A 144179-nucleotide genomic window follows, 5' to 3' on the forward strand; every position below is an offset into this window, starting at 1 on the left:
ATGAAGTATTTCTCACAGAAAAGGATTGCAGTAACACATGTTTTGCTATACACATGTTTATTCCCTTTGTGTGTATTGGAACTAAACCAAAAAAGGGAGGAAAAAATAAAGCAAATTGGACATAATGTCACCAAACTCCAAAAATGGTCTGGACAAAATTATTGGCACCCTTAACTTATATTGCACACCCTTTAGAAAAAATAACTGAAATCAGTCACTTCCTATAACCTCAATAAGCTTCTTACACCTCTCAGCCGGAATGTTGGACCACTCTTCCTTTACAAACTGCTCCAGGTCTCTTATTGGAAGGCGCCTTTTCCCAACAGCAATGATAAGATCTCTCCACAGGTGATCAATGGGATTTAGATCTGGACTCATTGCTGACACTTCAGAACTCTCCAGCACTTTGTTGTCATCCATTTCTGGGGCTTTTTGACGTATGTTTGGGGTCATTGTCCTGCTGGAAGACCCAAGATCTCGGACACAAACCCAGCTTTCTGACACTGGGCTGTACAGTGCGACCCAAAATCCATTGGTAATCCTCAGATTTCATGATGTCTTGTACACATTCAAGGCCCCCAGTGCCAGAGGCAGCAAAACAACCCAAAACATCACTGACCTCCACCATATTTCACTGTAGGTACTGTGTTCTTTTCTTTGTAGGCCTCATTCTGTTTTCGGTAAACAGTAGAATGATTTGCTTTACCAAAAAGCTCTATCTTGGTCTCATCTGTCCACAAGACGTTTTCCCAGAAGGATTTTGGTTACTCAAGTTCATTTTGGCAAAATGTAGTCTTGCTTTTTTATGTCTCTGTGTCAGCAGTGGGGTCCTCCTGGGTCTCCTCCATAGTGGGGTCCTCCTGGGTCTCCTCCATAGTGGGGTCCTCCTGGGTCTCCTCCATAGTGGGGTCCTCCTGGGTCTCCTCCATAGTGGGGTCCTCCTGGGTCTCCTCCATAGTGGGGTCCTCCTGGGTCTCCTCCATAGTGGGGTCCTCCTGGGTCTCCTCCATAGTGGGGTCCTCCTGGGTCTCCTCCATAGTGGGGTCCTCCTGGGTCTCCTGCCATAACGTTTCATTTCATTTAAATGTCGACGGATAGTTCGCGCTGACACTGATGCTCCCTGAGCTTGCAGGACAACTTGAATATCTTTGGAACTTGTTTGGGGCTGCTTATCCACCATCCGGACTATCCTGCATTGACATCTTTCATCAATTTTTCTCTTCCGTCCACGCTCAGGGAGATTAGCTACAGTGCCATGGGCTGCAAACTTCTTGATAATGTTGTGCACTGTGGACAAAGGCAAATCTAGATCTCTGGAGATGGACTTGTAACCTTGAGATTGTTGATATTTTTCCACAATTTTGGTTCTCAAGTCCTCAGACAGTTCTCTTCTCCTCTTTCTGTTGTCCATGCTTAGTGTGGCGCACACAGACACACAATGCAAAGACTAAGTGAACTTCTCCTTTTTATCTGCTTTCAGGTGGGATTTTTATATTGCCCACACCTGTTCCTTGCCCCAGGTGAGTATAAAGGAGCATCACATGCTTGAAACAATCTTATTTTTCAACAATTTTGAAAGGGTGCCAATAATTTTGTCCGGTACATTTTTGGAGTTTGGTGACATTATGTCCAATTTGCTTTTTTTCCTCCCTTTTTTTGGTTTAGTTCCAATACACACAAAGGGAATAAACATGTGTATAGCAAAACATGTGTTACTGCAATCCTTTTCTGTGAGAAATACTTCATTTACTAGAAAAATTTCTGGGGTGCCAACATTTCCGGCCATGACTGTATATATCTCATATCTATCTATCTATCTCATATCTTAATTTACCTGAACATAGTGGGCTGTTTATCATTGATGTCTTTAGAAAGTGAGTTTTGAAATAATTTATTTTTGCTTTGGTTTTGCTTACATGCAACATATTTATCATACTATTACAAAAAAAAAATTACAAAAATAAAAATCACTTCAGAACACCACTTTACATGATTTTTTTCACTTTTGTTTTATTTTTTTTCACGTTTATTTATTGTTTCATATTTATACATTTTTTTCTTTTTTTCACTTTGTTTTTTTATATACATATAATACAGTGCAGTACACACCCACTCTGCAGTACTAGGATTGGGCAGACAGAACGGGTGCTGTAATTTCATATTCCCCACTGGGAGCCATGATTGGTTGATCGGTCCTGACCAATCATGGCTCCCAGCAGGGAGTATAAATTAACAGGAGATGTGGGCACCACGGTCTGACGAAGCGGGCTAAGACCCGTGAAACAGCTGTCACACCGGTTAGAACGCTTCCGAGAGTCTGAGCCAACCTGCGGTACTGTGTTCCATGGACATTCTGTCATTTTAAGAGAATAAACTTCCTTCTGCACTGAAATTTACGGGTGAGTGCGGTTTCTTCTTACACTTCTAATTTACAAATTTGTTTAACTTTCTGGAACCAGTTGATTTAAAAAAAAAAAAAATTCCACTGGAGTGCCACTTTAAAGGGGAACTCCTCCCTTAGACATCTTATTGCCTATCCAATGGAAAAGGGATAAGATGTCTGTCAGGATTCGGCAGGCTGGAGGTGGATCCTCTGTGCCAGAGAGGGATTGGCGTGGACCGTACCGGTGGACCGGTTCTAAGTTGCTACTGGCATTCACCAGAGCCCGCCGCAAAGCGGGATGGTCTTGCTGCGGCGGTAGCAACCAGGTCGTATCCACCGGTAACGGCTCAACCTCTCTGACTGCTAAGACAGGCGCGGTACAGAAGGACAAGGCAAGAGCAAGGTCTGACGTAGCAGAAGGTCAGGGCAGGCAGCAAGGGTCGTAGTCAGGGGCAACAGCAGAAGATCTGGAACACTAAACGCTTTCACTGGCACAAGGCAACAAGATCCGGCAATGCAGGGAAGGGGAAGTGATGTTATAAAGGCTTGGAGCAGGTGGGAGTTAATTACAGTGATTGGGCCAGGCACCAATCAGTGGTGCACTGGCCCTTTAAATCTTAGAGAGCTGGCGCGCACGCGCGCCAGGACGTGGCAGCCGGGGACCGGGACAGGTAAGTAGCTTGGGATGCGATTCACGAGCGGGCGCGTCCCGCTATGCAAATCGCATCCCCGCCGGCAGTATCAGTGCAGCGCTCCCGGTCAGCGGGTCTGACTGGGGCGCTGCAGAGAGGAGAACGCCGCGAGCGCTCCGGGGAGGAGCAGGGACCCGGAGCGCTCGGCGTAACAATGTCTGATTGCAAGGGGATCCAGCCACTGGAACCACCCCATGATCTCTGGCCAGTCAGCGCAACATTCTGAACATTTATTTTCGGGCAGCCGTGGTCATGTTGGCCGTCACACCCCTTCCTATAGACGTGAATCGAGGGGGCGTGACATCCCGACCACGGCTACAGTAAGCTGGCGTTCTGAACATCAACCCCCCACGATCAGACATCTTCTCCACTATACTTTGGATAGGAGATAAGATGTCTAAGGGTGGAGTGCCCCTTTAAGTAAGGGTGTTTGAACTATTTTGTAGGATTGCGGAGTTAAAGTCACATACAGACTTGCCTAAGGGGCCCATGCGACATTGCAAATATTCACAGAAACGGCTTCAAATTGAATGATAAATCTCCCCGTAGAGTACAGCATCAGCGGCATGCAGTGAAACCTAACAGGAGAATTCACCGGAACGTTTCATATCTATCCCCCACATCTCCAAGTCACTGGGTTCACGGGGTCATCGGGTGCTTGTTTGGTTTGCCACACGTTATTATAGGCATGCATTACCATAAGTGCGATCCGAGCGAGTCAATATTTGCCGTACTGAGTTGGGTACACAGGGAGGCAAATTACATTTCAAGGTCTCTGTGACAACAAATTCAGGCAGGTGCTGGTGGTGTCACCGCGGTGGAATCTTCTGATATCCATGCAAAATAGTCATCACCATAATCCTGAGGTACCCAGGGAAGATACATTTTTTTGTATAAATGGGTACTCCTCCCCTAGACATCCTATGACATGTCTGATCATAGGGGTTAGGGACCCCCCACGAGCTCTGTGCCGGCACCCCCGCATTCCAAACACCGGCTTCTGACTTTCGTGTTCGTGACATCTTGCCCCACCCCCTCCATTCATGTCTATGGGAGGGGGCGTGACAACTGTGTACTTCTGCTTTACATCTGTCACGCCCCTTCCCATAGACATAAATGTAGGGGGTGTGGCATGACGTCACGAACACAGAAGGCCTACTGAATATAAATGTTCAGAACACCACGGTGACGGCTCGGACATCGCAGGGGGTGCCAGTGGCTGGACCTCCCGTGATCAGACATCTTATCGCCTATCCTTTGCATAGGGGATAAGATGTCTTGGGACGGAGTATCCCTTTAAAGAAATTTCATGTATAGTGTTGAGCGCGAATATTCGAAATGCTAATTTTTACCACGTATATCTTTATTTTTATGAAAGTTTTTATGCAAATTTCTATGCAAATTTTTAGGCGAATATCGGCACTTCCAGACTGGACACTGATCCCTCCCTTCTTTTAGGTGAGATATAATTGCGCATGCGCACTATGCGAATTTCATTACGAATTTTTGCATGGAAAAAAAAACCGAACATAGCGAATATGCGAATTTCGCAAACATAGGACGAATATTCATCCATATATTAGTGAAATATCGCGAATTTGAATATGGCCCCTACTGCTCATCACTAGTCATGTACATTATCCATGAGATACAGTCAGGAGGAAAAGAGAGTACACTCTTTTTTAGATTCTATGGGGGAGATTTATCAAAACCTGTCCAGAGGAAAAGTTGCCCAGTTGCCCATAGCAACCAATCAGATCGCTTCTTTCATTTTTGAAAAGGCCTCTGAAAAATGAAAGAAGCGATCTGATTGGTTGCCATGGACAACTCAGCAACTTTTCCTCTGGACAGGTTTTGATAAATCTCCCCCTATGATTTTATGTATCAGGACCAAACAAGACGAATCCAGTCCTTGGAAGGTCCTAAAATTAGGTAAATACAACAGCAGATGAACAACAACACAGAACGGATGCCACTGTATCATTATTCAACAAAATGGAAACACCATGGAGGAGATTTATCAAAAACTGTCCAGTTGCTAAGTTGCCCATAGCAACCAATCAGATCGCTTCTTTCATTTTTCAGAGGCCTTTTCAAAAATGAAAGAAGCGATCTGATGGGTTGCTATGGGCAACTCAGCAACTTTATCTCTGGACAGGTTTTGATGAATCTCCCCCCATGTGTGAAAAACTAAGAGCTATGTTGTGGTTGTCGGACAAGTCACTCCCACTCCTGTCCAGAGGGAAAGTTGCTGAGTTGCCAATAGCAACCAATCAGATCGCTTCTTTCATTTTTGAAAAGGCCTGTGAAAAATGAAAGAAGCTATCTGATTGGTTGCTTTGGGCACATAGTCAGAGCCCAGCAGAGACCACAGTAAGTGAAAGGGTTCTTAACAGTCAGTGATGAGAAGCTGCACAAGTACCTAACTGCATTCTAGGCCTTTTCAGGCTTCAGGCCGGGCCTAGTTTTTAGGACAGCTGAGAGGGTTACATCACAATTCCTATCACCCTGCATCTAGGGCAGTGGTCTCAAACTGTGGCCCTCCAGATGTTGCAAAACTTCAACTCCCAGCATGCCCGGACAGCCGTTGGCTGTCCGGGCATTCTGGGAGTTGAAGTTTTGCAACATCTGGAGGGCCACAGTTTGAGACCACTGATCTAGGGTATTGTAGAGCGTCAAGTGGTGTGAATTATCACCTCCTTGGTGAAGAAGAGTTAAAGGAGATATCCAGTGGTGACCCAGTGGTGAACAACTTATCCCCTATCCTAAGGATAGGGGATAAGTTGCAGATCGCGGGCGTCCGGCCGCCCGGGCCCCCTGCGATCTCCTGTACGGAGCCCCGACAGCCCGCAGGAAGGGGGCGTGTCGACCTCCGCACGAAGCGGCGGCCGACACGCCCCCTCAATACAACTCTATGGCAGAGCCGAAGCGCTGCCTTTGGCAATCTCCGGCTCTGCCATAGAGATGTATTGAGGGGGCGTGTCAGCCGCCGCTTCGTGCGGGGGTCGACACCCGCTATCTGGCCGGAGAGCCTGGCCCCCGTACAGAGAGATCGCAGGGGGCCCCAGCGGTCGGACCCCCCGCGATCTCAAACTTATCCCCTATCCTTAGGATAGGGGATAAGTTTTTCACCACTGGACTACCCCTTTAAAGGACAGAGAGCAGTCAAGTAAGGCTTGGTTCACACCACGTTTTCAATTAGTTTTTCTAAAGAAAACCATATGGCAAAAAAATAAAAAATAAAAGGATGGAAACCTATGGGACCATGTAAACCATATGCGTTTTTAAACCGTATACTGTTTTTTAAAAGTGCATACGGTTCCGTCCGTTTTTATATTTAAAAAAAAAAATGTTTTTGAAAATTTTATTTAAAACAAATAATTTTTTTTTCATTTTAACTTTAGGATGTAAATGCGCAGGTGCAAAGTAAAAACCATATACGGTTTCCCGTATGGAACTGTATACATGTGCGTTTCCCATTGACGTCCACGTTAAAAAAAAAAAATAAAAAAAAACGTATGCGGTTGCAATACAGTTTTTAACCTGGAGACAAAACCTTGGTCAATCGCGGTTTTGAGTACGGGAAAAAAAACGTATTGCAAGCAAACCGTACGCAACCGAATGTATCCGGGTGCATTCGGTTTTCAATTGTTTGTCAATGTATACTGTTTTCAATATGGTTCCATACGTTTTCTATAATGAAAACGTATATGGGAACCGTACTTGAAAAACGTGGTGTGAACCCACCCTAAGGTAAGAGACCCTGAGCATGGTTCATAGACTAGGAGCGGGCGCAAGGTGTACATGTGCCCCCTTTAGGGGTTGAACCTGTGAACCTCCATTGTTTATCCCTGTGAATTGCTGCAGACATTTACAATATATCGTGGACTTTACTCCGTTTGACACTTTGCTTTATGATCCGCTGGTAGAAGTATTTCCTCCCTATTCACTCCCTATTACTAAAGCGACCTCAGGTGACAGCCTGTGACATCTCTAGTAGGGTGTAGCATAGTTGTGCGGTGGCCCAGTATGGGAGGTGTTACCCCGTGCTCCTGCTGTCCTGTCAGGCAGCCTCCTTCAGGGTCCCTAAGGCCCCCTGTACTTGTTTCCCCATTGTAAATATGTTTTACCATGTAAAGTGTTATAAAATGTAATGTTGCTTTAAGAGTTATGCCATGTGACATGTCATGTGATTGTTACCCAGGAGGTATCAGTGACCAAGTGACCCTAAGAGTGACCTATTGGCTCCCTGCTGGTCTCCCCCATATAAGCCCTGGGTGGAGCTCCTCTCTCTCTTCTGCTGAGGTCCAGTGCAGTCGTCTAGTGTGTGTGTCCAGAGTGTTGGAGACCTCAAAGTCCAGTCCTGCAGCCACCATCAAGTCAAGTAAGATAAAGTCACAGCTTTATGAGTCAAGTCAAGTCAGTCCCTATCATCTGTCAAGTCAGTGTGGTCTGCATTCAATTGTCCAGTCCTTCTACAAGTCCCAGTAAGCCCTTAAGGTCTCTGAAGTCACTGGTCATCTCCATAGGCCTGGCTACACTGTATAGACTGTACCATCTGTCACTCAGTAAAGCTACCGTTGTCCTTAACTTGACGTCGGAGTCTTTATTGCCCCCGTGCCTAGCCCAGGATCCAGCAGTATACCTTCGGTTGGTTTTAGGCTAAAACATGCCCTACGTCACCAATACAAGGAGTTAATGCCACCTGCCCCTAGGGTAACAACATCTGCCCTCATCACACACCCCGCCACCACAGTTGTCTGTGTAGTCATGAAAATTTTCATCTATAGAGGCCAAATACTTAATGCTGTGTCCGAAAACCACAATGCCACCACCCATGCTGCTCTTACTTATGGGGCTCAACACTTTCCTCAGACTTGATTAGAGATGAGCGAGCCCTGCGAACCCACATTCGATTTGATTTTCGAGATGACCCTGGCCCCCAGAACTTTCAAACTTTGCACAATAATAGCACAAGGTTTGAGGAACATGTGGTGTTTTGGAGCCTACAAGAAAGGAGGAAGTACTGGGGCAGTGAGATGAGATCAGGGTAGCCCAACATACCTTGCAACTATCACATGACCCCTGGTTATGCAATGATTTGGCCAACAGGACAGAGCACAGGGGTTAGTTTTAGGCACTGATAAATGTATTGTGTGCAGCCAGTATTTTGGAGAGGAAGAGAGAGAGAGGGGAGAGAAAGGAGAGAGAGACAAGTAGACAGAGAGAGACAGATAGAGAAAGAGGAGAGCGAGACACCGAGATAGAGAAGAGGAGAGAGATAGAGAAAGAGAGAGACAGAAAGACAGAGAAAAAAAACTGAGAGAGACAGAGAAGTAGAGAGAGAGAGAGAGAGAGAGAGACAGAGATAAATGGACAGAGAATGAGGAGAGAGACAGAGGTAAAGAAAGAGAGAGAGACAGAGAGAGATACACACACAGAGCAAGAAGAGAGAGTGACAGTGAAAGACAGAAAATGAGAGAGAGACAGATAGAGAAAGAGGAGGGAGACACAGATAGAGAAAAAGAACAAAGAGAGATCCATCTAAGGACCATTAGCGTGTATTTTCTGGGTTTAATCTTACATATATTTTTATTTACCAGGGTGTAACATAACAGCTGAGTTAAAGGCGTTATGATTTAACGCAGCTTCGCCTTCTAAGCGTCAGTTACATGTAATTACTGGGTCTACTTGAAAATATACTTTTCCTACCTGGGTGAAGCATAACAACACAGTTAAAAGTGTTGAGATCGAATGCGGCATTACCATCTAAATGTCAGCTACTTGTATTTTCTGGGTTTAATCGAACATATATTTTTTCCTGCATAAGTAACAAAATAGTTAAAAGCGTTTGGATTGAATGTGACACCACCATGTGTTTAGATGTGTTTACTAGGTCTACCTGGGTGCAACATAACTATGCAGTTAAAAGCGTTGAGATTGAAGGCAGCATCTCCATCTCAGTGTAAGTTACGTGTATTTACTAGGTTTACTCAAACAAAGTGTTTTATACCTAGGTGTAACACAACAACGAAGTTTAAAGCATTGTGACTGACTGCAGCATCACCATCGTAGTGTCAGTTACGTGTATTTTTTTTGTTTAACTGAACATATATTTTTTTCTACCTAGGTGTAACATGATAATGCAATTAATAGAGTTGAGAGTGAACACGGCATCTTGATCAAAGTGTAAGTTAAGTGTATTTATTGGGTTTAATCAAAGTGTTTCTACCTGGGTGTTACATAACAACATAGTAAAAAGCTGTAAGAGTGAATGTTGACTACCTAAAAATTCTTTCTCTGCATACATCTTTTACAATAGCCCCTTTAGGTAGTAGTAGTAATTGTAGCACGCTCTTTAGGTAGTAGTAGTAGCAGCAGCAGCAGCCCCATTTAGGTAACAGTACTAGTGGCAGCCCTCTATGGGTAGTAGTAGTTGAAGCCCCCTGTTGGTAATAGTAGTTACAGTCCCCTTCAGGTAGCAGTAGTATCAGCGTCCTCCTTTAAGTAGTAGTAGTAGAAATAGTAGCAGCGTACCCCTTTAGGTAGTAGTAGTTACAGTCTCCTTTATGTAGTCGTAGTAGTAGTAGCAGCCCCCTTAAGGTAGTAGCAGCAGCCCCGGTTAAGTAGTAGTTACAGCATGGTTTAGGTTAGGTATAGACAACCTTTGGCACTTCAGATGTTTTCGACTACGTGTCCTATGATAATAATAGTTTATTTATATAGCGCCTACAGATTCCGCAGCGCTTACAATTATGGGGTACAAACAAAGACAAGCATCAGACATAATATTACACAATAACTATTCAAACAAGACGTGTGGGGATATGTTGAGGCCAATTAAAGAATGTTATAGGCCTGTCTGAAGAGATGTGTTTTTAGGCCACGTTTGAAACTAGGCCACATTTGAAACGTTTGCTGCCAAAGCATCATGGGAGATGTAGTCCAAAACATCTGGAGTGCTGAAGGTTGCCTATGCCTGCTTTAGGGTAGTAGTAGCAGCCCCTACAGGTAGTAGTATATCCCCATATAAGTAGTAGTACTAGCAGCCCCCTCTTGCCAAGATTTGATGTCATCAGTATCACCCGCAACAACCTGTTGGTACAGGGTTATAGTGCTCTTCACAAAATCATACTTACCAATCTTCTCTATTCTTCTGTAGTCTCTGGTCTTCTTGATATAGTTATGAGGAGCTTGGTGTATGGGGTTATTTCCAAGCCGGTGAATGGAGCCACGGACAGAAGATCGGTAAGTATGGTTTTAATCAGTGTCACCGGCACTGTAATTTTGTACCTACAGGTGATACTGATGACAGATTCCCTTTCAACAATAAAGATTCCCAAAAGTTACTCATCATGAGCTCAATTTCTATTTCCTGAAGAAAAGTCTCAATGGAATTAATGTTCAGACAATATTGGACTATTTTTGCCATTCTGTGAGTCACTTCTTCCCGATGTGACACAATGGGCTTCTTCCTGTGTACACACAAACTTTGCTCTCTGTAACAGTTTTTTTTTGTTTTTTTGTACCTCCTGGGTCCTTCCTCCAGACATCTGTGTTCAGTTCACAAAAACAATGAGGCTCAAGTATTATCAGGAAGATGGTGAAAGAATAACAACAAATATGGTGGTCCAAACTCTACTGGGCCATTTCCCACCCAAAGGTCATTATTACTGGGGTATAACTAGACATTTGCAATATTGTGTCACCAAATCGAAAAATTTACTTTCCTATAATACAATTTATTGTATGCCCAATAAAGCTGGCCAAACATGTTGGGTTAAAGTTGGCATTATCTGTTGACTTTGGTGGGCCCAATAACGATCTAATGTGTATTTAGTCCTTCTTATAGTCCTCCTTTGATTTTAACATGCTGATTCTTAGGTTATGTGTGAACATGTATGTATCCTCCCCAATGTACTTATGGTATCCCTAGATATTGCAAAAAGGGATACCATAATCCAAAAAGGAACCGGTTCATTGGCTTTCTTTGCCAAAACTTCTAGACTTCAAAAGGTTTGTGACTGAAGTTTTTGTTTTAGGGTTCAGGTTTAAATTTAGTCTGAGGCTTAAAGGGGTACTCCGCCCATAGACATCTTATCCCCCATCCAAAGGATAGGGGATAAGATGTCTGATAACGGGGGTCCCGCCACTGGGGACCCCCGCGATCTTGGCTGCAGCACCCCAGACATCCGGTACACGGAGTGAACTTTGCTCCGTGCCGGATGCCTGGTGATGCGGGGAGGAGGCTCGTGATGTCACGGTCACGCCCCACTCGTGATGTCATGGCCATGCCCCCTCAATGCAAGTCTATGGGAGGGGGCGTCACGCCCCCTCCCATAGACATGCATTGAGGGGCTGTGATGTCACGAGCCGATGGCGCTGCACTCCAGGTGCAGCAGAGAGATCAGACACCATATTCCCTATCCTTTAGAGTACCCCTTTAAGATGTTTTTTGGGGTCAATGGTCTGAATGTGCATTTTTTTTTCCTTTCAAAGTGAAAGGAAGAAGTAAGAATATTATTTGATATCTTGACGTAACTGTTCACAGGATCCATTGGCATCATAAGACATGTAGGTGAACCGAGGGCACTCCTATCATCAATCACTGCAGTGTATAAAGACCTGTGTATGAACCAGTCTCAGACCTGCATTACCTGTTGTTTGGAATCTAATTCTTTTATTGGGAGCCTCTGAAGTTTACTATTAGGCAATGTCTAATCTCGGAGGGTACTTGACGTCTTTGTATACAAAATACAAATATCCTTATGCCTATCCCTTATAATAAAATAAGCAAAATGCATAGAAGACCATTTCTTTAGTAGTCTTATGGGAATGTATGAATGTTTCACCAATGGACTGGTTCAAACACATTTTCAAATTTTGAGTTTTGGAGAACTTATTAGGCTCATACAGTACCTCTCATGGAGATGGAGGCAAAATAACCTGGTTAACCTGTCTTGGCTCCACACCACATGGTCAGATGTTTTCATTCATGAAGTCCATGTAGTGGGTTCCACACCAAAAACATTCAAGCACAATCTCCTCTGACATTTCGGTTAGAGATCCTAACATCTCAGAAGGGTCTATCCATCTCCATCCAATAGTTAGTTATAACATTTTTGGAGATAGACAGGGATCTCAGAATAGGACACCATCATTATAGTGATTGGAAGGGAGACGTGGCCTCAGCAAAGATAAAAAAATGGATAATGTGAGTTCATATCTTTCATGGAGAAGAAGGCTAGGTTAAAGGGGCACTCCGCCCCTTAGACGTCTTATCCCCTATCCAAAGGATAGGGGATAAGATGTCTGACAGTGGGGGTCCCGGCACCCCAGACATCCGGTGCACGGAGCGAACTTCGGTCCGTGCCGGATGACTGGCGATGTGGGGCGGAGGGTCGTGACATCACGATCATGCCCTGCTCGTGGCATCACGGCCAAGCCCTTTCAATGCAAGTCTATGGGAGGGGGCGTGACAGCCGTCATGCCCCTTCCCATAGACTTGCTTTGAGGGGGCGTGGCCGTGATGTCACAAGCAGGAAGTGGCCGAGACGTCAGGAGCCTCCGGCACTGCACCTGATGCTCTAAATGATCGCCGGGTGCAGCAGGGACATCAAGGGGGTCCCCAGTGGTGGGACCCCCTTGATCAGACATCTTATCTCCTATCTTTTATGTCACTGGACAGACCTTTCTTGAACGTGGCACAGAGCGCTTCATTATTCCAGGACAGTTCCGAGGCCAGAGTGCGAAAACAGATGACGTATTCCCTGATTCAGGGTCAACAAGGCAGTCTCTGCTGAGGCAACCCACGCTGGTTCCTCAAAAACACTCCAGAATTCTTGGCAGAAGGACTGGGCAGTAGCAGTGGCTGGATCGTTGCGGTTCCAAAAGCGATGTGGCCCAAGCCAGGGCCTTCCTGGTAAACAGACTGACTATAAAAGCCACCTTGGCACGTTCAGTAGGAAACTGGTCGGCCATCATCTCCAAGTGAAGAGAACGCTGTGATAGGAACCCACGGCACTGCTTGCAGTCTCCATCAAATTTGTCCGGCATGGACAGGCGGTATCTGGTGCTGGAAACGGAAGCAGGCTGAGTGGGTGGCATAAGAGCAGCCAGTGGAGATGGTGGCTGCTGGGCTGTCAGAAGTTGCTGCGTCATGGTGGACAACTGATTAAGCAGTTGACCTTGCTGAGCGATCTGCTGAGATTGCTGGGCCACAATGGTGGTAAGGTCAGCGACACTTGGCAAAGGCACCTCAGCGGGATCCATGGCCGGATCTTACTGTCAGGATCCGGGCTGGTAGCGGAGGCTGGTGGTGGATCCGCTGTGCCAGAGAGGTGATGACGTGGGCCGTACCAGGGGAACGGAGTCTAAGGAGTTATTGGTTTTCACCAGAGCCCGCCGTAAAGCGGGATGGACTTGCTGCGGCAAGTAACCCCCAGGTCGTTCCACCCAGTAGCGACTCAACCTCTCTGGCTGCTGAGATATGGCAAGGTACAAGAGGATCAGGCAAAGGCATAGTCAGACGTAGCAAATGGTCAGGGCAGGCGGCTCAGGTTCACAGGCGGAAGTCAGTAGCAATGTGAACGGCAACAGGCAGGGTAACACAGGAACAAGGAATGCTTTCTCTCAGGCACAAAAGCAACAAAGATCCGGCAGGAGGCTGTGGGAGGAGACGGTACTTATGGGCAGTGCACAGGTGAGGCCTAATTAAGTCCAACGGCACTCCCTCTCACAAAGCTTAACGCTTAATGAACCACTTTGGACCAGGCACCAATCACCTGTGCATTGGTCCTTTAGTTTTAAGAGTCCCGGTGCATGCGCGCCCTAGAGAGTGGGGATGCACACGCTGTGACGCCGGAGCGCTGCCTGGGGACACACGCTGTGAGCGCTCCAAGGCCAGCAGGGGGCCCGGAGCGCTCAGCGTAACAAGAATTAGGAGTTGTGCAGAGATCCATCCGGATTTAGGGGTCTATTTAGGTCCGGTGATCCCGCAAAGTTAACAGGGATTAAGATAACTCACAGTTCTGTATGGATGGCCGTTGCCGCAAGGCTTGGGCCTGGTCACTGCTGAAGATAGCTGTGCAGATCCTCCTCTATTAGCAGCCCATGAAGAAAAAGAGCGCTTAATGTCCGCCGCTCCCTTATATGGACAGGGGCAGGGCCGTTTTGGATTGGTCCGTTTCAGCTGTCACCCACCGTTACAATGCATGGTGGATGCATACGTCACTGGGACCTCCTAAGGTCCTCAAGCAAAACCATAGAGTTTTACCCGATCACATGACCCGCAGGTCCTGTTACGCTACAAACAGGTAGATAATTCACCATATACACTTTCTATACTTACAACTGTATAATTATCAGAGAGAACTATTATATATCTAGTGGCTAAGTGAGAGGTGACAAGGGGAAGACTAGAAAAGAGGGACCCCGACATCCTAGGGACTCTGACTATGGGGACCTCTATACAGGTAACGTATAGTATACGATACCGGGACACCACAACATCTTATCCCCTATCCAAAGGATAGGGGATAAGATGTCTGATAACGGGGCCCCACCGCTGGGCCACCCCGTGATCTCGGCTGTGACAACCCAGACATCTGGTACACGGAGTGAACTTTGCTCCGTGCCGGATGCCTGGCGATGCAGAGCGGAGGCTCAGGATGTCACGGTCACGCCCCACTTGTGACGTCGTGGCCATCCCCCTCAATGCAAGTCTTTGGGAGGGGGCATCACACCCCCTCTCAAAGACATGCATTGAGGGGGCATGACCATGACGTCATGAGTGGGGAGTGGGGCGGGTGCAGCAGGGAGATCAGACACCATATTCCCTATACTTTAGAGTACCCCCTTAAGATTTTTTGGGGTTCAATGGTCTGAATGTGCATTTTTTTTCCTTTCAAAACGAAAAATAGAGTAAGAATATTATTTGCCATCTTGATGTAACTGTTCACGGGATCCATTGGCATCACAAGACATGTAGGTGAGCCAAGGGCACTCCTATCATCAATCACTGCAGTGTATAAAGACCTGTGTATGAACCGGCCTCAGACCTGCATTACCTGTTGTTTGGAATCTAATTCTTTTATTGGGAGCCTCTGAAGTTTACTATTAGGCAATGTCTACTTTCGGAGGGTACTTGAAGTCTTTGTATACGAAATACAAATATCCTTATGCCTATCCCTTATAATAAAATAAGCAAAATGTAGAGAAGCCCATTTCTTTAGTAGTCTTATGGGAATGTATGAATAATGTTTCACCAATGGACTGGTTCCAATACATTTTCAAATTTTGAGTTTTGGAGAACTGATTAGGCTCATACAGTACCTCTCATGGAGATAGAGGCCAAATAACCTGGTTAACCTGTCTTGGCTCCACACCACATGGTCAGATGTTTTCATTCATGAAATCCATGTAGTGGGTTCCACACCAAAAACATTCAAGCACAATCTCTTCTGACATTTCGGTTAGAGATCCTAACATCTCAGAAGGGTCTATCCATCTCCATCCAATAGTTAGTTATAACATTTTTGGAGATAGACAGGGATCTCAGAATAGGACACTATCATTATAGTGATTGGAAGGGAGACGTGGCCTCAGCAAAGATTTTAAAAAAATGGATAATGTGAGTTCATATCTTTCATGGAGAAGAAGGCTAGGTTAAAGGGGTACTCCACCCCTTAGACATCTTATCCCCTATCCAAAGGATAGGGGATAAGATGTCTGACCGCGTGGGTCCCGGCACCTCATACATCCGGTGCACGGAGCGAACTTTGGTCCTTGCCGGATGACTGGCTATGCGGGGCGGAGGGTCGTGACATCACGATCATGCCCTGCTCGTGGCATCACGGCCAAGCCCTTTCAATGCAAGTCTATGGGAGGGGGCATGACAGCCGTCATGCCCCTTCCCATAGACTTGCTTTGAGGGGGCATGGCCGTGATGTCACAAGCAGGAAGTGGCCTAGACGTCAGGAGCCTCCGGCACTGCACCTGATGCTCTAAATGATCGCCGGGTGCAGCAGGGACATCAAGGGGGTCCCCAGTGGTGGGATCCCCTTGATCAGACATCTTATCCCCTATCCTTTGGATAGGGGATAGGATGTCTAGGGGCAGAGTACCCCTTTAAAGGGGTTATCCAGGAATCAAAAAACAGGCCTAATTTCTTTCAAAGACCGCTCCATGTCTGTCTCCAGATTAAGAGTGGTATTAAAACTTGGCTCCACTCACTTCAATGGAACTGAGCTTCAGAACCACACCCAACCTGGAGACAGACAGGAAGCGGTCTTTGAAAGAAATTATTTCTGTTTTCCGATTCCTGAATAACCCCTTTAACTTCCCCTGAGGCCACACCAGTCAAATGAGAAGTTTTTATTTAGGAGGTCCTTCACCAATAAAGGGTCCTATTCAAACATAAACAGAAGAGTCCATGTCCAGAGACATTTGGGAATGAGGCAATCTGTGAGCAAAAAAGGCACAAGGGTATAGAGATCAGAACAGGACACCTTTTGTTCTAGTGATGGCTACAGATCCCACTTTCCACCCAAAGCTCACAAAGTGGAGAATGGAAGCCCTTGCTAAGGCTCATATGTCTCATGGAGTAACTGGTTTGGGCCATTTGACCTGGTTGACCTATCCTAGGACCACATAACAACTGCATGGATGGTCTCTAGAGATGAGCGACGTTACAGTAATTCGATTTGTCACAAACCTCGCGGCTCGGCGTTTGCTGACTTTATCATGCATAAATTAGTTCAGCTTTCAGGTGCTCCGGTGGGCTGGAAAAGGCGGATACAGTCCTAGCGGGATTTATGCCCATGAATAACAGTAAGCAAATAAGGGCTTGAGTTTCATTTTTGTATTTAAAACTTTAACCCCTTAAGGACGCAGGACGTAAATGTACGTCCTGGTGGGGTGGTACTTAACGCACCAGGACGTACATTTACGTCCTAAGCATAACCGCGGGCATCGGAGCGATGCCCGTGTCATGCACGGCTGATCCCGGCTGCTGATCGCGGGCGTCCGCCATTAACCCCTCAGGTGCCGGGATCAATACAGATCCCGGCATCTGCGGCAGTTCGCGATTTAAATGAACGATCGGATCGCCCGCAGCGCTGCTGCGGGGATCCGATCATTCATAACGCCGCACGGAGGTCCTTCCTCCGTGCGGCTCCCGGCATCTCCTGCTCTGGTCTGAGATCGAGCAGACCAGAGCAGGAGATGACCGATAATACTGATGTGTTCTATGTCCTATACATAGAACAGATCAGTATTAGCAATCATGGTATTGCTATGAATAGTCCCCTATGGGGACTATTCATGTGTAAAAAAAAATGTAAAAAAATGTAAAAGTAAAAGTAAAAAAAAAGTGAAAAATCCCCTCCCCCAATAAAAAAGTAAAACGTCCGTTTTTTCCTATTTTACCCCCAATAAGCGTAAACATTTTTTATAGACATATTTGGTATCGCCGCGTGCGTAAATGTCCGAACTATTAAAATAAAATGTTAATGATCCCGTACGGTGAACGGCGTGAACGAAAAAAAAAAAAGTCCAAAATTCCTACTTTTTTAATACATTTTATAAAAAAAAAAATTATAAAAAATGTATCAAAAGTTTTTTATATGCAAATGTGGTATCAAAAAAATTACAGATCATGGCGCAAAAAATGAGCCCCCATACCGCCACTTATACGGAAAAATAAAAAAGTTAGAGGTCATCAAAATAAAGGGATTATAAACGTACTAATTTGGTTAAAAAGTTTGTGATTTTTTTTTTTAAGTGCAACAATAATATAAAAGTATATAATCATTTTAATCGTATTGACCCTCAGAATAAAGAACACATGTCATTTTTACCATAAATTGTACGGCGTGAAAACAAAACCTTCCAAAATTAGCAAAATTGCGTTTTTCGTTTTAATTTCCCCACAAAAATAGTGTTTTTTGGTTGCGCCATACATTTTATGATATAATGAGTGATGTCATTACAAAGGACAACTGGTCGCGCAAAAAACAAGCCCTCATACTAGTCTGTGGATGAAAATATAAAAGAGTTATGATTTTTAGAAGGCGAGGAGGAAAAAATGAAAACGTAAAAATTAAATTGTCTGAGTCCTTAAGGCCAAAATGAGCTGAGTCCTTAAGGGGTTAAAGGGGTATTTCAGGAAAAAACTTTTTTTTTATATATACACTGGTGGCAGAAAGTTAAACAGATTTGTAAATTACTTCTATTAAAAAATCTTAATCCTTTCAGTACTTATGAGCTTCAGAAATTAAGGTTGTTCTTTTCTGTCTAAGTGCTCTCTGAGGACACCTGTCTCGGGAAACGCCCAGTTTAGAAGAGGTTTGCTATGGGGATTTGCTTCTAAACTGGGCGTTTCCCGAGACATGTGTCATCAGAGCGGACTTAGACAGAAAAGAACAACCTTAACTTCAGAAGCTCATAAGTACTGAAAGGATTAAGATTTTTTTTTAATAGAAGTAATTTACGAATCTGTTTAACTTTCTGGAGCCAGTTGATGTATAAAAAAAAAAAAAAGTTTTTTCCTGGATAACCCCTTTAAGGAAGTAAAACCATTCCCTTAACAACACAATAAGGATGTGATCAAGCATTGTGTCCACACAATGTATATAGGTAAACTATCAGTGTGAAAGAACCGTAAAGGCAAAAAAGCCCAAGGAAGTGAAAACATCATTCCATTAAATGGGTTTTCCCTAGATCTACTGATATTTCGTTGTTTCCTAAGCCCAGCACTACTCATTAACACGCCTAGTACATGAGATGGAACTGCAGTGCCAAAGGGAACAGTAACTGTATGTGGCAGTGCCTGGGTAGAGAATGAAGGGTATTACAGAAATTATTATTGATAAGGTCCATGGACTAGGACCTCTACTATGTACTCAAATAAAGTTATCGGTCAAAGGGGAGAACAGTTCCCCTTTGACCGATAACTTGGACATCGCTACATGATGAAAAATGTAGCTTATAGATATTTGGATTTGGGGTTCGGAACTATACTATGATACTGGGTTTCTCCTTCCAGAACAAGAGGGTCTTAAAGACATCTTATCCCTTATCCAAAGGACAGGGGATAAGATGTCTGATCGCGGAGATCCCGCCGCTGGGGACCCCCGCGATCTCGGCTGCGGTACCCCAGACATCCAGTACATAAACGTACTTTGCTCCAGGACAGCTGACTGGCGATGTGGGGCGGTCACGGTCACGCCCCGCTCGTGATATCATGGCCATGCCCCCTCAATGCAAGTCTATGGGAGGGGGCGTGATGGCCATCACGCCCCCTCCCATAGACTTGCATTGAGGGGGCATGGCCGTGATGTCACAAGTGGGGCGCGGCTGTTACATCTCGAGCCTCCGGCGCTGCACATCACGCTCTAAACAAACACTGGGTGCAGCAGGGAGATCGCGAGGGTCCCCAGCAGCGGGACCACCGCGATCAGACATCTTATCCCCTATACTTTGGATAGGGGATAAGATGACTAGGGGAAAAGTATCCCTTTAATTTTGTTTCTGACCCACCCTTGGATCCCTTGGTTGCCAGCAACGGTTCTTGCCCGCCAAGAGCAAAGGGTATAGGACCAACCTGGACTGGGCTACCCTCTCTCCAAGGGCTCCATAGAAAGACAGTAAAAAGTCAGGTAAACAAGAAATTGGGAGACAATTTTATAGGAAAATGATAGAAGTTTATTCTTTCTACCACAGGAAGTTAAGCAAATAACAAGTATTGTAGCTTCTTCTTCTTGAGTACATGTCCGACATACGCCAAGCAGTGCGCCCCAACCTGTGGCTCTCATTCATTGTTATTTCAGTACCACTGGAGGGCCACCAGTTGCAGACCATATTGGTTTCCACCGTGACACTGAAGATACATTGATGTGAATATATACAGGGTCAGGACTAGTGCACGGCTAAGTTCACAGATCCATTACAGGTGCTCTGAGAGTGGCACTTTTTCAAGGACTATTATAGAGTCCTATGACCAGCAATAGTATAGGTACACTTTGGCCAGCATAAGTATATTAGAAGGACGCCATGACAGTCTCCGTTACAGTAATACTAACTCCCAGACCCCTCCCCTCCATCTGCTCTCACTATGGGATCAGGATATATAGTAGATGTACACCCCCCCCTCCTAGCTCTGTACACTATATATGTGTGTGTGTGTGTGTGTGTGTGTGTATAGTAGCTATATACCTTCTATCCAGCTCTATGGGATCTGGATATATAGCAGTTATGCACTTCCCCTCCAGCGCTATCTGTATACTGCTGCTGCTATCTCTATGCGATCAGGATATATAGTAGTTATACACCTCCTTCCCAGCTCTATTTGTATACTGCTGCTATCTCTATGGGATCAAGATATATATTAGTTATAAACCTTTCCTCCAGCTCTATCTGTATACTGCTATCTCTATGGGATACATATAGTATGTATGTATATATATATATATATATATATATATATATATATATATATATAGTATTTATAACCCCCCCCCCCCTCCAGCTCTATCTCTATGGGATCAATACATATGTGTTTGTGTGTGTTATACACCTCCCCTCCAGCTCTATCTGTATACTGCTGCTGCGATCTCTATGGGATAAAAATATATAGTAGTTATACACCTACCCTCCAGCTCTATCTGTATACTGCTGCTATCTCCATGGGATCAGGATATATAGTAGTTATATCCCTCCCCTCCAGCTCTATCTATATGCTGCTGCTATCTCTATGAGATTAGGATATATAGTATTTATACACCTCCCCTCCAGCTCTATCTGTATACTGCTGCTATCTCCATGGGATCAGGATATATAGTAGTTATACCCCTCCTCTGAGGCTGTGTTCTAACATTGGAGGTTATTTATTAATGTGTTTACGATGTTTTTTGCCGGGTTTTGTGGCTAAATTCAGGCGCACGTTATGTTGCGCCAAAATCTGTGCCCAAAAAAACCTTCAAACCCGGCCATCCCTCCTTTTAAAAAAATAAAAAAATTTAAAAAATTGGAAAAAAGGGTGTGTCTCTGACAAGAAGGGTGTGGCCCTGACAAAAGGGGCATGTCATCAACATATTTACTAAGGTTTCCACATTAAATGTGGTGAATTTAAAGGGATACTCTAAAAAATCTTAAATCAACTGGCTCCAGAAAGTTAAACAGATTTATAAATTACTTCTATTTAAAAATCTGAATACTTCCAGCACTTATCAGCTGCTGTATGATCCAGAGGAAGTTCTTTTCTTTTTGAATTTCTTTTCTGTCTGTCCACAGTGCTCTCTGCTGACACCTCTGTCCATGTCAGGAATAATTCCCCATAGCAAACATCTCCTGCTCTGGACAGTTCCTGACATGAACAGAGGTGTCAGCAGAGAGCACTGTGGACAGACAGAAAAGAAATTCAAAAAGAACAGAACTTCTTCTATATTATACAGCAGCTGATAAGTACTGGAAGGATTAAGATTTTTTTTTTTATAGAAGTAATTTACAAATCTGCTTAACTTTTTGGCAACAATCGATTTAAAAAAAATAATAAATAATGTTTTTCACCGGAGTCACCGGAAGCTTTGGAAAACCTGACAGTTTAGAATTATTGGGAAAAAATATAGAGAAAAAATTTTAAATACCATGGAAAAAAAACCTGATGGAAAAAATCCCGGAAAGAAAACTACACTCCACGCTTAGTAAATCAGGGCCATCATGTTTCTTGCTGCCTTTTCAAGTTGTTGTTTTGCAACAGCTGGAGGCGCACAGTTTGGAGACCTAGGTTTTCAAACTATTCATTGAGAAAAATATTAGTGAAACACTAAAAAAATAACATCTACATAATAGATTAATAATAAATTATAAACAAAATGCTCCAGAAAGTGGCCAAAAATCCATTTTATTTTCACGCTATAGGTCGGTTTCAAATAGAACAGATGTCTAGGAAGTGGTATATTACACATAATTACACATTAATAATTACACATTATTTACATAGAACATTTACACAGTTGCTCGGGATATACAAATATATTACATAAAACCTTTGATGTGGTCCAAATTATGAACCAAATTACATGAAATAGAACAATTTACATTCTCAAGTGCCATGAAACATAAATTCATCCGTTTTTTCATTCACTCCGACTTCTTCAACCATTAATGGGGTACTCCGCCCCTAGACATCTTATCCCCTATCCAAAGGATAGGGGATAAAATAGGGGTGCAGCGCCGGAAGCTCGTGATGTCACGGCCACGCCCCCTCAATGCAAGTCTATAGGAGGGGGCATGACGGCCGTCACGCCCCCTCCTATAGACTTGCATTGAGGGGGCGTGGCCGTGATGTCACGGGCGAGACGCGGCCATGACGTCATGAGCCTCCTGCGTTGCACCCGACGCTCTAAACGAACGCCGGGTGCAGCAAGTCCTCATCAGCATTGAGGGGGCATGGCCGTGACGTCGCAAGCTGGGCGTGACCATGACATCATGAGCCTCCGCCCCACATTGCCAGTCCTCCGGCACAGAGCGAAGTTTGCTCCGCGCACCGGATGTCTGGGGTGCCTCAGCCGAGATAAGGGATAAGATGTCTAGGAGCGGAGTACCCCTTTAACGTTACAAGAACTGAAGTCACTCCAGTCACTCATGGTTTAATAACACTGGCGTACAATATTGAACCCTGTTTGAGGGCAAGGACACATGTCTTAAACAATTGCCTTGACCAAAACCTAGAAACTAAATGTAAAGGGGTTATCCAGGGAAAAAACTATTTTTTTTATATATCAACTGGCTCCAGAAAGTTAAACAGATTTGTAAATGACTTCTATTAAAAAAAAAAAAATCTTAATCCTTTCAGTACTTATGAGCTGCTGAAGTTGAGGTGTTCCTTTCTGTCTAAGTGCTCTCTGATAACACCTGTCTTGGGAACTGTCCAGAGTAAAAACAAATCCCCATAGCAAACCTCTTCTACTCTGTGCAGTTCCCGAGACAAGCAGAGATGTCAGCAGAGAGCACTGTTGCCAGACAGAAAAGAACAACTCAACTTCAGCAGCTGGTAATTATTGGAAGGATTAAGATTTTTTAATAGAAGTAATTGACAAATTTGTTTAACTTTTCTGGTGCCAGTTGATATATAAGTTTTTTACCGAAATACCCCTTTTAATCTTGATATCAAAACCCATATTTTTAGCTTTCTAATGATACCTAGATCAATATTTTAGGTGCAATAGGGTCCTGGTTCTGTGTTAGTGTGAAAAGAAAGCCGAAAATAAAAGGATCTTTTCTTCATGTTATCACCCCACTTACCAATCAGAAACCATCACTGTCAAACATTCCTCTATACTGCCTTTACAGTAATGACTAAATGGGGGATACAGGAACTTTTCGTCATGTTATCACCCCTCTTATCAGCTACTACCCTTTACTGTCTTCTGCCCCCCCCCCCCCCCCCCCTTGTACTGCCTTTGGTGATTGTAGGGGGAAAAATGAACTTTTCTTCATGTTATTTCCCCCCATACTGCCTTTGGTGATTGTAGGGGGAAAAAGGAACTTTATCACCCTTTTTAAAAATCAGAACCCTTCACTGTTACACGTCCCCCTATACTGCCTTTGGTGACTATTGTGGGGGGGGGGGGGGGGGGTACGGGAACTTTTCTTCATGTTATCAGCCCTTTTACCAGTTACAGCCCGTTACTGACTTCCGTCATAAATGTAATGATTTCTGGTATCTGGATTTTTGAGTTTTTTTTTCTTCTATTCAGCTCTGGTGATTAGGTAAAGATATGTGCATCGAAACATTGACATAAAAGGCCTACATGAACTATGTCATTCTGAACTTTTTTTTTAGGTAGAGTTTGTGCTCTGCTTGGGGTCTGATTTATATTATTTTTTAAGGATTTTATTTTACAAAAAGTTATGCTTTGTAAAGTGCTGGGTGGCATTGGAAAGTAATACATTTTTAAAAATTGTATAACTAAGAATTAGTTTGACTGAGTTATAAGGGAGTCCGGAAGGGTATGTTAGCTAAGAGTCTGGAGGCATTCAGATACCTTTATCCTCATCTAGCTCAACCAGTTAACCCCTTCAACTTGTCGGAGACTCAAGTCTGACAACCCTAGTCACTCATAGTGCGACAACCTCGGTCACCAATAGTCCCTGAAGGCTATCTCACAGAGGGTACTGCATGTGCGGCAGTAGTATATAAAGTATCTTAAACAGTAAACCAGAACCCTACTCTATGCTGACCAGGGGTGACAACTCCAAAACAATGTTGTCTACAGATAGGGATCTTTGGTAGTTAACCCAAGTCATGTTTCAAAGCTCCTTAAAGGCTCAAACGTTGACTTCCAGGGTAGCTACCTATAGGTGGTACCAAAAAAGTCTGTCTTTACTATTCTGAAGGAAAGATATTTTGCGTTCCTCAATACAAAACATTCAGTTCAGTTAGACACCTCGGGTCCATCAAGTTCAACCACTTTCCTTTCATTTCAACCAGACAAACTCAACAAGTTCCCTCATGGTGGATGAATGTCCGTCATGTCCAATCACTTTCAGTTTCTACAAATAAATCCATTATTCCAAATCACTGAGGCAAAGCTATTTCTAAACATTGACATCTAATATGGTCTCATCGGACAGGAATATCACATGATCTGAACTTGAACTAAGCCAAGGATAGCCCCTTTGAAGGTCTTCATCAGTTAGTCTATGGACTCATTCACATCTTGGTTACTGAAGGAGAAGGACTGGGGGATGAGACATTTTCGCTAACAATTCCATTCATAACAGAACTCCAGTTGTTTTCTTGAACATAACTTGTAAATTTGTTTTTGATTTTTGTGATTCCATTTCTTGAAATGATCGTCCTTCGTACAGTTTGACCGGCCAAAAAGTATAAGATTGGGTCAAAACAGCTGTTGGCGCTGGCCAGTGGCCTCATGACTTTGTATGCTAAGTTAATAGCATTTAGGGTATCACAGTCAAGGTCTAGTTTTCGAAAGTAATAATAAAGGGTCCGGTTGACATGAAAGGGTAAAAAGCAAATGGTAAAGACAAATGACACAATAATAATCATTTTTATGGACTTTCTCTTGGAATTGGAGGTCTCTGGAGAAGCTGTTGATGGCCTCAGAAGAGTCCGGACCATCATGACGTAGCACACGATGATGACAATGAAAGGGACACAGAAGAGCAAAGCCAAGTTCACCGAGCTGTATACCACAAAAGTATCAAACAAATCCACGCTGGATGTGTCGTGGCAAATTGTGCTTTCTCCATTGGCACTGGTGGTCACAAAGTACAATATAGGAGACTGGAAGGCCATTACAACAACCCAGACAATGACACACACAATCCGGGCATTTCGAACTTTGAGCCAACCCAGTGACTTCATTGGGTAACAGATGCCGAGGAATCGGTGAATACTGATACAAAGGAGGAAGAAGATGCTACAGTACAGATTGGTATAGAATAAGAATTTGACAATCTTGCACAGAGCCACTCCGAATGGCCAGTTGTCTCCTTGAGAATAATAGTAAACCAGGAGCGGAAGAGAGATGACATACAAGAAGTCCGTGATGGCCAAGTTGAACATGTATGTTGTGGAGGCATTCCAAGGTCTGATGCGGAAAATAAAGATGTAGAGAGCTGTAACGTTGAGGATGAGGCCCACACAGAACACAATCCCATAAGACACGGGCAGAAGGACATATTTAAAATCCTCATCAAACTTACACCGGTATGTAGAATTTTCGGAATTATTCATGGTTCACTCACGTAGTCGCTTTTCTAGATTGGAAAAATGTGAGAACAGGTTAATATACAGATATCATGTAACAGAATACAAGGCAGTAAATATTAATAATATTTATTGGGCATCAGGCCGGATTGTCAAACGTTTCCAATTACAGATATACAGAAGTAGATTAAACCGGTGGCAACATTTTCTAACTTATTTGGTCTGAGATTACATTGTGAAATCTCTGGGGCAAAGACCAATGTGAGTAATACATTCTGTTTAAAGACTATGGGGAGATTTTATCATTTTTTCTCTTTTTCCACTTTTTTTTTTTATGTTTCCAAATTTTTTCCACTTTTTTATGCACCTATAAGACAGTGCAATATGCATCTGTACTTCACTGTATTATGCCTATGCCTGTCAGTATAACACAGATAGGCATAATACAGTGCAGTACAGATCTGTAGTGCACTGCATTATATGTGCAGACTGTAAAGTGTTGTAAACTAGTTTTGACCACTGATCTAATGTGTATTAGACATTCATTTAGCAGATATTACCGGCCTATTGCATTTAACCCTGTCTTATCCTATTTTTACCAGGTGGACACGGGACCCCCTGTTCTTTGATGTGTACAGAATGCACAATACTGTTTCAGAGTTTCATAACTTTACAAGCCAAAGTTGAAAAAACAAACCCTATTCTTAGATAACAGAGCTGTATAGCAGTAAAAAGGAAATATTCCCACCTATACGACACTAGGACCTATCAGATATAGCAGAGATAAGACGTGAACTCAGTGACTTAACCAAACAAAAAAAAAAGAGGTTACTGTTCCTTTAACTCCTAAAGGGCATGTCCACTTTTCTTTGACTTTTTTTTTTTAAGTTCCAGGATTAGAACTCCTCCGCTCCATTGTCCAGAGTAGGAATCACACTCAGGAGAATGTCAGATAGAACCGGATTCCCGAGGTGTCTGTAGCGTCACAGCTTCCCCGCTCTTTATTTCTATATCTTAAATTGGATCCAGTTTCCTGTTTTTTTTTTAGTCTGAAGTACAATAAATCTCCTCGAGCTGTTTATAAATTGCTATAGTTACCTCCGGCTGTCTGTCTGGATTAGCAATTCCCAGCCAGGGTGCCTCCAGCTGTTGCAAAACTACAACTCTCAGCATACCCGGACAGCCGTTGGCAATAACCCAATATTGTTGGTTTGGGGACGGGGTCATTCTACTGTCTCTCCGTTCTCCATTACACTGTCAGCCATGGTCTCCCAATATTAGTGATAGCCATAGTGCCCCCCCATTACTAAACCAGCGACAGTGCCCTTTTTGTTTCACCATAAACAGCCACAGTCTTTGTAATAGTAAAAGCTGCAGTGTCCTAATAACAGTACCAGACAAAGTGCTCCCATAATGGGGACACAGCCACGGTGTCCCTATAACAGTGATAGCACAGTGTCCTCTTCTGTTAATTCAGGTGCCCCCATAACACTGGCAGTCACCCCAATATCAGTGATAGTCACAGTGTACCCCTTAAGAGTGACAGAGGCGCCACAACATTGATAGCCATAGAACCCCCATAACTGAGCCAGCTACAGTCCCCCATAACAGTGTCTCACACAGTTTCCCTGTACAGCGAGTGTTCTAAAAACAGTGCCAAAGCCACAGTGTCCCCATAATAGCAATAAACAGCAGTGTCTCCACAACAATGACAGCTAAAGTGTCCTTATAAAAGTGACGGGCACAGTGTCTCTATACCAGTGATAGGCACAGTGCCCCCCCAAAGGAGTGACAACCACTATGTCCTCATTAAAGGGGTACTCCCTTGGAAAACTTTTTTTTTTAAATCAACTGGTGCCAGAAAGTTACAGATTTGTAAATTACTTCTATTTAAAAATCTTAATCCTTCCAGGACTTTTTAGGGGCTATATACTACAAAGGAAATGCTTTACATGTACTTTTTAGATTTCTCTGATGTCATGACCACAGTGCTCTCTGCTGACCTCTGCTGTCCATTTTGCGAACTGTCCAGAGCAGCATATGTTTGCTATGGGGATTTTCTCCTGCTCTGGACAGTTCCTAAAATGGACAGAGATGTCAGCAGAGAGCACTGTGGTCATGACATCAGAGAAATCTAAAAAGTATAGCATTTCCGCTGTGGTATATAGCCCCTAATAAGTACTGGAAGGATTAAGATTTTTTTTAAAGAAGTCATTTACAAATCTGTTTAGCTTTCTGGCACCAGTTGATTTGAAAGAATAATAAAAAAGTTTTCCACGGGAGTACCCCTTTAAAGTAAGAGGCACCGTGCCCTGCCACCATAACAGTAACAGACAGGGTGCCCCCGATAACGGTAACAAACAGGGTTCCCCCCATAACAGTGACAGTCACAGTGCTCCTATTAAAGTAACATCCACAGTGCCCCAATAACATTGACATCTACAGTGCCCCTGTCACGATGCCGGCTGGCAGGTAGTGGATCCTCTGTGCCAGAGAGGGATTGGCGTGGACCGTGCTAGAGGATCGGTTCTAAGTCACTACTGGTTTTCACCAGAGCCCGCCGCAAAGCGGGATGGTCTTGCTGCGGCGGTAGTGACCAGGTCGTATCCCCTAGCAACGGCTCAACCTCTCTGGCTGCTGAAGATAGGCGCGGTACAAGGGAGTAGACAGAAGCAAGGTCGGACGTAGCAGAAGGTCGGGGCAGGCAGCAAGGATCGTAGTCAGGGGCAACGGCAGAAGGTCTGGAATCACAGGCAAGGAACACACAAGGAACGCTTTCACTGGCACTAGGGCAACAAGATCCGGCGAGGGAGTGAAGGGGAAGTGAGGTGATATAGGGAAGTGCACAGGTGTAAACACTAATTGGAACCACTGCACCAATCAGCGGTGCAGTGGCCCTTTAAATCGCAAAGACCCGGCGCGCGCGCGCCCTAGGGAGCGGGGCCGCGCGCGCCGGGACAGAACTGACGGGGAGCGAGTAAGGTACGGGAGCCGGGGTGCGCATCGCGAGCGGGCGCTACCCGCATCGCGAATCGCATCCCGGCCGGAGGTGGTAACGCAGCGCCCCGGGTCCGTGGAACCGACCGGGGCGCTGCAGTGAGGGAAGTGTAGCGAGCGCTCCGGGGAGGAGCGGGGACCCGGAGCGCTCGGCGTAACAGTACCCCCCCCCTTGGGTCTCCCCCTCTTCTTGGGGCCTGAGAACCTGAGGATCAGACTTTTGTCCAGGATATTGTCCTCAGGTTCCCAGGACCTCTCTTCTGGACCACAACCCTCCCAATCCACTAAAAAAAAAGTTCTTCCCCTGACCTTTTTAGAGGCCAAAATCTCTTTGACAGAGAAGATGTCCGAGGAGCCGGAAACAGGAGTGGGAGGAACAGATTTAGGAGAAAAACGGTTGAGGATGAGAGGTTTAAGAAGAGAGACGTGAAAGGCATTAGGGATACGAAGAGAAGGAGGAAGAAGAAGTTTGTAAGAGACAGGATTAATTTGACACAAAACTTTAAAAGGACCAAGATAGCGTGGTCCCAACTTATAGCTCGGGACACGGAAACGGACATATTTAGCGGAGAGCCATACCTTGTCTCCAGGGGAAAAAATGGGAGGAGCTCTTCTTTTCTTATCTGCGAATCTCTTCATGCGAGAAGAAGCCTGTAAGAGAGAATTTTGGGTCTCTTTCCATATGGTGGAAAGATCACGAGAAATTTCATCCACAGCGGGCAGACCAGAGGGCAAGGGGGTAGGGAGGGGGGGAAGAGGGTGACGGCCGTACACCACGAAAAACGGAGATTTGGAGGAAGATTCAGAGATTCTGAAATTATACGAGAATTCGGCCCAAGGTAGAAGATCTGCCCAGTCATCCTGGCGGGAGGAAACAAAATGTCGTAAATAGTCACCCAAGATCTGGTTAATTCTCTCTACTTGTCCATTGGATTGAGGATGGTATGCAGAAGAAAAATTTAATTTAATCTTGAGTTGTTTACAGAGAGCCCTCCAGAATTTAGACACAAATTGGACGCCTCTATCCGAGACGATCTGTGTAGGCAACCCGTGAAGACGAAAAATGTGTACAAAAAATTGTTTAGCCAACTGAGGCGCTGAAGGAAGGCCAGGAAGAGGGATGAAATGTGCCATTTTGGAGAATCGATCAACGACCACCCAAATAACAGTGTTGCCATGGGATGGGGGTAAGTCAGTAATAAAATCCATACCAATCAGAGACCAAGGTTGTTCGGGGACAGGTAGAGGATGAAGAAAACCAGCGGGCTTCTGGCGAGGAGTCTTATCCCGGGCACAGATAGTGCAGGCTCGCACAAAGTCCACCACATCAGTCTCTAGAGTCGGCCACCAATAGAAGCGAGAGATGAGTTGCACAGATTTCTTGATGCCCGCATGACCTGCGAGATGGGAGGAGTGACCCCATTTGAGGATCCCAAGGCGTTGGCGTGGAGAAACAAAGGTCTTTCCTGGAGGAGTTTGCCTGATGGAGGCTGGAGAAGTGGAAATCAGGCAGTCAGGAGGAATGATGTGTTGAGGAGAGAGTTCAATTTCAGAGGCATCTGAGGAACGAGAGAGAGCATCGGCCCTAATGTTTTTATCAGCAGGCCGAAAGTGAATTTCAAAATTAAATCGGGCAAAGAACAGAGACCACCGGGCCTGGCGAGGATTCAGCCGTTGGGCAGACTGGAGGTAGGAGAGGTTCTTGTGATCGGTGTAAATAATAACTGGAAATCTTGATCCCTCCAGCAGATGCCTCCATTCCTCAAGTGCTAATTTAATGGCTAGAAGCTCTCGATCCCCGATGGAGTAGTTCCTCTCCGCCGGAGAGAAGGTCCTGGAAAAAAAACCACAAGTAACAGCATGCCCGGAAGAGTTTTTTTGTAGAAGGACAGCTCCAGCTCCCACTGAGGAGGCATCAACCTCCAATAGGAAGGGTTTAGATGGGTCAGGTCTGGAGAGCACGGGAGCCGAAGAAAAGGCAGACTTGAGTCGTTTAAAGGCGTCTTCCGCTTGAGGAGGCCAGGACTTGGGATCGGCATTTTTTTTTTTGTTAAAGCCACAATAGGAGCCACAATGGTAGAAAAATGTGGAATAAATTGCCTGTAATAATTGGCGAACCCCAAAAAACGTTGGATGGCACGGAGTCCGGAGGGGCGTGGCCAATCTAAGACGGCAGAGAGTTTATCTGGGTCCATTTGTAGTCCCTGGCCAGAGACCAAGTATCCTAGAAAAGGAAGAGATTGGCATTCAAACAGACATTTCTCTATTTTGGCATAGAGTTGATTATCACGAAGTCTCTGAAGAACCATACGGACATGCTGGCGGTGTTCTTCTAGATTGGCAGAAAAAATCAGGATATCGTCCAGATATACAACAACACAGGAGTATAGTAGATCACGAAAAATTTCATTAACAAAGTCTTGGAAGACGGCAGGGGCGTTGCATAGACCAAAGGGCATGACCAGATACTCAAAGTGTCCATCTCTGGTGTTAAATGCCGTTTTCCATTCATCCCCCTCTCTGATGCGGATGAGATTATAAGCACCTCTTAAGTCCAGTTTGGTAAAAATATGGGCACCTTGGAGACGATCAAAGAGTTCAGAGATGAGGGGTAGGGGGTAGCGGTTCTTAACCGTGATTTTATTAAGACCGCGGTAGTCAATGCAAGGACGTAGAGAGCCATCTTTTTTGGACACAAAGAAAAATCCGGCTCCGGCAGGAGAGGAGGATTTACGGATAAAGCCCTTTTTTAAATTTTCTTGGACGTATTCAGACATGGCAAGAGTCTCTGGGACGGACAGAGGATAGATTCTGCCCCGGGGTGGAGTAGTGCCCGGGAGGAGGTCAATGGGACAATCATAAGGCCTGTGAGGAGGTAGAGTCTCAGCTTGTTTTTTGCAAAAAACGTCCGCAAAGTCCATATAGGCCTTAGGGAGACCGGTTACATGAGGAAGCACAGGGACACGGCAAGGTTTACTGGGAACCGGTTTTAAGCAGTCCTTGGAACAAGAGGGCCCCCAACTCTTGATCTCCCCAGTGGACCAATCCAGGATTGGGGAATGGAGTTGAAGCCAGGGAAGTCCAAGAAGGATTTCAGAAGTGCAATTGGGGAGGACCAACAGTTCAATCCTCTCGTGATGAGATCCGATGCACATTAGAAGGGGCTCCGTGCGGAAACGTATAGTACAGTCCAATCTTTCATTGTTTACACAATTGATGTAGAGGGGTCTGGCGAGACTGGTCACCGGGATGTTGAACTTGTTGACGAGAGAGGCTAAGATGAAATTTCCTGCAGATCCAGAGTCCAAGAAGGCCACAGCAGAGAAGGAGAAGGCAGAGGCAGACATCCGCACAGGCACAGTAAGACGTGGAGAAGCAGAGTAGACATCAAGGACTGTCTCACCTTTGTGCGGAGTCAGCGGACGTCCTTCCAGGCGGGGAGGACGGATAGGACAATCCTTCAGGAAGTGTTCGGTACTAGCACAGTACAGGCAGAGATTCTCCATGCGGCGTCGTGTCCTCTCTTGGGGTGTCAGGCGAGACCGGTCGACCTGCATAGCCTCCACGGCGGGAGGCACAGGAACAGATTGCAGGGGACCAGAGGAGAGAGGAGCCGGGGAGAAGAAACGCCTCGTGCGAACAGAGTCCATATCCTGGCGGAGCTCCTGACGCCGTTCGGAAAAACGCATGTCAATGCGAGTGGCAAGATGGATGAGTTCATGTAGGTTAGCAGGGATTTCTCGTGCGGCCAGAACATCTTTAATGTTGCTGGATAGGCCTTTTTTAAAGGTCGCGCAGAGTGCCTCATTATTCCAGGATAATTCTGAAGCAAGGGTACGGAACTGTACGGCATACTCGCCAACGGAAGAATTACCCTGGACCAGGTTCAACAGGGCAGTCTCAGCAGAAGAGGCTCGGGCAGGTTCCTCAAAGACACTTCGAATTTCCGAGAAGAAGGAGTGTACAGAGGCAGTGACGGGGTCATTGCGGTCCCAGAGCGGTGTGGCCCAAGCCAGGGCTTTTCCAGACAGCAGGCTGACTACGAAAGCCACCTTAGACCTTTCAGTGGGGAACTGGTCCGACATCATCTCCAAGTGTAATGAACATTGGGAAAGAAAGCCACGGCAAAACTTAGAGTCCCCATCAAATTTATCCGGCAAGGATAGTCGTATTCCAGAAGCGGCCACTCGCTGCGGAGGAGGTACAGGAGCTGGCGGAGGAGATGATTGCTGGAGCTGTGGTAGTAACTGTTGTAGCATAACAGTCAGTTGAGACAGCTGTTGGCCTTGTTGCGCAATCTGTTGTGACTGCTGGGCGACCACCGTGGTGAGGTCAGCGACAACTGGCAGAGGAACTTCAGCGGGATCCATGGCCGGATCTACTGTCACGATGCCGGCTGGCAGGTAGTGGATCCTCTGTGCCAGAGAGGGATTGGCGTGGACCGTGCTAGAGGATCGGTTCTAAGTCACTACTGGTTTTCACCAGAGCCCGCCGCAAAGCGGGATGGTCTTGCTGCGGCGGTAGTGACCAGGTCGTATCCCCTAGCAACGGCTCAACCTCTCTGGCTGCTGAAGATAGGCGCGGTACAAGGGAGTAGACAGAAGCAAGGTCGGACGTAGCAGAAGGTCGGGGCAGGCAGCAAGGATCGTAGTCAGGGGCAACGGCAGAAGGTCTGGAATCACAGGCAAGGAACACACAAGGAACGCTTTCACTGGCACTAGGGCAACAAGATCCGGCGAGGGAGTGAAGGGGAAGTGAGGTGATATAGGGAAGTGCACAGGTGTAAACACTAATTGGAACCACTGCACCAATCAGCGGTGCAGTGGCCCTTTAAATCGCAAAGACCCGGCGCGCGCGCGCCCTAGGGAGCGGGGCCGCGCGCGCCGGGACAGAACTGACGGGGAGCGAGTAAGGTACGGGAGCCGGGGTGCGCATCGCGAGCGGGCGCTACCCGCATCGCGAATCGCATCCCGGCCGGAGGTGGTAACGCAGCGCCCCGGGTCCGTGGAACCGACCGGGGCGCTGCAGTGAGGGAAGTGTAGCGAGCGCTCCGGGGAGGAGCGGGGACCCGGAGCGCTCGGCGTAACAGCCCCCATAACATTGGCAGTGTTGACACAATGCTGATGTGCCCTTGAATATTGCCAGCAATGCCCACATGTAGTATGATGCCCCCACAATAGGTCCAAATAATTGTAGCACATTGTGAGGTATATTTTAGCCACAGCACCCCCATAACAATGGCATATGTCCTTCACGGGTGAAATTTGGAATTGGTCAGGACAGATTATCAGCCTCTAGGGTGCCTTCGGCTGTTGCAAAACTACAATTCCCAGCATACCCGGACAGCCGTTGGCTGTCCGGGCATGCTGGGAGTTGTAGTTTGGCAACAGCTGGAGGCACCCCCGGTTGGCAAACACTGCTCTAGATGTAAATCCATAGGCTGACGTACAATGTCACCTGTTCCAAAATGTTTGTTAGCGGGAGAAAAGCAGGAACAGCTGCGCGCGGTGGCGGAGGGATTAAACAAAGCGGCGACCTTCCCAGGACGGGGGCGCAGCTGGTACGCAGCGACGCAATAGTTGCTGACTTTCCGACGTTCACATGAAACTTTATAGCTGTATAATCGCCTCCGGGTTCACATCTGCTCCTCCGCACACAAATAAAGGATCCGGCGAATGTTTATTTCACTAAGGCGACGTGTTGACCATGTGCGATAAAACTCTGTGTGATCCCGGACGCGCCCCATTCTACGGCTGTTATCTTAAGAAGACTAATATAACACAATTCTCGAGACACCTACACAGCCTGCGATACGACTGGTGCTAAGATGGTGCTAACGTGGTTCTTCTGTTCCACTATCCAAGAATAATGTGGAAACCATCGGCAAACTGCTGTTGACTGACCGGTAGGGAAGGGAGCCCCCATTGGTATTAAATGATGGCTTATTAAAACGGCCACTAGGGGTCCCCATACCATCCAGAACATAATCCTGTCCAGCTGTCATACTGTCAGTAGGCAAAGAGGCAAAGCGTGCATTAAAGGGTTACTCCGCTCCCCAGCGTCCGGAACTCAATGTTCCGAATGCTGGGTGTGGGCTTCCATGTTCACACCCGCCCCTCGTGATGTCACGCCCCACCCCCTCAATGAAAGTCTATGGGAAGGGGGCACGAAGTCTGTCACGCATAGACTTACATTGAGGGGGCGGGATGTGATGTCACGGGGCAGGGCGTGATGTCACGAGGGGGCGGGCGCTGGGGAGCAGAGTAACCCTTTGAAGGGTTACTCCACCCCTAAACATCTTATTCTCTATCCAAAGGATAGGGGATAACATGTCTGATCTTGGGGGGACTGGCACCGCAACACTCCAAGCTTCCGTGTTCATGACGTCACGCCAGGCCCCCTCTATTCATGTCTATAGGAGGAGATCCGACTGCTAGTAGATAGTCATCACGTTTCCTCCCATAGACATGAATAGTGGTGGCGTGATGGCTATGGTCACCCATCATCTGACATGAAGTGGAGTTCGCTCTGCTCACCGGATGACTGGCGTGCCGCCCCGGAGATCGCGGGGGTCCCAGCGGCCGGACTTCCGCGATCAGTCATCTTATCCTATCCTTTGGACAGGTGTCCCGGTACCGGATTGCATCCATTACCTTGTGGTGAGGTCCCCAAAGTCAGAGTCCCTAAGTACCAGTGGGATCCTCATCTATAGTTAGCCCCTAGTCACCCATTTAATAATTAAAAGTATTCAAATTCTAATTGTCTATATGTATATAAAGTGTACTTACCTTGTTGTAGTGTCGCAGGACCTGCGGGTCACATGATGCGTTCCAGAACTCTATGGTTTTCACTCAAGGACCTTTTGGAGGTAGTCAGGTGATCACCCACCCTGCTTTGTAACGGTGAGTGTCAGCTGACATGGACCAATCCAAAATGGCCCTGCCCATATAACGGAGCAGCGGCCATTAATCTCTCTCTTTCCTCGTGGGCTCAGCAGCGTAATACTCGCTGGGGATCCGCTCGTGTGAACGCACCCTAAGGTGGTACAGCAGTATGAGAAATAACAATAGGAAATAGGAACAATGGACAGCGAGGACTGGATAAGTAAACAAGAGGGAAACCAGCCTAACAACAATAGAACTTCATGCCATGCATATTGCCACCTACCAGCTCCAACCCCAACGTTTGTTTCGCTCTTGTGCTTCGTCAGGGGGCTTCGCCCTGTCTGTCATGACGGACAGTTGTCCCACATTTTATCTTCTCCTTTGAGCCAAACACAAGTAAACAACGATGTAAAGCCCATAAACCGCCACGTTATGCTGATACCAGGCTCGTAAAATGAGATTGCAATCTTGCAGGACTGTCCTTGATCTGTGCTGCAGGTGTACTATGTAAGGTATTCGGCTTGTAAATGCCACTAAGAGCGGGTACAATACCCAGTGGGGAAATATTGATGCCCTGACCATGTATTTTTCAGCCCTTGGGCAAAGGATTTACTGTAGGTCCCTTCCCATCTCATCTGAGATCCCCAGAGACTTTGGGCCCTGGCATCTGCCAGTATTCGCCTGGTACCGACATTGACCCTGACTGAGATAAAGGAAGACCAGCTTCATCTGTCTCTAAATGTCTATACCATATGAAGGGATAAGACCTCCATCTCCTTATACTCCCCACGTACACTGACTGGCCACCTTATTAGATACACTTTTTCAATAATCTGTTAGCACAAATAATTAGTCAGTCACACGGCAGCAACTCAATAATTTTAGGCATGTAGACGTGGCCAAGACTACAGCAGTTACTCAAACAACCACTGGTTACATTTTCTGGGCATACTTTTTTTTATTTTTTTTTTTAAGAATATCTCTGTACTTTGCTCTATTCAGCTATCTCTTAACCCTGACCGGTCTTCCAGTCCGCACAGTATGATGCTGCCCCCACCATGATCACTGTAAGGAAGGTATTGGGCAGGTGATGGGCAGTGCCTGCTTTCCTCCAGACATGATGCTGCCCCCACCATGATCACTGTATGGATGGTATTGGGCAGGTGATGGGCAGTGCCTGGTTTCCCCCAGACATGATGCTGCCCCCACCATGATCACAGTAGGGATGGTATTGGGCAGGTGATGGGCAGTACCTGGTTTCCTCCAGACATGATGCTGCCCCCACCATGATCACTGTAGAGATGGTATTGGGCAGGTGATGGGCAGTGCCTGGTTTCCTCCAGACATGATGCTGCCCCCACCATGATCACTGTAGGGATGGTATTGGGCAGGTGATGAGCAGTGCCTGGTTTCCTCCAGACATGATGCTGCCCCCACCATGGTCACTGTAGGGATGGTATTGGGCGGGTGATGGGCAGTGCCTGGTTTCCTCCAGATATGATGCTGCCCCCACCATGATCACTGTAGGGATGGTATTGGGCAGGTGATGGGCAGTGCCTGGATTCCCCCAGACATGGTGCTGCCCCCACCATGATCACTGTAGGGATGGTATTGGGCAGGTGATGGGCAGTGCCTGGTTTCCCCCAGACATGATGCTGCCCCCACCATGATCACTGTAGGGATGGTATTGGGCAGTACCTGGTTTCCTCCAGACATGATGCTGCCCCCACCATGATCACTGTAGGGATGGTATTGGGCAGGTGAGGGGCAGTACCTGGTTTCCCCCAGACATGATGCTGCCCCCACCATGATCACTGTAGGGATGGTATTGGGCAGGTGAGGGGCAGTACCTGGTTTCCCCCAGACATGATGCTGCCCCCACCATGATCACTGTAGGGATGGTATTGGGCAGGTGAGGGGCAGTACCTGGTTTCCCCCAGACATGATGCTGCCCCCACCATGATCACTGTAGGGATGGTATTGGGCGGGTGATGGGCAGTGCCTGGTTTCCTCCAGACATGATGCTGCCCCCACCATGATCACTGTAGGGATGGTATTGGGCAGGTGATGGGCAGTGCCTGGTTTCCCCCAGACATGATGCTGCCCCCACTATGATCACTGTAGGGATGGTATTGGGCAGGTGATGGGCAGTGCTTGGTTTCCTCCAGACATGACGCTTAGAATTGAAACCAAAAAGTTAAATCTTGGTCTATCTGACCAGAGAATTTTGTTCATCACAGTCTGATCCTTTAGATTCTTTATTATAATCTCCAGGCCTCATTTGTTATTACTGCCATAAGCCCAGATTGGTGGAGGCCGCAGTGATGGTTCTGGACCTTCTGGACGTTACTCCCATCTGCATGCAGGATCTTTAGAGCTCAGCCAGAATGGCAAATTTTACACATGGGGTTAATGTGACTAAGACAAGATCAAAGCATGCAACAAAAATCTATGCCACGCAAGGGGGAAAAAATCCTTGGTATGTCCCAATTTGATGTCTTGCATTTACAAGATCTCTGATGGCAATCGTCTTATGAAGGGAATATGTATAGCAAATAAAAACAATTCTGGAGAACAGAGGTCGTGTGACATTTATTCTGTTATGAAGAAAATGTCGCAGAAAATTAAGTTTGCAATCCGTGACTGCCGGGGGCTGAGGGCAAGGCTGACCCGCCACAGGGCTGAGAGAGTCTAGGATTGTGTGAGGGGCCACATGTTCCCACAGGACACAATGACAAAAGGGACTTCGGGAACCACTTGGGTGCAGGAAACATGACTGGGCGGGTGACCGGACTGGGTAGGTCACAAGACCCCCTAGCTCTCATTGTTGACGCTTTAGGACAAGGGTGTAGAAATGACTCTACCGGTATCTGCCACAGATGTTTGTACAGATTCTCTGTACAGTAAGAGGTTGTTATTGTTACCGAAATAAGTGGATGGATTTTGTCTGTATGTTTTGGGATATAAAAACCCCTTGATAGATTTGTCTCAGATTAAACATAATAACATATAAGAGGTGGTACTCAGGGGTACTAATCAGTAGTCAGGGATCCTAGATGGACTGTATTGATCCTGCCAATAATGCCAAAATGCCGGGTTCCTTCCCCTCCTGACCCAGGCTTGTGGGGTAACCACGAAGGGTGTAGGTGGATGGGGCAGATGGTATTAACCCCAGGGGCAAGATGTTATCAACCCCTAATGTTTGTGATGCCAGAGTGGTTTTTGGGGATCAGTAACCACCCAAACAATGTCTTGCCCTGCCAAGGTTAGGCAGGGCAAGTAGAGTCAAAGACCAGGTTATGGTTTAACGGAGGCTTTACTGAGGTCAGACAGTTGTTACAGTCTTTACAGCTCGGCCAGAATCCCAGAGAGTTAGCCAGTAACACGGAAAGGGCCCTGCAGCTTGCTTGGGGTTGCGGTACTTTGGATCAGACTTCCATACAGCCACTCTGAATATAATTGACTTGACTGGTAACTTGACTTGGTTGTAGGTAGAGACAATAGACATAGATGGCTGGACTTACTGACAAGTGCAGACTTGAGGCCTCCAGGTGTACTGGATGCTGGATCTGACATCTGTGCTTGGCTGTGCCTCAGCAAAGGTCTGGTGTAAGAGCGAGATTGTAATGGCCGCCCCTCTTATAAAGGGGGGCTGAGCCAGAAGCCCATAGGTCAAGCTGCAGGTCATGTGTTTTACTGGTGCTCTCTGGGTAACATGTGATACCATAACATGTGATAACTCAAAGGTCCTTTAGACAATTACATTAGTCCTCCAAAGGTCCTTTATACTGTCTATACATTAGCATACTGACTATATACCTATTACAATAAATAACATTGTACTAACAGCAGGAGTGTTACGCCGAGCGCTCCGGGTCCCCGCTCCTCCCCGGAGCGCTCGCAACATCCTCGCTACTGCAGCGCCCCGGTCAGATCCACTGACCGGGTGCGCTGCGATACCGCCTCCAGCCGGGATGCGATTCGCGATGCGGGTGGCGCCCGCTCGCGATGCGCACCCCGGCTCCCGTACCTGACTCGCTCTCCGTCGGTCCTGTCCCGGCGCGCGCGGCCCCGCTCCCTAGGGCGCGCGCGCGCCGGGTCTCTGCGATTTAAAGGGCCACTGCGCCACTGATTGGCGCAGTTGTTCTAATTAGTGTGTTCACCTGTGCACTCCCTATGTATACCTCACTTCCCCTGCACTCCCTCGCCGGATCTTGTTGTCGTTGTGCCAGTGAAAGCGTTTCCTTGTGTGTTCCTAGCCTGTGTTCCAGACCTCCTGCCGTTGCCCCTGACTACGATCCTTGCTGCCTGCCCCGACCTTCTGCTACGTCCGACCTTGCTCTTGTCTACTCCCTTGTACCGCGCCTATCTTCAGCAGTCAGAGAGGTTGAGCCGTTGCTAGTGGATACGACCTGGTTACTACCGCCGCTGCAAGACCATCCCGCTTTGCGGCGGGCTCTGGTGAATACCAGTAGTAACTTAGAACCGGTCCACTAGCACGGTCCACGCCAATCCCTCTCTGGCACAGAGGATCCACCTCCTGCCAGCCGAATCGTGACAGTAGATCCGGCCATGGATCCCGCTGAAGTTCCACTGCCAGTTGTCGCCGACCTCACCACGGTGGTCGCCCAGCAGTCGCAACAGATAGCGCAAAAAGGCCACCAGCTGTCTCAACTGACCGTGATGCTACAGCAGCTACTACCACAGCTTCAGCAATCATCTCCTCCGCCAGCTCCTGCACCTCCTCCGCAGCGAGTGGCCGCTTCCGGCCTACGACTATCCTTGCCGGATAAATTTGATGGGGACTCTAAGTTTTGCCGTGGCTTCCTTTCACAATGTTCCCTGCACTTGGAGATGATGTCGGACCAGTTTCCTACTGAAAGGTCTAAGGTGGCTTTCGTAGTCAGCTTTCTGTCTGGGAAAGCTCTGTCATGGGCCACACCGCTCTGGGACCGCAATGACCCCGTCACTGCCTCTGTACACTCCTTCTTCTCGGAAATTCGAAGTGTCTTTGAGGAACCTGCCCGAGCCTCTTCTGCTGAGACTGCCCTGCTGAACCTGGTCCAGGGTAATTCTTCCGTTGGCGAGTACGCCATCCAATTCCGTACTCTTGCTTCCGAATTATCCTGGAATAATGAGGCCCTCTGCGCGACCTTTAAAAAAGGCCTATCCAGCAACATTAAAGATGTTCTGGCCGCACGAGAAATTCCTGCTAACCTGCATGAACTCATTCATCTAGCCACTCGCATTGACATGCGTTTTTCCGAAAGGCGTCAGGAGCTCCGCCAGGATATGGACTTTGTTCGCACGAGGCGTTTTTTCTCTCCGGCTCCTCTCTCCTCTGGTCCTCTGCAATCCGTTCCTGTGCCTCCCGCCGTGGAGGCTATGCAAGTTGACCGGTCTCGCTTGACACCTCAAGAGAGGACACGCCGCCGCATGGAGAATCTTTGCCTGTACTGTGCCGGTACCGAACACTTCCTGAAGGATTGTCCAATCCGTCCTCCCCGCCTGGAAAGACGTACGCTGATTCCGCACAAAGGTGAGACAGTTCTTGATGTCAACTCTGCTTCTCCACGCCTTACTGTGCCTGTGCGGATATCTGCCTCTACCTTCTCCTTCTCTACTATGGCCTTCTTGGATTCCGGATCTGCAGTAAATTTTATTTTGGCCTCTCTCATCAACAGGTTCAACATCCCGGTGACCAGTCTCGCCAGACCCCTCTACATCAATTGTGTTAACAATGAAAGATTGGACTGTACCGTACGTTACCGCACGGAGCCCCTCCTAATGTGCATCGGACCTCATCACGAAAAAATTGAGTTTTTGTCCTCTCCAATTGCACTTCCGAAATTCTCCTTGGACTACCGTGGCTTCAACGCCATTCCCCAACCCTTGATTGGTCCACAGGAGAGATCAAGAGCTGGGGTACTTCTTGTTTCAAGGACTGTCTTAAACCGGTCTCCCTAAGGCTTATATGGACTTTGCTGACGTATTTTGCAAAAAACAAGCTGAGACTTTACCTCCTCACAGGCCTTATGACTGTCCTATTGACCTCCTCCCGGGCACTACTCCACCCCGGGGCAGAATTTATCCTCTGTCCGCCCCAGAGACTCTTGCTATGTCTGAATACATCCAGGAAAATTTAAAAAAGGGGTTTATCCGCAAATCCTCCTCTCCTGCCGGAGCTGGATTTTTCTTTGTGTCCAAAAAAGATGGCTCCCTACGTCCTTGCATTGATTACCGCGGACTTAATAAAATCACGGTAAAGAACCGCTACCCCCTACCTCTTATCTCAGAACTCTTTGATCGCCTTCAAGGTGCCCACATCTTTACCAAACTGGACTTAAGAGGTGCTTATAATCTCATCCGCATCAGGGAGGGGGACGAATGGAAAACTGCATTTAACACCAGAGATGGACACTTTGAGTATCTAGTCATGCCCTTTGGCCTGTGCAACGCCCCTGCCGTCTTCCAAGACTTTGTTAATGAAATTTTTCGTGATCTCTTATATTCCTGTGTTGTTGTGTATCTGGACGATATTCTGATTTTTTCTGCCAACTTAGAGGAACACCGCCAGCATGTCCGCATGGTTCTTCAGAGACTTCGAGACAATCAACTTTATGCCAAAATGTAGAAATGTCTGTTTGAATGTCAATCTCTTCCTTTCCTAGGATACTTGGTCTCTGCCCAGGGACTACAAATGGACCCAGATAAACTCTCTGCCGTCTTAGATTGGCCACGCCCCTCCGGACTCCGTGCTATCCAACGTTTTTTGGGGTTCGCCAATTATTACAGACAATTTATTCCTCATTTTTCCACTATTGTGGCTCCTATCGTGGCTTTAACCAAGAAGAATGCCAATCCTAAGTCCTGGTCTCCTCAAGCGGAAGACGCATTTAAACGGCTCAAGTCTGCCTTTTCTTCTGCTCCCGTGCTCTCCAGACCTGACCCATCTAAACCCTTCCTATTGGAGGTTGATGCCTCCTCAGTGGGAGCTGGAGCGGTCCTTCTACAAAAAAATTCTTCCGGGCATGCTGTTACTTGTGGGTTTTTTTCTAGGACCTTCTCTCCGGCGGAGAGGAACTACTCCATCGGGGATCGAGAACTACTGGCCATTAAATTGGCACTTGAGGAATGGAGGCATCTGCTGGAGGGATCAAAATTTCCAGTTATCATTTACACCGACCACAAGAATCTCTCCTATCTCCAGTCTGCCCAACGGCTGAATCCTCGCCAGGCCAGGTGGTCGTTGTTCTTTGCCCGTTTTAACTTTGAAATTCATTTTCGCCCTGCCGACAAGAACATTAGGGCCGATGCTCTCTCTCGTTCCTCGGATGCCTCGGAAGTAGAGGTCTCTCCGCAACACATCATTCATCCTGACTGCCTGATCTCCACTTCTCCAGCCTCCATCAGGCAAACTCCTCCAGGGAAGACCTTCGTTTCTCCACGCCAACGTCTCGGGATTCTCAGATGGGGTCACTCCTCCCACCTCGCTGGCCATGCGGGCATCAAAAAGTCCTTGCAACTCATCTCTCGCTTCTATTGGTGGCCGACTCTGGAGACGGATGTTGTTGATTTTGTGCGGGCCTGTACTGTCTGTGCCCGAGATAAGACTCCTCGCCAGAAGCCTGCTGGTCTCCTTCATCCTCTGCCTGTCCCCGAACAGCCTTGGTCTCTGATTGGTATGGACTTTATTACAGACTTACCCCCATCCCGTGGCAACACTGTTGTTTGGGTGGTCGTTGATCGATTTTCCAAGATGGCACATTTTATTCCTCTTCCTGGTCTCCCTTCAGCGCCTCAGTTGGCAAAACAATTTTTTGTACACATTTTTCGTCTTCACGGTTTGCCCACGCAGATCGTCTCGGATAGAGGCGTCCAATTCGTGTCAAAATTCTGGAGGGCTCTCTGTAAACAACTCAAGATTAAATTAAACTTCTCTTCTGCTTATCATCCTCAATCCAATGGGCAAGTAGAAAGAATTAACCAGGTCCTGGGTGACTATTTACGGCATTTTGTTTCCTCCCGCCAGGATGACTGGGCAGATCTTCTACCATGGGCCGAATTCTCGTACAACTTCAGAGTCTCTGAATCTTCTTCTAAATCCCCATTTTTCGTGGTGTACGGCCGTCACCCTCTTCCCCCCTTCCCTACTCCCTTGCCCTCTGGTTTGCCCGCTGTGGATGAAGTGACTCGTGATCTTTCCACCATATGGAAAGAGACCCAAAATTCTCTTTTACAGGCTTCATCTCGCATGAAAAAGTTTGCCGATAAGAAAAGAAGAGCTCCCCCCATTTTTTCTCCCGGAGACAAGGTATGGCTCTCCGCTAAATATGTCCGCTTCCGTGTCCCCAGCTACAAACTGGGACCACGCTATCTTGGTCCTTTCAAAATCTTGTGCCAAATTAATCCTGTCTCTTACAAACTTCTTCTTCCTCCTTCTCTTCGTATTCCCAATGCCTTCCATGTCTCTCTCCTTAAACCACTCATCATCAACCGTTTCTCTCCCAAACTTGTTTCTCCCACAACTGTTTCCGGTTCTTCTGACATCTTCTCCGTGAAGGAGATACTGGCCTCCAAGACGGTCAGAGGGAAAAAAAATTTTTGGGTTGATTGGGAGGGCTGTGGTCCTGAAGAGAGATCCTGGGAACCTGAGGACAACATTCTAGACAAAAGTCTGGTCCTCAGGTTCTCAGGCTCCAAGAAGAGGGGGAGACCCAAGGGGGGGGGGTACTGTTACGCCGAGCGCTCCGGGTCCCCGCTCCTCCCCGGAGCGCTCGCAACATCCTCGCTACTGCAGCGCCCCGGTCAGATCCACTGACCGGGTGCGCTGCGATACCGCCTCCAGCCGGGATGCGATTCGCGATGCGGGTGGCGCCCGCTCGCGATGCGCACCCCGGCTCCCGTACCTGACTCACTCTCCGTCGGTCCTGTCCCGGCGCGCGCGGCCCCGCTCCCTAGGGCGCGCGCGCGCCGGGTCTCTGCGATTTAAAGGGCCACTGCGCCACTGATTGGCGCAGTTGTTCTAATTAGTGTGTTCACCTGTGCACTCCCTATGTATACCTCACTTCCCCTGCACTCCCTCGCCGGATCTTGTTGCCGTTGTGCCAGTGAAAGCGTTTCCTTGTGTGTTCCTAGCCTGTGTTCCAGACCTCCTGCCGTTGCCCCTGACTACGATCCTTGCTGCCTGCCCCGACCTTCTGCTACGTCCGACCTTGCTCTTGTCTACTCCCTTGTACCGCGCCTATCTTCAGCAGTCAGAGAGGTTGAGCCGTTGCTAGTGGATACGACCTGGTTACTACCGCCGCTGCAAGACCATCCCGCTTTGCGGCGGGCTCTGGTGAATACCAGTAGTAACTTAGAACCGGTCCACTAGCACGGTCCACGCCAATCCCTCTCTGGCACAGAGGATCCACCTCCTGCCAGCCGAATCGTGACAAGGAGAGCCCCCAAGTCACTGACAGGGCCTAAGTGTAGTATAGCACTATGTTCTGTACTGGGACATTACATAAGCATGCAGCACTATGCAGACCCTTTGTTTCTTGTACATAGACCTGGAGTTATCTTTGATATAGTGGCACTCTTACAGTGTCCTCCATTATATTTCTGATGTAAGCTCAAAACCTGATGTGAACAGTGCCTAAGAGGGTGCAGAGAGTCTATACCTGGCCTCTGCCGTTGTACGTGGCATTGTATATTTACATTCTTTGCGATGTCCACATTGAAGGCGTTCTACCTACACGTTGTTTGACTGTTTACACTGCTGACAAGTGATCAATCACCTCCAAACAAATGGCCCTCGCAAATCAACCTGCACGCAAAACTATACGAAAGTCTCAGCAGGTTGGAGGGGCCGCCATACTCAGTCCACACGTCTGTTTCTGGAAAGGACAAGTCCGGGAGGTATTTCCATTTATGAATCAGCTGAGCTTTATAGGACTCCAGATAAGAGCGTCCATTACCGCCAAACACAAATACCGATTGAACAGATCAGGAATCACTGTTCCCGTAGGCGATGATCAATCTGTGAAGAATCCATTCCTGGATTCGAAACTCGTTGCTTTTAAAAAACAAAAATCGTTTGGTTACTTTAATCTTAACAGAATTACCGGAAATCATTGTCCCTTTTTAAAGGGGTTCTCCATAGAATTTTTTTTTTCAAGTTGATTGGCAAAAAGTTATACAGATTTGTAAATTACTTGTATATAAAAATCTTAACCCTTCCAGTACTTATCAGCTGCTGTATACTCCAGAGGAAGTTGTGTAGTTCTTTTCAGTCTGACCACAGCGCTCTCTGCTGACACCTCTGTCCGTGTCGGGAACTGTCCAGAGCAGGATAGGTTTGCCATGGGAATGCACTCCTGCTCTGGACAGTTCCTCATATGTCAGCAGACAGCACCTTGGTCAGACTAGAAAGAGCTATACAACTTCCTGTGGAGCATACAGCAGCTGTTATGTACTGGAAGGATTTAGATTTTTATATAGAAGTAATTTACAAATCTGTATAACTTTCTGGCACCAGTTGGTTTGAAGACTTTTTTTTCTTCTTCAGAGTAACCCATTAAAGGGTTACTCCGCGTCCCAGCGTCCGGAACATTGAGTTCCTGAACGCTGTGTGCAGGCTTTCGTGTTCACGCCCCCTCGTGACTTCACACCCCGTCATGGGACGTCCCGCCCCCTCAATGCAAGTCTATGGGAGGGGGCGTGACGGCCGTCACGACCCCTTCCCATAGACTTTCATTGAGGGGGCAGGCCGTGACGTCACGAGGGGGCGGGCGTGAACACGGAAGCCCGCAGCACAGCATTCAGGAACTCAATGTTCCGGACACTGGGGAGCGGAGTAACCCTTTAAGGGTCACAGATCTTCACGCATAGGTCACGAACCTGAAAAAAGAAGTCCCCATTTTAAGGAAGCATCCAGCCTTTTTTTTTTTTTTATGTCTGAAACCAATTTATCTGGTGGTATGAAAAAACCCAGTAAGGGTCAGACTTCAGTGACCCTTACTGGAAATGATTCTGGTCCCACGTCATCTCTTTAACTAGTTGCGTAGGTCATTAATTACCGACTGGTAAGAAAGGAAGAAGTCTGCTTAAAATTCTTCCTGATGAAGTTGATAAGGGGGGGGGGGGGGGTCACTTACTTTTTCCCATATGGATGGAGAAATCCTAATCATTAAGGGGGAGATTTATCAAAACCTGTGCAAAGGAAAAGTTGCCTAGTTGCCCATAGCAACCAATCAGATCGCTTCTTTCATTTTCCACAGGCCCTTTTGAAAATGAAAGAAGCGATCTGATTGGTTGCTATGGGCAACTGGGCAACTTTTACTCTACACAGGTTTTGATAAATCTCCCCCTAAGCGAATGGCGTCAGTGAGATTTTTTTTTTCCTGGAATGAGGTCACCTGACTCGAGTAACCGGCGCGGCCTGTATATCGGCCCCTCTCGTTGGTCAGGTTCTTGTACTCAGGGTATTTCTCATTGTTTTGTTCGCACAATAAAAGACCTCATCGCTACGCGACAAAAAAAGATACTAAACAACACATCGCGAGCTGCGTGACACCAAAAGAGGATGGAACAATATATAGCGGATAATAAGCTAACCACGGAAGTATTTCCTAACCAGTGTACCTCCAGCTGTAGCAAAACTACAACTCACAGCATGCCCGGACAGCCAAAGGCTGTCCGGGCATGCTGGGAGTTGTAGTTTTGTACAGCTGGAGGCACTCTGGTTGGGAAACACTGGTCTATAACCTGTAAACAATCGAATCTGGTCACAAATGGGGGAAGAGTGGTGCAGTTGCCCATAGCAACCAATCAGATCGCTTCTTTCACTTTCCGCAGGCCTTGTTAAAAATGAAAGAAGCGATCTGATTGGTTGCTATGGGCAACTGCACCACTTTTTCTCCACACGGCTTTTGATAAATCTCTCCTAGATATCTTCACTTCATCCTGTCCTGAGATGGTTACCCACAATGCATCACTCTGTCCTATATCAAGCAGGGGCTGGTGACACATAAGAAAAAAAAGACGAACAGGCCCCTTTAAGAGAACATCTCCCATCTCCCCCCCCCCCCCCCCCCCCCCAAGTAAGTTGAGCCTTATATTGGGTGAGGTTTTTGTGTTTTTTTTTTGGTAACTCAGAGAACAAATGTCCTCACAAAGGACCAAGAGGAAATGACACCTGATCTGGATGTGGGAAACATGGGGGATATTTCTGTCTCCGTACAATAAGGGATCCATTCATCTCACACTGAGAAAAGAAATAGAGAACAGAGGCGGTGGGTGAGAACCCGAAACACCAAACACCGGGAAATAATCGACCCAATGTGACGGAGAATTCACCAGAAGAAGATAAAAAGAATAAGAAAAATGAGATAATGAATAGATATGAGATAGATAGATAGATAGATATAAGCTAGATAGATAGATATAAGATAGATAGATAGATAGATATGAGATAGATAGATAGATATGAGATAGATAGATAGATATGAGATAGATAGATAGATATGAGATAGATAGATAGATAGATAGATATGAGATAGATAGATAGATAGATATGAGATAGATAGATATGAGATAGATAGATATGAGATATATAGATAGATAGATATGAGATAGATAGATAGATATGAGATAGATAGATATGAGATAGATAGATATGAGATAGATAGATATGAGATATATAGATAGATAGATATGAGATAGATAGATATGAGATAGATAGATAGATATGAGATAGATAGATAGATAGATAGATAGATAGATATGAGATAGATAGATAGATAGATATGAGATAGATATGAGATAGATAGATAGATAGATATGAGATAGATAGATATGAGATAGATATATAGATATGAGATAGATAGATAGATAGATATGAGATAGATAGATATGACCTAGATAGATAGATATGAGATAGATAGATATGAGATAGATAGATATGAGATATATATAGATATGAGATAGATAGATATGAGATAGATAGATAGATATGAGATAGATAGGAGATAGATATGAGATAGATAGATAGATAGATAGATAGATATGAGATAGATAGATAGATAGATAGATAGATATGAGTTAGATATGAGATAGATAGATAGATAGATAGATATGAGTTAGATATGAGATAGATAGATATGAGATAGATAGATATGAGATAGATAGATAGATAGATATGAGATAGATGTGAGCTAGAGAGATATGAGATAGATAGATAGATAGATAGAGAGAGATATGAGATAGATAGATATGAGATAGATAGATAGATAGATAGATAGATATGAGATAGATATAAGATAGATATGAGATAGATAGATATTAGATAGATATGAGATAGATAGATATGAGATAGATAGATATGAGATAGATCGATATGAGATAGATAGATATGAGATAGATAGATATGAGATAGATAGATATTAGATAGATATGAGATAGATAGATATGAGATAGATAGATATGAGATAGATCGATATGAGATAGATATGAGATAGATAGATATGAGATAGATAGATATGAGATAGATATGAGATAGATAGATATGAGATAGATATGAGATAGATAGATGAACACATTCCAGCCATTGTCATGATGACCTATAGACATTTATTTCCTATGTTCTGTACACATGACCTTTTCATTATAATGACTATAAATAACTTTGTCTTCTCATCTGTCCCCTGCAGTCACTATTCTGCATAGCAGAGCTGACATAAGACTTCTATTGTTTGCTCTGTTAGTTCTCTAGTAAATTCGGTCTCATTCATACACTCAGTGGTCGGAGAGGTCGCTGGTGCCTGTACACACTGCGCAGTCATCCAGCCAATGTCCCCCCGGTCACCGACCTCTCATCCTGGACTGGAAGGTCACATACAGAGGTTCTTCCCACTTCATCTGTAGAATTCCTCTAATCCACCAATAATATGGAGGACACATGGCGGATAAGAATTATTCTAGATTCTTTTCCCACGTGGTCCCAGGCCGGTTGTGCTGCCCCCTGTATGTCACATTGGACACAGGAAAACCATTACGAGGAGGAGATGTTATCGCAGCATTTTACTTGTCATTACTTGTACTCAGGAATGTATGACGGCTAATAAAACGTCCTGAACGTACGGCAGGAGTAAAGTCCTGCGAGCTCACCATGGGGACAGAGCGGATTTCTGTGTTCCCTTTGTAAATGTGCCTGGAGTCGGTCCTTATGCTCAAATTTTGCTCAAAAAATTCCCTCCTTTACGTTTGTGTTGAGTGCGTATAAACTGCGCCCAGTGGAGTACACGTGCACATCATTTTGCACAATTTAAAAAAAAGTTGTGCAAATGTTATATAGCTGGGAAAAACATGTAAGCAAGCACGCCCCCTAGAGGTTAATAATCTACCCTATGGTAAACAGAGAAAAACTCAAAATTCCTTGGCTAAAACATCAAATAAATTCTGCGCATACAAAAGAGGGCAACAATTGGCATTGATTATTTTTAGCCTACTTTATCGGAAAAGTTCTGCTTCATACATCTCCTCTTTGTGTTTCAGTTCTTCCTCATTTTCAACATCTCTGCTTGCCATCAGTGAATGGGAGAAAACCTGTACAGACCTGATAATTCTCATTTTTGAGGGCTTGTTACGGTTATATCCAGTCTAGACGATCCTCCGTGGACCCCAAAGTGACACATTCTACCAGCACTGATACATTGTATCGAACAAGAACAGGAGATCCGGTCTAGATGATCTTTTATGGGGCTTATGGGGTAGAATATATAAATTTGGAGTCTGCAAAGGATAGTCTAAACCCGATCTCCTGTCCTTGTTTGATACAATGTATCAGTGATAGTAGAATACCGTATTTTTCGCCCTATAGGACGCACCGGCATATAAGACGCACCCAATTTTAAAGGTGCAAAATCTAGAAAAAAAAGATTCTGAACCCAACACTGATCATCAGCCTGCGGACCTCCAGATGTTGCAAAACTACAACTCCCGGCATGCCCGGACAGCCGTTGGCTGTCCGGGCATGCTGGGAGTTGTAGTTTTGCAACATCTGGAGGTCCGCAGGTTGAAGACCACTGGTATAGGAGGTAATACGTGTCCCCGCCGCTCTGGACCCGTCACCGCTCGTCACCGCTGCCCTGGATGTCGCCCTCCATCGCTGTCGCCGTGTCCCCAACGCTCCGGACGTCTTCTTCCCCGGGATCCACGCTCTCCGTCACATCATCACGTCGCTGTCATCACGTCGCTACGCACGCCGCTCCTACTGGATGACGGGACGGCATGCGCGACGACGTGATGATGACGAAGGAGAGCGCCGGCCATGCAGGGGATCCCGGCACGGAGCAGACACCGAGGAGGCAGGTAAGGTCCCTCCCGGTGTCCTGTAAGCTGTTCAGGACACCACGATTTCACCGCGGCGGTCCCGAACAGCCCGACTGAGCCGGGTTAGTGTCGCTTACGCTTCAGATGCGGCGGTCAGCTTTGATCGCCGCATCTGAAGGGTTAATACATGGCATCACCGCGATCGGTAATGTCCTGTATTAGCCGCGGGTCCTGGCCACCCGATAGGTGTGTATTCGCCGTATAAGACGCACCAACTTTTCCACCACAGTTTTGGGGAAGAAAAAGTGCGTCTTATACGGCGAAAAATACGGTATGCACTGCTCAAAAAAATTTAATATATAAATAAAAAAATAACGCATCCTAGATCTGAATGAATGAAATAATCGTATGAAATACTTTCGTCTTTACATAGTTGAATGCGCTGACAACAAAATCACACAAAAATTATCAATGGAATCAAATGTATCAACCCATGGAGGTCTGGATATGGAGTCACACTCAAAATCACAGTGGAAAACCCCACTACAGGCTGATCCAACTTTATGTAATGTCCTTAATACAAGTCACAATGAGGCTCAGTAGTGTGTGTGGTCTCCACGTGCCCGTATGACCTCCCTACAACGCCTAGGCATGCTCCTGATGAGGTGGAGGATGGTCTCCTGAGGGATGTCCTCCCAGACCTGGACTAAAGCATCTGCCAACTCCTGGACAGTCTGTGGTGGATGGAGCGAGACGTCCTAGATGTGCTCAATCGGATTCAGGTCTAGGGAACGGGCGGCCAGTCCATAGCATCAATGCCTTCCTCTTGTAGGAACTGCTGACACACTCCAGCCAAATGAGGTCTAGCATTGTCTTGTATTAGGAGGAACCCAGGGCCAACCGCACCAGCACATGGTCTCACAAGGGGTCTGAGGATCTCATCTCGGTAGCTAATGGCAGTCAGGTTACCTCTGGCAAGCACGTGGAGGGCTGTGCAGCCCCCCAAAGAAATTTCACCCCACACCATTACTGACCCACCGCCAAACCGGTCATGCTGGAGGATGTTGCAGGCAGCAGAACGTTCTCCACAGCGTCTCCAGACTCTTACATCTGTCACATGTGCTCATTGTGAACCTGCTTTCATCTGTGAAGAGCACAGGGCGCCAGTGGCGAATTAGCCAGTCTTGGTGTTCTCTGGCAAATGCCAAATGTCCTGCATGGTGTTGGGCTGTAAGCACATCTCCTTCATACAATGTATCAGTGCTGATAGAATGTTTCCGTAGACCTAATCTCCTGTCCTTGTTTGATACATTCTACCAGCACTGATACGCTGTATGAAGGAGATAGGGTCTTGACTATCCTTTTTGGACTCCAGACTTATACATTCTACCAGCACTGATGTATTGTATCAAGGAGATAAGTTATAGACTATCCTTTGTGGACTCAAAACTTATACATTCTACAATCATTGATACATTGTATCAAACAAGGACAGGAGATCGGGTATAGACTATCCTTTGTGGACTCCAAACCAACACACTCTACCAGAACTGATACATTGCATCAAACATTGCATCCAGTTTAGATCAGTGGTTCTCAACCTGGGGTACAAGTACCCCCAGGGGTACTTAGCAGTTCTCCAGGGGGTACTTGAAAAAAATCAGTAATGGCAGCCACAGCCACTGGTTACTGGTCTGGACCACTTTGAAAAAAATGGTCGGCTGAGATTACTGCACCGAGGAGCAGGAGGACAGCAAAGCGCGGGCACTGGGTGCTGTGGGCAGTAACTACCATCAGCATTGTTGCTCCACTGTCCCTGAAGCCCGGGGACCTACTGCTATGAGCCATGACAATGGGTCCCCAGACCAGAGGAGCGGTGGAGCACCAAACGGGACAGTATGGGGGCCTACAACTATATATGGGGACAGTATAGGGGCCTACAACTATATATGGGGACAGTATGGGGGCCTACAGCTATATATGGGGGCAGTATGGGGGCCTACAACTATATATGGGGACAGTATGGGGGCCTACAGCTATACATGGGGGCAGTATGGTGGCCTACAACTATATATGGGGGCAGTGTGGTGGCCTACAGCTATATATGGGGGCAGTTTGGAGGCCTAAAACTATATATGGGGGCAGTATGGGGGCCTACAACTATATATGGGCACAGTATGGTGACCTACAACTATATATAGGGACAGTATGGCAACCTACAACTATATATGGGGGCAGTATGGCGGCCTACAACCATATATGGGGGCAGTATGGTGGCCTACAACTATATATGGGGACAGTATGGTGGCCTACAACTATATATGGGGGCAGAATGGTGGCCTACAACTATATATGGGGGCAGTATGGTGGCCTACAACTATATATGGGGACAGTATGGTGGCCTACAACTATATATGGGGGCAGTATGGCGGCCTACAACTATATATGGGGCAGTATGGTGGCCTACAACTATATATGGGGGCAGTATGGTGGCCTACAACTATATATGGGGACAGTATGGTGGCCTACAACTATATATGGGGGAAGTATAAGGGCCTACAACTATATATGGGGACAGTATGGTGACCTACAACTATATATGGGGGCAGTATGGTGGCCTACAACTATATATGGGGGCAGTATGGCGACCTACAACTATATATGAGGACAGTATGGAGGCCTACAACTATATATGGGGCAGTATAGACACCTACAACTATATATGGGGACAGTATGGTGGCCTACAACTGTATATGGGGGCAGTATGGCGACCTACAACTATATATGAGGACAGTATGGAGGCCTACAACTATATATGGGGCAGTATAGAGACCTACAACTATATATGAGGACAGTATGGAGGCCTACAACTATATATGGGGGCAGTATAGGGGCCTACATCTATATATGGGGAGAGTATAGGGGCCTACAACTATATATGGGGGCAGTATAGGGGCCTACAACAATATATATGGGGACAGTATAGGGGCCTACAACTATATATAGGGGCAGTATAGGGGCCTATAACTATATATGAGGACAGTATGGAGGCCTACAACTATATATGGGGCAGTATAGAGACCTACAACTATATATGAGGACAGTATGGTGGCATACAGCTATATATGGGGCAGTATAGGGGCCTACAACTATATATGAAGACAGTATGGTGACCTACAACTATATATGGGGGCAGTATGGTGGCCTACAACTATATATGGGGACAGTATGGGGCCTACAACTATATATGGGGGCAGTATGGCGACCTACAACTATATATGAGGACAGTATGGAGGCCTACAACTATATATGGGGCAGTATAGAGACCTACAACTATATATGAGGACAGTATGGAGGCCTACAACTATATATGGGGGCAGTATAGGGGCCTACAACTATATATGGGGGCAGTATAGGGACCTACAACTATATATGGGGGCAGTATAGGGGCCTACAACTATATATGGGGACAGTATAGGGGCCTACAACTATATATAGGGACAGTATAGGGGCCTACAACTATATATGGGGACAGTATAGGGGCCTACAACTATATATAGGGACAGTATAGGGGCCTACAACTATATATGAGGACAGTATGGAGGCCTACAACTATATATGGGGCAGTATAGAGACCTACAACTATATATGAGGACAGTATGGTGGCCTACAACTATATATGGGGGCAGTATGGGGGCCTACAACTATATATGGGGCAGTATAGGGGCCTACAACTATATATGGGGACAGTATGGTGACCTACAACTATATATGAGGCCAGTATAGAGACCTACAACTATATATGGGGACAGTATGGTGACCTACAACTATATATGAAGACAGTATGGTGACCTACAACTATATATGGGGACAGTATGGCAACCTACAACTATATATGGGGACAGTATGGTGACCTACAACTATATATGGGGACAGTATGGGGGCCTACAACTATATATGGGGGCAGTATGGGGGCCTACAACTATATATGGGGGCAGTATGGGGGCCTACAACTATATATGGGGACAGTATGGGGGCCTACAACTATATATGGGGACAGTATGGTGGCCTATAGCTAAATATGGGGGCAGTATGGTGGCCTACAGCTATATATGGGGGCAGTTTGGGGGCCTACAGCTATATTTGGGGACACAGAGGGGGGCTTTACAACTTTATGGGGACACAAAGCGGGTACCATTGCTGTGTGAGACAATAAACATGGGGAGTTTGGAAATAGGTAGGTATTGTGCTGCAGAAAGGAGCCTAAAATGTTTGTTTGGCTGGTTCTGTGGAGACGTCTTGTATGGGAGAAATCTTCATGGCGGTCTAGGCCAGATAGAGAAGAAAAGTAAACAACTCCGGTTAGAGAAGACGTCACCTGTAAATCGGGGGACTGGGGAGATAGGGAGAGGAACAGGGGCCTGTTATAGAGGAAAGTAAAGCATAGGAATTACAAAATGTCTCTAATATGGGGGGGGGGAGGGGAGACCATTTTTTTGGGAATGGGCTGTCAAGGGGAACTCAGGCAAAAAAGGTTGAGAACCACGGGTCTAGATGATCCTTTGTGGACTCCAAACTGATACGTTCTACCAGCAGTGATACATTGTATCACACAGGAACAGGAGATCTGGTCTAGACTATCCTCACAGAGTTTCCTAACCAGTCGGCCTCCAGCTGTTGCAAAACTACAACTCCCAGCATGCCCGGACAGCCAAAGGCTGTCCGGGCATGCTGGGAGTTGTAGTTTTGCAACAGCCGGAGGCAACCTGGTTTTAAAACAATAGTCTTTGGATTTCAAACTGATACATTGTACAGGAGAGATTGGAAAACAAGCCCACCCCCCTACACTAGTTAAAGGGGTACGCCGGTGGAAAACTTTTTTTTAATTTTTTTAAATCAACTGGTGCCAGAAAGTTAAACAGATTTGTAAATTACTTCTATTAAAAAATCTTAATCGTTCCAGTACTTATTAGCTGCTGAATACTACAGAGGAAATTCTCTTTTTGGAACACAGAGCTCTCTGCTGACATCACGAGCACAGTGCTCTCTGCTGACATCTCTGTCCATTTTAGAAACTGTCCAGAGTAGGAGAAAATCCCCATAGAAAACATATGCTGCTCTGGACAGTTCCTAAAATGGACAGAGATGTCAGCAGAGAGCTCTGTGTTCCTAAAAGAAAAGAATTTCCTCTGTAGTATTCAGTAGCTAATAAGTACTGGAAGGATTAAGATTATTTAATAGAAGTAATTTACAAATCTGTTTAACTTTCTGGCACCAGTTGATTTAAAAAAAAAAAAAGTTTTCCACCGGAGTACCCCTGGTAAGAACCCTAATAAGCATAGTAATGGCGGCCATCAGTGGTTGTCACTAGAGATGAGCGAACTTACAGTAAATTCGATTCGTCACAAACTTCTCGGCTCGGCGGTTGATGACTTATCCTGCATAAATTAGTTCAGCTTTCAGGTGCTCCGGTGGGCTGGAAAAGGTGGATTCAGTCCTAGGAGACTCTTTCCTAGGACTGTATCCACCTTTTCCAGCCCACGGGAGCACCTGAAAGCTGAACTAATATATGCAGGATAAGTTATCAACTGCCGAGCCGAGAAGTTCGTGACGAATTGAATTTCCTGTAAGTTCGCTCATCTCTAGTTGTCACTCATCGTACGCTATCTGTGTATAGACAGTGGAGTAGAATAGTAATAAGCCCCCCAGAATTCCAATTTACAGGTCGTACCATTTCTTTAAGGTGGAAATGTCCCATTGACCTGAGGTTGACGTCTCCTTTAAAATCACCTGCAGTTTGCAAATTACCCTTCATAAAACCCATTATATCGTAATTTTATAATGGCCCCAATTTCCTATGTGCGCAGGAGCCAATCTCCAGCTCCCATTCTTAGACAGAGTCACAGGTGTGCGGTGCGGCGACCGATGGGTGTGATAGCTAAATGGGGCTCTTATCAATGAGACTGGCATTGAGGTGCGGGCAGCAGATGGTAGGGACGCAGCAATGGGGCGATGAGGATGCAGATTACTAATGTCACCGAGATAAAGAAGGAATAAGTTTGACGTGATCAGCGTTGCCATTCTTTAAAGAGGTACTCCACTGGAACCAAAAAAAAACTTTCAATCAACTGGTGCCAGAAAGTTAAACAGATTTGTAAATTACTCCTATTAAAAAATCTTAATCCTTCCAGTACTTATCTGCTGCTGTATGCTCCACAGGAAGTTCTTTCCTTTTTGAATTTCCTTTCTGTCTGACCACAGTGCTCTCTGCTGACACCTCTGTCCATTTTAGGAACTGTCCAGAAAAGGAGAGGTTTTCTATTGGGATTTGCTTCTACTCTGGACAGTTCCTAAAATGGACAGAGGTGTCAGCAGAGAGCAATGTGATCGGACAGAAAGGAAATTCAAAAAGAAAATAACTTCCTGTGGATCATAACAGCAGCTGATAAGTACTGGAAGGATTAAGATTTTTTAATAGAAGTCATTTACAAATCTGTTTAACTTTCTGGCACCAGTTGATTTAAAAACAATTTTTTTTTCCAGTGGAGTACCCCTTTAAAACGGACCTGTCCGATACTACAAAAAACAAAAAACTGTTATATGTTACTCAGTACCTAATCCTGATCATGTACTTGTGATTTTTATGTCTCTATCACACAATATTTCACTAAAAAATTGCATATTAAAGCTGCTCACTGTCTTTTCAATTGTCTCAAAGGGAGTAAGTGTGTCCTTCTCTTGTCGGCACTGTGATGACTCCTCCCCCTCCCTCACTCTTCTGACTCACTGCTCTCGGGAGCCTGGCAGCTCTACTCTGTAACCCTTTCCTCTCTGGTGTTATGCTGTACACACACACACACACAATGATTATTGGAGATTGCCTGTACTCTGCCACCAAAGACAATATGGTGAGTGTATAACTGACATCTTCCTAAATTAGTACAAAGGTTTAGTGCTAAAAGTACAGTGGTGTGCCTACAGCTTTTGCAAAACTACAACTTCCAGCATGCCCAGACATCCTTTGACTTTCCAGGCATGCTTGGACTTTTTGCAACAGTTGTAGGCACATGTTTGGTAAAACTCTGTGTTACAGCAGTGTTGCTGCAGGCTGTGTTCCTCCTGAAGCTTTGTCCCTTGGACATGCTCATGCGGCTGTGGGACTCATCAGTGTCCCAGGAGGTATGGGGACCCCTAGTGGTGGGATTTTTAGAGGCATTTAGTTCATAGGATAGTCCCATAAGAAAAAAAAAAAGCTGTTTATCCCAGAAACATTACACTGATACACTGTATTATGTCTAGTGCAGCTCCTCGGGGGCGGAGCATAACAAATAGATCTACACCATTAAAGGACATCTGCAGCGTTACAACACTTATCCCCTATCCACAGGATAGGGGATAAGTGTTTGAACGGAGGGGGGCCGACCGCTAGGACCGCCCCGTGATCTCCTGAAAGGGGCCCCCGCATTAGCACTCAGTGAGAGAACTAATTTGCGTACCGTCGACCTAGTGAGGTCGACGGTATGCCCCCTCCCCATACGGTTCTATGGGAGAGGTAGGGAGGCATGAACACTGCCTCCCTGCCTCTCCCATAGAGCTACATGGAGGACGCGTGTCGGCCGCAACGTCATGCTGCAGCCGGCACGCCTCCTGCATGGGAGAGCCGCGGCAGAGCCATGACCACCATGCAGGAGAACGCGAGGGGTCCCAGCGGTCGGACCCCCATGATCAAACACTTATCCCCTATCCTGTGGATAGGGATAAGTTGTTTTCGGCCACAGAGGGCCATTAAGAGAATCCTTAATGTGCCTGGCAGCAGCCTAATCTCCTTTCCTACTTGACGCTGCAAGACCTTCACAGCCAAAGGTCACTAAGGAAAAAAGAGAAGGAGGCGAACAAACACTTGGAACTCTTGTTATGGGAAATCAGGGAGGACCCTTTTAAGTCTGTGCTATGGGGCCCCGCATGTCTATGTATATCAAACAAAACAGTGGCAAAAAAGATGCACCATGTGTCCCATTCATCACATACAACAAGATCTGCAGATTTATCAGTACGTTGTTCATCGTCACTACGACTCCAACAGCTGTGAGTGTGATGTATAAAACACATGATGGCGGTAGAAATGTCAGGCTCCGGAAGGTTGTTCTGGAGAAATAATTTATCCTGAATGTGTTTTACAAATTTCTTCTCAATTCTTGTTATAGTGAGAAAGATGTCTGGTTGGTCTTAAAGGAACAGTATCACACATTATTAAGCTTAGTGTATTTATATTTCTGTACATAGGAGGCAATTTTTATTAGTAAAAAACAAACAGAAATGTTACAGTCTATTCGACCAAAAAAAAACAACAAAACAATAATCAAATATCAAATCATACACTTGTAATACAAAATAAACTTAATAATAACTTAGAAAGAGTCCATTGCTTCTAATGGAGAAAAAAAAAATGATATATATATATGCCATAAAGGCGAATCAATCTATATATACACATTCCTCCATAATGAACGATTTTTTTCATCCTTCCTGACCTCCAAACATTTTATCCACCTCAGTTCTGTCAGGATCAGGTCTACTGCTCTCCTATCATGGAAGGGTTCACTGTACATGGAGACTCTGGTCCTGGTGTGCCAGTGATAATACTTTATGACAGATATGATGATGTATAAGGTCTCCTGGTCAATGTCACTCACAGTAGATGGTACACCGTAAATGATTTCCGGGTATTTTAGGGTCTGTAGTCTCGGGATCTTTAACTTTCCGGATATCGTCTGCCATATGTGTCGCCCTCCCCAGCACTCAGATATAAAATGCGCCATTGTCTCCTCCTCCTGACACCCTAGGGGACACTGGCGATCAGACACACTTAGGTATCTTAAATTTCCCCTGACAAACAGTTTCCCGTGTAAGGACAGCCAGGCGATGTCATGGAGTTTTTTCGGTAGCCTCACACTATTCAGAAGCCGCAGGCTGACCTGTAACATGGCAGTCGTACAGTCCCTCAGAGCTGGCTGCAAACAGAAGAAGGACTTACACACCCTGACATAAAGGTCCTTACGGGACTTGCTCTCTATATAGGACTTCTCAATGCGCCATCTCTTCAGACATCTGAGTCCGTATTCCAGGTACAGGGGGAGGTAGTCACGCGTCCATCTCCCCCTCTTGAGACTGCCGCCTCGCACCCAGGACTCTGCAAAAGGCAATATCCAGTCCCTGATACTATTCGCCCACAGGGAGCTGTTGTTTGAGTCCAGGCAACCAAAATTAACTTTTAGAAACATGGAGTCAAAGAACACCCTTGGATTCAGCATATCCAACCCACCCTCTCTCCTCTGTAGGTAAGTGATCCCTCTTTTTATTGGGTTCAACCTGTTCCCCCAAAACATCTGGAAGAACAGGCTAAAGAGCCGAGCGGAGAAACATTCTGGCAAAGGAAAAACAACAGAGACATACAAGAAGACGGGGACCAGGTAAGTCTTCAACATTGTAACCCTTTCTCTATAGGTCAGCCTCCAGTTCTTCCACCGCTGAACCTTTGCATTTCCGATTTCCAACTTCTCTTCCCAATTTAGTTTGGCATTATCGTCCCTCCCAAATTTGACCCCTAAGATTTTAATATAGGTGGAGGCTCTCACAAATTGGGGCAGATCAAAGTCTGGATCAGAATCAGATATCCAGAGAGCTTGACTCTTCTCAAGGTTGACCAGAGACCCTGAGGCCTCCGAGTAACTTCTGATGGCTGCAGACAACATCTCCACCTCACGAGGCTCAGATATCGCTACAGTCACATCATCCGCATAGGCAACAACACTCAGGGGCAGGCAGTGGGGGACCGGCACCCCCTGAAAACCACACTCCTGCAGTGACCTCAGAAACGGGTCTAAGGCGAATACATACAGCAGCGGGCTCAGTGGGCAACCTTGTCTCACCCCCGCCTCAACCCTGAAGGTGTCACCCTGCCAACCATTGATCAGAGGAAAGCTCTCGGCCTCACAATACAAAGTCTTCAGCCAATCGATGAATTGTCCCGGAATACCGTACTTTGACAAAGTGGCCCATAGATACTCGTGATCTACTCTGTCAAAGGCTTTAGCCTGGTCAAGACTGACAACATATCTCCCACACCTCAGGGCTTTACATCTCTCGAACATCTCCCTTATGGAGATCACTGCCCCAGAGATGTTCCGCCCTTTTACTGTGCCATACTGACAGCCTGCCAACAGTGCCGGGGACAGACAAACTAACCTAGAAAACAGAATTTTTGCCAGAATTTTCCTGTCGACATTCAAGAGGGCAATTGGCCTCCAGTTCTTGATGTCACTCGGCTCTTTACCTTTAGACAGCAGAATCAGCGAGGACACTCTCATGGATGGAGGCATCAGGTGACTTTCTAGACAATTTGTGTAAACATCCACGAGGATTGGAGCCAAGAGGTCTCTGAATGTCTTATAGAATTCTGCTGTTATCCCATCTGGACCTGGTGCCTTCTTCACATGTAACTTATCAATGGCCTCTTTAACCTCCGCCACCGTCAATTCTGCTGTCAAAGGAGAAAAGTCCAAATCATTAGTATCAGGGAGCGGAGTCGCCTCCAAGAATTGGGTCATCTTGTCTCTATCCAAAACCTTCCTCTGAAACAAGTCAGCACAGTACGATCTCACCACCCCCAGGATACCCTCCCGAGATTCCTGCAAAACACCCTGGGAGTCAGTGAGACCGGTGATAGATTTATTTGCCACCCGCTCCCGGCAATTCTCAAAGGGATCAGGAGACACTAAGGACCCATAATCACGTTCAAGAACCAGGGAGGTATACCTGCTGTACTGATACTGCCTTATCTCAGATTTCAGCCGGTCTATCCTTTGTTGGTCCCCACCCGCCGAATATAGTGACTCCAATTCTTTGCGCAGCTTGAGATACTGGCCATACTTACTCCTCCCCTTTTTAAAGGACAGTCTCTTTAAGAGGGTTCTGATCTCATCCTTGACATCCTCCCACCAGGCGGCCATATCATCATAGAAGTCCACCCTCTCTATCTGGCTCTGCATAAGGGAATGAACACATTTCTGGACATAGTCATCCTCCAAGATACTGGAGTTTAGCTTCCATAATCCCCTACCAATATCTGGATGCTTAGCGGCTCCTAGACAGAAAACCAAGGCCATATGGTCTGAATATGGGACGACTTTCTCACACATCTCACTGACCATTTCTGCAGGACTCACAAACGCCATGTCAATTCTACTGCTCCTGCCAGAACATGAGTACGTGAGTTTTGGCTTTCTACCACCCCATGTGAACACATCACACATACCAGCCTGTAAAATCATGTTATTCAGGACTCTGGAGTCCCTGGCCACCGCTCTACCTGAGGACCTGTCACCTGATGTTCTAGTGACATTGAAATCCCCGGCCATGACTACAGGAACAGACGTAAACATATACGGCTTGACCTCTTCAAACAACTGGACTCTTTCTGCCACTGTCTGCGGGCCATAGATATTTATGAGCCGGAGCCTTCTACCATGGATAGTGATCTCCAGGATTAGACACCTTCCCATGATGACCTCTGTCATCCTATGTACAGTCACATCCATGGTGTTAAACAGTATGGCCACCCCGGCATAAGGTTCCACAGCCAGTGACCAGAAAGAAGGTCCAGATGTCCATTCCCTCTCAGCCTCACGTAAGTGTCCCAATGTAGTCAGGCGCGTCTCCTGCAAAAAGATGACATCTGCGTCCAGATATTGTAGATGCTCATAGACTATGTGTCGTGTCCTCCTCACTTTAATACTGTTTGCATTACTTGAAATAAGTTTTAAAGTAAACCCAGCCATGATAACATAGCACAAGGAAAAGAGCAGAGACCTGATCCCCATCATCATAAGTCAGAATCTGAGTCCTGTTGTCCACCTCCTGTCTCCATGTCTGACTCTACATTAGATTTTGCAGTCTGTGGTTTTCTTTTTATTGGGGGTTGGTCCCTCGTGTCACCGTCACAGTCGTCTTCTATTTTTTTAAATTCAATATCTAAATCTCCATCAGATTCTGACAAAACCTCAAATCTGTTCGACACCACCATCACTCCTGCCCCATTATTAATCTTTTTTTTTACACTTTGCCCAGTACTATAGCCATTCTCGGGCCTACGGGAGGACGTGTCTTTTTTCCTTCTTTTTATTTGCTGGGTCTTATTCTCTTCAGATAAAGATGGAGACACAGAAGAGGATACCCCCGGCTGCTGCTGGTCCTGTGGCACAACCTCCATGTCCCCCTGTGCTATCTCTGACTGCTGAGGTGTTGGTGCAGTGTTATGCTTGTCTGGCTGGACCTCCTGTCTTGTTATAGAACCAGTCATCAAAGCCTCCTCCTCTACGGCCTCTGCCCCCGCCACTAGGTCCTCATCAGGAAGCTCCCGGCAGATGTTGTGCCAGGCATTGGGACAGTCTCTGTGAGGGTGACCGATCTCACCGCATAGATTGCACCTGATGTTTTGGCAATCGCCACTTAGATGACCAGTCTCACCACACAAATTACATTTTGTTACTGTACAGGCGTTTGCCAGATGCCCAGGTTTGCCACATTTAAAACACTTTCTGGGCTGACCGGGGTAGAAGCAGACGCCCTTTTCCCTCCCAATGAAGAAGGAGTTGGGTAGGTGTTGTGTGATATTACCATGTTGGCGCAGCTTCACCAGGACCTTCCACCCTCCAGTCCAGATACCGTCATCATCTCTGTTCTTGGTGAGATCAGACACCAGGTCACAATGTCTGCGGAGCCACACCACAATGTCCTGGGGAGGAACAGCTTCATTCCAGAAGATAATATTGATGATGACGGTATCTGGCTTGGATATGGGAATAAAACTAAATTTACTCCATCCATCCTTGTCTCTGAATCTGGGGAAGTTGGACCAGAACCTATCCAGATTAGACATGAGCTTAAAGCTGACATCATAGCCCTGTCTATCTGGAAGATTTATTACCGCCAAGATGTCCGCTGGCACAAACCCCATCTGGTGGCACAGGAGCTCCCTCACCACAAACCTCCTATCCAGAAGGTCCTCCTTGGCACCTCTGTGCCGAAATCTCACCACATTCCTCATTTTAAATGCCTGGCCAGTGTAATTGGCGCTGGAGGTGAATGATGGAGCACCACGGCTCCAGGCATTTCTAGGAGGAACCCTGCGGGTACCTGTGTCCTGTCTTACAGGGTTGGGGTCTACTCTAGGGGGCCCTGCTACAGCTGAAGTACTTGTGGGTAAAGGGGGGAAATCCTGCACAGTATTGTGTACCACATCAACTTCCCCATCCACCTCTATGTCATTATCAGATAATACATCCCACACAGACTGTGCACCCCCTCCAGCCACCGACCCCTCAGGAACATCACAGTCCGCACCACCAGTCCGTGCCCCAACATTATCACAGTCCGCACCCCCAGTCCGTGCCCCAACATTAGAGCTCTGCTCCATTACCCCATCACCTTCAAAATGTCCAATGTCTTGCTGACGAACTGGGACTTCTGGGACTTGTGGTGCCTCTGATGGTCTCTGCTCCTGCTCAGGCCCAACTGCAGATTCCTGTGGCTGTTGTTTCTCGCCATCTTGGAAAGAGAACCGTGCCGGCTGTATCAGAGGTCTTGTCCCTTGCTGGGGCTCATCCGGGGTGATGTTCGGTTCCATATCAGGTCTGGGCTCTGCATCAAAGTTCAGCCTGTAGTTGGAGAATCTTTCCTGGTTCCTATAAGACTCTGCCAGTGGCCCCAACTTTTCCAGGATACAGTCCATCTCCTTCACAATGTCAGCCAGCTCAATGCTCAGTGTGTACAGTCTCTTATCATGCAGAGCTTTATACTGGGGATTAGCGGTCTTCAGCATATACACAGAGTCTATCTGCATCTGCAGCATACCCTTCAGGTGCTTGAGCTCCTCCATCCTCCTCACCAGAGCAGGGATCTCCTCCGCCAGCTGTTGCTCTGGTGCCCGGGCCGTCTCATTGCCCTGTTGTTGGGATCTGGACAGTCTCTTGGGCTCTTTGAATGTATCAGACCCATGAGCTGCTGTATCAGAGTCTGAAGCAGGAACACTTTTACAAACACCAGCAGACTTTACCACATCTTTTCCTGGTGTCACCTCCATAGACCCCTCACCAGTGTTACCTCCGGCCTGGGATCTTGTGCGGCCTGAGCGGGCCATGCCGGAGACCACCTCTTGTTTCTGCAGGTTCTCCTGTAAGGTCTGTCTCTCCAGAGATGTCCTCCTCTGTCTCTGTGCTGGAGAGTGGAGCTGCACACCTGCTGCCTGTGATCTCCTCACCTCCTGTGCACCAACATGTGATCCACTCACCTCCTGTGCACCAACATGGCCTTGAACTGCAGACTTGTGGTCTCTTACAGCGGCTTCTTTCTTGGAATCTTTAGATTGTTCCCCATACTGTGAGCCTTGACCGGCCGACTGTGAACCATCACTTGTCTCATACACACTTTCTTCTTCTTGTTTTACTTTACTCACATCCAAGTCTTTATCTTCTTTCTTAGCACTTGTAGTGCTTCCATACTGAGGACTTCTGTGTACAAAATCCACTTTAGGATTTCCATTCATGTCAGAATGAGTGTTGGAGATTCCCTCCAGTGTAGGCCGAGAAGCCTGGGCCTTGCTTGGGGAGCTTCCCCGCCCAGGGTGGCCCCTCCCTGGGCTTGCTCCAGACATCAGGAGAACCACAGACACAACCTCACAGCTAGGAGGCAGTATTATAGTAGTTATATTCTTGTATATAGGAGCAGTATTATAGTAGATATATTCTTGTATATAGGGGTAGTATTATAGTAGTTATATTCTTGTATATAGGAGGCGGTATTATAGTAGTTATATTCTTGTATATAGGAGCAGTATTATAGTAGTTATATTCTTGTATATAGGAGCAGTATTATAGTAGTTATATTCTTGTATATAGGAGGCAGTATTATAGTAGTTATATTCTTGTATATAGGAGCAGTATTATAGTAGTTATATTCTTGTATATAGGAGCAGTATTATAGTAGTTATATTCTTGTATATAGGATCAGTATTATAGTAGTTATATTCTTGTATATAGGGGCAGTATTTATAGTAGTTATATTCTTGTATATAGGAGCAGTATTATAGTAGTTATATTCTTGTATATAGGAGAAGTATTATAGTAGTTATATTTTTGTACATAGGAGCAGTATTATAGTAGTTATATTCTTGTATATAGGAGCAGTATTATAGTAGTTATATTCTTGTATATAGGAGCAGTATTATAGTAGTTATATTCTTGCATATAGGAGAAGTATTATAGTAGTTATATTCTTGTATATAGGAGCAGTATTATAGTAGTTATATTCTTGTATATAGGAGGCAGTATTATAGTAGTTATATTCTTGTATATAGGGGGCAGTATTATAGTAGTTATATTCTTGTATATAGGAGAAGTATTATAGTAGTTATATTCTTGTATATAGGAGCAGTATTATAGTAGTTATATTCTTGTATATAGGAGCAGTATTATAGTAGTTATATTCTTGTATATAGGAGAAGTATTATAGTAGTTATATTCTTGTATATAGGAGCAGTATTATAGTAGTTATATTCTTGTATATAGGAGGCAGTATTATAGTAGTTATATTCTTGTATATAGGGGGCAGTATTATAGTAGTTATATTCTTGTATATAGGAGAAGTATTATAGTAGTTATATTTTTGTACATAGGAGCAGTATTATAGTAGTTATATTCTTGTATATAGGAGCAGTATTATAGTAGTTATATTCTTGTATATAGGAGCAGTATTATAGTAGTTATATTCTTGTATATAGGAGAAGTATTATAGTAGTTATATTCTTGTATATAGGAGCAGTATTATAGTAGTTATATTCTTGTATATAGGAGGCAGTATTATAGTAGTTATATTCTTGTATATAGGGGGCAGTATTATAGTAGTTATATTCTTGTATATAGGAGAAGTATTATAGTAGTTATATTCTTGTATATAGGAGCAGTATTATAGTAGTTATATTCTTGTATATAGGAGCAGTATTATAGTAGTTATATTCTTGTATATAGGAGAAGTATTATAGTAGTTATATTCTTGTATATAGGAGCAGTATTATAGTAGTTATATTCTTGTATATAGGAGGCAGTATTATAGTAGTTATATTCTTGTATATAGGGGGCAGTATTATAGTAGTTATATTCTTGTATATAGGAGAAGTATTATAGTAGTTATATTCTTGTATATAGGAGCAGTATTATAGTAGTTATATTCTTGTATATAGGGGGCAGTATTATAGTAGTTATATTCTTGTATATAGGAGAAGTATTATAGTAGTTATATTCTTGTATATAGGAGAAGTATTATAGTAGATATATTCTTGTATATAGGAGCAGTATTATAGTAGTTATATTCTTGTACATAGGAGCAGTATTATAGTAGTTATATTCTTGTATATAGGGGGCAGTATTATAGTAGTTATATTCTTGTATATAGGAGAAGTATTATAGTAGATATATTCTTGTACATAGGAGCAGTATTATAGTAGTTATATTCTTGTATATAGGGGGCAGTATTATAGTAGTTATATTCTTGTATATAGGAGAAGTATTATAGTAGTTATATTCTTGTACATATGATTAGTATTATAGTAGTTATATTCTTGTACATATGAGCAGTATTATAGTAGTTATATTCTTGTATATAGGAGCAGTATTATAGTAGATATATTCTTGTATATAGGAGCAGTATTATAGTAGTTATATTCTTGTACATAGGAGCAGTATTATAGTAGTTATATTCTTGTATATATATATAGGAGCAGTATTATAGTAGTTATATAGCGGCAGAAGTGTGAATGCAGCCATGGAGGTCACTGGAGCATAAAACATGATTACTCAATACAATAGTATGTACAGGTTTAGGTTGTAAAATAAGTGGTGGGCGCCTCTGTTAGACCTCAGACGTACCGCAAATTTCATTGAACAACTGATGGTGCAAAATAAACTTCTGAAAAACATCATTAAAGTAAAGTCATCCGCTCCTCCGTACACAATAGTCTATGGTGGTTTATAGTCATTAATCCCAACTAAGCCGAGCAAAGAATCATATTCCCAAAAAAAAGTGGAGTCAATTATTTCGGCTGCACATTCCAGAAGGATAAATCACTGGTTACAAAATCTCATCTGAGTCATCAGATACGGAGCTGAGGAAATTATAGTCAGTGTGATACATGGTGCATGTCAAACTGGAAGCAAGGCATTGTGGGTGTCTATGAGGTTCCCAGGGCTCTATAATTGTTTGCAGATTGGACAACTTACTGATTGGGGCAACCAGTAGACCCTCATTAGAAGACACACAGATCCCACCTCTGTAGTGTACACTCCCTTAAACAAACCTATTGTTCAGTTCATTCTGCATAACTTTAGTACATGGTATATAGTAATATAAATGTGACATAAACGTGTGTAGTCCTCCTCTGTCTCCAGGTGCTCTACTCATGTTCTGAAGACTCCACAGTCTTCTTAATGCTTGACAATGAACAGGGGGAGAGGAGGGAGATGATGCTGCAGTATCTTACTCTGTGTCTCTGACATTGCATGCTGTGATAGGAGAGGAAGAGCAGCAGGGAGTAAGTATGATTGGCCCTCTGTGCATAGTATTTTAAAAGCTATATTCTTGTACATAGGAGCAGTATTATAGTAGTTATATTCTTGTATATAGGAGGCAATATTATAGTAGTTATATTCTTGTATATAGGAGGCAATATTATGGTAGTAATATTCTTGTACATAGGAGCAGTATTATAGTAGTTATATTCTTGTGTATAGGAGCAGTATTATAGTAGTTATATTCTTGTATATAGGAGGCAGTATTATAGTAGATATATTCTTGTATATAGGAGGCAGTATTATAGTAGTTATATTCTTGTATATAGGAGCAGTATTATAGTAGTTATATTCTTGTTTATAGGAGGTAGTATTGTAGTAGTTATATTCTTATATATAGGAGGCAGTATTATAGTAGTTATATTCTTGTATATAGGAGGCAGTACTATTATAGCTATATTCTTCTATATAGGGAGCAGTATTATAGTAGTTATATTCTTGTATATAGGGGACAGTATTATAGTAGTTATATTGTTGTATATAGGAGGCAGTATTATAGTAGTAATATTCTTGTATATAGGAGCAGTATTATAGTAGTTATATTCTTGTATATAGGGGCAGTATTATAGTAGTTATATTCTTGTATATAGGGGGCAGTATTATAGTAGTTATATTCTTGTACATAGAGGCAGTATTATAGTAGTTATATTCTTGTATATAGGGGCAGTATTATGGTAGTTATATTCTTGTACATAGGAGCAGTATTATAGCAGTTATATTCTTGTATATAGGAGCAGTATTATAGTAGATATATTCTTGTATATAGGAGCAGTATTATAGTAGTTATATTCTTGTATATAGGAGCAGTATTATAGTAGTTATATTCTTGTATATAGGAGCAGTTTTATAGTAGTTATATTCTTGTATACAGGAGCAGTATTATAGTAGTTATATTCTTGTACATAGAGGCAGTATTATGGTAGTTATATTCTTGTATATAGGAACAGTATTATAGTAGTTATATTCTTGTATACAGGAGCAGTATTATAGTAGTTATATTCTTGTATACAGGAGCAGTATTATAGTAGTTATATTCTTGTACATAGAGGCAGTATTATAGTAGTTATATTCTTGTATATAGGGGCAGTATTATGGTAGTTATATTCTTGTACATAGGAGCAGTATTATAGTAGTTATATTCTTGTACATAGGAGCAGTATTTTAGCAGTTATATTGTTGTATATAGGAGCAGTATTATAGTAGTTATATTCTTGTATATAGGAGGCAGTATTATAGTAGTTATATTCTTGTATATATGAGGCAGTATTATAGTAGTTATATTCTTGTATATAGGAGCAGTATTATAGTAGATATATTGTTGTATATAGGAGCAGTATTATAGTAGTTATATTCTTGCATATAGGAGCAGTATTATAGTAGTTATATTCTTGTATATAGGACCAGTATTATAGTAGTCATATTCTTGTGTATAGGAGGCAGTATTATAGTAGTTATTATCTTGTACATAGTAGGCAGTGTTATAGTAGTTATATTCTTGTACATATCAGGCAGAATGAAATCACTGTTCTCACATTCCCTCCAAGGCCTTGATGATTAAAGGTCAACTACATAGAGTCACCAACCAAAGATAGATAGACAGAGAGAGATATTACATAGATAGATTCTATGATATCCATGAACATACGTACATCAGTGATTTCATGTGTATGGGACCAGCACTCTGTAGTCACATGGGGACTGACGACTATGAACTCTAGGATCCTGTAGTCTAATTGACCAGTGAATCCCAGGATTATCCCAGGACCCCAAAGCACAAAATACAACAGAGATGGACAATCTACACAGAAATGGATCCCGAATGTAAGGACTACAAAATGATAAATACTGGAGCTGATAATATGTGCCCTGATGATGTTAGAGACAACAAGGTTTTATATGTTTTTGTGGAACAGTTTCGATAGAAACAAGGAGAAAGACCAGGAGGAGGGGGGCAGAAGAGCGAGCAAAGCCACAAAGAGATCGACATCACAACAAATCCACAACTCCGAAGACGTCAGTAAAGAGGCTCTAGTAAGTATTCATCATAAGGCTTTGTCTACTTCTCACTTATAGTTGTCTAATTTCCCGTTTAGCAGGGCAAGCAGGCCCCGCCTCTGTGATCGGTGATCGTTTAGTAAGCCTTCACATGGCTCAATGGGACAATTATCAGGAATAGTTATTCCTGCGAATGCTCATTCGCCCCATAATCAGCCTGATAAAGGAGTAAATAGTTTTTTGTCCTAGTCAAGGAGCAAACTGGTTTCATTAAGAATTAGATTAACCTCAGTTTTAAAAGTGGCATTTAGAGTTACAACACTTAGAGGGGATCAGTGTCAGATTGCACAGAGTCCGACCACTTGTACCCGAGATCTCGAGAATGGAATAGAGAGTCGTGCATGCGCACGGCCACTCCATTCATTGTTTATGGAGCTGCCGGTGATAGCCAAGTACAGCGCTCAGGACCCCCGCCGCCATCTGACACCTACAAGTTAAAGGGGTACTCCGCTGCTCAGAGTTTGGAACAAACCGTTCCGAACGCTAGAGCCAGCGCCCGGGAGCTCGTGAAGTTAAAGCCCCGCCCCCCTCATGACATCGCACCCTGCCCCCTCAATGCAAGTCTATGGGAGGGGGCGTGACGACTGTCACGCCCCCTCCCATAGACTTGCATTGACGGGGCGGGCGGGACGTCATGAGGTGGCGGTGCTATGACGGCACAAGCTCCCGGCGCTGGCTCCAGCATTCGGAACAATTTGTTCCAAACGCTGAGCAGCTTGAGTACCCCTTTAACTGTGTAGTCAACAGTCCCGTTGAGCAGGGTCTCATTGCTGAAAATGTAAAAAATTATTTAATAGTCCCCAATCTAGTAATCCCGATGCTATAGCTGCTTCCTAAAATGCCTAACTCATTAGATATTTAGTTATTTCTAGTCATATCTCTATTTTCCTGAAAAGTTTACATAGGCGACATACTAAATCTTATATACAGTATACTTTTTACTTTCTATTGAAAAAAAAAAAAGGATGTATACATACCATATCAAACAATCATTGGCTCTGTTAACATTACACAACATTTGTTATGTCCCAGTACAGGACATGGTTTTGTACTACCCTTAGGCCCTGTCAGGTTGAGACCCTCAGTTACCTGGGGGCTCCCCTGCAGGGTCTCCCCCTGTTGTTTCCAGAATGTTGTGTATACTGCTTTAATGTATACACAGCATCCTAATGTATAGTTAGTCTACAGGACCTGTGGGAGGTCTCAAGGACCTGTAAGTCTGTCACATGTTATGTTACGTTGTCACATGATTTGTTGTCACATGTTCTCCCAGAGAGCACCAGCTTAAAGCGGTACTACCGTGCTGACAACTTATCCCCTATTTAAAGGATAGGGGATAAGTTGCCTGATCGTGCGGGGTCCCGCCGCTGGGGACCCCCGCGATCTCAAACGCAGCACCCCGCTCTCATTAGGTCCCGGAGCGAACATTGCTCCAGGTCTGATGACTGCCGATCACGGGGGCCGGAGTATAGTGACGTCACGGCTCCGCCCCCGTGTGATGTCACGCTCCGCCCCCTCAATGTAAGTCTATGGCAGGGGGCGAGACAGCCATCTCGCCCCTGCCATAGACTTGCATTGAGGGGGCGGAGCGTGTCGTCACACAGGGGCGGAGCTGTGACGTCACGATCACCGGTCCCCTCATCAGATCCGGAACGGATGTTCGCTCCGGGCCTGATGAGAGCGGGGTGCTGTGTGCGAGATCGCGGGGGTCCCCAGCGGCGGGACCCTGCGCGATCAGGCAACTTATCCCCTATCCTTTAGATAGAGGAGAAGTTGTCAGCACGGTAGTACCCCTTTAACTTATGACCCGCAGCTTGACAAATGGGCCTTAGTCTAGCCCCCCACTATATAAAGGGGCAGCCTTTACAATTCACTCTCTTATGATCTTTGCTGAGGAACAGTTAACACCAGAGATCTCAGTGCAAGTGACCAGTACCTGGAAGGCCACAAAGCTACAGTCATTCCAGTAAGTCAAAAGTCTATGTCTGCTGTCACTACAAGTAGTCAAGTCCTGCATATAGTCAACCCTCAAGATAATTGTCTCAAGTCTATTACAAGTATAATTGGTCCCAGCAAGCTGCGAGGTGTTTTTGAGTTCCTGGCCACCTCTCTGGGAATCTGCCCTAGCTGTGAAGATAATTCCATGTGTCTTAAACTTAGTAAAGCCTCCGTTAAACCATAACTGGTTGTGGACTCTCCTTTCCTTACCTAGCCATTGGAATAGCAGAGATACCGTTCGTGTGGTTCTGGTACCCAAAAACCACTCTGGCGTCACGAACACTAGGGGTTAACAACATCTTGCCCCAGAGGTTAATACCATCTGGCCCCACCACCTACCTCGCTACACCCCGTGGTCCCGCCATACACTGTGGGTCACCACACATTATTAGCTTATATACATCAATTACGGTACCCAAAAACCACTCTGGCGTCACGAACACTATGGGTTAACAACATCTTGCCCCAGGGGTTAATACCATCTGGCCCCACCACCTACACCGCGACACCCCGTGGTCCCGCCATACACCGTGGGTCACCACACATTATTAGCGTATAAACATCAATTACCCAGACTAGAGGGTTGGAGGCAGTCAAGGTGGTGTCAGATTATGTTTGTGCTTTCTTTATTGGGAGATAATTGTGATATACAATTACTTTATGTATAATGATGCCGTCTTTATGCAATGACATGGTACCACAATGGGTACTAACATGACACCAAGGTATGCAAATATCAGGATCAACAACATGGAGGAGACGTCCGTCTGTGTAACCTCAGACATAGCCTGGGGTGGTGGAGATAAATTGACGACATCTTCCTAATTTGGACAAGTTAGGCCGATCAACAGTGTCATTGATATTTAAATAACATTGTCCTTGACGTACAGTTGACGTCAAATACTAAAAGATCAGTCCAATAAGTGGACAGACATAACATTATTAAAGGGGTACTCCGGCGTCTCGACTCCCTCCCTGTGTGATGTCACACCCCGCCCCCTCGATGCAAGTCTATGGGAGGGGGCGTGACGGGCATCACGCCCCCTCCCATAGACTTGCATTGAGGGGGTGGGGCGTGACATTACACGGGGGCGGATTTGTGACGTCATGATACTCCATCCCCATGGTCGGGAGGCATAAGACTTGGGTGTAGTGGAGCCTAAACTTTTAAGGGGTACTCTGGCACTAAGACACTGTTACGCCTAGCGCTCCGGGTCCCCGCTCCTCCCCGGAGCGCTCACGGCGTCCTTCTCCCTGCAGCTCCCCGGTCAGTCCCGCTGACCGGGAGCGCTGCTCTGTCATGGCCGTTGGGGATGCGATTCGCACAGCGGGACGCGCCCGCTCGCGAATCGCATCCCAGGTCACTTACCCGTTCCCGTCCCCTGCTGTCATGTGCTGGCGCGCGCGGCTCCGCTCTCTAGGGCGCGCGCGCGCCAGCTCCCTGAGACTTAAAGGGCCAGTGCACCAATGATTGGTGCCTGGCCCAATTAGCTTAATTAGCTCCCACCTGGTCCCTGACTATATCTAGCCTCCTCCCTTGCACTTCCTTGCCGGATCTTGTTGCACTTGTGCCTAGAGAAAGCGTTTTGTGTGTTTACAGCCTGTGTACCAGAACTTCTGCTATCTCCCCTGACTACGAACCTTGCCGCCTGCCCCCGACCTTCTGCTACGTCCGACTCTGCTTCTGCCTACTCCTTTGTACCTCGCCTATCTTCAGCAGCCAGAGAGGTTGAGCCGTTGCTAGGGGATACGACCTGGTCACTACCGCCGCAGCAAGACCATCCCGCTTTGCGGCGGGCTCTGGTGAAAACCAGTAGTGTCTTAGAACCGGTCCACTAGCACGGTCCTCGCTATCCCTCTCTGGCACAGAGGATCCACCTCCTGCCAGCCGGCATCGTGACAGTAGATCCGGCCATGGATCCCGCTGAGGTTCCCCTGCCAGTTGTCTCTGATATCGCCCGACAGATCGCCCATCTAACCCACCAGCTGTCGGAAGTGTCCACCATTGTGCACCAACATTCGCAACTTCTTCAGCAATCATCTCCTTCGCCAGCTCCTGCACCTCCTCCGCTGCGAGTGGCCACTCCTAGCCTCCACCTGTCCTTGCCGGACAAATTTAATGGGGACTCTAAGTTTTGCCGTGGCTTTCTTTCGCAATGTTCATTGCACCTGGAGATGATGTCGGACCTGTTTCCCACTGAAAGGTCTAAGGTGGCTTTCGTAGTCAGCCTTCTGTCTGGAAAAGCTCTGTCTTGGGCCACACCGCTCTGGGACCGCAATGACCCCGTCACTGCCTCCGTACACTCCTTCTTCTCGGAAATTCGAAGTGTCTTTGAGGAACCTGCCCGAGCCTCTTCTGCTGAGACTGCCCTGCTGAACCTGGTCCAGGGTAATTCCTCCGTTGGCGAGTACGCCATACAATTCCGTACTCTTGCTTCTGAACTATCCTGGAATAATGAGGCTCTCTGCGCGACCTTTAAAAAAGGCCTATCCAGCAACATTAAAGATGTTCTGGCCGCACGAGAGACTCCTGCTAGCCTTCATGAACTCATTCATCTAGCCACTCGCATTGACATGCGTTTTTCTGAGAGGCATCAAGAGCTCCGCCAAGAAAAAGACTTAGACCTCTGGACACCTCTCCCACAGTCTCCACTGCAATCTGCGCCTAGGCCTCCCGCCGAGGAGGCCATGCAAGTGGATCGGTCTCGCCTGACCCTGGAAGAGAGGAATCGCCGTAAGGAGGAGAATCTTTGTCTGTACTGTGCCAGTACTGAACATTTTTTGGTGGATTGCCCAATCCGTCCTCCACGCCTGGGAAACGCACGCTCGCACTCAGCTCTCGTGGGTGTGGCGTCTCTTGATGCTAAGTCGGCTTCTCCACGTCTCACGGTGCCTGTTCAGATCTCTACTTCTGCCAGCTCTCCCCTCTCAGCCGTGGCCTGCCTGGACTCTGGAGCTTCTGGGAATTTTATTCGGGAGTCCATAGTGAATAAATTCCGCATTCCGGTGACCCGTCTTGTCAAGCCACTCCACGTTTCCGCGGTCAACGGAGCCAAGTTGGACTGCACCATACGTTTCCGCACGGAGCCCCTTCTTATGAGCATCGGATCTCATCATGAGAGGATTGAACTTTTGGTCCTCCCCAATTGCACCTCGGAAATTCTCCTTGGACTTCCCTGGCTTCAACTTCACTCCCCTACCCTGGATTGGTCCACTGGGGAGATCAAGAGTTGGGGGTCCTCTTGTTCCAAGAACTGTCTAAAACCGGTTCCCAGTACTCCCTGTCGTGACCCTGTGGTTCCTCCTGTATCCGGTCCCCCTAAGGTCATTAAGGACTCTGCCTGCCACAGGAAATGCCCCTCCCCCCCTCCCAGTTCCATCAGGCAAGCTTCTGTGTCCCCTCATGGCCCTCGTCCTGGTGTCACACTGCCCCGTGCCAGGTCTCGCCCTCTGCCCTCTCTCCCCATTCCTACTCCTGCGGTTCTGCCTGCCGTTGAGGAATCCCTCCATCCTTTCCCGGTGTCCTCATCCCAGGGGAGGCAGTTACCCGATAAAGAGAAGGGGAGACCTAAGGGGGGGGGTACTGTTACGCCTAGCGCTCCGGGTCCCCGCTCCTCCCCGGAGCGCTCACGGCGTCCTTCTCCCTGCAGCTCCCCGGTCAGTCCCGCTGACCGGGAGCGCTGCTCTGTCATGGCCGTTGGGGATGCGATTCGCACAGCGGGACGCGCCCGCTCGCGAATCGCATCCCAGGTCACTTACCCGTTCCCGTCCCCTGCTGTCATGTGCTGGCGCGCGCGGCTCCGCTCTCTAGGGCGCGCGCGCGCCAGCTCCCTGAGACTTAAAGGGCCAGTGCACCAATGATTGGTGCCTGGCCCAATTAGCTTAATTAGCTCCCACCTGGTCCCTGACTATATCTAGCCTCCTCCCTTGCACTTCCTTGCCGGATCTTGTTGCACTTGTGCCTAGAGAAAGCGTTTTGTGTGTTTACAGCCTGTGTACCAGAACTTCTGCTATCTCCCCTGACTACGAACCTTGCCGCCTGCCCCCGACCTTCTGCTACGTCCGACTCTGCTTCTGCCTACTCCTTTGTACCTCGCCTATCTTCAGCAGCCAGAGAGGTTGAGCCGTTGCTAGGGGATACGACCTGGTCACTACCGCCGCAGCAAGACCATCCCGCTTTGCGGCGGGCTCTGGTGAAAACCAGTAGTGTCTTAGAACCGGTCCACTAGCACGGTCCTCGCTATCCCTCTCTGGCACAGAGGATCCACCTCCTGCCAGCCGGCATCGTGACAGACACCTTATCCCCAAGCCAAAGCATAATGGATAAGATGTATGATCTCGGGGGTCCCGCCGCATTTCTCATGCAGCACCCACCTGTCTCAGCTGCACGCAACGCTGGATGCTCCGTGTCGGAGGCCTCACAACCACAGTGCCGGAGTATTTTTATATCACGACTCCACCCCCTTGTGACGTCACGACCCGCCCCCTCAATGCAAGCCTATGGGAGGGGGGCTTGATGGGCGTGCAGCTGAGATAGATGGGTGCTGCATGCTAGATTACAAGGGTCCCCAGCGGCAAGACCCCCGCAATCAGACATCTTATCCCCTATCCTTTGTATAGGGGATACGATGTCTTAGGGCCGGAGTACCCCTTTAAGTCATGACAGTGGCCACCTACACGCTATAGTGAAATCCTTGCTATACAGCCAAATGCTGAGGCCAAAATGGGTCATAATTTGGAAAACAATGTTAATAGATAGCAGACGGCTAATCATTTTTCTCAGACAGGTTACCCATAGATATTCAATTGACTAAATGTTAAACAAATTGATCAGGAGACACTTCTGCCCTCAATATAACCAGATCAGAATTTGATTTGACCCAAGATTTCTTACTTATATTCTGTATATGGCGTTTTGTAACCTACTCCAAGATCTTCCTTATGATTAATCCCCCCGTCTACTTGGTGAAATGTCTTATAAATTGTTAATGAATTAATGGACAGTTTGCAGCTTTTTATGCAGATCTTATGAATTATATATGTATGAACTGCACAGTATTAGGAAATTTGTATTTATCTATTGATAGAGTAATTATCCATTGGTTTTTGCTAAAGAGAAGTTTCTGTGGAGAGAGAAAGAGAATTATAACGTTGTCTTAAAGGGGTACTCCATTTTTTTTGTTATATCAACTGGGGCCAGAAAGTTAAACAGATTTGGAAATTACTTCTATTAAAAAAAATCTTAATCCTTCCAGTACTTATCAGCTGCTGTTATGATCCACAGGAAGTTATTTTCTTTTTGAATTTCCTTTCTGTCTGACCCCAGTGCTCTCTGCTGACACCTCTGTCAATTCTAGGAACTGTCCAGAGCAGCAGCAAATCCCCATAGAAAACCAATCCGGCTCTGGACAGTTCCTAAAAGGGACTGTGGTCAGACAGAAAGGAAATTCAAAAAGAAAAGAACTTCCTGTGGATCATAACAGAAACTGATAAGTACTGGAATGATTAAGATTTTTTAAAAGAAGTAATTTACAAATCTGTTCACCTTTCTGGCACCAGTTGATTAAAAATATTTTTTTTTCCAGTGGAGTACCCCTTTAAGACCTGATTCTGTTAGAGGGCTGTGGTTAAACTCCATTTTGCTCAGATAGATAAATAAATAGATAGATAGAAGATAGATACATAAATAAATAGATAGATAGATATGAGATAGATAGATATGAGATAGATATAAGATAGAAAGATAGATAGATAGATATGTTGCACTATGAACATGGGCCAATAAAGCTCTGCTAATTTTGCACCGGATGTCTTTGGGTGTGCTGCTGGATTTATATGTTTAGATAGATAGATAGATAGATAGATAGATACAGTCATGGCTGTAAATGTTGGCACCCCTGAGTATGTCTCACAGGGAAGGATTGCAGGAACACCTCCTTTGCTAAACACATGTTTATTACCTTTTTGTGTACTGGAACTAAACCAAAAAAGGGAGGAAAAAAAGCTAATTGGACATAATGTCACCAAACTCCAAAAATGGGCTGGACAAAATGATTGGTACCCTTTCAAAATTGTGGAAAAATAAGATTGTTGCAAGCATGTGATGCTCCTTTAAACTCACCTGGGGCAAGTAACAGGTGTGGGCAATATAAAAATCACCCCTGAAAGCAGATAAAAAGGAGAGAAGTTCACTTAGTCTTTGCATTGTGTGTCTGTGTGTGCCACACTAAGCATGGACAACAGAAAGAAGAGAAGGGAACTGTCTGAGGACTTGAGAACCAATATTGTGGAAAAATATCAACAATCCAAGGTTACAAGTCCATCTCCAGAGATCTAGATTTACCTTTGTCCACAGGGTGCAACATTATCAAGAAGTTTGCAACCCATGGCACTGTAGGTAATCTCCCTGGGCGTGGACAGAAAAGAAAAATTGATGAAAGTTGTCAACGCAGGATAGTCCGGATGGTGGATAAGCAGCCCCAAACAAGTTCCAAAGATATTCAAGTTGTCCTGCAGGCTCAGGGAGCATCAGTGTCATTGCGAACTATCCGTCAACATTTAAATGAAATTAAACGCTATGGCAGGAGACCCTAGAGGACCCCCACTGCTGACACAGAGACATAAAAAAGCAAGACTACATTTTGCCAAAATTAACTTGAGTAACCAAAATCCTTCTGGGAAAACGACTTGTGGACAGATGAGACCAAGATAGAGCTTTTTGGTAAAGCACATCATTCTACTGTTTACCGAAAACGGAATGAGGCCTACAAAGAAAAGAACACAGTACCTACAGTGACATATGGTGGAGGTCAGTGATGTTTTGGGTTGTTTTGCTGCCTCTGGCACTGGGGGCCTTGAATGTGTACAAGACATCATGAAATCTGAGGATTACCAATGGATTTTGGGTCGCACTGTATAGCCCAGTGTCAGAAAGCTGGGTTTGCGTCCAAGATCTTGGGTCTTCCTGCAGGACAATGACCCCAAACATACGTCGAAAAGCACCAGAAATGGATGACAACAAAGCGCTGGAGAGTTTTGAAGTGGCAGCAATGAGTCCAGATCTAAATCCCATTGATCACCTGTGGAGAAATCTTAAAATTGCTGTTGGGAAAAGGCGCCTTCCAATAAGAGACCTGGAGCGGTTTGTAAAGGAAGAGTGGTCCAACATTCCGGCTGAGAGGTGTAAGAAGCTTATTGATGGTTATAGGAAGACACTGATTTCAGTTATTTTTTCCAAAGGGTGTGCAACCAAATATTAAGTTAAGGGTGCCAATAATTTTGTCCGGCCCATTTTTGGAGTTTGGTGACATTATGTCCTATTTGCTTTTTTTCCTCCCTTTTTTGGTTTAGTTCCAATACACACAAAGGGAATAAACATGTGTATAGCAAAACATGTCTTACTGCAATCCTTTTCTGTGAGGAATACTTCATTTTCTAGAAAAACTTTAGGGGTGACAACATTTACGGCCATGACTGTAGATAGATATGAAACAGTTAGATAGAAAATAGATAGATAGATAGCAGATAGATAGATACGAAATAGAAGATAAATAGATAAGAGATATAAATTAAATAGATAGATACAGTGGGGATCAAAAGTTTGGGCACCCCAGGTAAAAATTTGTATTAATGTGCATAAAGAAGCCAAGGAAAGATGGAAAAATCTCCAAAAGGCATCAAATTACAGATTAGACATTCTTATAATATGTCAACAAAAGTTAGATTTTATTTCCATCATTTACACTTTCAAAATAACAGAAAACAAAAAAATGGCGTCTGCAAAAGTTTGGGCACCCTGTAGAGTTAATATCTTGTACTGCCCCCTTTGGCAAGTAAACACTTTTTGTAGCCAGCCAAGAGTCTTTCAATTCTTGTTTGAGGTATCTTTGCCCATTCTTCCTTACAAAAGTCTTCCAGTTCTTTGAGATTTCTGGGCTGTCTGTCACGCACTGCTCTTTTAAGGTCTATCCATAGATTTTCAATTATGTTGAGGTCAGGAGATTGTGAAGGCCATGGCAAAACCTTCAGTTTACGCCTCTTGATGTAATCACCCGTGGAATTCGAGGTGTGTTTAGGATCATTATCCATTTGTAGAAGCCATCCTCTCTTTAAATTCAGCTTTTTCACAGATAGCATCAAAAATTTGCTGACATTTTATTGAATCCATTTTTCCTTTTACTCGTGAGATGTTCCCTGTGCCACTGGCTGCAATACAACCCCAAAGCATGATTGATCCACCCCCATGCTTAACAGTTGGACAGAGGTTCTTTTCATTAAATTCTGTTCCCCTTCTTCTCCAAACGTACCTTTGCTCATTCTGGCCAAAAAGTTCAATTTTAACCTCATCGGTCCACAGAACTTGTTTCCAAAATTCATCAGGCTTGTCTATATGTTCATTTGCAAAGTTCAAACGCTGATTTTTGTGGTGAGGACGTAGAAGAGGTTTTCTTCTGATGACTCTTTCATGAAGACCATATTTGTACAAGTATCTCTTTATAGTGGAATAGTGTACAACAACTCCAGTGTCTGACAGATCTTTCTGGAGGGATTGTGCAGTCAAATGTGGGTTTCGAATTGTTTTTCTCACAATCCTGCAAGCTGTTCTGTTTGATATTTTTCTTAGTCTTCCAGATCTTGCTTTAACTTCCACTGTTCCTGATGACTGCCATTTCTTAATTACATTCTGAACAGAGGATATTGACATCTGAAAACATTTTACTCTTCTTATAGCCTTCTCCAGCTTTGTGAGCGTCAACTATTTTCAGTTTCAGATTTCTAGACAACTGCTTAGAAGAACCCATGGTGCTGATTGTTGGGGCAAGGTCAGATGAGTCTGGGCATTTAAAACTTTTGAGATTGACATCTCCTGGTCTTCCCAGATGATGATTGAGAACAATCCATGACACTGGCAGGTCTCAGCTTTGCAAAGGGGGCAGTGCATGCTATCAATTCTGCAGGGTGCCCAAACTTTTGCAGACGCCATTTTTTGTTTTCTGTTATTTTGAAAGTGTAAATGATGGAAATAAAATCTAACTTTTGTTGACATATTATAAGAATGTCTAATCTGTAATTTGATGCCTTTTGGAGATTTTTCCATCTTTCCTTGGCTTCTTTATGCGCATTAATACAATTTTTTTCCTGGCATGCCCAAACTTTTGATCCCCAACTGTAGATATGATATAGTTGATAGATAAATAGATATGAGATAGATAGATACAGTATATAGATAAATAACTAGATAGATATATACACAGCAAAAGCGCGGAAACAGCACACCAGAGTAGGTAGTCAGAGGGTGCAAGCCAAGGTGAACAGTCCCAGTCGCAGACTGTATAGTAGATATCCAAAATCGGTTTTAGGCAGCACACCAGTCCAGGCTCAAATAAAGTGCGGTTTTATTTTCCCATATCCAGATACAATGTTTCGGCAGTATCACACGATGCTTGAGAAAGGCAGTGTGATACTGCCGAAACGTTGTATCTGGATATGGGAAAATAAAACCGCACTTTATTTGAACCTGGACTGGTGTGCTGCCTAAAACCGATTTTGGATAGATAGATAGATAGATAGAAAAAGTGTAATGAGATCTCCTCAGGACACCAGCGGCTCAAATGCTCCCAGTAACATAGACATTCATGGAGGTGACTCCAGGATTTGTTTTGTACACAGCCTCCTTTGTGCCCGGCCATTGTCCTCTAGGTTTGGCCATACACCATGCTGAGCTTTCACAATTCTCCCTATATTGTCCCTAAACAGCTGGCCCAGCCTGTCCCGAAAGCCCAATGTTGTGACATCCAGAAATGCTGGGAATCCAGGCCAAGCGGGTTCAGGGGGATCACCCCACCAAGGCTACTCACTTAGTAATGTGCAATTCAGGTCTCGGTCCCTGATGACTGATGATAATACAATGTTATTTCATATATTGATGTCCCTTTATTATTTATATCACACTTCCCTGAACGGCAGCATCATTGTTATCAGAGCGGAGTTCCCCACAGGCTGTGGTAGGTGACATTACAGCGTCCATTGTGGAGAAAGTACTTGTCAGGCAAAATAATCAGTCTGTCAATCAGTCAATTGTCTGACCATCAACAGTGTCCTAACAGGACCTGCTGGGGGTCCACCACATGGACCCTTCAGGATAAAGGTGTGAAGAGGACTTCCCTTTTTTGAGGGAGGCCAAGAATGATCCTATATTATACAGAGCACAAAAAAATACCACAATACAGTGGCCATTTAATGCTGCCATAGTGTGCATAAACTATACTCCAATACTGCCATACTATACATAAATAATGGCACTATACAATGCCTACAAAACTTTGCCATATTGTACGTAAATATAATCACAATGGAATACCCATTTTATCCTGTCATACTTCTTCATAAATAATATTACTATATAATGCCCATGTTATACTGCCATACTGTCTATAAATACAATTATTATACAATGTCCACATAATACTTCCATAGAATACATAACTTGTACCACAATACTGCCGTACTGTACAATTACTACACAATGTCACATAATACTACCATACTGTTCATAAATAATATTACTATACAATGCCCACATATCACTGCCATACTGTATGTAAAATGTACCACTATATAATATACACATAATACTGCCATACTGTATGTAAAATGTACCACTATATAATATACACATAATACTGCCATACTGTATGTAAAATGTACCACTATATAATATACACATAACACTGCCATACTGTGTGTAAAATGTACCACTATATAATATATACATAATACTGCCATACTGTATGTAAAATGTACCCCTATATAATATACAAATAATACTGCCACTCTGCATACTGCCAGGCTATATGTAAATTGTACCCCTATAAAATGCTCACATAATACTGCCATACTGTATGTAAAATATACCCCTATACAATGCCCACATACTACTGCCATACTGCATGTAAAATAAACGACTATACAATGCTCACACAATACTGCCATACAGTCTGAAAATTATACTACTTGTACAATGCCCATATAAAAGACTGTCAGGCTATATGTAAAATGTGCCCCTTTACAATGCTCACATAATACTGCCATACTGTATATAAAATGTACCCCTATACAATGCCCACATACTACTGCTATACTGTATGTAAAATGTACCATTATACAATGCCCACATGGGACTGCAATACTGTATGTAAAATGTGCCCCTATACAATGCCCACAAAATACTGCCCTACTGTCTGAAAATTATACTACTTATACAATGCCAATGTAATACTGCCAAACTGTACGTAAAATGTACGACTATACGATGCTCACATAATACTGTCATACTGTCTGAAAATGATACTACTTATATAATGCCATCATAATACTGCCATACTGTATGTAAACTGTACCTCTATACAATGCCCACATAACACTGCCATACTGTATGTAAAATGTACCACTATACAATGCCCACATACTACTGCCATAGTGTATGTAAAATGTACCACTATACAATGCCCACATACTACTGCCATACTGTCTGAAAATGATACTACTTATATAATGCTCTCATAATACTGCCATACTGTATGTAAACTGTACCTCTATATAATGCCCACATAACACTGCCATACTGTATGTAAAATGTACCACTATACATTGCCCACATACTACTGCCATACTGTATGTAAAATGTACCACTATACATTGCCCACATACTACTGTCATACTGTATGTAAAATGTACCACTATACAATGCCCACATACTACTGCCATACTGTATGTAAAATGTACCACTATACATTGCCCACATACTACTGCCATACTGTATGTAAAATGTACGACTATACCATGCCCACATACTACTGCCATACTGTCTGAAAATGATACTACTTATATAATGCCCTCATAATACTGCCATACTGTATGTAAACTGTACCTCTATACAATGCCCACATACTACTGCCATACTGTATGTAAAATGTACCACTATACATTGCCCACATACTACTGCCATACTGTATGTAAAATGTACCACTATACATTGCCCACATACTACTGCCATACTGTATGTAAAATGTACCACTATACAATGCCCACATACTACTGCCATAGTGTATGTAAAATGTACCACTATACAATGCCCACATACTACTGCCATAGTGTATGTAAAATGTACCACTATACAATGCCCACATACTACTGCCATTGTGTATGTAAAATGTACCACTATACAATGCCCACATACTGCTGCCATAGTGTATGTAAAATGTACCACTATACAATGCCCACATACTACTGCCATTGTGTATGTAAAATGTACCACTATACAATGCCCACATACTGCTGCCATACTGTATGTAAAATGTACCACTATACAATGCCCACATACTACTGCCATACTGTATGTAAAATGTACCACTATACAATGCCCACATACTGCTGCCATAGTGTATGTAAAATGTACCACTATACAATGCCCACATACTACTGCCATACTGAATGTAAAATGTACCACTATACAATGCCCACATACTACTGCCATAGTGTATGTAAAATGTACCACTATACAATGCCCACATACTACTGCCATACTGTATGTAAAATGTACCACTATACAATGCCCACATACTACTGCCATACTGTATGTAAAATGAACCGCTATACAATGCCCACACAATCCCACACAATGCATATAAAAGTGAACACACAGATTTACACCCAGCTAAGTCCTCTGACTCTTCACCACACCGGAAATGGTCATGAAGCAACAGTAGGACTACAAGTCTCAGCATGTCCTGTCATCTAGAAATGGCTTAGAGTCAGAATCGAAATATGATGATATTATTTTGTTCATTGATTAAAAAAAAAAGCGTAAGAAATGCTGTAAGGAGCGAATGTCACCATAGGGCAGAAGAACCTGATGGGACTTGTAGATTCTTAAAGGAGCTTGAAGAAAAGAATCTAAACCAGTGTTTCCCAACCAGAGTGCCTCCAGCTGTTGCAAAACTACAACTCTCAGCATGCCCGGACAGCCGAAGGCTGTCCGGGCATGCTGGGAGTTGTAGTTTTGCAACAGCTGGAGGCACTCTGGTTGGGAAACACTGATCTAAACCATTGCACAACAAGCACCATCCCCACCCCAAACCTAACTCCTATGAGAGACACTGATATATATATACACAGGACACTTACCCCAGTATGATCCACCCAGGGCTGAGGACTCTCTGCACAGACTCTCACAGTCTACATGTCTTCTCAGAGAAATGTGCTGGATACAAAGTCTAGAGGAGAAGCGCAGACTGGAGGCTCGTCCCCTCCTCTAATACCTAGTAATGTGCCACATGGTGGGAGGGAGAGAAGATGGGAGTGACTGGGTGAGACTAACTATTCACTAAGAATGTAATAAACATACACAGCACTGAGTATACTGACACCATACAGCTCTCCAGATAGGTAGCCGGGGGCGAGGGACATATTACAGAGAATCACAGACCTACGCTATTCAAAAGATAACAACGTCACGCTAACATTTCAATACAGGGTGACAACAAAATAATATAAAATTCATGGCCATATGTACATCAATATTAATACTGCCTCCTATGTACAAGAATATAACTACTATAATACTGCCTCCTATGTACAAGAATATAGCTACCATAATACTGCTCCTATGTACAAGAATATAACTACTATAATACTGCCTCCTATATACAAGAATATAACTACTATAATACTGCTCCATATATATACAAGAATATAACTACTATAATACTGCTCCTATGTACAAGAATATAACTACTATAATACTGCCTCCTATATACAAGAATATAACTACTATAATACTGCTCCATATATATACAAGAATATAACTACTATAATACTGCTCCTGTGTACAAGAATATAACTACTATAATACTGCTCCTATATACAAAAATATAACCACTATAATACTGCTCCTATATACAAGAATATAACTACTTTAATACTGCTCCTATGTACAAGAATATAACTACTATAATACTGCTCTTATGTACAAGAATATAACTACTATAATACTGCTCCTCTATACAAGAATATAACTACTAGAATACTGCTCCTATATACAAGAATATAACTACTATAATACTGCTCCTATATACAAGAATATAACTACTATAATACTGCCTCCTATATACGAGAATATAACTACTATAATACTGCTCCTATATACAAGAATATAACTACTATAATACTGCTCCTATATACAAGAATATAACTACTATAATACTGCTCCTATATACAAGAATATATCTACTATAATACTGCCTCCTATATACAAGAATATAACTACTATAATACTGCTCCTATATACAAGAATATAACTACTATAATACTGCCTCCTATGTACAAGCATATAACTACTATAATACTGCTCCTATATACAAGAATATATCTACTATAATACTGCTTCCTATATACAAGAATATAACTACTATAATACTGCCTCCTATATACAAGAATATAACTACTATAATACTGCTCCTATATACAAGAATATAACTACTATAATACTGCTCCTATATACAAGAATATAACTACTATAATTCTGCTCCTATATACAAGAATATAACTATTATAATACTGCTCCTATATACAAGAATATAACTAATATAATACTGCTCCTATATACAAGAATATAACTACTATAATACTGCCTCCTATGTACAAGCATATAACTACTATAATACTGCTCCTATATACATGAATATATCTACTTTAATACTGCTCCTATATACAAGAATATAACTACTATAATACTGCCTCCTATGTACAAGCATATAACTACTATAATACTGCTCCTATATACAAGAATATATCTACTATAATACTGCTTCCTATATACAAGAATATAACTACTATAATACTGCCTCCTATATACAAGAATATAACTACTATAATACTGCTCCTATATACAAGAATATAACTACTATAATACTGCTCCCTATGTACAAGAATGTAACTTCTATAATACTGCTTCTATGTACAGTGGTCCCTCAAAATACGATGGTAATCCGTTCCAAATGAACCATCGTTTGTTGAAACCATCGTATGTTGAGGGATCCGTGCAATGTAAAGTATAGGAAGCTGTACTCACCTGTTTCCGCCGCTCCGGACCTGTCACAGCTCGTCACCGCTGCCCTGGATGTCGCCCTCCATCGCTGTCGCCGCATCTCCGTGGTGTCCCCAACGCTCCGGACGTCTCTGCTTCCCCGGAATCCTCGCTCTCCGTTGTCGTCATCACGTCACTATGCACGCTGCTCCTATTGGATGACGGAACGGCGTGCGCGCGACGTGATGACGACGAAGGAGAGCGCCGGCGATGCAGGGGATCCCGAAGAGGATGCTCCGGAGCCCCGAGGACAGGTAGGAGACATCACCGGAGCACACGGGGCACCGTAAACGGCTATCCGGTGGCAGCTGAAGCAGTCTGCGCTGCCGGATAGCCGTTTATGCGATGGCCCCGACATACAAAAGCATCGTATGTTGATGCGGCCTCTGAGAGACCATTGTATGTTGAAATTATCGTATGTCGGGGCCATCGTAGGTCAGGGGGTCTCTGTACAAGAATATAACTACTATAATACTGCTCCTATATACAAGAATATAACTACTATACTACTGCTCCTATGTACAAGAATATAACTACTATGATACTGCTCCTATATACAAGAATATAACTACTATAATACTGCTCCTATATACAAGAATATAACTACTATAATACTGCTACTATATACAAGAATATAACTACTATAATACTGCTCCTATGTACAAGAATATAACTACTATAATACTGCTCCTATATACAAGAATATAACTACTATAATACTGCTCCTATGTATAAGAATATAACTACTATAAAACTGCTCCTATATACAAGAATATAACTACTATAATACTGCCTCCTATATACAAGAATATAACTACTATAATACTGCTCCTATGTACAAGAATATAACTACTATAACACTCCCCATATGTACAAGAATATAACTATTATAATACTGGTCCTATATATACAAGAATATAACTACTATAATACTGCCTCCTATATATTCAAGAATATAACTATTATAATACTGCCCTTATGTATAAGAATATAACTACTATAATACTGTCTCCTATATACAAGAATATAACTACTATAATACTGCTCCTATATACAAGAATATAACTACTATAATACTGCTCATATATACAAGAACATAACTACTGTAATACTGCTCTTATATACAAGAATATAACTACTATAATACTGCTCCTGTATACAAGAATGTAACTACTATAATACTGCTCCTATATACAAGAATATAACTACTATAATTCTGTCTCCTATATACAAGAATATAACTACTATAATACTGCTCCTATACACAAGAATATAACTACTATAATACTGCTCCTATATACAAGAATATAACTACTATAATACTGCCTCCTAGCTGAGAGGTTGTGTCTGTGTAGCTCTCCTGATGTCTGGAGAAAGCCCAGGGAGGGGCCACCCTGGGCGGGGAAGCTCCCCAAGCAAGGCCCAGGCTTCAAGGCCTATTCTGGGAATTAATCCCCAGACACCTCAAACCCTGAATGAACATCCAAAAGTTGATTTGGAAGATGGAAATGTCCAGAATGTCAGAAGTCTCAGTGCAGCAAGAAGCACAGATGAGAAGAAAGTTGTGGAAGTGAAAAAAGAAACTTCATCAAGTAAGGTAATGGCTGCAGGTACAATCCACTCCTCCTGCAGTCAGACAGAGGAGAACATCCCTGGAGAAGCAGACCATGCAGGAGAATCTGCAGCAGCCTGTCCTGATACGTTCTGACCGCACACGATTCGGGAGCAGCGCAAAAGTCACCAACACGCCAGATGAGACCAGAGGGAGTACAGCAGGAAGGCTTCAGGGGGCCACAAGTGCGGTCACTGAGAAGAACCAGGGGCCCAGTCCCCAGTCTGGAGATTGTGGCCCTGCAGCAGTGACCACAGCAACACCGAGACAGATGCCACCTCAGAAGCAGAGTCCTGTGAGTACCCCACCAGCACGGCCCCCCAATACTCAGCGGGCGCCTGAACTGTGTTTAGCCGAGCAGATCCCAGCTCTGGTAAAGAGACTTGAGACTTTAAAAAAGACAAAACTACAGCTGCAGAAACAAATTGACTGTGTGTACAAGCTAAAGGCAGCAAACCCCAATAACCAGGCTGTACATGATAAGAAGCTGAGCTCCCTCGCTGTGCAGCTCGCTGACACTGTGCAGGACATGGAGGACGTATTGGACCAGATGGGACCAGTCGCTTAAACCTTCAGGAATCAGCAAAGATTTGAGGGATATAAGGAAAGACCAAAGTCATCTACATCTACTGCTGCACCCAAGTCTTCAGCCTCACCAGATGACACCCAGCAGTCCTGTACAAGACAAGAGGACATCCAGCAGTCCTGTGCAAGACCACTCCTCAGACCAGCCAGCTTCCCTTTTGAGAAAGGAAATTTGTACAGGCAAGCGGGAGAAAGTGTCCAGCAACATCAGAGACCTGCAGAGACTCCTCCAGAGGTACCACAAGTCCCAGCAGTCAGCACGGTGAAGCAGGACTATGGACACATACCTGAAGGTAACTCTGTAATCGCAGTGCAGTCACCACAAGCCCTGGGGGGCAGTAGAGAGCAGCAGAACTGTGGACTCTTACCTGAAGGCAGCAGTGCAGCAGAGAGCTCACAGGACATGGCTCTGCAGGGCTTGCTGGGCTCTGTAGTGCAGAATCATACTGCCAGTGACTTCACTGATATGACTGTATGTAATTTATCTGATAATGTGTCTGCAGAGGGGAGCGCTTCACAGTCTGTGTGGGATCTGGGGTCATCTCTGGGGTCAGGTCCACCATTAGTTCAGCCTTCAGAGGCTTGTGACCCCCAGAGAATAGAGGTTGATGGTGGGGAGGGGGCTGTACAGTCTGATGCACAACACTTCCCCCCTTTAGTCACACAAGTGTCAGACCCCCCCAGTACAGCTGGTCAGCAGCCACCACAGCGCCCCCAAGTACAGCAGGAGGGTAGAAGTAGTGGCGCCTCCTCTGGTAATGCCTGGAGTCGTGGGTCACCATTTATGTCCAATGTGAATTATACGGGTCAGGCTTTCAAGAGGAGGAACGTGGTCAGGTTCAGACATAGAGGGGCCAAGGAGGAGCTGCCTGACAGGAGGTTTGTGGTCCGTGAACTTCTGTGCCACCAAATGGGCTTCCTGCCATCTAACATCCTGGCAGTGATAAACCTTCCTGACAGGCAGGGCTATGACGTCAGCTTCAAACTCATTTCCGACCTGGACCGCTTCTGGGCCCATGTCACCCGGGTGAGAGATGCTGATGGCTGGAATAAGTTCAGCTTTGTCCCCATCTCCAGACCGGACACAGCAAACGTCACCATTATATTCTGGAACGAGTCTGTCCCCCCCCCCCCAGGATATTGTCGTGTGGTTAAAGAGACACTGTGACCTAATGTCAGATCTGACTAAGACCAGGGATGAGGACGGCATATGGACGGGAGGGTGGAAGGTCCTGGTGAAGTTACGGCAGATAAACAACATAACCCAACATCTGCCCAATTCATTCTTCATTGGCCGGGAGAAAGGGGTTTGTTTCTATGCAGGTCAGCCCAGAAAATGCTTCAAGTGTGGGAAGACCGGTCATATCGCGAGTGTGTGCACCCTGGTGAAGTGTAATTTTTGTGGGGAGATCAGCCATGTCAGCGCCACCTGCAAGAATATCCGCTGCAACCTCTGTGGTAAGATGGTCACTCCCACAGGGACTGTCCTGACGCCTGGCATAACATCTGTAAGGACTTCCCTGATGAGGACCTGCTGGAGGGGGCAGAGGACCTGGAGGGGGAGACATTGGTGTCAGGGTCAGCAGTGACACAGCCCGAGCCTCAGCATAACATGGGTGACACTAGCGGTGACAATATGGGTGACAATATTGGTGACACTAGCGGTGACAATATGGGTGACAATATTGGTGACACAGTGCCCGACCAGTCCCAGCCAAGAGCCACTGAGGGGAACAGGGAGGTCACTGAGCAGGTTGTGGCCATGTCTTCTTCTGCCCCAGCATCAATAAACCCACAGAAGAGACGGAAAAAAGATAAAACCAGCCGTAAGCCTGAGGAGGGATGGACCACTGTCCAAAAACCCTCCAAAAAGAAAGTAGACCCCGAGTCAGGTGTCATGTCCATCACAAATAGGTACAGTGTCCTATCAGAGTCAGACGCTGAGGAAGAGATGGAGAGGGAGCTAAAGAGAGTGATAGAGGAATTTAATGAAGACCAAGAGGGTGATCCCCCCACAAAAAGGAGACCCCCACGAGATAAACATCTGTCTGAATCGGACATGGAAACAGGTGGTCAGCAGGAGGGCTCAGACTCTGATCTATGATGATGGGGGTGATATCTCTGCTTTCCTTTGTTATGATGGCCGACTTTACCCTAAAAGTGTTCTCCAGTAATGTGAACAGTGTCAGAGTGAGGAGGACCAGATACGCTGTATATGACCATCTAAAGTCTATCGATGCAGATGTCGTCTTCTTACAGGAGACACGTTTAAATACTTTAGGTCTTTTACGTGAAGCAGAGCGTGAATGGCGGTCTGGTCCGTCCTTTTGGTCACTGGCTGTGGAACCAAGTGCCGGGGTCTCTATCCTGTTTACCACCAATGATGTAACTATACATAGGCTGACAGAGGTATTGATGGGAAGGTGCCTAATGCTAGAAGTTACTATACGGGGTAGAAGGCTCCGACTTATTAATATCTATGGTTCACAGACAGTGACTGAAAGGGTTAACCTTTATAATGAAGTGAAGCCATAGCTCTTCACGTCTGTCCCTGTCATCATGGCCGGAGATTTTAATGCTCCAGAGCATCTAGTGACAGAACATCTAATAGACCTCTAAACCGAGACTCCAAGTTCTTAAACAACATTATTCTTCAGGCCGGGTTGTCAGATGTGTTTGTGCAGGGGGGTCGGAAACCAAAGTTTACCTATTTTTGTGGTGGAAGAAGTAGTCGTATAGACTTAGCTCTGGTTAGTCCTACAGAGACGATTGGTGAGAAGGATGAGAAGATCGTCCCTTATTCTGACCATCTGGCCTTATATTTTTGTCTGGGTGTCACACAGTGTCCTGAGACAGGTAGAGGGTTGTGGAGACTGAATTCCAGCCTATTAGAGGATCCTTCTGTGCAGAGACAGGTTCACTCTCTTATACAGGGTCAGCTAGAGAGGGTGGACTTCTATGATGATATGGCCGCCTGGTGGGAGGATGTCAAGGATGAGATCAGAACCCTCTTAAAGAGACTGTCAGTTATAAAGGGGAAGAGTAAGTATGGCCAGTATCTCAAGCTGCGGAAAGAATTGGAGTCACTATATTCGGCGGGAGGGGACCAACAAAGGATAGACCGGCTGAAATCTGAGATAAGGCAGTATCAGTACAGCAGGTATACCTCCCTGGTTCTTTAAAGGGATTATGGGTCCTTAGGGTCTCCTGATCCCTTTGAGAATTGCCAGGAGCGGGTGGCAAATAAATCTGTCACCGGTCTCACTGACTCCCAGGGTGTTTTGCAGGAATCTCGGGAGGGTATCCTGGGGGTGGTGAGATCGTACTATGCTGACTTGTTTCAGAGAAAGGTTTTGGATAGAGACAAGATGACCCAATTCTTGGAGACAACTCCGCTCCCTGATACTAATGATTTGGACTTTTCTCCTTTGACAGCAGAATTGACGGTGCCAGAGGTCAAAGAGGCCATTGATAAGTTACATGTGAAGAAGGCACCAGGTCCGGATGGGATAACAGCAGAATTCTATAAGACATTCAGAGACCTCTTGGCCCCAATTCTCGTGGATGTTTACACAAATTGTCTAGAAAGTCACCTTATGCCTCCATCCATGACAGTGTCCTCGCTGATTCTGCTGTCTAAAGGTAAAGAGCCGAGTGACCTTTTGAATGTCGACAGGAAGATTCTGGCAAAGATCCTGTTTTCTAGGTTAGTTTGTCTGTCCCTGGCACTGTTGGCAGGCTGTCAGTATGGCACAGTAAAAGGGCGGAACATCTCTGGGGCAGTGATCTCCATAAGGGAGATGTTCGAGAGATGTAAAGCCCTGAGGTGTGGGAGATATGTTGTCAGTCTTGACCAGGCTAAAGCCTTTGACAGAGTAGATCATGAGTATCTATGGGCCACTTTGTTAAAGTACGGTATTCCGGGACAATTCATCGATTGGCTGAAGACTTTGTATTGTGAGGCCGAGAGCTTTCCTCTGATCAATGGTTGGCAGGGTGACACATTCAGGGTTGAGGCGGGGGTGAGACAAGGTTGCCCACAGAGTCCGCTGCTGTATGTATTTGCCTTAGACCCGTTTCTGAGGTCACTGCAGGAGTGTGGTTTTCAGGGGGTGCCGGTCCCCCACTGCCTGCCCCTGAGTGTTGTTGCCTATGCGGATGATGTGACTGTAGTGATATCTGAGCCTCGTGAGGTGGAGATGTTGTCTGCGGCCATCAGAAGTTACTCGGAGGCCTCAGGGTCTCTGGTCAACCTTGAGAAGAGTCAAGCTCTCTGGGTATCAGATACTGATCCAGACTTTGATCTTCCCCTATTTGTGAGAGCCTCCACCTATATTAAAATCTTAGGGGTCAAATTCGGGAGGGACGATAACGCCAAACTAAATTGGGAAGAGAAGTTGGAAACCGGAAAAGCAAAGGTTCAGCGATGGAAGAACTGGAGGCTGACCTATAGAGAAAGGGTTAAAATGTTGAAGACTTACCTGGTCCCCGTCTTCTTGTATGTCTCTGTTGTTTTTCCTTTGCCAGAATCTTTCTCTGCTCGGCTCTTTAGCCTGTTCTTCCAAATGTTCTGGGGGAACAGGTTAAACCTGATAAAAAGAGGGATCACCTACCTACAGAGGAGAGAGGGTGGGTTGGATATGCTGAATCCAAGGGTGTTCTTTGACTCCATGTTTCTAAAAGTTAATTTTGGTTGCCTGAACTCAAACAACAGCTCCCTGTGGGCGAATAGTATCAGGGACTGGATATTGCCTTTTGCAGAGTCTTTGGTGCGAGGCGGCAGTCTCAAGAGGGGGAGATGGACGCGTGGCTACCTCCCCCGTATCTGGAATACGGGCTCAAATGTCTGAAGAGATGGCGCATTGAGAAGTCCTATATAGAGAATAAGCCAAGGAAGGACCTATATGTGAGGATCTGTAGGGCTTTCTTCTGTTCTCCACTTGCCTTGAGGGATTGTGTGACCAGCACTTTACAGGAAAGCCTTAGGTTCCTCAATGAAAAACGACTCCCTGCTAAATTCCATGATGTAGCTTGGCTGTCACTCCATGGGAGGCTCTTTGTCAGGGGTAACCTGAAATATCTAAGTGTCTCAGATAGGAACTGTCCTCTGGGTTGTCAGCAGGAGGAGACTATGGAGCACTTCATATCTGACTGCAGGGGCGGGAGGAGGATATGGGAAGAAGTGTCCAGTAAGCTGAACATCCCATTACTGGACTTCCGGTTCCGGCGCGGCCATGTGAGGAGCGGAGGGACGGAGCTCCTGTACCCCACACCCCAGAACGGCACAGTACCGGGCGACTTTGCCCCGCTCGCGGTCCCTGCACGGACCTGCTCCCCCGTGAGGGCTCCGGAGACCAGCCAGCAGCGGAGATCTCACTCCCCGTGCTTTACCGGACAGCGCAGCGATCTCGGAGTTCCGGAAGCTGAATGCGATAGTGGGCGCCGGGATTACAGCTGGGCGGCCTGAAGAAGACTGCGGAAAACCCGGTGAGCACAAAAACTAGTGCCCGCAGTCAGGACAAGCCCCGGGGCGGGTAGAGGGGGCCCTCATCGGGTGCACTCAGCTGGTTACCTACACAGCGCCACTCAGCGCCATCTTGGCCCCTCTGAGCCACCACTGACTATTCTTCCCTGTCCCCTGCTGAGCTGCTATTGCAACAGGGCATTCCCACACTGGCTATAGGGAGTGACTACATAACGGACATAACAGCCAAGTCATGGATAAATTTGTCCACAAGGGACCTCAGGGCCCGGCGGTCTCTGGATTGCACGCATCTCCTGCGCCCTCTGGGCCCCCCCGCCCCCCTACCCCTCAGCACGAGACCACGAACGGCGCCTCTATTTCTGCTGCAATGGAAGTGACTGGTGGCCAACTCCTGTTCTCTCAACTTGCAGAGTCCCCTGGTCTGGGGGTCCAGCTCTCAGATGCCATGGCCGCAGGACCCTCTGTGGGGGGTTTACCGGCCCACCCTGATCTACAGGCACTGGCCGCAGCGCTAGTTTCTCTCATCACCCCCACGATACAGAGAACTTTAGAAAATACCATACGTGACACCCTAACGCAGATACGCACGGATTTGGGCGCTCAGGAGGGCCGCATTGGCGAGATGGAGCATAGAATTGTTGCGCTTGAGGATGAGAACAGCGGCCTGGCTACTAAATTGCGCCAAATGGACACAGATTTATGCTATGTTAGCGGAAAGCTGGAAGATTTAGAGAACCGTTCACGGCGCAGCAATCTGCGTTTGGTAGGCGTTACTGAGTCGCTCCTTCCTGCGGACCTTCAAGATTTTTGCGAGAGTGATCTACCTAAGGCGCTGGGTCTGCCACACAAATGCAGGGTGGAGAGGGCACACCGTATAGGCAAATTGCCTGACCGTAATGTTGCTTCCAAGGCGGGTGTAGATAGCCGTCCGCGTCAAGTCATATTTAAACTGCTCGACTACAGCGACAAGGTTAGCATCCTGAGAGCGTTTCGAAAGCGCACAACACCTCTGACATTCCGTAACAAGAAGATGCTGATATTTGAAGATTTTTCGGCTGATGTAGCGAAGAGAAGGAAAGCTTTCAGCAATGTTTGCACTGCCTTATACAATGCCAAACGCCGCTTTCAACTGCAATACCCAGCCACATTAAAAGTGCACATGCCGGATGGATCTTTTCGCTCCTACCAGACTCCGTCAGCAGCCGAGGCGGAACTGCGAGATGTGCTAGCGGACCACCAGAGACACCCAAGACATTCACCTGCCCGCCAGGACCCCTCAAGAGATCAAGGTCCCCTGGCACAGAGTCCCGCCCGTCGTAAGGAGGGGAGGGACCGATCACCTGCAGAGGGAAGGAAGAGAAAGAAGTCTCCAAAACGGAGGAGCAGAAGCCGTAGTAGCAGATCCTCGTCACCGGACTGAATCCCGGTCTTCCAGCTATTGTTTCCACGCACCCCCCCTCTCTTTTTTCTTTCTTTTCCCCCAGCTTCCGATAAAGTACACGGACATGCGGTCTTGCAGAGCAGCTGATCCAGGATGACATCATAGAAGCTACTCTCATTTCTACCACGGCTGAGAATATAGGACTGCACTGTATAACGGGTATTGTTCATCCTTATCCCCCGTGCTTGACTCTTGGGACTTGAGATTTTGAGTTATTGGCCATAATATTTTGAGGGGACTGTTCCATTATTACAGATTGGACCATGGCGGCTCTTTGTATATCGTTAATGGGTATGTTTCGGGAGTGGGGCGGGGTCATGTGTACGGGTGGGTGTGGGGAGGGGTGTTCCTGTCTCCTCTCATGTCTGAAAAAAGTGAAGTCCACATCCAGTCAGGGGGTTGCCATTTTTCCACACAGGGCTTCCCTCACTGTTGGAGTTACAGATATGGTTTTTTCATGTTTTTTTTATAATTTAAATGTTTTTTTCTTACGAGCTGCGCAGGCAGGGGCACACTCTACGTTGAAAGGTTCAGGATTACTGTGGCGCTCCCCTTCTGCGAGCTCTTGTCATGTGCTGAGGTACTTCGATAACTTGCGCTGGCGATCCCTGCTCTTCCCCTGTCTGCCCATAGTCCTGGGAGTTTCCCTTGGGTGGGTTTTTGTGTTGTGTCCCTACGTCTCCCTGTGCATTACTGTTACCCTTCCTCACTGTATTCACGATGTGTAGAATTGTTTCGTGGAATGTGAAGGGTCTAAGATCACCTCAGAAGAGAATGTCCATCCTTCGATATCTCAAGCGCTTGAGGCCGGATGTGGTTCTTTTGCAGGAGACACATCTGACCGCAACCGATTTCCCTAGAATGAGGAAGTTGTGGGTGGGTAGTGTGTATGGTTCCCCGGCGGTGGACCGAAAGGCGGGTGTATTGATTCTGATACACAAGGCATTCCAACACCATTTGATCTCCCATACACATGATGATGCGGGATGTCTTTCCCATATTTCCTTAATACATGGCGAGCAATCTTATGCTATTTATAATGTATATGCACCGAATGGAGATAACGCCTCTTTCTTTCGTTCCCTAACAGATGAGTTAACTAGTTCAGCAGGTCTGCAGGTAGTGGTTGGAGGTGACCTGAACTCGGTGGTGGATCCTCTGGTGGACAGGAGAGGGGCGACATCGACGCCAGTGGCCATCCGACAGAGTGACAGGGTCCTGCAACCGTTTCTGTCCAGTACAGGCTTGGTGGATGCCTGGAGACATTTTCATCCCGATGGTCGTGAGTATACGCACTACTCCCACACACACAATTCCTGGTCCCGAATTGATTACCTCATGATTAGTCCTTCCCTTTGCCCTAGGGTGACTGTAACGGACATCTCTGACCTGATCATTTCTGACCACTCCCCTGTAGTGTTGGAGTTTCGGCAATCACACCCGAGGGGGACTGACTTTTTGTGGCGCTTCCCTTCTTATTTAGCGAAGGATGAGTCTTTTCAAGATCTTCTTCGGGGGTGGTGGCTGGAATTTCAAACTGACAATGCCCAACATGAAGGGGACCCTGCCCTTTTCTGGGAGACAGCCAAGGTAGTCCTGAGAGGTAAAATAATGGCCTATCATTCCACGTTAAAGCGTAAGTCGCAAGAGGGACATGCGGCCGCCAGTTCTCGCTTAGCCGCAGCATATTCCAAGTTTGTATCTTCCTCGACCCCCCCCAATAAACTGGCGTGGCAGACAGCGCGTGCCGACTATGAACTATGGTTAGACAGGAGGGAGCGAGTTTATCGCTCACATTACGATCTCCAGCTGTTTAAACAGGGAAACAAGGCAGGTCGCTTGCTGGCTAGACTAGCGAAGGGCCCACATTCATCAGCGCATGTGCTTGCTCTGAAGGACACCCAGGGCCAAATTAGTAGAGACCCGAAGGCTGTAAGTGCTCTATTGGGTGCTTACTATGCGGACTTGTACTCCGCTCCACCTGACGCAGGTACAGAGGGCCGGGACTTTTTGGACAAAGTGAGTCTCCCAAAGTTGTCTGAGGACCAACGACGAGAGCTGAACATAGCCATCACAGTAGAAGAGGTTAGGGGGGCTATCAGATCTCTAGCCAATGGGAAGGCCCCGGGACCGGACGGTTATCCGGGGGAATTTTATAAACCCCTAGTTGATCAGGTCACTCCTGCCCTGACGGCTTACTTTAATGGTGTCCTGTCTGGTGGAAACTTGTCGGCGGGAGCAAAACTAGCCTTCATTAAGGTTCTCCCCAAGCCGGGCAAGGATCCGCTGGATCCTGGCTCCTATCGTCCAATATCACTTATTAATCAGGATGTTAAATTACTTACCAAAATATTAGCGGACCGGTTAGCGAAACTGTTGCCCGAGTTGATAGGGGATCATCAAGTGGGTTTTGTAAAAACGCGTTCAGCTGTCACGAACATACGGAAGGTTCTAGCGGTCATGGATAGTGTAGGCAGAAGGCCTGCGGTTATGCCCCACCCTGCACTGCTCGCTCTAGATGCGGAAAAAGCGTTCGATAATGTCCGGTGGGATTGGTTGCATTTGGTTCTAGAACGCTTTGGTATCACAGGGAGGTTCAGTGGTTTCCTGGAAAACCTCTATTCTGGCCTGGCAGCCAGGGTGTATACCCCGGGCTTTTTGTCTCCATATATCCAACTGCATAGAGGGACACGACAGGGGTGTCCTCTATCGCCCCTTTTGTTTGATTTAGCAATTGAACCCTTGGCGCGCTTTTTGCTCGCTTCGGACACGTACAAGGGTATAGCGGTGGGTTCCAGAGAACTCAAAATATCCTTGTTTGCAGATGATGTGCTAATGTTCTTGGATGACCCAGGGCGGGATGTTCCCAAGGTATTGTCTTTTCTAGCCGGGGTGGAAGGTTTCATGGGCTATAAAGTGAACGCATCCAAAAGTGTGCTCCTTCCTTTGGGGAAGGGCCCGCCTCACTGGGAGCGGATGGCTGGGGATTTAGGGATCACTTATAGCACTTCTTCCATTCTCTACCTGGGGATTAGGATAGGGAGAACCGCGGATACACTATATGCGTTGAATTTTACCCCGGTGATTAAGAAGATAGTGGACGAGTTGGCACGGTGGAAAGACCTTCCGCTGTCCTTTATGGGACGTTGTCATCTGGTGAAGATGATAAGTTTTCCCAGGCTACTTTACCCTCTGCAGACACTCCCAATATTGCTGAAGCACGTAGATGTCAGGACACTCAACGCAGCATTCACTAAATTCATATGGCATGGGAAGAGACCCAGAATTGCGCTTAAAAAGTTGATGCTGTGTAGGATGGAAGGGGGGGTCAACCTTCCCAATGTGAGGGGTTACAACTTGGTATGCTTGTTCCGCAATGTGATGGATTGGTTGCATGATTCATCATACTTCTCTAACCTATTGATTGAGCGAGAGCTGGCGGCACCGTGGTCATTGACAGCCCTACTACATACTTCCTACACTAAGCTACCCCCGCAGGTCAAGAGCTCGCAGGTCCTTAGGGATACCATTATTACATGGAAGGAACTCCGTAAGACTTTTGGCCTATCGCACTTGTTATCCAAGCGAATGCCACTCAGAGGACACCCTGAATTCTCTCAAGGGACTTCATCTACCTGGCTTGCTCTTTGGGAGAGGGAGGGGGTTTTGAGGGCTAGTGATTTGTGGGACGAGGATCGAAGGTCATGGCTTTCACCTGCAGAGATGGTAACAAAATTCTCTTTACCCCAAACTCAATTGATCTATGCAAATCAATTATACTCCTTTTGTTCGACCCGACTTAGGAACCTGACAGTGGAAGCCCCTGTCCACTCTTTTGATGACATAGTAGGGGATGGTCCGAGGAAGACTTCCATTTCCCAATTGTACCTAGCTTTACGGGGGAGACTTTTAAAATTTGACCCAAAACGCCTGTTTACCACATGGAAGAGATGGACTGGGGACCCAGACATTCATGAGACTATACTTACGGGATGGGAAGCGGTTTGTAAACAGGTTATCAATGAACGATGGAGGGAGACCTATTTTAACGTTTCCCACGCAGCCTTGTACGGCTTTAATATCCCACCGTCGCCTTGTTTCCCTGAGCGTATAACACACTGCCCCAAATGTCTTACACCTATGACAAATCTTTTTCACGGGATCTGGGACTGTGCTCACTCGGCTGGCTACTGGCGCTCGATCTGCTCCTACATCAGAGACCACTGGCGGGTAAGTCTTCCTTTTAAGGTTCAGACCCTTATATTTCACCAGCTTCGTCCTCCGGAGGAGGATCGGACGGGGATCCAGAGGATCCCTAAAATAATACATGTGGTCTTGCTGGTTGCTCTCCGATGCTTGTTTCTCCGGTGGTTGGAGGACCGGGTACCGGACCTGCAATTATTGATAACTCAATTGAAGTTCTTTTTAGGGGTAGACAGATTGGATGCTGAACGCCATTGCAACTCTGGCACAGCACGTTTCTTCGAAAAGTGGACACCGTTCATTGTTACACACTATAATCCCCGGGAGGTAGCCGACATTGTATATCCTTTTAGACACACCACATGGTACCTTACGGAATCATTGAAAGGGACGTTGGGGGCATTACAGCTTCCTGATTCAGTTTAGACTGTAAGGATTAAGCTTATTGAATCCTTGGGGAGAGAGGGAATCCTGCATCACTTCACTACAGCACCTCAGTATTTGTCATTTTTAAGACAGTTATTGTATTGTATGTTGGATCGCGGTCCGTTATTTTCCCAGATGGGGATCGTGATATTTCTGATATGTTTTTGTGTTATTCTGAAAATGTTGAATAAAAATATATTGCAAAAAAAAAAAAAAAACATCCCATTACTGCAGTCCCTGACTTACCCTGACATCATCTACGCTGTACCATCCAGTAACAGGAATGTAGACAGGGGGACAATGTACCTAATAATTACTATCACTAAATATTATCATTGGCACATGAGAACTAGAGTGTCCATACACAACGAGCCATTCCACCACATCACAGCAGTAAGCCAAATAATGTCAGAGCTCCAGTGGGTAAAATCATTAGAAATAAAGAGAAACCAGAATAATAAGAAATTATGGAGGAATGTTGCTTTGGTTTGACACAGATGATGTCATGTTATTTATTTTTTTTTTAATTGTTTTTTTGTGTTTTTCTTTCCCAGCAAATTTGGGCTTTTTAAGTTTATTATGACTCTATACATACTCTAGTTGAGTAGTCATTGTGTGTACAATGCTTGTTAATTTTGTTTTGTATTGTAAGAATTTATTTTTGATTGTACTTTTGTGTGCGTTTTCACAATAAAAATTGCCTCCAATATACAAGAATATAACTACTATAATACTGCTCCTATATACAAGAATATAACTACTATAATACTGCCTCCAATATACAAGAATATAACTACTATAATACTGCTCCTATATACAAGAATATAACTACTATAATACTGCCCCCTATATACAAGAATATAACTACTATAATACTGCGTCCTATATACAAGAATATAACTACTATAATACTGCTCCTATATACAAGAATATAACTACTATAATACTGCCTCCAATATACAAGAATATAACTACTATAATACTGCCTCCTATATACAAGAATATAACTACTATAATACTGCTCCCTATATACAAGAATATAACTACTATAATACTGCGTCCTATATACAAGAATATAACTATTATAATACTGCCTCCTATATATACAAGAATATAACTATTATAATACTGCCCCTATATACAAGAATATAACTACTATAATACTGCCTCCTATATACAAGAATATAACTACTATAATACTGCTCCCTATATACAAGAATATAACTACTATAATACTGCGTCCTATATACAAGAATATAACTATTATAATACTGCCTCCTATATATACAAGAATATAACTATTATAATACTGCTCCTATGTACAAGAATTTGTGGTGTCCCGGTACCGTATGGTATACCGTACCTTGTATGGTGGTCCCCAAAGTCCGAGTTACTTTGTTCCAGTAGCATCCTTCTGATGGGATAGCCCTAGTCACCTCTTCCTTCTTTAATTATATGATGTTTACATGTATAAGTAATTATATATTTATTGTTGAATATAGTGTCGCAGGACCTTAGGTCACATGACTAATGTTAATTCTATTAAGCTATGTTAAAGGACCTTCCTAGGTCACGTGTGTGGTCACATGTCTAGACCATAATTCCTTGTAAAGTGAATGACAGATGGTATGGACCAATGAGCTCAAGGCCAGCCCCTGCCCATATAAGGGAGCTGCCAGCCAATCCTCGCTCTCTTGCTCCTGAGCTGCAAAGCGAGCAGAATATCTCTCTTGGGTTCCGGACTAGCAGAGAGAAGAGATCCGTGCAACTTACAAGACAAGACAAGGCCGAAGCCTGATAATACTAAATCGTGAGTTATAATACAACTCCCCACTAAAGTCCGCGTTACTGCTGGACCTAAACTCAATCCCCTGAATCCAGCGGAACAGCGCATATAAGTCTCCTGAGCTTAAAACTCACAAGGTCCCAACCAACTGTCAGGATCTTCATAGACATCATTGTACAAAGACTGTTCCTGTTTGTTTCTGCATAAAACCTGCAGTAAAAGTTCCGACAGTTTTCTGAAACCTCCAGTTGAGGACAATCATTTATTATACCTCCCTATCGCTCTTGGGACAGGTGGCGATAGGACAAGCATATACAGAGGAGCCCTCACCCTGGCGTCACAACAGTTAAGGGTTAAACCAGCACCCTTTCATCACTGCACAGCTACACCCCATATACCCTACACCCCCACAAGCTTACCACATAGCTTTTGGCATCTTACAAACAGGATACGGGTGTGTGCCTACAGCTGTTGTCACCATTTACAGAGTACTCCCCCTATGTAAAAGACTTTATTCATGTGCTGTAAATCACCATTCAAGTGTACGGGACTGTGTGTGTGGTGTTGCGTGCAAGGAGGGCACGCGAAAAGTAAGGGGGGAGGCAAAGATTTATTGGCTGCAAGGATGTGTAAAGTACGAGGTGAATACATGCTACGATCCTCTGGTCCAGTCAGCGCTGCAAGAGTTAATTCGCTGCCTGGGCGTGGCTACCAAGTAAATGTGTCGCAGCCAAAGGGGAACTTAGATTCACTGCTGTTGTTCCCCGGGGGACCGGAAGTCGGGGCTGCACCGATGACGTCCTGCCGGCTGCGGCCATTTTGGAGAAGCCCATTATAAAAGGAGCCCTGCACAGCGACCTCTTCAGTCTACACGAGGAAGAGATAGAGTGTACAGACATGGCGGAGAGCAGCATTCCATGCGGTGAGAGTTTCAAGATGGCGCCAGAGCAGAGGAAAGTTGTGGCGGTCGCAGCTCAACTATTCAAAGACCTTGCCGACCGTCTGCAGACGTTATCGTTGGGTCTGGAGGGGGCCTGCAACCTTCCCCGGTTGCCCGACTATGACGTCGACTGGCCGGACACCCCTTCAGGAGAATTTGTTGGGACACCTGGACATGGGGTTCGTGGGCTGAGATCCCTACGGAGGAGTCTTCTGTAAGTATCCCAGCAGAAGCTGCCTTTTCTCCCTCCTCCAGCCCAGAACCAAAAGTACCCCTGTCTGATTTAAATTTGCCGAGTGCACGACCGTGCTCACCACGTTTACCTCAATGGACATTCGGGATGAACCAGAGTTGATTCAATATATGCATGATGTTCTCCAACCCCTGCCTGGGAAGTCACTCCCACCGGTTCCCACGGCACAGAGGGAAAGGGCGCGTTGAGAAGCTGAAATGGCCGAATTGATGGAGAAACTAAAGGCCCGACACGAGAACTTTATGCCCCCAAGCATGTTCATTTGCCCTATGAGAAGAGGATCCGTTACCAACAAAATACCAAGGAATTGGAAGCACTCTTCATTCGCATGTGGGACTATCCCCGAGAAGGGGAAAAGCCTTTAGAGCGCCGCTGCGCCACGGTGGCCAAGTTCAACAAGGTCAGAGGTTATGGTACCCTCATTGATTGTCAAACTGGCTATACCGTTCTCGGAAACCGTCGAGCTGTCCAAAGGCCTTACATCGACAAGAATTTCCATTCACTGGAGGTGGGTGAAATAGTTGAATATACACCTGTCCAGGGTCTGCGAGGAGAATGGGCTGCCGCAGTCACCAGACCTGCAGCCCCAACCCAACTTCCTTTTCAGTATTTCCCCGACGAAGATTGGGAGGCGGACCCCTTTCAGCTAAGGCCGAAATGGCCTGCTCCTGTTGCTTCCACTAAAGAGCCTACAGCGAGGGAGTCTCTACAGCAGCAGGATACCTCTGTTTTCAGCGAAGTGCCCAGGCCTACTCCTGCCGAAAAGGTGAGGCCTAAACTGCAGGCACCAACAACCGTGCCTAGGCCTACTCCCAGCCTGGAGGTTTGGCCTGCCCAAAAGGCACCTACGAAAGTGTAGCGGCCTACTCCTACTGAGGAGGTTTGGCCGGACCAACCGGCACCAACCATTCTACCACTGGCATCTTCAGCAGCGGCCATTAATTATATGGTCAATGTTAACCCTACAGTGTCCCACTCTACCCTCTCTAATGTGGTGTGGGACACCAATGTCAACTCCTTGCCCAGTTCTGATGTCAAGAGGGGCAGGGGTTCTGCAAGAGGAAATGGACGATACCGAAAGAGCTTCTCTTATAGGGTTAACTTTCATGTTTAATCTTAATTTTGTCTGCACAGACTATTGAAATTGTTTAAGGAGGCACCTAGCAGAACTTTGCTAAGACAGTTTGAGTTATCAATGCAACCACCAAGCTTGTGCCTGACCCTTGGGTCAAGAGACTCCTAGCCCTTAGGAGATTCGCAAGTGTATGCCCGGCTAGATGTGGTAGCCGTGTTCTATGGACTCCTAGGGCAGGTGGACTGATGATCCTTTGCGCGTCTATTCAAATGTATATAATCTAATAGTAATATATTATTTCCTTGTCTAATTGCACTTATCAGGTGAATGCACCTGAAACTTGTTGTAATTCTAATAAATGTTGTTTTCAGGTCGAACCAACTGCAAATGGTTCTTGTACATGAAGAATTTTACTCTGTACACGTGTACACAAAATATCAGATGTTGTAGTAGTTGTAAGTAGGTGGCTCTCTCAGCTCCTCTGAGAGTAACATTCTTGTCACCCCTCACTAACACCTTCTCAAAGGTCTACTCAGGGTAACCTACCCTTAAGATATCAAGACTGACATTCCAAATGATTCATGTACACATAGTACATCAAATAATCACTTTAGTGTACCTACCTCACTCTAACTTAGTACACCAAATAAAAAATATCTCATATTCTAAGTAACAAAAAACAAAACTTTAAGTGATTGTAGCCTATGTCATTATTCAATTCCTGCCACTGTTATGTACACTAACTTTCCTCTCTTTACATGTTCAGGATGCTCTTCCTGGCCAGAAGGCGCTCCTGTAATCCTAAGTGTATACACGTATTCAAAAGGTAACCTAGGTAAGGTTTATCTGTTGAGTTCTAGGGATAAGTGCGTGTAGCCAATGGACCCTAGCAGCTAGTTTTTGGTAGACAGCCACAGGCAAGTGTTATGATTCGGCTAGCTGGATGTGGATCCTCTGTGTCAGCGAGGGATTGGCGTGGACTGTGTCGGTGGACCGGTTCTAGGGATGGTCTTGCTGCAGCGGTAGCAACCAGGTCGTATCCACCGGCAATGGCTCAACCTCACTGACTGCTGAGAAGGCGTGGGACAGAAGGACTAGGCAAAAGCAAGGTCAGACGTAGCAGAAGGTCGGGGCAGGCGGCAAAGTTCGTAGTCAATAGTAATAGCAGGAGGTCAGGAACACAGTAATGGTAAACACAGTAGTAGCTTTCTCTAGGCACAAAGGCAACAAGATCCGGCAAGAAAGTGCAGGGGAAGTGAGGTTATATGGACAGGGTGCAGGTGGAAGCTAATCAGACTGATTGGGCCAGGCACCAATCACTGGTGCACTGGCCCTTTAAATCTTAGAGAGCTGGCGCGCGAGCGCCCTAGAGAGCAGAGCCGCGCGCGCCAGAACATGATAGCCAGGGAGCGGGACGGGTAAGTGGCTTGGGATGCGATTCGCGAGCGGGTGTGTCCCGCTATGCGAATCGCATCCCCATTCGTGAATGTCAGTGCAGCGCTCCCGGTCAGCGGGTCCGACCGGGGCGCTGCATAGAGGAGAACGCCGCGAGTGCTCCGGGGAGGAGCAGGGACCCGGAGCGCTCGGCGTAACAGCAAGCCAATATAACTTCAGTGTACTAGACAGGTAACAAATGTGGTAAATAAAAATGGCATGTGAGATTTATGATATCAGGTAGATAATGTTTCTAGTCAGTCAAGAGAAAATAGAAACAAATTTAGTAAGTAAAAGTGTTAGGATGTATCTAATGTCTTATAATGTCATCCTGTTACTAAATTCATGAACAATACAATCCTGTTCGTGAGTTTATCAGTACTCATGTTTGTACATAAAAAGTAAGGTATAATTTTGTTTGCCTAAAACATAAGAAAAAAAACATAATACTACTTTCTGCAGAGCTTGCAAGGACATTTATTATGCTCAAAGACTCTTTTGTTATGGTCATACAGCCTGAATAATGAACATTTAAAAAATTATGCCCAGGACTGTTAAAAAGCAACTGGTACACTTCGTCCCTCTGCCTTAGGGGACAGACGTCGAGGTTGACTTGTCTTAAGTAAGGGGGTTTGTGGTATCCCGGTACCGTATGGTATACCGTACCTTGTATGGTGGTCCCCAAAGTCAGAGTTACATTGTTCCAGTAGTATCCTTCTGATGGGATAGCCCTAGTCACCTCTTCCTTCTTTAATTTTATGATGTTTACATGTATAAGTAATTATATATTTAATGTTGAATATAGTGTCGCAGGACCTTAGGTCACATGACTAATGTTGAAGGGGTATTCCAGGCAAAACCTTTTTTTATATATATCAATTGGCTCCGGAAAGTTAAACAGATTTGTAAATTACTTCTATTAAAAAATCTTAATCCTTCCAATAGTTATTAGCCTCTGAAGTTTTCTGTCTAACTGCTCAATGATGATGTCACGTCCCGGGAGCTGTGCATGATGGGAGAATATCCCCATAGGAACTGCACAGCCCCCGGGACTTGAGTCATCAGAAAATAGTTAGACAGAAACCTCAACTCAACTTCAGAAGCTAATAACTATTGGAAGGATTAAGATTTTTTAATAGAAGTAATTTACAAATCTGTTTAACGTTTAAAGTTTTGGCCTGGAATACCCCTTTAATTCTATTAAGGTATGTTAAAGGACCTTCCTAGGTCACGTGTGTGGTCACATGTCTAGACCATAATTCCTTGTAAAGTGAATGACAGATGGTATGGACCAATGAGCTCAAGGCCAGCCCCTGCCCATATAAGGGAGCTGCCAGCCAATCCTCGCTCTCTTGCTCCTGAGCTGCAAAGCGAGCAGAATATCTCTCTTGGGTTCCGGACTAGCAGAGAGAAGAGATCCGTGCAACTTACAAGACAAGACAAGGCCGAAGCCTGATAATACTAAATCGTGAGTTATAATACAACTCCCCGCTAAAGTCCACATGACTGCTGGACCTAAACTCAATCCCCTGAATCCAGAGGAACAGCGCATATAAGTCTCCTGAGCTTAAAACTCACAAGGTCCCAACCAACTGTCAGGATCCTAATAGACTCTGATTGTACAAAGACTGTTCCTGTTTGTTTCTACATAAAACCTGCAGTAAAAGTTCCGACAGTTTTCTGAAACCTCCGGTTGTGGACAATCGGGTGGCGATAGGACAAGCATATACAGAGCCCGCACCCTGGCGTCACAACAGTTAAGAGTTAAACCAGCACCCTTTCATCACTGCACAGCTACACCCCATATACCCTACACCCCCACAAGCTTACCACAAACTACTATAATACTGCTCCTACATACAAGAATATAACTACTATAATATTGCTCCTATATACAAGAATATCTCTACTATAATACTGCCTCCTATGTACAAGAATATAACTACTATAATACTGCTCCTATATACAATAATATAACTACTATAATACTGCCTCCTATATACAAGAATATAACTACTATAATACTGATCCTATGTACAAGAATATAACTACTATAATACTGCTCCTATATACAAGAATATAACTACTATAATACTGCTCCTATATACATGAATACAACTACTATAATACTGCCCCTATATACAAGAATATAACTACTATAATACTGCTCCTATATGCTAGAATATAACTATTATAATACTGCTCCTATATACAAGAATATAACTACTATAATACTGATCCTATATACATGAATATCTCTACTATAATACTGCTCCTATGTACAAGAATATAACTACTATAATACTGCTCCTTTATACAAGAATATAACTACTATAATACTGCTCCTATATACAAGAATATAACTACTATAATACTGCTCCTATATACAAGAATATAACTACTATAATACTGCTCCTTTATACAAGAATATAACTGCTATAATACTGCTCCTATATTCAAGAATATAACTACTATAATACTGTCTCCTATATACAAGAATATAACTACTATAATACTGCTCCTATATACAAGAATATAACTACTATAATACTGCTCCTATATACAAGCATATAACTACTATAATACTGCTCCTATATACAAGAATATAACTACTATAATACTGCCTCCTATATACAAGAATATAACTACTATACTACTGCTCCTATATACAAGAATATAACTACTGTAATACTGCCTCCTATATACAAGAATATAACTACTATAATACTGCTCCTATATACAAGAATATAAATACTATAATACTGCTCCTATATACAAGAATATAACTACTATAATACTGCTCCTATATACAAGAATATAACTACTATAATACTGCTCCTATATACAAGAATATAACTACTATAATACTGCTCCTATATACAAGAATATAACTACTATAATACTGCTCCTATATACAAGAATATAACTACTATACTGATTGCTGATGTCCTCATTGCACACATCGTGCCCCTAGTACAGAAGGAGACCATAAATCATCTGTGACTTCCCATAAATTCTTCCCCTCCTTCCCTTCCTGTAGAGTCGCCCTTGTCCTTAAAGAGTCTTTATTGCCATAATAACCTTTACCTTGTATCCAGATGTTCATGACACAACGCCCCTTCTCTGCTGACTGAGCACAATATGTCATCTATATTACATAGTTACATAGTTACATAGTTAGTACGGTCGAAAAAAGACATATGTCCATCAAGTTCAACCAGGGAATTGAAGGTTAGGGGTGTGGCGCGATATTGGGGAAGGGATGAGATTTTATATTTCTTCATAAGCATTAATGTTATTTTGTTCCAGGAATGTATCTAACCCTGTTTTAAAGCTATTAATTGTTCCTGCTGTGACCAGTTCCTGAGGTAGACTGTTCCATAAATTCACAGTCCTCACGGTAAAGAAGGCGTGACGCCCCTTTAGACTAAACCTTTTCTTCTCCAGACGGAGGGAGTGCCCCCTCGTCCTTTGAGGGGTTAACCTGGAACAGTTTTTCTCCATATTTTTTGTATGGGCCATTTATATACTTATATACGTTTATCATATCCCCCCTTAAACGTCTCTTCTCAAGACTAAACAATTGTAACTCCTTTAATCGCTCCTCATAGCTAAGATGTTCCATGCCCCATATTAGTTTAGCCGCACGTCTCTGCACCCTCTCCAGCTCCGCAGTGTCCCTTTTATGGACAGGTGCCCAAAACTGAACAGCATATTCCAGGTGAGTCCGTACCAATGCTTTATAAAGGGGGAGTATTATGTCCCTGTCCCTTGAGTCCATGCCTCTTTTGATACATGACAATATCCTGCCGGCTTTGGAAGCAGCAACCTGACATTGCATGCTATTCTGTAGTCTGTGATCTACAAGTCACCCAGATCCTTCTCTACCAGTGACTCTGCCAGTTTAATCCCCCCTAAGACATACGATGCATGCAGGTTATTAGTACCCAGATGCATAACTTTACATTTATCCACATTGAACCTCATTTGCCAAGTGGATGCCCAGACACTTAGTCTATCCAAGTCATCTTGTAACCTATACACATCCTCTATAGACTGTACTGTGCTACAAAGCTTGGTGTCATCTGCAAAGATAGAAACAGAGCTGTTAATACCATCCTCTATATCATTGATAAATAAATTAAACAACAGCGGGCCCAGTACTGAACCTTGGGGTACACCACTAATAATCGGGGACCAATCAGAGTACGAATCATTGACCACCACTCTCTGGGTACGATCCATGAGCCAGTGTTCAATCCAGTTACAAACTAAAATTTCCAAACCCAAAGACCTTAACTTACCTGTCAGATGTCTGTGAGGGACAGTATCAAACGCTTTGGCAAAATCCAGAAACACTATATCCACAGCCATTCCTCTATATACAGAGCCCCCCTCTATATACACAGCCCCCCCTCTATATACAGAGCCCCCCTCTATATACACAGCCCCCCTCTATATCCACAGCCATTCCTCTATATACACAGCCCCCCTCTATATACACAGCCCCCCTCTATATACACAGCCCCCCTCTATATACACAGCCCCCCTCTATATCCACAGCCATTCCTCTATATACACAGCCCCCCTCTATATACACAGCCCCCCTCTATATCCACAGCCCCCCTCTATATACACAGCCCCCCTCTATATCCACAGCCATTCCTCTATATACACAACCCCCCCTCTATATACACAGCCCCCCCTCTATATACACAGCCCCCCTCTATATACACAGCCCCCCTCTATATCCACAGCCCCCCTCTATATCCACAGCCCCCCTCTATATACACAGCCCCCCTCTATATCAACAGCCCCCCTCTATATCCACAGCCTCCCTCTATATACACAGCCCCCCTCTATATACACAGCCCCCCTCTATATCCACAGCCCCCCTCTATATCCACAGCCCCCTCTATATACACAGCCCCCTCTATATCCACAGCCTCCCTCTATATCCACAGCCCCCCTCTATATACACAGCCCCCCTCTATATCAACAGCCCCCCTCTATATCCACAGCCCCCTTCTATATACACAGCCCCCCTCTATATACACAGCCCCCCTCTATATACACAGCCCCCCTCTATATCCACAGCCATTCCTCTATATACACAGCCCCCCTCTATATACACAGCCCCCCTCTATATACACAGCCCCCCTCTATATACACAGCCCCCCCTCTATATACACAGCCCCCCTCTATATACACAGCCCCCCCTCTATATACACAGCCCCCCCTCTATATACACAGCCCCCCTCTATATACACAGCCCCCTCTATATATACACAGCCATTCCTCTGTCAAGGCTTCTACTCACCTCTTCATAAAAGCAAATTTGATTGGTTTGACAACTTCTATCCTTAGTAAACCCATGCTGGCTATCACTTATAATACAGTTATCCCCTATGTATTCCTGTATGTAATCCTTTATAAGTCACTTCATATTGCAGTGATAAAAGTTCAGGACAAGCGTTAGGCTCCTTTCACACTATGAGTATTCATCCGTTATTATAACTGTGTAAAAACGGATGTATAATAATGGATGAAATAACTGGTGCTAACGGCTGAATAACGTCCATCAAAATAACGGGCATGTTTATCAGTTAAGACCCGTTATAACATCCGTCATGTACGGCCGTTTTAACACCTCTGCCTACAGACTCCCACAGCTGGGACTACTGCTACTCCCATCATGGAACAGACTTGTTTCCATGATGGGAGTAGTAGTTCCCCGGCTGAGGGAGTCTGCAGACAGCTGGGGAGGCTATATTAGTGTTTGCACTACTACCCCCATCATGGAACATACTCTGTTCCATGATGGGGGTTGTAGTACAAGGGCTGAGGGATTGATCACACCGATGCGATTAGAAGTTATTAAGCAGGGGAGCGGGCGGCATGCTCCGCTCCCCTGCGATGTACAGTGTACTTTTACTTTCATTTTTAAATTCCCCGCCGGAGCCCTTAATAGCTGGCCATTCAGGGCTCCCGGCGGGGTTTTTAAACTTCAGTGCATTCCCTTATTCCCCCATGTGTATATGTATGATTTCCCCCCCCCCCCCCCCCCCCCGCCCCTGTATATAGATGTATAGATGCGCTGCTGTTAGAATACTTGCGATTGACCATATGATTATAGATGGGCTGTGGGGGCCAGGCATATGGATATATGTCTGGCCCCTGCAGCGCATCTACAGTGCATAGTGAAAGTATTCGGCCCCCTTGAACTTTTTCGACCTTTTGACACATTTCAGGCTTCAAACATAAAGATATAAAACTGTAATTTTTTTGTGAAGAATCAACAACAAGTGGAACACAATCATGAAGTGGAACGAAATTTATTGGATATTTCAAACTTTTTTAACAAATAAAAAACTGAAAAATTGTGCGTGCAAAATTATTCAGCCCCCTTAAGTTAATACTTTGTAGCGCCACCTTTTGCTGCGATTATAGCTGTAATTCGCTTGGGGTAGGTCTCCATCAGTTTTGCACATCGAGAGACTGAAATTTTTGCCCATTCCTCCTTGCAAAACAGCTGGAGCTCAGTGAGGTTGGATGGAGAGCGTTTGTGAACTGGAGCTCAGTGAGGTTGGATGGAGAGCGTTTGTGAACAGCTGGAGCTCAGTGAGGTTGGATGGAGAGCGTTTGTGAACTGGAGCTCAGTGAGGTTGGATGGAGAGCGTTTGTGAACAGCTGGAGCTAAGTGAGGTTGGATGGAGAGCGTTTGTGAACTGGAGCTCAGTGAGGTTGGGTGGAGAGCGTTTGTGAACAGCTGGAGCTCAGTGAGGTTGGATGGAGAGCGTTTGTGAACAGCTGGAGCTCAGTGAAGTTGGATGGAGAGCGTTTGTAAACAGCTGGAGCTCAGTGAGGTTGGATGGAGGGCGTTTGTGAACAGCTGGAGCTCAGTGAGGTTGGATGGAGGGCGTTTGTGAACAGCTGGAGCTCAGTGAGGTTGGATGGAGAGCGTTTGTGAACTGGAGCTCAGTGAGGTTGGGTGGAGAGCGTTTGTAAACAGCTGGAGCTCAGTGAGGTTGGATGGAGGGCGTTTGTGAACAGCTGGAGCTCAGTGAGGTTGGATGGAGGGCGTTTGTGAACAGCTGGAGCTCAGTGAGGTTGGATGGAGAGCGTTTGTGAACTGGAGCTCAGTGAGGTTGGGTGGAGAGCGTTTGTGAACAGCTGGAGCTCAGTGAGGTTGGATGGAGGGCGTTTGTGAACAGCTGGAGCTCAGTGAGGTTGGATGGAGAGCGTTTGTGAACAGCTGGAGCTGAGTGAGGTTGGATAGAGAGCGTTTGTGAACAGCTGGAGCTCAGTGAGGTTGGATGGAGAGCGTTTGTGAACAGCTGGAGCTCAGTGAGGTAGGATGGAGAGCGTATGTGAACAGCTGGAGCTCAGTGAGGTTGGATGGAGAGGGTTTTCTGAACGCTGGAGCTCAGTGAGGTAGGATGGAGGGCGTTTGTGAACAGCTGGAGCTCAGTGAGGTTGGATGGAGAGCATTTGTGAACAGCTGGAGCTCAGTGAGGTTGGATGGAGAGCGTTTGTGAACAGCTGGAGCTCAGTGAGGTTGGATGGAGAGCGTTTGTGAACAGCTGGAGCTCAGTGAGGTTGGATAAAGAGCGTTTGTGAACAGCTGGAGCTCAGTGAGGTGGGATGGAGGGCGTTTGTGAACAGCTGGAGCTCAGTGAGGTTGGATGGACAGCGTTTGTGAACAGCTGGAGCTCAGTGAGGTTGGATGGAGAGCGTTTGTGAACAGCTGGAGCTCAGTGAGGTTGTCTGGAGAGCGTTTGTGAACAGCTGGAGCACAGTGAGGTTGGATGGAGAGCGTTTGTGAACAGCTGGAGCTGAGTGAGGTTGGATGGAGAGCGTTTGTGAACAGCTGGAGCTCAGTGAGGTTGGATGGAGAGCGTTTGTGAACAGCTGGAGCTCAGTGAGGTTGGATGTAAAGCGTTTGTGAACAGCTGGAGCTCAGTGAGGTTGGATGGAGAGTGTTTGTGAACAGCTGGAGCTCAGTGAGGTTGGATGGAGAGCGTTTGTGAACAGCTGGAGCTCAGTGAGGTTGGATGGAGAGCGTTTGTGAACAGCAGTTTTCAGTTCTTTCCATAGATTCTCGATTGGATTCAGGTCTGGACTGTGACTTGGCCGTTATAACACCTGGATATGTTTATTTGTGAACCATTCCATTGTAGATTTTGCTTTATGTTTTGGATCATTGTCTTGTTGGAAGACAAATCTCCGTCCCAGTCTCAGGTCTTTTGCAGACTCCATCAGGTTTTCTTCCAGAATGGTCCTGTATTTGGCTCCATCCATCTTCCCATCAATTTTAACCATCTTCCCTGTCCCTGCTGAAGAAAAGCCCGAACCATGATGCTGCCCCCACCATGTGTGACAGTGGGGATGTTGTGTTCAGGGTGATGAGCTGTGTTGCTTTTACGCCAAACATAACGTTTTGCATTGTTGCCAAAAAGTTTGATTTTGGTTTCATCTGCCCATAGCACCTTCTTCCACATTTTTGGTGTCTCCCAGGTGGCTTGTGGCAAACTTTAAACAACACTTTTTATGGATATCTTTAAGAAATGGCTTTCTTCTTGCCACTCTTCCATAAAGGCCAGATTTGTGCAGTATACGACTGATTGTTGTTCTATGGACAGAGTCTCCCACCTCAGCTGTAGATCTCTGCAGTTCATCCAGAGTGATCATGGGCCTCTTGGCTTCATCTCTGATCAGTCTTCTCCTTGTATGCGCTGAAGGTTTAGAGGGACGGCCAGGTCTTCGTAGAGTTGCAGTGGTCTTATGCTCCTTCCATTTAATTATTATCGCTTGCACAGTGCTCCTTGGGATGTTTAAAGCTTGGGAAATCTTTTTGCATCCAAATCCGGCTTTAAACTTCTCCACAACAGTATCTCGGACCTGCCTGGTGTGTTCCTTGTTCGTCATGATGCTCTCTGCGCTTTAAACGGACCTATGAGATTATCACAGTGCAGGTGCATTTATACGGAGACTTGATCACACACAGGTGGATTCTATTTATCATCATTAGTCATTTAGGTCAACATTGGATCATTCAGAGATCCTCACTGAACTTCTGGAGAGAGTTTGCTGCACTGAAAGTAAAGGGGCTGAATCATTTTGCATGCCCAATTTTTCATTTTTTTTTTATTTGTTAAAAAAGTTTTAAATATCCAATAAATTTTGTTCCACTTCATGATTGTGTCCCACATGTTGTTGATTCTTCACAAAAAATTACAGTTTTATATCTTTATGTTTGAAGCCTGAAATGTGGCAAAAGGTCAAAAAGTTCAAGGGGACCGAATACTTTCACTATGCACTGTAGATAGCTAGCAACCTACCTGCCTATCTACCTACCTATGTACCTGGATAGCTACCTACATGGCTACCTAGGTAGCTACTTACCTAACTATTTACCCAGCAAGTTTACAACCTACCCAGCTACCTACCTAGCTAGTCAACAACTTAATTAAATACCTACCTATGTGACACTCTGTGTATCATGCTATTTGCACATAATGTAAGTAAATGGAATTGCACTAAGAAACACAAATAGCCGCAACCCAGCTGTTGTGTCGTGTCAACTTTAGGCCCACCAAAATTTTCAGCACCAGGCCCATGATGCTCTTAATCCGGCCCTGACGGGATATGGAGATGAGATATGAGGACAGGATATAAGGGTGGGATATGAGGTCGGGAAATGTGGACGAAATATAGGGACGGGATATGGGGATGGGATATAGGGACGGGATATGAGGGCGGGATATGAGGTCGGGATATGGGGATGAGATATGGTAACGGGATATGAGGACAGGATATGAGGTCGGGATATAAGGTTGGAATATGAGGTTGGGATATGAGGACAGAATATGAGGACGGGATATGGGGTTTGGATATGAGGTCGGGATATGGGGACGGAATATGAGGACGGGATATGAGGTGAGAATATGAGGACGGGATATGGGGTTGGGATATGAGGTCAGGATATGAGGACGGGATATATGGTTGGGATATGAGGTCGGCATATGGGGTTGGGATATGAGGTCGGGATATGGGGACGGGATATGAGGTCGGAATATGAGGATGGGATATGAGGTCGGGATATGGGGACAAGATATGGGGACGGGATATAGGGACGGGATATGAGGACGGGATATGAGGTCGGGATATGGGGACGGGATAGGAGGTCGGAATATGAGGATGGGATATGAGGTCGGGATATGGGGACGAGATATGGGGACGGGATATAGGGACGGGATATGAGGACGGGATATAGGCCCCATAGACAAGGCCGTCTACTGAGCCAGTTTTTATCATTTCTGTGGATGCAGCCAGCAGTGTAAAGCATGGAGGTTTTCCTTCTGGCGACTACATCTTAGGACACAGTATAGACTGTGGGACTTCTTATACATATAATAGATCAGGTTTGTAGTTGAGATGAATGTGTTAACACTTAAGCCATGACTGCGAATGAAAACCCCCTATTCTTTACACTGCAGGTTCAATCCTGAGAAATGGGTATGTGGAAAGTTTACATGGACAGAATAAAGAATGACTTGTAAGAGTTGAAATGAGAATATATGTATCCCAGCCTAACCTAGTGTACAAATCACACTGTGATGGGTATTTATCAATTTTGCCTGTTGACAGTTTCTTTTTACTCTTTTTTTTTCACTTTGGTTTTTGTGGACATGCACCAAATTTATCATTTGGTGCAAGTTGTTAGTAATTTTGGCGCAAATGTTGAAATCAGCTGTTCACGGCGTATTTTACCCTGTAGCGCAGCCATTTCGGAGTCCCTCCTGCAGTATATCAGCAAGCGACGTGAGTTATTTTCTTTTGTGGGGTTTATAGTCACCATGTGAAATGGATTTTATTTTTAACTTTTTTGGTTACTTTTTGCAATTGTCTATGCTGTGAAGATACGAGATGTGCAGTACCAGAAACTACGGATACTGGAAGCCTGTGCTAGCATTTCTCCTGCGGTGTATATAGTAGTATATAGCAGTGTATACGGATACTGGAAGCCTGTGCTAGCATTTCTCCTGTGGTGTATATAGTAGTATATAGCAGTGTATGCGGATACTGGAAGCCTGTGCTAGCATTTCTCCTGCAGTGTATATAATAGTATATAGCAGTGTATACGGATACTTGAAGCCTGTGCTAGCATTTCTCCTGCGGTGTATATAGTAGTATATAGCAGTGTATACAGATACTTGAAGCCTGTGCTAGCATTTCTCCTGCGGTGTATATAATAGTATATAGCAGTGTATACGGATACTTGAAGCCTGTGCTAGCATTTCTCCTGCGGTGTATATAGTAGTATATAGCAGTGTATACGGATACTGGAACCCTGTGCTAGCATTTCTCCTGCGGTGTATATAGTAGTATGTAGCAGTGTATACGGATACTGGAAGCCTGTGCTAGCATTTCTCCTGCGGTGTATATAATAGTATATAGCAGTGTATACAGATACTTGAAACCTGTGCTAGCATTTCTCCTGCGGCGTATATAGTAGTATATAGCAGTGTATATGGATACTGGAACCTGTGCTAGCATTTCTCCTGCGGTGTACATAATAGTATATAGCAGTGTATACGGATACTTGAAGCCTGTGCTAGCATTTCTCCTGCGGTGTATATAGTAGTATATAGCAGTGTATATGGATACTGGAAGCCTGTGCTAGCATTTCTCCTGCGGTGTATATAGTAGTATGTAGCAGTGTATACGGATACTGGAAGCCTGTGCTAGCATTTCTCCTGCGGTGTATATAATAGTATATAGCAGTGTATACAGATACTTGAAGCCTGTGCTAGCATTTCTCCTGCGGTGTATATAGTAGTATATAGCAGTGTATACGGATACTGGAAGCCTGTGCTAGCATTTCTCCTGCGGTGTATATAGTAGTATATAGCAGTGTATACGGATACTGGAAGCCTGTGCTAGCATTTCTCCTGCGGTGTATATATTAGTATGTAGCAGTGTATATGGATACTGGAAGCCTGTGCTAGCATTTCTCCTGCGGTGTATATAGTAGTGTATAGCAGTATATAGAGAAGAGGGTTGCATTGACAATCCAACACAATGGGCAGCACATTGAACACATTTTATAAGTGGTCAGAAACTTGTAAATAACTCATGAAAGAATAAAGTTACGTTAAAACCAATCACATCATTGTTATTCTTGGGAAATTCCCAATAAGTTTGATGTGTCACATGACCCTCTTCTTATTGAAAAAACAAAAGTTGGATTCAAAATGGCCAACTTCAAAATGGCCGCCATGGTCACCACCCATCTTGAAAAGTTTCCCCCCCTCACATATACTAATGTGTCACAAACAGGAGGTTACTATCACCAACCACTCCCATTTTATTAAGGTGTCTCCATATAAATGGCCCACCCTGTAGAAAGTTTATACCAACAGAAGAAAAAATTACATGCTACAGAGGTTATTCCTTTCTTTTTGGAACACTGATGACATCACAAGCACAGTGCTCTCTGCTGACATCTCTGTCCAATTTAGCAACCATGCATAGCAGATGTATGCTAAGGGCAGCAGGATGGCTCAGTGGTTAGCACTAGGTTCAAATCCCACTAAGGACAACAATAAATAAAGCGTTATTATTATTATTATTATTATTATTATAATTTCAGCAGAGAGCACTGTGGTCGTGATGTCATCAGAGAGCATTCCAAAAAGAAAAGAATTTCCTCTGTAGTATTCAGCAGCTAATAAGTACAGGAAGGATTAAGATTTTTTAATAGAAGTAATTTACAAATATGTTTAACTTTCTGCCACCAGTTGATTTAAAAGAAAAAAGGTTTTCACCGGAGTTCCCCTTTAAGGAATTTCTGATTTGTATCATTGCAGTATATTATTAGATTATTATTATTACACTATAATTGTATTATAACAGTACAGTATTGTGTTATACCGTATATTGTAACATTGTATCATTATCTTAACATAACGCTCCACTATTGTGTTATCACAGTATATCACGTCTGCACTTATCAGAGGGTACACAGCCTTGTTTGATCTCACCCACCAATCACTAAGTCAATACTGATACACTGAAACGACATGAAGAAGTGGAGTCTGGTTCTCGCTTTGATCAGAGCGGATGGTGTTCCAGGAAACACGGCACAGAATTGGTTATAGGCTTTGGCCAAAGAAGATGAAAACTTTCTACTGGATATGTATAACAAAGGATCCTGTATATGTAGAAAAAAAGAACCCTATATACATGTCTAACAATGTACCCTATATACAGTCATGGCCGTAATTGTTGGCACCCCTGAAATTTTTCTAGAAAATGAAGTATTTCTCACAGAAAAGGATTGCAGTAACACACATTTTGCTATACACATGTTTATTCCCTTTGTGTGTATTGGAACTAAACCAAAAAGGGAGGAAAAAAAGCAAATTGGACATAATGTCACCAAACTCCAAAAATGGTCTGGACAAAATTATTGGCTCCTTAACTTAATATTTGGTTGCCCACCCTTTGGAAAAAATAAGTGAAATCAGTGCCTTCCTATAACTATCAATAAGCTTCTTACACCTCTCAGCCGGAATGTTGGACCACTCTTCCTTTACAAACTGCTCCAGGTCTCTTATTGGAAGGCGCCTTTTCCCGACAGTAATTATAAGATCTCTCCACAGGTGATCAATGGGATTTAGATCTGGACTCATTGCTGCTACTTCAGAACTCTCCAGTACTTTGTTGTCATCCATTTCTGGGGCTTTTTGACGTATGTTTGGGGTCATTGTCCTGCTGGAAGACCCAAGATCTCGGACACAAACCCAGCTTTCTGACACTGGGCTGTACAGTGCGACCCAAAATCCATTGGTAATCCTCAGATTTCATGATGTCTTGTACACATTCAAGGCCCCCAGTGCCAGAGGCAGCAAAACAACCCAAAACATCACTGACCTCCCCCATATGTCACTGTAGGTTCTGTGTTCTTTTCTTTGTAGGCCTCATTCCGTTTTCGGTAAACAGTAGAATGATGAGCTTTACCAAAAATATCTATCTTGGTCTCATCTGTCCACAAGATGTTTTCCCAGAAGGATTTTGGCTTACTCAAGTTCATTTTGGCAAAATATAGTCTTTTTTATGTCTCTGTGTCAACAGTGGGGTCCTCCTGGGTCTCCTTCATAGTGGGGTCCTCCTGGGTCTCCTCCATAGTGGGGTCCTCCTGGGTCTCCTCCATAGTGGGGTCCTCCTGGGTCTCCTCCATAGTGGGGTCCTCCTGGGTCTCCTCCATAGTGGGTCCTCCTGGGTCTCCTCCATAGTGGGGTCCTCCTGGGTCTCCTCCATAGTGGGGTCCTCCTGGGTCTCCTCCATAGTGGGGTCCTCCTGGGTCTCCTCCATAGTGGGGTCCTCCTAGGTCTCCTCCATAGCGTTTCATTTCATTTAAATGTTGACGGATAGTTCGCACTGACACTGATGCTCCCTGAGCCTGCAGGACAGCTTGAAGATCTTTGGAACTTGTTTGGGGCTGCTTATCCACCATCCGGACTATCCTGCGTTGACACCTTTAATCAGTTTTTCTCTTCCGTCCATGCCAGGGAGATTATCTACAGTGCCATAGGCTGCAAACTTCTTGATAATGTTGCGCATTGTGGACAAATCTAGATATCTGGAGATGGACTTGTAACCTTGAGATTGTTGATATTTTTCCACAATTTTGGTTCTCAAGTCCTCAGACAGTTCTTTTCTCCTCTTTCTGTTGTCCATGCTTAGTGTGGCACACACAGACACGCAATGCAAAGACTAAGTGAACTTCTCTCCTTTTTATCTGCTTTCAGGTGTGAATATTATATTGCCCACACCTGTTACTTGCCCCAGGTGAGTATAAAGGAGCATCACATGCTTGAAACAATCTTATTTTTCCACAATTTTGAAAGGGGCCAATAATTTTGTCCAGACCATTTTTGGAGTTTGGTGACATTATGTCCAATTTTCTTTCTTCCTCCCTTTTTTGGTTTAGTTCCAATACACACAAAGGGAATAAACATGTGTATAGCAAAACATGTGTTACTGCAATCCTTTCCTGTGAGAATGCCAACATTTACGGCCATGACTGTATGTATATATAGCCCATTGTTATATGTGTATAACAATAGACCCTATATAGGTATATGTAGAAGGATAACAATGGACCCTATATAGGTTTATGTAGAACAATAACAATGGACCCTATATAGGTATATGTAGAACAATGGACCCTATATATGTATAATGGTCCCAATATGTGTATAATAATGGACCTTATATATCTATATGTATAACAATATACCCTATATATGTATATGTATAACCATGGACCCTATATATGTATAACAATGTACCCTATATAGGTATATACATAACCATGGACCCTATATATGTATATCAATGGATCCTATATAGGTATATGTATAACCACGGACCCTATATATGTATAGCAATGGACCCTATATATGTATAACAATGGACCCTATATAGGTATATGTATAACCACGGACCCTATATATGTATAATAATGGACTCTATATAGGTATATGTATAACCATGGACCCTATATATGTATAACAATGGACCCTATATAGGTATATGTATAACCATGGACCCTATATATGTATAACAATGGACCCTATATAGGTATATGTATAACAATGTACCCTATATATGTATAACAATGTACCCTATATAGGTATATGTATAACCATGGACCATATATATGTATAACAATGGACCCTATATAGGTATATGTATAACCATGGACCCTATATATGTATAATGGTCCCTATATATGTATAATAATGGACCCTATATATCTATATGTATAACAATATACCCTATATATGTATATATAACCATGGACCCTATATATGTATAACAATGTACCCTATATAGGTATATACATAACCATGGACCCTATATATGTATAACAATGGACCCTATATAGGTATATGTATAACCACGGACCCTATATATGTATAGCAATGGACCCTATATATGTATAACAATGGACCCTATATAGGTATATGTATAACCATGGACCCTATATATGTATAACAATGTACCCTATATAGGTATATGTATAACCACGGGCCCTATATATGTATAATAATGGACCCTATATAGGTATATGTATAACCATGGACCCTATATATGTATAACAATGGACCCTATATAGGTATATGTACAACCATGGACCCTATATATGTATAACAATCGACCCTATATAGGTATATGTATAACATTGTACCCTATATATGTATAACAATGTACCCTATATAGGTATATGTATAACCATGGACCATATATATGTATAACAATGGACCCTACATAGGTATATGTATAACCATGGACCCTATATATGTATAACAATGGAGCCTATATAGGTATATGTATAACCACGGACCCTATATATGTATAGCAATGGAGCCTATATAGGTATATGTATAACCACGGACCCTATATATGTATAACAATGGACCCTATATAGGTATATGTATAACCATGACCCTATATATGTATAACAATGGAGCCTATATAGGTATATGTATAACCATGACCCTATATATGTATAACAATGGAGCCTATATAGGTATATGTATAACCACGGACCCTATATATGTATAACAATGGACCCTATATAGGTATATGTATAACCATGACCCTATATATGTATAACAATGGACCCTATATAGGTATATGTATAACCATGACCCTATATATGTATAACAATGGAGCCTATATAGGTATATGTATAACCACGGACCCTATATATGTATAGCAATGGAGCCTATATAGGTATATGTATAACCACGGACCCTATATATGTATAACAATGGACCCTATATAGGTATATGTATAACCATGACCCTATATATGTATAACAATGGACCCTATATAGGTATATGTATAACCATGACCCTATATATGTATAACAATGGAGCCTATATAGGTATATGTATAACCACGGACCCTATATATGTATAGCAATGGAGCCTATATAGGTATATGTATAACCACGGACCCTATATATGTATAACAATGGACCCTATATAGGTATATGTATAACCATGACCCTATATATGTATAACAATGGAGCCTATATAGGTATATGTATAACCATGACCCTATATATGTATAACAATGGACCCTATATAGGTATATGTATAACCATGACCCTATATATGTATAGCAATGGAGCCTATATAGGTATATGTATAACCACGGACCCTATATATGTATAACAATGGACCCTATATAGGTATATGTATAACAATGTACCCTATATATGTATAACAATGTACCCTATATAGGTATATGTATAACCATGGACCCTATATATGTATAACAATGGACCCTATATAGGTATATGTATAACAACTTCCGTGGGCTAAAAGTTGTGAGACTGACAAATTCTGGTTTGCACAGTTTGCAGTTTCAAGCGTACGTGTCATATCACAGAGGAAAACAATGCTTCTATATGTTCCTCTCTGGGTCTTACAGATTCTTTACACTGTATGTCTTTTATTATGTGTCTAGCTTCTGTATTTGGCTCACAAATCCCTTTGTTCTGCTGCTCACTCATTCTGACATCCACTGCTCAGGGAGGGGTATGTCCGAGGCAAGCACTGAGCCCGCCCTCACCATGCATTCACTTCCTCCCTGAGTCTGCTGTGCAGTCTGATAGGACAGGAGTGAGCACAGAGGAGTGCTAGTCCCACCATCACTTTCTGGACTTTGTCCGTGCTTCAGCTGGGACAAAGGTGATGCTGCAGCTGGACAGGATTATGTTCTGGATGGTATGGGGACCCCTAGTGGTCTTTTTTTTTATAAGCCATGATTTCTATAAAAATTAGAGAGAAAATTATTTTATGAAGTATATTAGAAAGTTTAAAGATTTGCCAAGATGTTCAACATATAAAAAGTTTTTGGTCCTGAAAGTGCCCATTTAAAGGGGTACTCCGCTGCTAGACATCTTATCTCCTATCCAATGATAGGGGATAAGATGTATGATCGCGGGGGTCCCGCTGCTGATCTCCACGCAGCACCCGGCGTTCCCATAGTTACTGAAAAACAATCATAAACATTTCATAGGTTTGTAAACGTTTGACTAAAACATAAAATTTATACAAAGACTCAATGTGTACAGTGTTCCCGGATACAGACATACGACAGATAAGCTTTTAGTTTACCCAGAAGTGAGACAAAGAGGCAACGCATTTCACACCATGCAGAGGAGGAATTTATGCTATAAAGTTTAAAGGGGTACTCCGGTGGAAAACAATTTTTTTTTTTTGGATAAATCAACTGGTGCCAGAAAGTTAAACAGATTTGTAAATTACTTCAATTTAAAAATCTTAAAGTGTACCTGTCGTCAAAAAAAACGTTTTATATAATGTAGATAAAACCATTGAATGTTTATTTGTCATAAACATTGGTTAAAAAATGTGAATATTTTTGTCCCTGCAGCTATTGCCTGTGTGTCTCTATGAGGAGTCCAAATACAGGAAGTGAGGGTGGACAAGCGGGGCTCCATACACTGAGGACAAGCGGGGCTCTGTAGCGGGGCTCTGTACACTGAGGAAAAGCGGGGCTCTGTACACTGAGGACAAGCAGGGTTCTGTACACTGAGGACAAGCGGGGGTCTGTACACTGAGGACAAGCAGGGTTGTGTACACTGAGGACAAGCGGGGCTCTATACACTGAGGACAAGCAGGGCTCTGTACACTGAGGACAAGCGGAGAGCCTTGCTTGTCCTCAGTGTACAGAGCCTTGCTTGTCCTCAGTGTACAGAGCCTTGCTTGTCCTCAGTGTACAGAGCCTTGCTTGTCCTCAGTGTACACTGAGGACAAGCAAGGCTCTGTACACTGAGGACAAGCAAGGCTCTGTACACTGAGGACAAGCATGGTTCTGTACAATGAGGACAAGCAGGGTTCTGTACACTGAGGACAAGCAGGGCTCTGTGCACTGAGGACAAGCAGGGCTCTGTACACTGAGGACAAGCAGGGTTCTGTACACTGAAGACAAGCGGGGTTCTGTACACTGAGGACAAGCAGGGCTCTGTACACTGAGGACAAGCGGGGCTCTGTACACTGAGGACAAGCGGGGCTCTGTACACTGAGGACAAGCGGGGCTCTGTACACTGAGGACAAGCGGGGCTCTGTACACTGAGGACAAGCAGGGATCTGTACACTGAGGGCAAGCAGGGCTCTGTACATTGAGGACAAGCAGGACTCTGTACACTGAGGACATGCATGGCTCTGTACACTGAGGACAGGCAGGAATCTGTACACTGAGGACAAGCAGGGCTCTGTACACTGAGGACAAGCAGGGCTCTGTACACTGAGGACAAACAGGGCTCTGTACATTGAGGACAAGCAGGGCTCTATACACTGAGGACAAGCCGGGATCTGTACACTGAGGAAAAGCAGGACTCTGTACACTGAGGACAAGCGGGGCTCTGTACACTGAGGACAAGCAGGGCTCTATACACTGAGGACAAGCAGGGCTCTGTACACTGAGGACAAGCAGGGCTCTATACACTGAGGACATGCAGGGCTCTGTACACTGAGGACAAGCAGGGCTCTGTACACTGAGGACAAGCGGGGCTCTGTACACTGAGGACAAGCAGGGCTCTGTACACTGAGGACAAGCAGGGCTCTGTACACTGAGGACAAGCGGGGCACTGTACACTGAGGACAAGCGGGTCTCTGTACACTGAAGTCTAGCAGGGATCTGTGCAGTGAGGCTCTGTGACATGCTCCTGGCTCACACATGAGGATGATTGACAATGCAGGAGCCTCTACAGAGCCCTGCTTGTCCCGCCCTCACTTCCTTGTACAGTATTTGGACTCCTCACAGAGACACACAGGCAATAGCTGGAGGGACAGCATTTTTTCACCCAAAAATATAAAAATAATTTAACCAATGTATATTACAAATATACATATGTGGTGGCGGATGGGAGTATACTGTCTTGTGGGGGTGTAGGGTATTTAGGGTGTTGCTGTTCAGAATAGTTAAGGGCGCGGTTAACCTATGTCACTCGTGACGCCAGGGTGAGGGTTAAATGCTGGGTTTCTTAATAGGCCTATTGCGACCCTTCCCAAGAGCAATAGGTGATTCAGAAATAAAGGATTGTCCACAACCACTGTTAACTGAAAACTTGCTGGAACTTTTACTGGAGAATTTCTGTACATGTAGTCATAGTAACAGTCCAGATAACAGAGTCTCTACAGATATAGCTGAGCAGCGATTGACAGTCGGTTGGGATCAGATAAGCCCAATTTAGCTTTTTAAGGATTATATAGCAGAGATCCGCTGGATTTAGGGGAGTATTTAGGTCCAGTGATCTTGTGATGAGTAGCAGGGAATTGCTTAGTCTATCCACTTTGATATAGGCCGAGGCCGCAAGGCTTTGGCCTAGTAAATTGTCTTGTAAGCTGCGGAGTTCCTACCTCTTCCAGAGTCAGCAACCCAAGAGAGGGATCAAGATGGTGCAGGTCCCTTATATGGGCAGGAGCTGACCGTTTTTGATTGGTCCGTAAGGACTGTCACTCACTGTTACATTGCATTGTGGGTGAACACGTCATGGGAACCTTCAAAGGTCCTGTAGCAAAACCATAGAGTTCTAACCTAATCACGTGACCCGCAGGTCCTGCTACGCTCCGAACAGGTAGATAACTAAATATATACATATTTATACTTATATTTATATTAATAAGAACTGCTATATAGTCATCGACTAAGTGAGAGGTGACAAGGGGAAAACTACAAAAGAGGGACCCCGACGTCCTAGGGACTCTGACTATGGGGACCACTATATAGGTAACGCATACAATACGGTACTGGGACACCACACATATAATGTTATCTACATTATATAAAAAGTTATTGTTGACGACAGGTACACTTTAATCCTTCCTGTACCTATTAGCTGCTGTATGCTCCAGAGGAAGTTCTTTTCTTGTTGAATTTCTTTTTCTGTCTGTCCACAGTGCAAACCTCTCCTGCTCTGGACAGTTCCTTACACGGACAGTGGTGTCAGCAGAGAGCACTGTGGCCAGACTGGAAAAATGAAGGGACCGCAGCACTAGCTCTGTTCAATCCATTGTCTGTTTTGCCATTCCCTGTAGCTGGAAGCATCTTTGTGCACAGAGAAAGCTGATGAGACCCGAATCTTAGGATTGGTGGTGGGGGGTCCGATCACTAGCACCCCCATTGGTCATTACAGTGTTATGTAATGTTATGGTGTATCCTAGCATTATTCTCAGATTGTGTCGCATACATAGTATCTTTCCCAGGTGAACCTCTTTGGCTGAGATAAGAGCGCTATTGTGATATTTTGGCGGCGCGCTTGTCGTATATTAATCGAGTCTCTGTTATCGCAGAGTAAATATTGCAGCAGAAACACGGTCACTGTGAGAATTTGATGTTTCTGCCAAGAAAAACAGCAAGTGCTGGGATTAATGTATATTGGGATGTAACTGGGGACTGGAGATCTCATGAATGACTGGAGGATATCAGAGACACCAGTGAACAATCCCAATGACTGGATATATATAATCCCCGACTGTGACATCACAACCCAGCTGCTATGAACCATAAGGCACTTAAGGGTAGTAGAGAACCCCATCGTTCCTTAGTCACCATGAGGGCCAATCACACCAGGTGATTATCAGCCGTACATACCCCAAATCACCCTGTATAATAGGGCCAGTGATCAGCCGTACAGGCCAATAATCACCCTGTATAATAGGGCCAGTGATCAGCCATACAGGCCAATAATCACCCTGTATAATAGGGTCAGTGATCAGCCGTACAGGCCAATAATCACCCTGTATAATAGGGCCAGTGATGAGTCATACAGGCCAATAATCACCCTGTATAATAGGGCCGGTGATCAGCCGTACAGGCCAATAATCACCCTGTATAATAGGGCCGGTGATCAGCCGTACAGGCCAATAATCACCCTGTATAATAGGGCCGGTGATCAGCCGTACAGGCCAATAATCACCCTGTATAATAGGGCCGGTGATCAGCCGTACATACCCCAAATCACCCTGTATAATAGGGCCAGTGATCAGCCGTACAGGCCAATAATCACCCTGTATAATAGGGCCGGTGATCAGCCGTACAGGCCAATAATCACCCTGTATAATAGGGCCGGTGATCAGCCATACAGGCCAATAATCACCCTGTATAATAGGGACAGTGATCAGTCATACAGGCCAATAATCACCCTGTATAATAGGGCCGGTGATCAGTCATACAGGCCAATAATCACCCTGTATAATAGGGCCAGTGATCAGTCATACAGGCCAATAATCACCCTGTATAATAGGGCCAGTGATCAGTCATACAGGCCAATAATCACCCTGTATAATAGGGCCGGTGATCAGCCATACAGGCCAATAATCACCCTGTATAATAGGGCCAGTGATCAGCCGTACAGGCCCCAAATCACCCTGTATAATAGGGCCAGTGATCAGCCGTACAGGCCAATAATCACCCTGTATAATAGGGCCGGTGATCAGCCGTACAGGCCAATAATCACCCTGTATAATAGGGCCAGTGATCAGCCATACAGGCCAATAATCACCCTGTATAATAGGGCCGGTGATCAGCCGTACAGGTCAATAATCACCCTGTATAATAGGGCCAGTGATCAGTCATACAGGTCAATAATCACCCTGTATAATAGGGCCAGTGATCAACCGTACAGGCCAATAATCATCCTGTATAATAGGGCCAATGATCAGTCATACAGGTCAATAATCACCCTGTATAGTAGGGCCAGTGATCAGCCGTACAGGCCAATAATCACCCTGTATAATAGGGCCGGTGATCAGCCGTACAGGCCAATAATCACCCTGTATAATAGGGCCAGTGATAAGCCGTACAGGCCAATAATCACCCTGTATAATAGGGCCAGTGATCAGCCGTACAGGACAATAATCACCCTGTATAATAGGGCCGGTGATCAGCCGTACAGGCTAATAATCACCCTGTATAATAGGGCCAGTGATAAGCCGTACAGGCCAATAATCACCCTGTATAATAGGGCCAGTGATCAGCCGTACAGGCCAATAATCACCCTGTATAATAGGGCCAGTGATCAGCCGTACAGGCCAATAATCACCCTGTATAATAGGGCCAGTGATCAGCATTACAGGCCAATAATCACCCTGTATAATAGGGCCAGTGATCAGCCATACAGGCCAATAATCACCCTGTATAATAGGGCCAGTGATCAGCCATACAGGCCAATAATCACCCTGTATAATAGGGCCAGTGATCAGCCATACAGGCTAATAATCACCCTGTATAATAGGGCCAGTGATAAGCCGTACAGGCCAATAATCACCCTGTATAATAGGGCCAGTGATCAGCCGTACAGGACAATAATCACCCTGTATAATAGGGCCAGTGATCAGCCGTACAGGCTAATAATCACCCTGTATAATAGGGCCGGTGATCAGCCGTACAGGCCAATAATCACCCTGTATAATAGGGCCGGTGATCAGCCATACAGGTCAATAATCACCCTGTATAATAGGGCCGGTGATCAGTCATACAGGCCCAAAATCACCCTGTATAATAGGGCCAGTGATCAGTCATACAGGCCAATAATCACCCTGTATAATAGGGTCAGTGATCAGTCATACAGGCCAATAATCACCCTGTATAATAGGGCCAGTGATCAGTCATACAGGCCAATAATCACCCTGTATAATAGGGTCAGTGATCAGTCATACAGGCCAATAATCACCCTGTATAATAGGGCCGGTGATCAGCCGTACAGGCCAATAATCACCCTGTATAATAGGGCTGGTGATCAGTCATACAGGCCAATAATCACCCTGTATAATAGGGCCAGTGATCAGTCATACAGGCCAATAATCACCCTGTATAATAGGGCCAGTGATCAGCCGTACAGGACAATAATCACCCTGTATAATAGGGCCAGTGATCAGCCATACAGGCCAATAATCACCCTGTATAATAGGGCCAGTGATCAGTCATACAGGCCAATAATCACCCTGTATAATAGGGCCAGTGATCAGCCATACAGGTCAATAATCACCCTGTATAATAGGGCCGGTGATCAGCCGTACAGGCCAATAATCACCCTGTATAATAGGGCCGGTGATCAGTCATACAGGCCAATAATCACCCTGTATAATAGGGCCAGTGATCAGTCATACAGGCCAATAATCACCCTGTATAATAGGGCCAGTGATCAGTCATACAGGCCAATAATCACCCTGTATAATAGGGCTGGTGATCAGTCATACAGGCCAATAATCACCCTGTATAATAGGGCCAGTGATCAGTCATACAGGCCAATAATCACCCTGTATAATAGGGCCAGTGATCAGCCGTACAGGCCAATAATCACCCTGTATAATAGGGCCGGTGATCAGCCATACAGGCCAATAATCACCCTGTATAATAGGGCCGGTGATCAGTCATACAGGCCAATAATCACCCTGTATAATAGGGCCGGTGATCAGCCATACAGGTCAATAATCACCCTGTATAATAGGGCCAGTGATCAGCCATACAGGTCAATAATCACCCTGTATAATAGGGCCAGTGATCAGCCGTACAGGCCAATAATCACCCTGTATAATAGGGCCAGTGATCAGCCGTACAGGCCAATAATCACCCTATATAATAGGGCCAGTGATCAGCCATACAGGCCAATAATCACCCTGTATAATAGGGCCAGTGATCAGTCATACAGGCCAATAATCACCCTGTATAATAGGGCCAGTGATCAGCCGTACAGGCAAATAATCACCCTGTATAATAGGGCTGGTGATCAGTCATACAGGCCAATAATCACCCTGTATAATAGGGCCAGTGATCAGTCATACAGGCCAACAATCACCCTGTATAATAGGGCCAGTGATCAGCCGTACAGGCCAATAATTACCCTGTATAATAGGGCCAGTGATCAGCCGTACAGGCCAATAATTACCCTGTATAATAGGGCCAGTGATCAGCCATACAGGCCAGCAATCACCCTGTATAATAGGGCCAGTGATCAGCCATACAGGTCAATAATCACCCTGTATAATAGGGCCAGTAATCAGCCATACAGGCCAATAATCACCCTGTATAATAGGGCCAGTGATCAGCCATACAGGCCAATAATCACCCTGTATAATAGGGCCAGTGATCAGCCATACAGGCCAATAATGACCCTGTATAATAGGGCCAGTGATCAGCCATACAGGCCAATAATCACCCTGTATAATAGGGCCAGTGATCAGCCATACAGGCCAGCAATCACCCTGTATAATAGGGCCAGTGATCAGCCAGCCGTACAGGGCAATGTGGTGTCCCGATACCGTATGGTATACTGTACCTTGTATGGGGGTCCCCAAAGTCAGAGTTCCTAGTAGTGGATGGGGTCCGCCTGCTGACTAAGTCCCCAGTCACCTCTTTATCTTTAAATTTGATGTGTTATATGTATAAAATGTATATAAATGTTAATTACCTTAATGCGGTCACAGGACCTTCGGTCATGTGATTCATGTTGATTCCTCTATGGTATGTTGGAGGATCTTTGGAGGTCCTTGGGTCACATGTTTACCCATAACTCTTTGTACAGAAGATTGACACTTGTTATGGACCAGTGAGCTTTAGTCCAGCCCCTGCCCATATAAGGGAGCTGTAGCCAATTATCGCTCTCTTGGGTTGCTGCTCTCGTGGATGCCGGACTATTAGGACGGATCTGCGCAACTTACACAGACAAGCTAGGCCAGAAGCCTGCTGGCCTCAGCCTGAAATTAAACTGTGAATTAAAATCTCTATCCCTGCTAAAGCTATCGTGATTACTGGACCGAATCTAAACCCCTAAATCCAGTGAATCAGCGCAACAATTACCTTCCTAAGCTCAATAGACTCACGAGGTCCCAACTACTTGTCAAGCTCGAATAGACTTTGTTATATGGACTGTTCCTGTTCATTATTGCATAAAATCTTCAGTAAAAGTTCTGACAAGTTTCTGCAAATCTCCGGTTGCGGACAATCAATTATTTCCTATCTCCCTATCGCTCTTGGAACGGGTGGCAGTAGGACAAGTATACAGAGAATAGCCCACACCCTGGCGTCACGAATAGAAAGGGTTAAGCAAGCACCCTTTAGTAACCGCATGCTACACCCCATATACCGTACAACCCCCTGCTCACACACCAATAATCACCCTGTATAAAAGGGCCAGTGATCAGCCGTACAAGCCAATAATCACCCTGTATAATAGGGCCAGTGATCAGCCATACAGGCCAATAATCACCCTGAATAATAGGGCCAGTGATCAGCCGTACAGGCCAATAATCACCCTGTATAATAGGGCCGGTGATCAGCCGTACAGGCCAATAATCACCCTGTATAATAGGGCCAGTGATCAGCCGTACAAGCCAATAATCACCCTGTATAATAGGGCCAGTGATCAGCCATACAGTCCAATAATCCCCCTGTGTAATAGGGCAAGTGATCAGCCGTAAAGGCCAATAATCACCCTGTATAATAGGGCCAGTGATCAGCAGTACAGACCAATAATCACCCTGTATAATGGGGCCAGTGATCAGCCGTACAGGCCAATAATCACCCTGTATAATAGGGCCAGTGATCAGCATTACAGGCCAATAATCACCCTGTATAATAGGGCCAGTGATCAGTCATACAGGCCAATAATCACCCTGTATAATAGGGCCAGTGATCAGTCATACAAGCCAATAATCACCCTGTATAATAGGGCCGGTGATCAGCTATACAGGCCAGAAATCACCCTGTATAATAGGGCCAGTGATCAGCCGTACAGGCCAATAATCACCCTGTATAATAGGGCCAGTGATCGGCCGTACAGGCCAATAATCACCCTGTATAATAGGGTCAGTGATCAGTCATACAGGCCAATAATCACCCTGTGTAATAGGGCCGTTGATCAGTCATACAGGCCAACAATCACCCTGTATAATAGGGCCAGTGATAAGCCATACAGGCCAATAATCACCCTGTATAATAGGGCCGGTGATCAGCCATACAGGTCAATAATCACCCTGTATAATAGGGCCAGTGATCAGCCATACAGGCCAATAATCACCCTGTATAATAGGGCCGGTGATCAGCCATACAGGTCAATAATCACCCTGTATAATAGGGCCAGTGATCAGCCATACAGGCCAATAATCACCCTGTATAATAGGGCCAGTGATCAGTCATACAGGCCAATAATCACCCTGTATAATAGGGCCAGTGATCAGCCGTACAGGCCAATAATCACCCTGTATAATAGGGCTGGTGATCAGCAGTACAGGCCAATAATCACCCTGTATAATAGGGCCAGTGATCAGCCGTACAGGCCAATAATCACCCTGTATAATAGGGCCAGTGATCAGCAGTACAGACCAATAATCACCCTGTATAATGGGGCCAGTGATCAGCCGTACAGGCCAATAATCACCCTGTATAATAGGGCTGGTGATCAGCCGTACAGGCCAATAATCACCCTGTATAATAGGGCCAGTGATCAGCAGTACAGACCAATAATCACCCTGTATAATAGGGCTGGTGATCAGCCGTACAGGCCAATAATCACCCTGTATAATAGGGCCAGTGATCAGCCGTACAGGCCAATAATCACCCTGTATAATAGGGCCAGTGATCAGCAGTACAGACCAATAATCACCCTGTATAATGGGGCCAGTGATCAGCCGTACAGGCCAATAATCACCCTGTATAATAGGGCCAGTGATCAGCAGTACAGACCAATAATCACCCTGTATAATGGGGCCAGTGATCAGCCGTACAGGCCAATAATCACCCTGTATAATAGGGCCAGTGATCAGCAGTACAGACCAATAATCACCCTGTATAATAGGGCTGGTGATCAGCCGTACAGGCCAATAATCACCCTGTATAATAGGGCCAGTGATCAGCCGTACAGGACAATAATCACCCTGTATAATAGGGCCAGTGATCAGTCATACAGGCCAATAATCACCCTGTATAATAGGGCCAGTGATCAGCAGTACAGACCAATAATCACCCTGTATAATGGGGCCAGTGATCAGCCATACAGATCAATAATCACCCTGTATAATAGGGTCAGTAATCAGCCATACAGGCCAATAATCACCTTGTATAATAGGGTCAGTAATCAGCCATACAGGCCAATAATCACCCTGTATAATAGGGCCGGTGATCAGCCATACAGGTCAATAATCACCCTGTATAATAGGGCCAGTGATCAGTCATACAGGCCAATAATCACCCTGTATAATAGGGCTGGTGATCAGTCATACAGGTCAATAATCACCCTGTATAATAGGGTCAGTAATCAGCCATACAGGACAATAATCACCCTGTATAATAGGGCTGGTGATCAGCCGTACAGGCCAATAATCACCCTGTATAATAGGGTCAGTAATCAGCCATACAGGTCAATAATCACCCTGTATAATAGGGCTGGTGATCAGTCATACAGGTCAATAATCACCCTGTATAATAGGGCCAGTGATCAGCCGTACAGGCCAATAATCACCCTGTATAATAGGGCCAGTAATCAGCCATACAGGCCAATAATCACCCTGTATAATAGGGTCAGTAATCAGCCATACAGGTCAATAATCACCCTGTATAATAGGGCCAGTGATCAGTCATACAGGCCAATAATCACCCTGTATAATAGGGCCAGTGATCAGTCATACAGGCCAATAATCACCCTGTATAATAGGGCCAGTGATCAGTCATACAGGCCAATAATCGCCCTGTATAATAGGGTCAGTGATCAGCAGTACAGACCAATAATCACCCTGTATAATAGGGCCAGTGATCAGCCGTACAGGCCAATAATCACCCTGTATAATTGGGCCAGTGATCAGCCATACAGGCCAATAATCACCCTGTATAATAGGGCCAGTGATCAGCCATACAGGCCAATAATCCCCCTGTATAATAGGGCCAGTGATCAGCCGTACAGGCCAATAATCACCCTGTATAATAGGGTCAGTGATCAGCTGTACAGGCCAATAATCACCCTGTATAATAGGGCCAGTGATCAGTCATACAGGCCAATAATCACCCTGTATAATAGGGCCAGTGATCAGCCGTACAGGCCAATAATCACCCTGTATAATAGGGCCAGTGATCAGCATTACAGGCCAATAATCACCCTGTATAATAGGGCCAGTGATCAGTCATACAGGCCAATAATCACCCTGTATAATAGGGCCAGTGATCAGTCATACAGGCCAATAATCACCCTGTATAATAGGGCCGGTGATCAGCTATACAGGCCAGAAATCACCCTGTATAATAGGGCCAGTGATCAGTGGCGTTGCTAGGGTTGGTGTCACCCGATGCGGTAGAAAATGGTGTCACCCCCATACCCCCCCCCCCCCCTCAGTAAGTTTTTAGCCTGTTGTGACAGACACCACTGTTGTAGCGCATTGTGAGAAATTCCAGTCTAATAATCAGATATACCAGTTGCCACAGAATGGGAAAGTGTTAAAGAAGTTTTCACCATTTAAATATACAGCTCCCAGAATTACTTAAAGGGGTACTCCACTGGAAAACATTTACTTTTATATCAACTGGTGCCAGAAAGTTAAACAGATTTTTAAATTACTTCTATTTAAAATCTTAATACTTACAGTACTTATAAGCTGGTGTATGCTCCACAGGAAGTTGTGTAGTTCTTTCCAGTCTGACCACAGTGCTATTTGCTGACACCTCTGTCCATGTCAGGAACTGTCCAGAGCAGGATAGGTTTGCTATGGGGATTTGCTCCTACTATGGACAGTTCTTGACATGGACAGAGGTGTCAGCACAGAGCACTGTGGTCAGACAGAAAATAAATTAAAAAGGAAAATAACTTCCTGTGAATCGCTTATACAGCAGCTAATAAGTACTGGAAGGATTAAGATTTTTAAATAGAAGTAATTTACAAATCTGTTTAACTTTGTAGCACCAGCTGATTAAAACTCGTCACAAACTTCTCTGCTCGGCAGTTAATAACTTTTCCTGCATAAATTAGTTCAGCTTTCAGGTGCTCCCGTGGGCTGGAAAAGGTGGATACAGTCCTAGGAGACTCTTTCCTAGGATTGTATCCACCTTTTCCAGCCCACCGGAGCACCTGAAGGCTGGACTAATTTACGCAGAATAAGTCATCAACTGCCGAGCCGAGAAGTTTGTGACGAATCGAATTTACTGTAAGTTCGCTCATCTCTAATAATACTAAGACAAACTGCGCCTCTGAATATAATACTACCACAAACTGCGCCCTCTGAATATAATACTACCACAAACTGCGCCCTCTGAATATAATACTACCACAAACTGCGCCCTCTGAATATAACGTTGCCATACAGTGCACCCTCTGAATATAATACCACAACAGCAGTAACACCCCTCAACATCCGTTAGCTGATGCTATTACGACGGGAGGGGGGTATTGGTGGTGTTGCTAGTGGATGATGGGGGTGCTACTACTCGGGGGGTGTTGCTGGAGGATGATGAGGGTGCTACTAGCCATCCCCCCTGGCAGTATCCTCCCCATCATCCATCGGCAGGATCATCCTCCTGGCAGGAGCACCGCCATCATCCACCATCAGGATCTGCTGATGGAGGTGCTGTTGGGGGGGGGGGGGGTGTTGCTGGTGGATGATGAGGGTGCTACTGCCAGGGGGGGAGCATTAGGTAGGCAGCAGTTCCCCCGCATTAGGTAGGTCGCAGTCTCCCCACATTAGGTAGCATCTATTCCCCACATTAGGCAGCATAGATTCCCCACATTTGGTACCAGTTCCCCCACATTAGGTAGGTACCAGTTACCCCACATTAGGTAGCAATTTCCCCACATTAGGTAGCACAGATTCCCCACATTAGGTAGCAATTTCCCCACATTAGGTAGCACAGATTCCCCACATAAGGTAGCATAGACTCCCCACATAAGGTAGCATAGACTCCCCACATAAGGTAGCATAGACTCCCCACACTTGGTAGTAGTTTCCCCACATTAGGCCGCAGGTTCCCTTGCAGGTTCCCCACAATGGGTCAAAGTCTCCCCACATTTGCTGGTTATACAACCACCCCCCCCCCCCCCCCACACACACACACAAAAAACACATACAACACAGAGAGAGAGATACACAAAAACACACACAGTCAGAGACACACACACTCACAGACACACACATACACAGTCACACACACACAGAGTCTCATACACACACACAGTCACACACACAAACATAGATAGAGACAGACACACACACTCACCCATCCAGCGCAGCGCTCCTTCTCACCGGGCGCCGTGCGAGTGACGTTACTGACGTCCTCCTGCGCGGCCATGCGGTGTGACGTCAGGTCGGCGCAGACGTGGGAGCGGAGGCCGGGCACAATGCTGGTGAAGGTGAGGGGGGGTGTGATGATGGACGGGCGCACAGTGCAGGAGAAAGAGGGGGGGGGTTGCTGACGGACGGGCGCACCGCACACACAGCGCGGGGGGGGGGGGGTGTGCTGACGGATGGGAGGCCGGTCGGGCACAGATGGGGGGGGGGGTGTCTGTGTAGCTGGGGAGGGGGGGTGGGGCTACGGAGCATCTTGGTGTCACCCCATTAGGTTGGTGTCACCCGGTGCGGGCCGCACCCCCCGCACCCGGGTCGCAACGCCACTGCCAGTGATCAGCCGTACAGGCCAATAATCACCCTGTATAATAGGGCCAGTGATCAGCCGTACAGGCCAATAATCACCCTGTATAATAGGGCCAGTGATCGGCCGTACAGGCCAATAATCACCCTGTATAATAGGGTCAGTGATCAGCCGTACAGGCCAATAATCACCCTGTATAATAGGGCCAGTGATCGGCCGTACAGGCCAATAATCACCCTGTATAATAGGGTCAGTAATCAGCCATACAGGCCAATAATCACCCTGTATAATAGGGCCAGTGATCAGCCGTGGAGGCCAATAATCACCCTGTATAATAGGGCCAGTGATCAGCCGTGGAGGCCAATAATCACCCTGTATAATAGGGCCGGTGATCAGCCGTACAGGCCAATAATCACCCTGTATAATAGGGCCGGTGATCAGCCGTACAGGCCAATAATCACCCTGTATAATAGGGCCGGTGATCAGCCATACAGGCCAATGATCACCCTGTATAATAGGGCCGGTGATCAGCCGTACAGGCCAATAATCACCCTGTATAATAGGGCCGGTGATCAGCCATACAGGCCAATGATCACCCTGTATAATAGGGCCAGTGATCAGCCGTACAGGCCAATAATCACCCTGTATAATAGGGCCGGTGATCAGCCATACAGGCCAATGATCACCCTGTAAAATAGGGCCAGTGATCAGTCATACAGGCCAATAATCCCCCTGTATAATAGGATCAGTGATCAGCCGTACAGGCCAATAATCACCCTGTATAATAGGGCTGGTGATCAGTCATACAGGCCAACAATCACCCTGTATAATAGGGCCAGTGATCAGCCATACAGGCCAATAATCCCCCTGTATAATAGGGCCAGTGATCAGCCGTACAGGCCAATAATCACCCTGTATAATAGGGCCGGTGATCAGCCAGAAAACACTTGTTATTTGGTTGATTCTGGGGTTCTGTCAAGTTTAAAAATCGTTGTTCTTTGGCCGCTCATTGCGCTGTGTAGAAGGGCAGGTGCAGCCAACATTATAAAAAAGAAAGGGGCTGCATAAATGATCCAGTAATCATACATTTGGTCCTGCCCACCCGATACCGACCCATGTCGATATAAAGTGCTGATATAAGAGATCCGCCATCATCAGGCGGGAATAACGCTGGGTAACATAGTTTAAATGCAGAGCGGGGAGCGACGCCCGAGTCTAGGTGTCGTGTATGCGGACCAAATAAATCCAAAGAAAAGACGAATGTCTCGGCATCGGCTGCTCTTAAAATCTTTATTCTTTCATCAAAGTATAAAACAAATTCAAGATGCGTTTCGGCTTCCGCCTTTGTCGATATACAAAATAAACATATGCATACAAAATATTATACAAACAGTCCATATTTATATGTCACTTTCTGCTTCTGTCATTACAGTGGTCCCTCAAGTTACAATATTAATTGGTTCCAGGACGGCCATTGTATGTTGATACCATTGTATGTCGGGACCATATTTCTATGGAAACCTGGTAATTGGTTCTGAAGCCACCAAAATGTCATCCAAAAAATACGAAAAAGTGAGAATTAAAGATAAATAAGTAGATAACTAATATAGATAAAACAGATCCTTACATATAAAAGTAAGAAAGATCTGTAATCACTGTCTGTGTCAGTGTTTCCCAAGCAGGGAGCCTCCAGCTGTTGCAAAACTACAACTCCCAGCATGCCCGGACAGCCAAAGGCTGTCCGGGCATGCTGGGAGTTGTAGTTTTGCAACAGCTGGGGGCACCCTGCTTGGGAAACACTGGTCTATGTAGAGGACAGGAGCTTCTTCGGGGTCCTGTACAGAACACGCAATGTGCTAGAAAAGTAACATGGAGCCGCCCTCACCTGGTGTCCTAAGGAGCAGGTAACCCTGGTACAGGTAAAGAGTACTTGTACTGTAGGGGGCGCTACCAGACACCAGTCAGTGCATACACTTCAGTAATACAGGTAAAGAGTACAGAACATGTAATACCTCCCTGTACTGTAGGGGGCGCTACCAGACACCAGTCAGTGCATACACTTCAGTAATACAGGTAAAGAGTACAGAACATGTAATACATCCCTGTACTGTAGGGGGCGCTACCAGACACCAGTCAGTGCATACGCTTCAGTAATACAGGTAAAGAGTACAGAACATGTAATACCTCCTTGTACTGTAGGGGGCGCTACCAGACACCAGTCAGTGCATGCACTTCAGTAATACAGGTAAAGAGTACAGAACATGTAATACCTCCTTGTACTGTAGGGGGCGCTACCAGACACCAGTCAGTGCATGCACTTCAGTAATACAGGTAAAGAGTACAGAACATGTGTCACGATGCCGGCTGGCAGGTAGTGGACCCTCTGTGCCAGAGAGGGATTGGCGTGGACCGTGCTAGTGGACCGGTTCTAAGCCACTACTGGTTTTCACCAGAGCCCGCCGCAAAGCGGGATGGTCTTGCTGCGGCGGTAGTGACCAGGTCGTATCCACTAGCAACGGCTCACCTCTCTGGCTGCTGAAGATAGGCGCGGTACAAGGGAGTAGGCAGAAGCAAGGTCGGACGTAGCAGAAGGTCGGGGCAGGCAGCAAGGATCGTAGTCAGGGGCAACGGCAGAAGGTCTGGAAACACAGGCAAGGAACACACAAGGAACGCTTTCACTGGCACTAAGGCAACAAGATCCGGCAAGGGAGTGCAAGGGAAGTGAGGTAATATAGGGAAGTGCACAGGTGATAACCCTAATTGGAACCACTGCGCCAATCAGCGGCGCAGTGGCCCTTTAAATCGCAGAGACCCGGCGCGCGCGCGCCCTAGGGAGCGGGGCCGCGCGCGCCGGGACAGAACAGACGGGGAGCGAGTCAGGTAGGAGAGCCGGGGTGCGCATCGCGAGCGGGCGCTACCCGCATCGCGAATCGCATCCCGGCTGGCAGCAGGATCGCAGCGCCCCGGGTCAGAGGACGTGACCGGAGCGCTGCAGCGGAGGGGGAGAAGCGAGCGCTCCGGGGAGGAGCGGGAACCCGGAGCGCTCGGCGTAACAGTACCCCCCCCCTTGGGTCTCCCCCTCTTCTTGGAGCCTGAGAACCTGAGGAGCAGACTTTTGTCAAGGATGTTGTCCTCAGGTTCCCAGGATCTCTCTTCAGGACCACAACCCTCCCAGTCTACTAAAAAAAAATTTTTTCCTCTGACCTTTTTGGCAGCCAAAATCTCCTTGACCGAGAAGACGTCCGAGGAGCCGGAAACAGGAGTGGGAGGAACAGATTTGGGAGAAAAGCGGTTGAGGATGAGTGGTTTGAGAAGAGAGACGTGAAAGGCATTAGGGATACGAAGAGAAGGAGGAAGAAGAAGTTTATAAGAGACAGGATTAATTTGACACAAAATTTTGAAAGGACCAAGATAGCGTGGTCCCAACTTGTAGCTAGGGACACGGAAGCGGACATATTTAGCGGAGAGCCATACCTTGTCTCCAGGGGAAAAAACGGGGGGAGCTCTTCTTTTCTTATCCGCGAATCTCTTCATGCGTGAAGAAGCCTGTAAGAGAGAATTTTGGGTCTCTCTCCATATAATGGAAAGGTCACGAGAAATTTCATCCACAGCGGGCAGACCAGAGGGCAAGGGGGTAGGGAGGGGGGGAAGAGGGTGACGGCCGTACACCACGAAAAATGGGGATTTGGAGGAGGATTCAGAGACCCTGAAGTTATACGAGAATTCGGCCCATGGAAGGAGATCTGCCCAGTCATCCTGGCGGGAGGAAACAAAATGTCGCAAATAATCACCCAGGATCTGGTTAATTCTTTCTACTTGTCCATTGGACTGGGGATGATATGCAGAGGAAAAATTTAATTTAATCTTGAGTTGTTTACAGAGAGCTCTCCAGAATTTAGACACGAATTGGACCCCTCTATCCGAGACAATCTGCGTAGGCAACCCGTGAAGACGAAAAATGTGTACAAAAAATTGTTTAGCCAACTGAGGCGCAGAAGGAAGACCAGGAAGAGGGATGAAATGTGCCATTTTGGAGAATCGATCAACGACCACCCAAATAACGGTGTTGCCACGGGAAGGGGGTAAATCAGTAATAAAATCCATACCAATCAGAGACCAAGGCTGTTCGGGGACAGGCAGAGGATGAAGAAAACCAGCGGGCTTCTGGCGAGGAGTCTTATCCCGGGCACAGATAGTGCAGGCTCGCACAAAGTCCCCAACATCCGTTTCCAGAGTCGGCCACCAATAGAAGCGGGAGATGAGTTGCACAGATTTCTTGATGCCCGCATGACCTGCGAGATGGGAGGAGTGACCCCATTTGAGGATTCCGAGGCGTTGGCGTGGAGAAACAAAGGTCTTTCCTGGAGGAGTCTGCCTGATGGAGGCAGGAGAAGTGGAGATCAGGCAGTCAGGTGGAATGATGTGTTGCGGAGGGAGATCAACTTCTGAGGCATCCGAGGAACGAGAGAGAGCATCGGCCCTAATGTTCTTATCGGCAGGACGAAAGTGAATCTCAAAATTAAATCGGGCAAAGAACAGAGACCACCGGGCCTGGCGAGGATTCAGCCGTTGGGCCGACTGGAGGTAGGAGAGGTTCTTGTGGTCGGTGTAGATAATAACAGGAAATCTTGATCCCTCCAGCAGATGCCTCCATTCCTCAAGTGCTAATTTAATGGCTAGAAGCTCTCGATCCCCGATGGAGTAGTTCCTCTCCGCTGGAGAGAAGGTCCTAGAGAAAAAACCACAAGTGACAGCATGCCCGGAAGAATTTTTTTGTAGAAGAACAGCTCCAGCTCCTACTGAGGAGGCATCAACCTCCAATAGGAAGGGTTTGGAAGGGTCAGGTCTGGAGAGTACGGGAGCCGAAGAAAAGGCAGACTTGAGTCGTTTAAAGGAGTCTTCTGCTTGAGGAGGCCAGGACTTGGGATCAGCATTTTTCTTGGTTAAAGCCACGATAGGAGCCACAATGGTAGAAAAATGTGGAATAAATTGCCTGTAATAATTGGCGAACCCCAAAAAGCGTTGGATAGCACGGAGTCCGGAGGGGCGTGGCCAATTTAAGACGGCAGAGAGTTTGTCTGGATCCATCTGTAGCCCCTGGCCAGAGACCAAATATCCTAGAAAAGGAAGAGATTGGCATTCAAACAGACATTTCTCAATCTTGGCATAGAGTTGGTTGTCACGAAGTCTCTGAAGAACCATACGGACATGCTGGCGGTGTTCTTCTAGATTGGCAGAAAAAATTAGGATATCGTCCAGATATACCACAACACAGGAGTATAATAGATCACGAAAAATTTCATTGACAAAGTCTTGGAAGACGGCAGGGGCATTGCACAGTCCAAAGGGCATGACCAGATACTCAAAGTGTCCATCTCTGGTG

General features: G+C 45.3%; 1 protein-coding gene and 1 long non-coding RNA gene across 3 annotated transcripts; one reads left to right on the forward strand and one right to left on the reverse strand.

Moving 5' to 3' along the window:
- Window positions 1–8873: 8873 nt before the first annotated feature.
- LOC130358261 (uncharacterized) lies at window positions 8874–11935 on the forward strand. Its single transcript, XR_008889444.1, has 4 exons — window positions 8874–9040; window positions 9206–9264; window positions 10238–10323; window positions 11627–11935. It is a non-coding gene; the product is annotated as an uncharacterized LOC130358261 (long non-coding RNA).
- An 11574-nt stretch (window positions 11936–23509) lies between these two features.
- P2RY2 (purinergic receptor P2Y2) lies at window positions 23510–112482 on the reverse strand. 2 transcript variants are annotated; one of them, XM_056561231.1, is made up of 3 exons: window positions 112443–112482; window positions 85923–86056; window positions 23510–25860 (listed from the first exon to the last, which is right to left on the reverse strand). In XM_056561231.1, the coding sequence occupies exon 3, from the start codon at window positions 25835–25837 to the stop codon at window positions 24791–24793; it is 1047 nt and encodes a 348-aa protein (XP_056417206.1). In that variant the 5' UTR covers window positions 25838–25860; window positions 85923–86056; window positions 112443–112482; the 3' UTR covers window positions 23510–24790. The 2 variants fall into 2 exon arrangements, with proteins under 2 accessions (XP_056417206.1, XP_056417207.1); XM_056561232.1 differs by lacking the exons at window positions 85923–86056; window positions 112443–112482 and adding an exon at window positions 47663–47698.
- Between the last annotated feature and the right edge of the window lie 31697 nt (window positions 112483–144179).

The sequence above is a fragment of the Hyla sarda genome, chromosome 2 (genome assembly GCF_029499605.1).
Source record: "Hyla sarda isolate aHylSar1 chromosome 2, aHylSar1.hap1, whole genome shotgun sequence".
NCBI classification, from domain to species: domain Eukaryota; kingdom Metazoa; phylum Chordata; class Amphibia; order Anura; family Hylidae; genus Hyla; species Hyla sarda.

What these genes read in the sequence shown, in the direction of transcription:
- P2RY2 (XM_056561231.1), bottom strand. Translation starts at nt 25,837, where the DNA reads ATGAATAATTCCGAAAATTCTACATACCGGTGTAAGTTTGATGAGGAT.